This window comes from Bos indicus, chromosome 3 (assembly GCF_029378745.1).
Source record: "Bos indicus isolate NIAB-ARS_2022 breed Sahiwal x Tharparkar chromosome 3, NIAB-ARS_B.indTharparkar_mat_pri_1.0, whole genome shotgun sequence".
Lineage (NCBI taxonomy): Eukaryota > Metazoa > Chordata > Mammalia > Artiodactyla > Bovidae > Bos > Bos indicus.
In genome coordinates this window covers 66,220,941-66,365,119 of record NC_091762.1, presented here as the reverse complement: position 1 = coordinate 66,365,119, position 144,179 = coordinate 66,220,941, and the positions used below count along the sequence as shown (strand labels likewise).

At 37.8% G+C, this 144,179-nt stretch overlaps 2 protein-coding genes and 1 non-coding gene across 7 annotated transcripts; 2 read left to right on the top strand and 1 right to left on the bottom strand.

Annotated features, from left to right (window-relative positions):
• Positions 1-11,392: 11,392 nt before the first annotated feature.
• Positions 11,393-11,510, bottom strand: LOC139182397 (small nucleolar RNA SNORA26). Its single transcript, XR_011566061.1, has one exon. It is a non-coding gene; the product is annotated as a small nucleolar RNA SNORA26 (small nucleolar RNA).
• A 13,530-nt stretch (positions 11,511-25,040) lies between these two features.
• Positions 25,041-43,219, top strand: IFI44L (interferon induced protein 44 like). 2 transcript variants are annotated; one of them, XM_019957227.2, is made up of 9 exons: positions 25,041-25,161; positions 31,996-32,489; positions 32,992-33,040; positions 33,760-33,955; positions 36,272-36,424; positions 37,506-37,677; positions 41,426-41,526; positions 41,806-41,980; positions 42,134-43,219. In XM_019957227.2, exons 2-8 carry the CDS (start codon positions 32,006-32,008, stop codon positions 41,974-41,976), a joined length of 1,326 nt encoding a protein of 441 aa, XP_019812786.2. In that variant the 5' UTR covers positions 25,041-25,161; positions 31,996-32,005; the 3' UTR covers positions 41,977-41,980; positions 42,134-43,219. The 2 variants fall into 2 exon arrangements, with proteins under 2 accessions (XP_019812786.2, XP_070642358.1); XM_070786257.1 differs by lacking the exons at positions 25,041-25,161; positions 32,992-33,040 and having other exon boundaries at positions 32,352-32,489.
• Positions 43,220-52,365: 9,146 nt separating this feature from the next.
• IFI44 (interferon induced protein 44) lies at positions 52,366-72,348 on the top strand. Of its 4 annotated transcripts, XR_011565830.1 has the most exons (10): positions 52,366-52,521; positions 52,760-53,211; positions 55,666-55,702; positions 56,617-56,812; positions 56,975-57,121; positions 63,391-63,562; positions 64,805-64,905; positions 66,966-67,140; positions 67,900-68,083; positions 68,171-68,478. XR_011565830.1 is itself a non-coding variant. In XM_019957225.2 (9 exons), exons 2-9 carry the CDS (start codon positions 52,770-52,772, stop codon positions 72,062-72,064), a joined length of 1,341 nt encoding a protein of 446 aa, XP_019812784.2. In that variant the 5' UTR covers positions 52,366-52,521; positions 52,760-52,769; the 3' UTR covers positions 72,065-72,348. The 4 variants fall into 4 exon arrangements, 3 of the variants coding, with proteins under 3 accessions (XP_019812784.2, XP_070642357.1, XP_070642356.1); XM_019957225.2 differs by lacking the exons at positions 67,900-68,083; positions 68,171-68,478 and adding an exon at positions 71,994-72,348; XM_070786256.1 differs by lacking the exons at positions 67,900-68,083; positions 68,171-68,478 and adding an exon at positions 71,887-72,348.
• Positions 72,349-144,179: the final 71,831 nt, after the last annotated feature.

Below are 144,179 nucleotides of genomic sequence, written 5' to 3'. Positions count from 1 at the left end.
TTCACTTTCATGCAATGGAGGAGGAAATGGCAACCCACTCCAGTGTTCTTGCCTGGAGAATCCCAGGGACGGTGGGGCCTGGTGGGCTGCCGTCTATGGGGTCGCACAGAGTCAGACACGACTGAAGCGACTTAGCAGCAGCAGATGTATGCTGGAGGAACACCACATTTGCACAGCTACTGGGGCCACAGACTACTGATCACTAGCATCAACAAAATATTCAACACCATGAGCTCACAGTGAGTCCTAACCCATTCTCTCCAATGACTATCTCACAAATTTTCCTCTCTCACATAAATGTTTTCTCTCATTCTCTTATTTTTCCCAAACACTCATATTCAACTAGGCTAAAAATTATTTTAATCAAAGGAACATAACAAAGGGAAGATATTTTAAAACATGCAAGAATTAGAGTTAACACACACCGAATGCTTATTACATTCCAGGCATTGTTTTACTTGTGTTCACTTATTATTCCAAACAACTATCTGAGGAAGATGTCATTTTCCTCAATTTGCTGATTAATAAGTGTAAAAGTTAAGAAAGTTGTTCCAGATAACTTAAATGGTAGAATTTGGGTCCAATCTAGCCATTTTTTTTTTCCCTACAGAGGGCATGACACTAACCATCAATGTGTCTGTGTTAATTTAGTCTGCAAGTTTTATTGAGCACCTAACATGTGTCTAGACCTGCATTAGATAATGAGGATACAAAAGTGAAGGCATAGTATTGTTCATGTCGTCCAAAGTCTACAGAAGCAACAGTCATTCTAAAAGACTATGCTGACCACAGTCAGTGAGAATCTGTCTTAAGATCTTCTGAGTAAAGGTAATCTTCAGACTCTGTACACTCCATCTTAGCTGTATTACACGATGACAGTTGCTTGTAAATTCTGCTTACTGTTCTTTCAATCAGAGGGGGATTATGTCAATGTGATGTAATGACTCTTAATTTGTCTAAGAGGCGATCTTTTATTTACCTTGTCTCTTCTGGAACTCACCTCCAACCCTCCTTTTCTTTTCGTCACTCTATATAATTTATCCACTATTGTCCATGTTGACTGCATGCTTGTCTAGACCTGTTCTTTCTCATCCTGTGTTAATTAATCCTAATGCTAGCATAGAAAGGATAAAAGTATGAGTTTAAGACCAGACCTTACCATTTATAATCTTTGTAATTTGGGAGTTTCCTTAACTTCTCTGAGATCAGTGTTTCACATTTGTATCATAATTTCACACCTTGGAATGATGGGTACTTTTCTGTCTTTCTCTACCGTAATCTATGCTTCAGTAGGCTGACATCAATGGGCTGCATTCATGGGTTTCTCTACTACTGTAGCCTATCATGTGGCAATAGTAGAAGATTGGAGGGCATGCAAAGAGAGAAAGAACTATGAAATCCAGAGGTTAGTATGCCAGTCACAGAGCTTCATTAGGCAGCCAAACTCTGATTCTGTATTCTACCATGTAAGGGTGTGGTTTCCTTTTTCAGGTCACCACACAATCCAAAATGGCAGGAAGAGCTTCAGTTATCTTGTCTGAGTTGCAGAAGGAAGAATAGTGTAAGGGAAAATAATGAACTCTAACTAACTTTAGTAACACCTTTCAACCAGTTGTTCTCAAGTCCTACAAAACACTTCTGCTGATATTTAGGACTAGAATTTAGTTATAGGTCTCTCATCAGCTGGAAGGAATCTGGGGCAGTATACTCTTTTAGTAAGCACTGCCCATTGATTTTGAAGCAATTGACTAAGAAGTGAAGTGAAGTGAAAGTTGTTCAGTCGTGTCTGACTCTTTGCCACCCCATGGACTATACAGTCTATGGAATTCTCCAGTGTGTAGCCTTTCCCTTCTCCAAGAGATCTTCCCAACCCAGGGATCAAACCCAAGTCTCCCACATTGCAGGCGGATTCTTTACCAGATAGGCCACAAGGGAAGCCCTTTCATTCCCTTAATGAATCTAATAGCATATTACTCTATTTTATTTCCCTGGTGGCTCAGAGGGCAAAGCGTCTGCCTGCAGTGGGGGAGATCAGGGTATGATCCCTGGGTCAGGAAGATCCCCTGGAGAAGGAAATGGCAACCCACTCCAGTACTCTTGCCTGGAAAATCCCATGGACGGACAAGCCTGGTAGGCTTCAGTCCATGGGGTCGCAAAGAGTTGGACACGACTGAGCTACTTCACTTTCACTTTCTATTTTATTTAGACCCTTTAGGATACAGCTAATGACAGGTTTTAAATTCCATTGAACATTGAGCTTCAACAGCAGAAACATGAGAGAGAATGAAGTAATTACAGATCTGGAGAAGGAGACATATTTGAAATGTTTTAATACAATGCATGTAAGGCATTCGGCAGTGAGCACTCTTAAGTGAAAAAGTTGGCTTAAAACTCAGCATTCAAAAACCTGAGATCATGGCATCCAGTCCCATCACTTCATGGACTATAGACTGAGAAAAATTGGAAACAGTGACAGGTTATTTTTTGGGTCTCCAAAATCACTGTAGACAGTGACTGCAGCCATGGGATTAAAAGGTTCTTGCTCCTTGGAAGAAAAGCTGTGTCAAAACTAGACAGTGCATTAGAAAGCAAAGACATCACTTTGCTGACAAAGGTCCATCTAGTCAAAGGTTTGGTTTTTCCAGTAGTCATGTACAGATGTGAGAGTTGGACTATAAAGAAGGCTGAGTGATCCTTTCAAACTGCAATGCTGGAGAAGACTCTTGATAGTTCCTTGGACTGCATGGAGATCAAACCAGTCAGTCCTAAAGGAAATCAACCCTGAATATTCATTTTAAAGACTGATGCTAAAGCTAAAGCTCTAATACTTTCGTCACCTGATGCGAAGAGCTGACTCACTGGAAAAGATCCTGATGCTGGGAAAGTTTGAGGGCAAGAGGAGAAGAGGGGAGCAGAGGATGAGATGGTTAGATAGCATCACTGACTCAATGGATATGAATTTGAGCAAACTCAGGGAGATAATGAAGGACAGGGAAGTCTGGTGTCCTGAAGTCCATGGAATGGTGAAGAGCCAGATATGACTTAGTGACTGAACAATAACGACTCTTAAAGGTCTAATGTACTGGCATGTCTCTCACTAAAAGCTGAATAAGATATATACTATAATGAGAATATTCCTTTAGATGCTCTGTCCACTCTGTTCCCATTACTATTCCAAGTGCCTCTCAGTGGAATTGTAGCGTGTGTGTTAGTCACTCAGTCGTGTCTGACTCTTTGCAACCCCATGGACTGTAGCCCCTCAGGCTCCTCTGTCCATGGGATTCTCCAGGCAAGAATACTGGAGTGGGTTGCCATTTCCTTCTCCTGAATTGTAGAGAGAATTACAATTGATTGAGGAAACAATTCATGGATGTAAAAAGTAAAGGTAGTTATTTTTCATTTCTGTCTCTGATTCCAGTCATCAGTCATTAGCATAATACAATACTGACATTAAAATGACAATGGAGGTATTTTATAAATATGATTAATATCTAAAATCAGCTAAGTTAAAAGATATTACTCTTGATAAGGTGGTTGAACCACATCTAATTGAAGAGCAAAAGACTGAAGTTTCCTTGGGAAAGAAAGAATTCTACCTCAAGACTGTAATATAAAGATCTTGCCTGAGTTTCCAGTCTGATGACCTGCCCTTACAGATTTCAAACTCAAAACTGCAGAAGCAACTCTTGCCTGAGTTTCCAGTCTGCCAGCCTGCTGTATATATTTCAGAGTTGTCAGCCTCCACAATTGTTTGAGACAGTTTCCTAAAATAAATCTTATTTGTTGTGTTCTTCTGGAGAACCCTCACTGATATACTGTGTAACCTTGGGCAAGCTACTTAATTTCCCTTTTCCTCATTTTCCTCATCTATAAAATTGGTGTAGTAATGGTACCTACCCCCACTGGGTTTTCTACATTAAAAAGTATAAATTAAATAAACTTTTTAATGTAGAAAACCCAATGGGGGTAGGTACCTATGACCAACCTAGAAAGCATATTAAAAAGCAGAGACATTACTTTGCCAACAAAGGTCCATCTAGTCAAGGCTATGGTTTTTGCAGTGGTCATGTATGGATGTGAGAGTTGGACTATAAAGAAAGCTGAGTGCCAAAGAATTGATGCTTTTGAACTGTGGTGTTGGAGAAGACTCTTGAGAGTCCCTTGGACTGCAGGGAGATCCACCAGTCCATTCTAAAGGAGATCAGTCCTGGGTGTTCTTTGAAAGAAATGATGCTAAAGCTGAAACTCCAGTACTGTGGCCACTTCATGCGAAGAGTTGACTCATTGGAAAAGACTCGGATGCTGGGAGGGATTGGGGGCAGGAGGAGAAGGGGACGATGGGATGAGATGGCTGGATGGCATCATGGACTTGATGGACGTGAGTTTGAGTGAAATCCGGGAGTTGGTGATGGACAGGGAGGCCTGGTGTGCTGTGATTCATGGGGTCACAAAGAGTCAGACACGACTGAGAGACTGAACTGATCTGAACTGAGCTGAAAGTATATGTACGCACACACATAGCTCATTACAGTGTCTAGCACTGCCTAGTAGATAATTGTTATCTATTTTATATTCTAAGAAGCCTAATGTTAACCTCAGTTATTAAAGGAATATCACTCTTAATTATGTATATTACTTTGGCTCAGCAGGTAAAAAAATCCACCTGCAATGCAGGAAATGTGAGTTTGATTGCTGGGTTGGGAAGATCCCCTGGAGGAGGAAATGGCAACTCACTCCAGTATTCTTTTTTTTTTTTTTTTAAATATAAATTTATTTATTTTCATTGGAGGTTAATTACTTTACAATATTGTATTGGTTTTGCCATACATCAATATGAATCTGCCACAGGTATACACGTGTTCCCCATCCCGAACCCCCCTCCCTCCTCCCTCCCTGTACCATTGCTCCAAATCCAATAGAGAGAGGAGTCTGGCGGCTACAGTCCATGGAGTTGCAGAGTAGAACACAGCTGAGCGACTAAGCACATAGCACACATACTACTTCTGAGCAGATTATACTGAGGTATTCGGAATTTTCTCAACACAGATATAAGCCTTCTTTGTGTATTATATCTGTCTTGAGCAATATGCCCTAAATACCTTCAGTCTTGCCAAAATACACATTGACACTGCAAATAACTATAGATTTTCAGGTATTTTGATGTGTAACTAAGTACTCATTAACTGTGTTGGAAGACACAAATGATTTACTACCTTTTAAAAAGCATGAAATGAAAGATGTTTTGTGGTTTATCCACCTTACTTTCAACAATCTGATCTCATGTTTCCATTGGGACTAAATTTGTGAATTCATATCTTCATTCAGGATACCCAATTTCTTCTGTACTTTATGGCCACTCTTATAAATTTTCGATCTGTAAAGAGATTCTGATGCTTAGGCAACTTTTCACCTAATTCATCATTTAAAAAAAAAATATAGCAATGTCATATATTTTATTTGCATTAAAAAAAGCTCAGTAGAAATTTCAGTCTTTTTTCTTGTACATGAACTTATGTAATGTGCATATTTTTTTACCACAGCTGTAGTTGTCACTATGGTTTATTTCACAGTGGAGTCTTAAGTTGTATCTTTTTTGACACTGAGATACTTTATTCAGACATACATTCATTTGGTTTTATCTTGATTTTCCTACTTTTGACAGGAAAATGGTTTTGTGGATGCTACTGGGTTTCCCCAGCCACATCCTCTTCAAGCTTTGATTTTGGATGTGACTGTGATAGATACTTTCCTGCTTTGTGCCTCAAGCACCAGCAGTATTGGTCAATTTTTCTGCCTAGGGGTTTTCCCCAAAGCCAGCGGAGCTGATTCTGCCCCTGGTGGGGGTGGGATGAAGTGTCCCTGCTGCAGCTCTCAACGAATGTAGAATGGGGAAAGCAATGGATGAGTAGCCTCTCATTATTTGAAGGAATGATTCAGATGGTAAAGAAACTGCCTGCAATGTGGGATACCAGGGTTCAATCCCTGAGTCGGAAAGATCCCTTGGAGAAGGAAATGGCAACACATTTCAGTATTCTGCCTGGAGAGTCCCATGGACAGAGGAGACTGCTGGGCTATAGCCCATGGGGTTGCAAAGAGTCAGACATGACTGAGAGACTAACATTTTCACTTTCTTTTTTCTTTTTCTGAGGTGACATCTATACAGTTCTCAGAGGTCCTTGGGGGGATTGTGCCTCCATTGTTTACCGCACTAACCAGATCAGTAAAGTATATTCCCTTGTTTTTCTCTCTCTCCCTTTCTTAATCTTCCTGCTCCCTCATTCTGGCTTCCTTCATTCCTTCCCAAGTAAACTCTCCACCTTCAAAGTCCTTGTCACAGGCTATGCTTTCTGAGAAACTCAACCAAGACACATTTATAGGAAATGTTCTATTTTGCTAGCTCTTTATTGGAAAAACTATATCAACAACAGCTTAAGAACACATGTTTATTCATTCTTACTCAGCCTTAGTTTTGGAATAAAACAAGGAGTAGTGGAGATGAAAGTGAACTATAAAGAGCATTTCCCATGTAAAGGAAACAGTGCACCTAAACTCCAGCCAGCTGGTAACTTCTGGGAAGAGGCTAGATCTTTTAATTTTTCAAAAGGACCTGGAATAATTAAAGTTTTTGAAACAAAAAATTCAAAATAAAATATCTTGCTTTTAGTCTGGATTCAGTCTTTGGTTTACCAGTTAACAAAATAAAATTGCTGCTGCCAAGTCGCTTCAGTTGTGTCCGACTCTGTGCGACCCCATGGACTGCAGCCTACCAGGCTTCTCCATCCATGGGATTCTCCAGGTAAGAACACTGGAGTGGGTTGCTATTTCCTTCTCCAATACATGTAAGTGGAAAGTGAAAGCGAAGTCGCTCAGTCGTGTCTGACTCTTAGCAACCCCGTGGACTGCAGCCTACCAGGCTCCTCAGCCCATGGGATTTTCCGGGCAACAGTACTGGAGTGGGGTGCCATTGCCTTCTCCAAAATAAAATTACGTATCTGTAATAGCTTTCCTGTGTGGTAGCCAAACCAGTGGGTGTCATATTTCTAGGGATAAGCATAATAAAAATGTCCAGGATCTAAATGAAAAATACAAAATCTTATTAAGAGACACAAAAGAATCTTCAAAAATTGTAAGTATATAAAACTTCCCTAAATTAATCACTAAAAATAGCACAGTACCAGTGAAAATTACAATTGTTTTCAACCTGAAAATATTAATATAAAGGTCATTTAAAAATAAATAAATTAGCTTGATTGCTTCAAAAAACAGGAAGAGATACTTGCTAAAGCAGAAATCATTAAATTTATTACATTAGGGTAATTAAAACATTGTGAAACCACAATAAGACATCATTCCACACTCACTAAAGTGAATTACAAGCTGGAATCAAGACTGCAGGGAGAAATATCAGCAACCTCAGATATGCAGATGATACCATTCTAATGACAGGGAATGAAGAACTAAAGAGCCTCTTGATGAGGTTGAAAAAGGAGAGTGAAAAAGCTGGCTTAAAACTCAACATTAAAATAACTAAGATCATGGCATCTGGTCCTATCATTTCATGGCAAATAGATGGGGAAAAAGTGTAAACAGTGGCAGATTTTATTTTCTTGGGCTCCAAAGTCACTGTGAATGGTGACTAAGCCACGAAAGTGAAAGATGCGCTTGCTCCTTGGAAGAAAAGCTATAATCAACCTAGACAGTGCATTAAAAAAAAGAAGCATCACTTGGCTGACAAAGGTCCATCTAGTCAAAGTTATGATTTTTCCAGTAGTTATGTAGGGGTATGAGAGCTGGACCATAAAGAAGGCCGCATACTGAAGAACTGATGCTTTAGAACTGTGGTGCTGGAGAAGACTCGAGAGTTCCTTGGACAGCAAGGAGATCAAACCAGTCAACCCTAAGGGAAATCAACCCTGAGTATTCATTGGAAGGAGTGATGCTGAAGCCCCAATACTTTGGTCATGCGAAGAGTGACTAATTGTAAAAGACTCTGATGCTGGGAAGGATTGAAGGCAAAAGGAGAAGAGGGGGGCAGAGGATGAGATGGTTAGATAGCATCACTGACTCAATGGAAATGAATTTGAGCAAACTCCAGGAGATGGTGAAGGACAGGGAGACCTGGCATGCTGTAGTCCAGAGGGTGGAGAAGAGTCAGAAATGACTTAGCTATGAAACAACAACAATTCAAGACAAATCATTAAGCAAGATAATTTTATATGAATAAGCATGGTTCACAAGAACAATATCATGGTCATAAACCATTTCCTCACAGTATTTCATGTAAAGATGTGTTAGATATACATAAATAACTTGATAGAAACAATAATTTTAGAGCACCCAATTAACTAAACAAATTATACCCAAAAGCTAGATATTTCAATAATGCATTTAAAATAAATTATTATGCACAATCATTTAAATTACTATTGGGTGTAAAATAAAGTTCAAACTCAATTTCATACTATTTAGAGAAAGTGAAGATGTAATTTTCATATTAAAATATGAAATACATCTAAAAGTCCATTCAAGAGAAAATTCAAAACTTTAAATATTTTATTATTGAAGCAGATGAAATTTAAAACAACTGAATTAAACATTCACCCAATGCATTTGAAGATGAACAACAGCAACAAAAATATTGAAAGCACCATGAACTAAAGGAAAATGTGTAGGAAATTCAAAATTAATGTCATTCCCCAAACTCAGAGGATGAGCACAGCACCAAAAATGATAAAGAGTACAGAGCAAATAAGAGATTAATGACTCAGGAAATAGACAATGGCAACTGATAAAAATGTAAAAATCTGTTACTTGTCTAAGAGTTGAGAACCCAATAATCTAATATTCTTGAAAAGCCTAGCAAGCAAAATTGAAATAAAGAAGAAACTACTAAAACCAATGATAAGAAATTAGAGTAACACATTTTTAAAAGTTAAGAAGTGCGGCACACAGTTCCAGGCTTATGATATTAAAAAATCTGGATAAAGTTGATTGTTTCTATTCATCCTAGTTTCTCCTGTCTCAACATATAATGTACAAGTGAATAGTATTTTGCAGTGTTCGATACTGGTTTGTTAACCAGTTGTATGTTAACTGTGTTGTATAGCAGATCTCTACAACTTATTCATCTTGGAAAACCAAAAATATGCATATATCCAAATTCAAGAGTTGCCTACATGAAGTGTGTACAGTTTGTTTGTGCATAAATTATACCTCAGTAAAGCTACAAATGAACAGTATTCAACTAATTTCTTATAATGGCACAGGCTGAATTAACTTCAGAATATAGACTCTATTATTGTTTTACTTTTTTTGAAACATTGTTTGATTTGTTTTGTCTCTGGTCGCTTTGTTTAATAATATTTTTGCATACTACATCTCTATCTCTCCACCTGTCTATTAGATAATTTATCTTTTATCCATCTTTTTAAAAAAGTTTTATTGGAGGATAATTGCTTTGTGTATGCTAGTTTCTGCCATATATCAACATGAATCAGCCACAGGTATACATATGCACCCTCCCTCGTAAACCTCCCTCCCACCTCCCACCCCATCCCACCATTCTAGGTTGAGCTCCCTGTATCACACAGCAAATTCTCACATTTTTTTTTACATATGGTAATGTATATGTTTCCACGCTACTCTTTCAATTCATCCCACCCTTTCTTTAATTTTTTCTTTCGTAGAGTGTTATACATATAAGCCTTCCAGTATTTGCAAAACTCTTTCAAAGTTTCTGAAAGCAGGTTGCTAGCTCCTAAGGTTGAAGATAAATTGGAGTCTCATTGTAAACACCACAATATAATCTTATTCTGTGGGTACTAAAGCATCAGCATAAATTTGCGTGGTCTCACATCTTTCTCCAAATGCACTATGTTTTAGTGGTCTCAGCTGGATAATCTGGGTCAAAATAAAGAATCTTGGTGAGAAGCTCATGCTTCACTATAGCTCATCTTTCCCAAGGTCATAAATAATCAAAGACAAATTGTGCCTTCCTAGTATGTCCAATGAAGTTATCAGGCCAAAAGGCATGGCAGTGGAACAGGGAATTAGGAAATAATCAAGCAATTTGTGCATTAATAGAAACAACATCTGTTGGATCCTGATCTCTGTACTTTGTGTTCTTCAAAACAGGTGCTTAATTTTCCAGTGCTAATAACTGTGTAAATTGTAACACTATATCAAATACTAATCTTTCCTTCCCTCTTAACAAATATTTGTTAAACTCCTTTCAATATCTCCTAAATTTAAAAGCCATATATTAAAACTGTGTATTAATCATTAAGCTCATGGTAACTGAGTGGTCAATGTTCATTTCATAAGAATAGAAAACACAATGGGAATTTGAAGTCTATATTGGGTTTTATCAATTTAAGATAGTTTTATCAATTTAAGATAAAAAACCTGGTAGTTTTAAGCATAAAATAATTTGCCCTTAGGTTCTTTTTAAAAAATACTTTAAAAAAATATAATTGGTTTACAAAGTTGTGTTTGTTTCTGGTATATAGCAAAGTGATTCAGTTATAATGAATCACTGAGGTCAGCAGTAAAGAATCTGCCTGCCAATGCAGGTGACCTGGCTTCAGTCCCTGGATTGAGATCTTCTGGAGAAGGAAATGGCTACTCACTCCAGTATTGTTGCCTGGGAAATCCTATGGACACTGGAGGCTGGCAGGATGCAGTCTATGGGGTCACAAAGAATCAGACATTACTGAGTGACTAAACAGCAGCAACATATATATGTATAAAAAATAGTTTACATGTGCTAATCCCAAACTCCCAATCCATCCCTCCCCCACCTCTCCTCTCCTTTGTTAACCACAAGTCTGTTCTGTATGTCTGTGAGTCTGTTTCTGTTTCATAGGTAAGTTCATTTGTATCATATTTTAGATTCCATATATAAGTGAAATCATATGGCATTTGTCTTTCTGACTTGCTTCATTTAGTATTATAATCTCTAGGCCCATCCAAGGTGCTGCCAGTGATATTATTCCATTCTTTTTTTTTTACAGCTGAGTAGTATCAGGGTCCATGGAGGAGGACATGGCTACCCACTCCAGTATTCTTGCCAGAGAGTCCCCATGGACAGAGGAGCCTGGTGGGCTGCAGTCCATCGGGTCAAAAAGTGTTGGACGTGACTGAGTGACTAAGCACAACACAGCACAGTATCAGGGTATCCATGTTCCATGCCATGTAACCTATCAGCCATGTATGACTATATCAGGATTAACACTTTTAAGATGACCTGGAAAGGGCTAATGGTAATTAGTAGGTCCCACTAGATTCATTCATTTTTTTTTTTTTTTATTGTCAAACCGAAGGTCAAGTTTAATGACTTTGGTGTTAACTATACACATACTAGTAAGTGCTAAGACTTAAAATCTTCTGGTTCAGTTGTGACTCCAGACAGGATCCAGAGAGGAGTTCTAAAATCTCTTCTCTGGGTTTTATGGAGACTTTCTTTACTCTCCTGTGTTAGCCTCTTAAGGCACTGCATCATAGATTCATTCATTATCAAGAATTTGAATATGGAAATATGGAGAAAATTAGTTAATTGATAGCTAGAGGGGAAATAGACAACTGAGCTGTGCTGGTAGCAGAAAACTAGAGTGATGTGAGGACTGTCATAGTGGGGAGGATTAAAAGCTGACCAGATTTTCAGAGCTGTCCTGGTGGCTGAAAGATGGTTTGGTGCCTTGAGGACCAAGAGTGCTGTGGACTGGGAACTTGACTTTTTGTGAATTTCTTTGACGATTAATCATGTGCCTAGGATTCTTACTTTCTTCGTTTGCCTGTACACACTATCAATTAGATTCTTATTAATTAAAATAAATGTTCTGTTTATGAATGATGCACACATACAACCACACACACATGTACTTTATTTACTATTTTCAAACATTTTTGCTATATTCTAACCAAGATTTTAAGGAAATAGCCAGTAAAGTGAAATCAAGCACTCATGAAATCATGAGAGCAATATCTCTAAATTAAGATGACTAAGGAAGGGCTTCTCAGGTGGCTCAGTGGAAAAGAATCCACTTGCCAGTGCAGAAGCCTCAGGATATGCAGGTTAGATCCCTGGGTTGGGAAGATCCTCTGGAGAAGGAAATGGTAATCCACTCCAGTATTCTTGCCTAGAAAATCCCATGGACAGAGGAGCCTGGCAGGCTAATCCATGGGGTCACAAAAAATCAGACAGGACTGAGTGTGCATGTGAAAGTTAGTGAAGTCTCATCAATGTTAATTACTTCATATAGAATGGAAAAAATATAATAGTTATATTTTTTAAAATAATAGAATTGTGGAGTGTACATAAGTTAATTTCTAGATACCTTGAAATTTTAACTGAAGCCATGTCAAATAAAATCAAGCACATTTAATATTATATTAGAAAATATATAAAGAAGCTGGGGAGTATAGCTGCCTATAAAATGAAATTATAAAGACTTTAAGCTTTCATAAATTATCTGTTGTGTGGTAAAAAGAATAAACAATGCTTACCCAGTATTGACTATATGGCCTATACACAAAACTGAATTTTCCAGAAAAACTTTGTTAGACTATTCTTCATCAGTCACAGACACAGAATTGTATGGTGAGTCAGAAATAATCTTAGTTACTAGGACTTGAGAACTTTAAAAGCAAAAGATACTCAGATGCACTGTTATCACTGCATGTAACTTTTAAGTGCCAAAGATTTGAGAAAACACCAGGAAACAGATTTATGAATTATATCTCAGAACCACTGGCCAGTATATGGTCTGAAGTCACTGCAGTCCAAAGAGTCTGACAGTGTTGTTCCTCCTCTGTCCTCCAGTTTGTGAGTTAATCCCACCATATCCCAGCTTGCAAATTTCCCATCCAACTGGATTCAACTCTACTTTTCTTGGACTATCTTGATACATTTAAAAAAACACTTCTATTGAGTGAGGAAAAGGATTGTTGATTTAAATAGTTATAATTATGATCTTTAATATATATATATATATATGAATATATTCTCAAAATCTGGGTCTGCATTGCTTGGAAAACCTCTATGAAGACAAGGCCCCTCTGCTGGGCACATTTCTCTCCTCAGTGCTTAGCTCAGTAACCAGGCACATAAAAGATGGCCCATAAAGATTTGGTACATTAATAATACTTGAAAATAATTTTAAAGTTTCTCTGCCCAGTTCTCCAACCATGCCATTTTTAATCAGCTGTTCATTCTTTGTTTCTTGACCCTTAATGGCATGGTTTAGACTTACTGGAATCTGATGCATGATAGGAGGGATGATATGAATAATACAGCTGAGGAGATACTTTACAATCTGGCTTTCTAGAACACTGAAATGTACAACTTAATCAATATAATTCTCACAACACTCAAATGTCTTGGAAGTTTTTCAGGAGATTTAGTAGGTAGAGTTTTGATGATTGCTGAAGTAGCAGTATGAGAGAGGATTAATATTTGAAAAAAATTGTTGATTGAAACTAAATGGAACTAAAGATTCCAGTGCAAATCCTATTAGTTGCAAAGAATTGTTTTTAATACACTGATGTTTTGTATAATATACTATTTAGAACTGAATTAAAAATCAGACTTCAAGTAATAAGAAAAACTTTTATTTATATACATATATTTTCTATTATCGTTCTTTATCTTTTAATTTTTGAATAGTTGCAAGGGCCTGTTTGCTGATTTGGTGGAATCCAAAATGCTTTTATTTAATTTCAAGAACTAAGTGAATTAATGACTATTTTATAGAAAGAAAAGAGAGTTTTACTTACAATTCTTTTAACATTTGTTATTTTGTAGATAGTCTTCATGAATAGAAAATATATTTATTGTCTATGGAACTGTCATTATTAATATACTTTTATTATTTTGACTGAATATTGTTTCTATGTTTCACTGAACAAACTTTAAAGCCAAAGATTTTATTTATAACAACTTTAAGATAAAACTTAATCCCCAGAAGTCCTAAATGTTTGCAAAAGGAATCAATATATTTCTCTATAATCTATTTCTTTCCTCTTCTCTCTCTGCCTGTCTGTTTCTTTCTCCCTCTCTTCCTCTCTCTCCTAGTCTTCTCATTATGTTACATTCTGACTAAAATTAAAATGTGGATATTTAGAAGCAGTTTTCTTTACGTTAGAAAGTGAAGTCATCCAATGAGAATGACATGTAAGTGGTGTCCAATTTCACTTTAGATAAATCTTCTCCTTCTATTTTGCCAAACTGGTTTGGCTGCTAGGATTTGCGTTGACCCATCAGGTTAGTGGAGAAAACAAACTTCTAAGTCAGGCAAATGTTGGATATCTGCTTTATTAAAAATTGTCAAAGTTTTGATCTTTGACCTGGCTTAAAAAGTGTCTTTAAGTGATAACATTTGTTTTACATAACTTCTGTTTAAGTAATCTATTTTCTATAAATACTAGCACTGTTTCAGGTAATACAAAAATGGGCGAAAAACAGTTCTGATTCCTGACAACGGGAAATGTTTCCTGATTCCCAGTAACTTTCTACAATATGTAAGTGAAAGTGAAAGTCACTCAATCACGTCTGACTTTGCAACCCCATAGACTGACTATATAGTCCATGGAATTCTCCAGGCCAGAATACTGGAATGGGTAGGTGTTCCCTTCTCCAGGTGATCTTCCCAACCCAGGGATCAAACCCAGATCTCCCTCATTATGGGCAGATTCTTTACCAGTTGAGCCACCAGGAAAGCCCACAGTATGTAAGGCAGAAGTTAAACTACATTCTCTGTTTTCAGTAACAGCTCCTTAGGGGCATGGTTGATTGCGGAGCAGAGGAATGAATCATTGAACATTATTTAAATTCAGCCTGGGAAATGGATTTCTAAAAATCAGCTCACAGATTGAGAGAAGAGAGAAGAGAGAATAAAGGGGTGAACAAACCACGAAGTGAGGCATTCCTAAGAAGCTCCTTAACACTCGTATGTCTAACAGGCAACTGAAAAAAAAAACCAAAAACAAACAAAAAAAACACATATCTGTTTAACATCTAAGTTGGTACACTCAAAGTGGAACTTTCGGATCCATGGGCCAAATCTGATTTTTCCTGCTTCCCTTTGGCTCAGAAAATGACACCTTCATATGGTCAATTGCTTAAGCCAAAAATTTAGAAATTGTTCATTTCTCTCTTTCTGCCAGTCCCATATAGAATCCATCAGCAAGGTCTCCTGGCTTTACCTCCAAAATATTCTTCCTCCCTCTTCATTTACTGCCATCTTGATCATCACCATGCTAGGTCCATCCATTGTAACTCACTTGGATGCGTCACCTACTTTTGCTACCTTCCCTTGCCATCTGTCTTCTCAGCATACATAGTGATGCTTTCAGACTATCCTTGGATCATATCTTTCTTCCACTGAAAACCTTCACTGGCTCCGTATTACACTTGGAATGAAACAGAAACTCCCTGATGTGGTGGATTGATCCATACCATCTCTGATCCTTGCCAACATTACTGGCCTCATCTCACACTTCTGCTATTGTTCTCTGTACATTACTCTGATCTTCTTCCTCTCTTTCTCATCATGCTTGTTACTGCCTCAGATCTCTGATTGCTATTTTCTGTTTCTGCAACTCTTTTCTGGGTCATTTTTGTGGCTGCTGCTGCTGCTGCTAAGTTGCTTCAGTCGTGTCCGACTCTGTGTGACCCCATAGATGGCAGCCCACTAGGCTCCTCTGTCCCTGGGATTCTCCAGGCAAGAATACTGGAGTGGGTTGCCATTTCCTTTTCCAATGCATGAAAGTGAAAAGTGAAAGTGAAGTCACTCAGTCGTGTCCGACTCTTGGCGACCCCATGGACTGCAGGCTACCAGGCTCCTCTGTCCATGGGATTTTCAAGGCAAGAGTACTGGAGTGGGTTGCCATTGTGGCTGGTTCCTCACAATTCAGGTCTTAACGCAAATAGTACTTTGAAGAGGTCTTTCCTGTCTGAAGGAAAGCTTATGTAAAGTAACTCCCTGTAACTTACTACTGCCTAAGTTTGCTTTTGTCAGCTTACCAGAATTTTGGCTATTCTGACTTTAGCTTACTTATTCATTTGTTCAATTTGTTTTCCATTTTTCTCCCACTGAAAACAGAGCTCGAAGGCAGGAACTTGTCACATCTCAGCTTCTAGAAAGTGCTGAGCACCATACTGGCATTCCATATATACTCAGTGAATGAATGATTGAATTCATGAGTGGACAAAATTATAGAAGGAAGTCCTCCTGCAATGCAGGAGATGTAGGTTTGATCCCTGGTCTGGGAAGATATCCTGGGGGAGGAAATGGCAACCCACTCCAGTATTCTTGCATGGGAAATCCCATGGACAGTGGAGCCTGATGGGTACCCTCCATGGGGATTGCACATATATTGTTTAAATATTTATACAAAATATTTAAACAGGATAACATCCCCCCCCCCCCAAAAAAAAAATCTGTGTGTGTTTACCCAAATGTCAGTTTAAGAAGTTAGAGACAGAATGTAGCTGATAAAAATACCTCAGTTGCCTTAAAAGGAGCTTGTACTCTGTCCAAAACAGAGAAACTCAGACCTGAGAGACAGAGCAAGAATAAAGGCTAGAAAGGGCAAAGGATGGATTTAAACATTAGATTAAGATGCATTTTCTAGCAATCAGATTAAGAGTTTGCAGAAACATGTCCCACCACTTTTGAAGTAGTCGTGGAGAGGCTTCATGTTATATTCTATTCTGTAAAGAGAGTGCCTTGTTGAATCCTTCAAAGATAAATAGGTAAAATGCCTCAGAACACCAAGAGAATCTAGAAAATAGGCAGTGTCATAAGTAAAGGAGTATAGCAAGGGTACCCCCTTGTGGCAGGAGAATATGTATTCTAAATGAAGACCGTAACTAGAATTTGTTAAATCTTTCCTATCTTATACCCAGGTGGCGCTAGTGGTAAAGAACTGCTTGCCAATGCAGGAGACCTTGGAGATCCAGCTTGGATCCCTGCATGGTCGGGAAGATCCCCTGGAGAAGGAAACGGCAACCAGCTCCAGGATTCTTGCCTGGAAAATCCCAGCAACAGAGGAACCTGGTGGACTACAGTTCATGGGGTCGTAGAGAGTTGGACATGACTGAAGCAACTTAGCACAGTCATACCCAATATATTTGAATTATGAGTTAATTGTACCACATTCATTAATTTCATGTCATTATGTTTGCTTTTATTTCCTTTTCTCTCTTTTAAGCAAGTTAAAGAAATATAACACTTATAGAAAAGTATACAAATTACATGTTGATAAATGGATCATAAATTGAACATACCTGTGTAACCAGCACCCAGATCAAGATTATACTAACACCTACAACATTCCCCTTATTTCTGCTTCTAGTCACTACTCCTGCCAGGGGACCACTATTCTGATTTTTAACACCATATGGTAGGTTTTGACTATACTTGAACATTGATAGATCATTCTTTCCCCACCTAGCTTCTTTCACTTAACATTATGTTTGTGGGATCCATCCAGGTATATTGTGTGAAGGTATCATTCTTTTGTTCTCATTGCTATACAGTATTTCATTTTGTGAATATACCATAGCATATTTATTTGTTCTACAGCCAATGGGCATTTGATAAGTTTTCAGCCTGGGATTATTACAAATGGTGCTGCTGTGAACATTCTTGTGCATTTCCTGTGATGAATAATGCATAGGAGAGCGCACAGGTGGTAGAACTGATGAGTGGTAAGGTACTCTCTGTTCTGCTTTCACTGATAATATAGTCCACTAATTTGCAAAGTGGTTGAACCAGTTTATACTTGTATAACCAGAATTGCTATTGTGCCACATTTTAACCAAAAATTGGTTGGTCTTTTTCATTTTAGTCAATCTGGTAGGTGAATAGTGATATCTTATTGTGGTTTTAATGTTGATTTTCTTGATGATTGATGACATTGAATATTTTGTATATGTCTATTCACCATTTATGAAGCACTAATTTTTCTATTGGTTTTTCTCTCCTGATTTTTAGGTGTTCTTGAAATATCCTCTATATGAGTTCTCTGTCAAATATATGAATTGGAACTCTCCCATCAAAAATTTGTGGGATGTATTTTCATTTTTATTGGTGTGTCTTTTGATAAGAAATCCTTAGTTTTTAATATTTTTCACTTCAAAGTCTGGCAATGTTCTATATAATTTTTTTTCTAAAAGTATGATTGCTTTACCTTTCACATTTCAGATTTGTAATCCATTTAGAATTGATTTTTAAGTATCCAAACCCCTATTGCTAACATGTTTAGTAACTGGAATATCATGTTTTACAGATTTTTAAAAATAATTTTTAATTAAACATTTTTAAAATTGGAAAATAATTAATTTACAAAGTTTTTTTTGGTTTCTGCTGTGCAAAAAGGCAAATCAGCCATAAGTATGTGTATATATATATATATCCCCTCACTCTTTTTATATGTTTATTTTTAATTGGAGGATAATTACTTTATAATATTATGTTGGTTTTTGCATTTCTGCCATATATCAACATGAATCAGCCAAAGGTATAAGTATGTCCCCTTCCTCTTGAACCTCCCTCCCACCTCCCGCCTCATCCCACCTTGCTAGGATGTCACAGAGCATCAGATTTGAGCTCCCTGTGTCATATAGCAAATTCCCAATGGCTATCTAATATTACATGTGGTAATGCAGATGTTTCAGTGCTAATCTTTCAATTCACCCCACCTTCTCCTTCCCCCACTGTGTCCACAAGTCTGTTCTATGTCTGCATCTTCATTTCTGCCCTGAAAATCAGTTCATCAATAGTATTTTTCTAGATTCCATATATATGCATTAATATATGATATTTGTCTTTCTCTTTCTGACTTACTTCACTCTGTAGAGTAGGCTCTAGGTTCATCCACCTCATCAGCACTAACTCAAATGCATTCATTTTTATGACTGAGTAATATTCCATTGTATATATGTGCCCAAATTTCTGTATCCATTCATCTGCCGATGGACATCTAGGTTGCTTCCATGTCCTAGCTTGCAAATAATGCTGTGATGAACATTAGGGTGCATGTGTGTCTTTTTCAATTATGATTTCTTCAGGGTACATGCCCAGTAGTGGGGTTGTTGGGTCCCATGGTAGTTTAAAAGGAATTTACATACTGTTCTCCATACTGGCAGTATCAATTTGCATTCCCACCAACAGTCCAGGAGGGTTCCCTTTTCTCCACACCCTCTCCAGCAGTTATTGTTTGTAGAATTTTTTGATGTGGCCATTATGACTGGTGTGAGATGTTACCTCATTAGGGTTTTGATTTGAATTTCTCTAATAATGAGCAACGTTGAACATCTTTTCATGTGTTCATTAGCCATCTGTATGTCTTCTTTGGAGAAATGTCTGTTAGGTCTTCTGCCCACTTTTTGATTGGGCTGCTTTGCTGATACTGAGCTGAATGAGCTGCTTGTATATTTTGGAGATTAAGCCTTTGTCAGTTGTTTCATTTGCTATTAATTTTCTCCCATTCTTAGGGTTATCTTTTTACCTTCTTTATAGTTTCCTTCACTGTGCAAAAGCTTTTAAATTTAATTAGGTCCCATTTGATTATTTATTTTTAAATTTCTGTTATTCTAGGAGGTGGGTCATAGAGGATGTTGCTGTGATTTATATTAAAGTGTGTTCTACCCATGTTTTCCTCTAAGAGTTTTAGAGTTTATGATCTTGAATTTATGTCTTTAATCCATTTTGAGTTATTTTTGTGTATGGTGTTAGGGATTGTTCTAATGTCATTATTTTACAATAGCTGTCCAGTTTTCCTAGCACCACTTATTGAAGAGACTATCTTTTCTCCATTGTATATTCTTGCCTCCTTTATTAAAGATAAAGTGCCCATAGGTACATGGGTTTATCTCTGGGCTTTCTATCTTATTCCATTGGTCTATATTTCTGTTTTTGAGCCAGTACCATACTATCTTGATGACCATAGCTTTATAGTATAGTCTGAAGTCAGGCAAGTTGATTCTTTGAGCTCATTCTTCTTTTTCAAGATTGCTTTGGCTACTCAGGGTCTTTTGTGTTTCCATACAAATTGTGAAATTTTTTGTTCTAGTTGTGTGAAAAATTGCATTGAATCTGTGAATTGCTTTGGGTAATATAGTCATTTTCATAACATTGAGTCTTCCAGTCCAGGAACATGGTATATCTCTCCATCTGTTTGTGTCATGTTTGATTTCTTTCATCAGTCAGGGCTTCCCCAATGGCTCAGCAGGTAAAGAATCTGCCTGCAATGCAGGAAACACAGGAGATGCAGGTTTGATCCCTGGGTTGGTAAGATGGCCTGGAGGAGGAAATGGCAACCCACTCCAGTATTCTTGCCTGTGAAATCCCATGGACAGTGGAGCCTGGCAGGCTAAGTCCATGGGGTCACAAAGAGTCAGACATGACTGAGCACTAGCATGGATGGATCAGTGTCTTATAGTTTTCTGCATACAGGTCTTTTGTCTCTTCAGGTAGGTTTATTCCTAGATAATTTGTTCTTCTTGTTTCAGTGGTGAATGGGATTATTTCCTCAATTTCTCTTTCTGTTTTTTCATTACTAGTGTGCAAGAATGCAAAGAGTTTCTGTGTATTAATTAGATATCCTGAAACTTTGCTGTATTCAATGGTTAGCTCTAGTAATGTATCTTCTGCTGGCGTCTTTAGGGTTTTCTATGTGTAGTATCATGTCATCTGCAAACAGTGAGAGTTTTAGTTTTTTAACACTCCTTCTGGAGCCTCACTCTCCACATCCCACCCCTCCATGTCCTCACAGATAGTAGCATTATTTACATGGCCAGGACATGGAAGCAACCTAGATATTCATCCACAGATAAATGCATAAAGAAGTTGTGGTACATATATACAATGGAACATTACAGTTGTTTTCATCTTTAGTGTTAGAGTATTAGTCAAAGTACTATTTTTTGCAGTTACTTAGGTTAGTTCTCCACCCGCCCCCCCCCCCACCCGCCCTTCTTCAAAGTGGTTCCATCGAGTCAGCAGTGGGGGTGGAGTTCCCGGTCCACTTTAGCCAGCATTTCTGGCAACCTGGCAGTGGGTCTCTGTCCACACTGTCTTGCAGTGCCCCTCCACCAGGCCTGAGCTCCATGCAGTTCAACAAGGAGCCCTTCTGCAGGCTCTCTGGCAGAGGTCAAGAACTGGCTCCTGTAGGAACACGACCCTCAGGAGGAGGTGGAGCTCAGAAGCTGGATTGAGGGACTCATCGGCCTGTCCATCGGCCTGACTTCCACAAGGCTCTGAAGAATGGGATCATCTTGTGCAGAAACACAGACTCACAGACATAGAAAACAATCTTATTGTTGCCAAAGGGGAAAGGTGGGGGAGGGATAAATGAGAAGTTTGGGATTAACAGTTACAAACTACTGTATACAAAATAGATAAACAAAGATCTGTATAGCATAGGGAACTATGCTCAGTATCTTATAATAACCTATAATGGACAAAAACCTGAAAAAGAATATATTATATATATTTGTATAATTGAATCACTTGATTCTGTACACTTGATACTAACATAACATTGTAAATTAACTGTATTGCAATTAAAAACACTAATTGTAGTATATACTTTTAAAAAAGAAAAATAAAGTATGAGAATGAATCAAATCATCCAGGATGTGAGAGTGTTGACAGAGAAGTGCATGCAGGTTTGTTATGGTTCCTTTTTTATAAGCAAGAGTAGTCAGCTCTCATTGACTTAAGAGAACAGCAATGTGTTACATGGATATCAACAGGGAAACTGGAAGTAAACTTGTCCAAGAGTCAAGGGAGAAGGGGCCTAGTCAAGCTCCTGTTACTGGAATAGTTTGCTTAGGTCACATGCCCTAACTGCTTTAGGATATACATTGTCCTGCTTCTGGATTCAAAGTCCTTGGTCCAATTCTAAAAATGGAGAGTTCCCCCTAATACCAGAGCATAAATTCCTGACACTCTGGTACAGCCAAATAAATATTAAAAAAAAATTAAAAAAAAAAGGAAAAGGCAAAAAAGTGGTCAGTTTTATCTCAGTTTTGCTCTTTGAGATAGTCAGAAATCTATGCTGGCCCCCTCTGACCTATATCATTGTGTTACTGACTCCTTTTGAGTGCAAGAGAGGTCTGAAAATGATGGACTGTCACTTCCATGATTAATTTCTTGGCTTTAAAACAGAGATTATCTTCACTGGGTGGGCTCCATACAATCAAGTAAACCCTTAAAAGAAAGGGGCTCTCTCTGAAGAAGATTTGACACAAGGGAGATTCTGCTGCTGGCCTGGAGGATTCTGTTGCCACCATGTCAAGTAAGCCTCTGATGAGTGAGAAGACCATTGGCAAGAAACTTGGAACAACCTTTTGGAGCTTAGAGTGGCCTCACACTGGCAAAGAATAGGGGGCCTAAGTGTTACACTTTCTCAGAACTGAATTCTGCCATTACCTGAAAGAGCTTTCCCCGAGAAAGAGGAGACCAATGCTGGCCAACACCTTAGTGAGAGACCCTGAGGAGAGAATCCAGTTGAGCCATGCTGGTCTCCTGATCCATGGAAACTGTATGATAATAAATGTGAGTTGTTTCAAAGCCTCTAAGTTTATGGTATTTGTTACAAAGCAAGAAACAACAGAAGAAGTTTTGTTTCTAAGACATTCAGTTTTGATTGTGCCACCCCTTGCTCTCAGAGTGTGAATGTTGTCTTTCTGATAAAAATTCAAGTTAAATAAGACTTTTTAGAACCCTGTGCTTCCCTGGTGGCTCAGATAGTAAAGAGTTTGCTTACAATACAGGAGACCTGGGTTCAGTCCCTGGGTTGGGAAGATTCCCCTGGAGAAGGGAATGGCTACCCACTCCAGTATTCTTGCCTGGAGAATTCAGCGGACAGAGGAGCCTGATTGGCTACAGTCCATGGAGTTGCAAAGAGTTAGACCCTACTGAGTGACTAACACTTTAAAACCCTGATCATCTCTCTAGCCTTGTTGCCTGCCAATCTGATGTCACTCCATTCCAGTCAGACTAAAATAATTGGAGGTCTCATAACACTGCACTCTCTCTTGCTTCACTTCTTCCTTGTAATTCCTGTCTCAATCTAAACTTTGATCTTTTAGCAAGTGTTTTACTAGTGCCCTAAGACTAGTAGGGCTTTCGTGGTGGCTCAGAGGGTACAGCGTCTGTCTGCAATGCGGGCGACCCGGGTTCAATCCCTGGGTCGGGATGATCCCCTGGAAAAAGAAATGGCTACCCACTCCAGTATTCTTGCCTGGAGAGTCCCATGGATGGAGGAGCCTGGTAGGCTACAGTCCACAGGGTCGCAAAGAATTGGACACGACTGAGTGACTTCACTTCACTTGAGACTAGTAGGGTGAGGCCACCATTATCCTGGTCCCCAGACAATCTAATTCTTATTCCTCCAGTTAGGTAGGTAGAATAGAGAAAAGGAGTCCAAAATGGCGGTGGCTAAAAGACAAGGAGGGGAAAAGCCCACAAAAATAAAACAAAGGAAGGATCAAGGATCAGAGTGAGGACCTCAGGTAAAACAAACAGCACTCCTGGCTGGCCCAATTTACATAAGACAGGCCCAGGGAGAGAAAAACATATAAAAAGAGGAGCCAAATCTAGCTCTCTCTCTCTCTCCCGCTTGATGGGTCACTCTTCTCTTCGCATCTTTGGATCGACATGCCCTCATGCCTCGAAGATGGATTTTTCTGCTATCTTCCAAATACAATAGAGCTATAACACTGAGCTGTAAGACTGATTTGTCTAAGAGCTATAACATGGTCTATTTGAGACCTGAGAGCTATAACACGGTCTGTCCAAGACCTGAGAGCTATGACACAGCAAGGGGGCTTTAATGTCCGTCATTCCAAATCTTTGTTGTGATGAGACAAAGAACCGAGGTGCATACACTTGCGTGACGTCTACAGTGCCGTGACTCGGATTTAACCTGGCTGAAACAACCTGCAGAGGCCAAGCACAGCAGGAGCCCAACTCAGCGAAGCTCCCGCGGTAGAAGCAGAACGCAAAGAAAACCCAGAGCAGGGGAAGGCCCATTGTGCTGGAAACCGGGACAGTGAAAAACAAACTCAGCAGAAAGCTCACACAGCTCAGTCTCAGATTCCAGAAGACCTCCAGTTAAGGTAGGAGGTCCTCACTCCTATGGCTGGAGGGACATGCCTAATGAAATCTTAATTCCTTTACAATCTCTCATTTCTTGTTTCCTTGAACCTCCCGCGAACAGGCGGGCAGCAGTGGGCACAACTGAGGGACTCTGGAGAGGCTACTCCTCAGCATGTCCCAAAGGCGCTATCTGCTGAGCCCCAGTAGCTGTGACACGTCGAGGGGGCTTTAATGTCCGTCACTCCAAATCTTTGTTGTGACAAGACAAAAACTGAGGAATATACACTCGCGTGACACCTCCTGTAGCCCTTGGCACACTGACAAAACTGTCGGTTTACCTGCCTGCCTCCCTGAGTACAAGGCATGGTCTCTGAGGGCGGAGGTTTTATCTTACTCAGCATTTTGCTTTCCAGGGTCTAAGTTCATGTTGAATGAATGAACTTGTAAATGGGAAAAGAGAATGCGCACTGCCTTACATATGCATTCAGGAAAAGCCCAATCATAATCTGTTCGTTTCCGTGCAGAGAGTATGGGTTTTGAATACCAGCTGACTGCACCACTCTATCAGTTCAATCACTTTGGGCGAAGTCTCTGAAATTTCATTTTCATACTTTTAGAAATATGGATGCTAGTAAAGTTTACTGTATAAGATTGAAGAAACTAGGGAAATGTATGTAGCCCCATAGATCAGTGCCAAATAGATAGTTAAATGAACAAAAAATTTTAAACTATTAGTTTTATTGTAATTTCTTATTAATAATTGCATTTCATGCATGCCTAGATGTGGGCTACTGAGGGGACCAAACATCTTTGCACCTTTTTCTTGTGCTGAGCAGATCTCTCTGTCTCTTTTTTCTTTAGGGAAAAAGAAACTTAACAGCAGTTGGCTTGCTGTTTCCTGCTCATTTGCTGCTTTGAGTTTCACTTTCCTTTTTCAGGAACAGGAAGCCACTGATCTCAACAGAACCTTTAGTCTCCAAACTCTGGCTAGTCCATAAGTGTGACAGAGCAGTTAACACTCCATTAAGCCTTGTCCCATTCTGAAAAGCTGGTAAGTGACTTGCTGCCATCCAACGTTTCCTAACTGTGGGCAAAGAAATTTGTTTGTTTTTCTTTCTTTGAAGAAGACTTTCAAGTGAAATTGCTACTAAGATCATGCTTTTTGCTTTTGTTGGTTTTGTTTTTTAATGAATATTTCAAATACAGGGAATACAGAGAATACATAAACTTTACTGTAATCTTATGCAGTTCTGGTTTTTTAAATGATTTGCTTAATTAATAAGAATAGTTTTTTCTTGAAAACTTCAAGGCATTACAGATCTCACTGAAATTATTGATGAATCTCTCTTACATTTTCTTCACTTCCCTTACTTCCTAGAGAGAAACTGTACCCAGACTTTGTCATAAATTATTGTCATGCTTGTTTTTATGCTCTTTTACTGTATATATGTGTGTATTTAAATGACCTCCAGTATTGCTTTGTAAATTAACAGTTTATTTATGGTATCATACTAAGATTCTCATTCTCCACTTGTTTCTTTCCAGTCAATATGAATTCTTTGAGATTTATCTGCGTTAAGACAAATATGTCTAATTCAGGTAGTTCAATGCTCTTTAGTATTTCCTTTTATGAGTATGCAAAAACTTGTACATCCAATCTTCTAACATTACCATAAACAATGATGCTATGCACATTGTTTCCAAAATGATGCACGGCCATCAGGACAATGTAAATATTCTTGAATTGCTATATCCTGGTCATCTGTTTCACTGAACTTTTGTTTGATGTGAAGTGATATCCCATTGTTGTTTAATTTACAGTTTCTTGTCACTAGAATTCTTGAACATTTTTTCATATAGTCCATTAAATGGACTTATAGTCCATTTAAGTTACTTCCACTTGTGAATTTCTTGTTCACATACTTTGACTACTTTTCTATTAGGTTGTTTGTGGTTTCTTTATTGTTCATAGGTGGGATAGTATTTGTAAGATATATGATGTTTTAAGGTTGCATTTGTTGTACCTTTTATTGTAAGATATTTTAAGTTTTAGTGTAGTTAAATTTATTTTTCTTTCCTTTATAGTTTGTACTATTGGTATCTTATTTTAGAAATCCTTCCCAAAGCAAAGGTTGTAATGACAATATCTCATACTTCCTTCTAAAATTTTTTCACATTTAGTGCTTCATATCAACTGGAATTTACTTTTGAAAATGTTATGAGATTATGAGGATGATATGACTTAATTAAAAATTGTTTTCCTATAGAGCTATTACCTCCCCTTCAAGCTGAGTAAACAGTTGTGTTAAGTTTGTATTTGGTTTAGGTTGTTCTTAGTTTCTCTTTCTGCTTTATCTCATGTTTATTTCTTTGAAATTGTACCCAGCAGTAAAGTCTCCACATGTAAACTTGGCATTCAGCTTTGTTTTCCAGGGCACCCCAGCTATGAAAGTGGGTCAGTCTCAGGGCTCTTGACTATCTTAATGCCATGGTCACATTTTCCTAATTATCGTAATTTTATATAATTCTTAACTTGTTCATCTTTAAAACTCTCTTGGCTATCCTTTGTTCCTTGAGATATCATGGGAACTTTCAGATTATCTTCTTACATTCAATCGAAAGAATGTTCTTGGGCTTTTGATCACCCTTGCGCTGAACTGAAAGATACATTTTGGAGGAACTGACAATTTTTAAGAAGGCTTTTGTCATCTAAGAAAATTGGATAGGTATTCATTTATTTGGGTCATTTTTCATGTCCTTTATAACATTCTTCTTGTAATTATCTCTACAGAAGTTGTTTGTAGCTTTAAAAATTTTTTCTTCCAGGTACATTATTTTATTTGCTGCTTTTGTGAATAAATTTTAAAAATCCACTTCTTTTTTTTCTTTAGGCTTGTTAATATTTTGCTGAAGATTTTAAAAAATATTTATTTATTTTTAATTGCTTGATGATTGGCTTACAGTATTACACCTGTATTTAGGAGTGAGACTAGCTTGCAGTGTTCCTGCTTGCAATGCCATTGTAATGTGTTGGTCTATATTCTCTTGAAGTGTTTTTTTAAGATTCTAATGTTTAGCACTCAAAGTTTGGTTTGGTTATTGGACCCACTTATCTTTGCAATTTATTTGTGGGAAGTTTTAATGGTGAGTTTTGTTTTTTAGAATAGCTATGGGACTATTCTTTTTTTTTTTTCCCCTATTTATTTTCATGCAGTTTTGGTAAGTTTTTCTCAGAATTGGCCCATTTCAAATTTACCTGTTTTCAAATTTATTTTTTTAAAAATTGTTCGGCTTAAAAAATGTTTTTACTGTTTGTAGCATATGTCCTGATATTCTTGTCTATGTTCTTGATTTTGGTACATTGCTCCTCCCCCCAACCATTTTTTGTTTATCAATATCAGCAATGTTTTACCGACTTTATTATTTATACTTTTTGAAAACTAACATTGGTTCTGTTAATCTTCTCTTTGTATATTTATTTTTGCTTTATTAAGTTTGGCTTTTACTTTTACTATTTACTTCCTTTTGTGTGTGTGTATAATTGGCAACTTTCCCCTGACTTGTGAAGCTGAATTTTATATTATTGATTTTCAGCCTTTCTTCTTTTCTAATACATATATTTAATTATAAACACTTTTTACAGCATGTTTTAGCTTCATTTCACAAGTTTTGACAATAATTATCATTTATTCAGTTTTCTAGATCTTATTCAGTTTTCTTATTGATCAGTGGACTTCCTAGTACTGAGAGAAGTCACTCAGTCGTGTCTGACTCTTTGTGACCCATGGACTGTGTAGCCTGCCAGGCTCCTCAATCCATGGGATTTTCCAGGCAAGAATACTGGAGAGGGTTGCTATTTCCTTCTCCAGGGGATCTTCCCTACCCAGGGATTGAACCCGGGTCTCCTGCACTGTGAGCAGACTCTTTAACATCTGAGCCACCAGAGATTTCTTTATTTTCTAATGTATTAGGGAATCTATTTTATGTTTGAAATGTTTTGAGACTTACTTGCTTTTTGAGCTTTGTATGACTACTTTGATATCTGCCATATTCTTTCTTTCTCTCATTCTTGGACTTTAGTTGCATAGATATCCTCTCATTTTACTATACTGTCTATTCTCTTTGGTCCTTTGTTCTTTTTCCTTCTCTTCGTCTCAATTTTTCATTTGATATAGCTTCTTCCAACTAATTCTTTCTTTCAAGTGTGTTTAACCTTCAATTTATTTTTCAGAAATAAATTGAATTTATTTCAGATATTTATTTTTAAAGTCTAGAATTCCCTTCAATTCCCACCCCATTCCATTTTCTGTCAGCCGTTTAATCTTATCTTTTACTTATTTGAATACACCAAGCTTGTATGCTAAGTTGCTTCAGGCATGTCTGACTGATATCGACCCTATGGACTATAACCTGCCAGGCTCCTCTGTCCATGGGATTCTCCAGCAAGAAGACTGGGGTGCACCACCACAGCCTCCTCCAAGGGATCTTCCTGGCCCTGGGATGGAACCCACCTCTCCTGCAGCTCTTGCCTTGCAGTCGGATTCTTTACGGATGAGCCACCAGGGAAGCCCACACAAAGCTCAGTTGTTTAAAAATCACTGTGGGCTTCCCTGCTGGCTCAGAGGTTAAAGTGTCTGCCTGCAATGCGGGAGACCTGGGTTTGATCCCTGGGTTGGGAAGATCCCCTGGAGAAGCAAATGGAAACCCACTCCAGTATTCTTACCTGGAGAACCCCTGGACAGAGGAGCCTGGTGGGCTACAGTCCACAGGGTCGCAAAGAGTCGAGCATGACTGAGCGACCTTATTTTCACTTTCAACTCAATTATCAGTGTGGATTTCTTTCTATTTTCTGTTTTTTTCTCTTGGTTTTCTATCATGTTGTTTTGTCTGCTCTCTGGTGTTTATGATGAATGTGAGACATTGAATATCAAGAAAATGTAGACCTAAAGTTAAGAAAATTTTCTCTTCACTCAGACAAAATTTATTTTGTATCTGTCCTATATAGCTAGAGACACTGGCAATTCTCATTTGTCTTAATCCTATTATAGATTAGATTGAGAAGACGAGAGATGGAATTAAGTCTGTTTCAGTCCACTGGTGGTTCTTCCCTGTTCAGTTCAATTCAGTCACTCAGCTGTGTCCAACTCTTTGTGATCCCAGGGACTGCAGCATGCCAGGCTGCAGTCCATGTCCATCACCAACTCCTGGAGCTTGCTCAAACTCATGTACATCGAGTTGGTGATGCTGTCCAACCATCTCATCCTCTGTCATTCTTTTGTCCTCCTGCGTTCAATCTTTCCCTGCATCAGGATCTTTTCCAATGAGTCAGCTCTTCGCATCAGGTGACCAAAGTACTGGAGCTTCAGCTTCAGCATCAGTCCTTCCAATGGATATTCAGAACTGATTTATTTTAGGATTGACTGGTTTGAACTCCTTGCAGTCCAAGGGACTCTCAAGACTCTCAACACCACAGTTCAAAAGCATCAATTCTTCGATGCTCAGCTTTCTTTATAGCCCAACTCTCACATCCATACAAGACTACTGGAAAAACCATAACTTTGACTAGACAGACATTTGTTGCAAAGTAATATCTCTGCCTTTTAATATGCTGTCTAGGTTGGTCATAGCTTTTCTTTCAAGGAGCAAGCGTCTTTTAATTTCATGACTGCAGTCACCATCTGCAGTGATTTTGGAGCTCAAAAAAAATAAAGTCTCTCATTATTTCCATTGTTTCCTCATCTATTTGCCATGAAGTGATGGGACCAGATGCCATGATCTTTGTTTTCTGAATGGAGAATTTTAAGCCAACTTTTTCACTCTCCTCTTTCACTTTCATCAAGAGGCTCTTTAGTTCTTCTTTGCTTTCTTAGATAAGGCAGGTAAGATGGTCTGGTATTCCCATCTCTTTTAGAATTTTCCACAGTTTGTTGTGATCCAAAGGCTTTGGCATAGTCAATAAACCAGCAGCAGATGTTTTCTGGAACTTTCTTGCTTTTTTGATGATCCAGCAGATGTTGGCAATTTGATCTCTGGTTCCTCTGCCTTTTCTAAATCCAGCTTGAACATCTGGAAGTTCATGATTCATGTACTGTTTAAGCCTGGTTTGGAGCAGCTTCTGAATTTGACAGATGCAACAATGCCAAGCTTACCTCTCTGCAGTCACTTCTTTTCCAAATCTTAGCCAATAATATAATTCTTTACTGCTTTGTTTTGTCTCCAATGCTTTCAAATATATTTATATCACAGTTACCCTTGTTTTTAATTTTTCTTATTGAAAGTAATGGCATGATGGCTAGTGTTCTAGCCTTCATGGACTTTCCTATCTATTAAATCCTCTCATGTTTCAATTTCTTTCTTTGTGCACTGTTTTTTGAATTAATTTCTCATTTCTATAATCAGATTCATGGATTGGTAAAATATGCCCTCATTCCAGGTATCTATTTTTGTAAAAAAGTGTCTATTTGAACACTGTCATGAGCTTTGTTTATGACTGTTTTTGCCTTATGTTGGCAAAGTTGAGTAACTGTGGTAAAAACAATATGACCCCCAAATCCTAAAATTTTTACTACGTGTTACTAAGAAAAAGTGTGATGATCTCTGCTCTAATTCATTAATTTTTCTCTACTTTTTAAATCCAGTCTCTAGTTTGTTTTTCCTATTGACTTAAAAAAATTAATGATATTTAAATGTCCAAATTATCTACTTTTCATATCTACCCATTACTGTTATATATATTAAAATATATAATATATATGTATATGTATACACATTCAGTTCAGTTCAGTCACTCAGTCGTGTCCAACTCTTTGTGACCCCATGAATTGCAGCACGCCAGGCCTCCCCGTCCATCACAAACTCCCGGAGTTCACCCAAACTCTTGTCCATCGAGTCGGTGATGCCATCCAGCCATCTCATCCTCTGTCGTCCCCTTCTCCTCCTGCCCCTAATCCCTCCCAGCATCAGAGTCTTTTCCAATGAGTCAACTCTTCGCATGAGGTGGCCAAAGTATTGGAGTTTCAGCTTTAGCATCATTTCTTCCAAAGAACACCCAGGACTGAGAATGGACTGGTTGGATCTCCTTGCAGTCCAGGGGACTCTCAGGAGTCTTCTCCAACACCACAGTTCAAAAGCATCAATTCTTTGGCGCTCAGCCTTCTTCACAGTCCAACTCTCACATCCATACATGACCACAGGAAAAACCATAGCCTCGACTAGACAGACCTTTGTTGGCAAAGTAATGTCTCTGCTTTTGAATATGCTATTTAGGTTGGTCATAACTTTCCTTCCAAGGAGTAAGCGTATTTTAATTTCATGGCTGCAATCACCATCTGCAGTGATTTTGGAGCCCCCTAAAATAAAGTCTGACACTGTTTCTCCATCTATTTCCCATGAAGTGATGGGACCGGATGCCATGATCTTCGTTTTCTGAATGTTGAGATTTAAGCCAACTTTTTCACTCTCCTGATTCACTTTCATCAAGAGGCTTTTTAGTTTCCACTTCACTTTCTGCCATAAGGGTGGTGTCATCTGCATATCTGAAGTTACTGATATTTCTCCCGGCAAACTTGATTCCAGCTTGTGTTTCTTCCAGCCCAGTGTTTCTCATGATGTACTCTGCATATAAGTTAAATAAGCAGGGTGACAATATACAACCTTGACGTACTCCTTTTCCTATTTGGAACCAGTCTGTTGATTCATGTCCATTTCTAACTGTTGCTTCCTGACCTGCATATACCTATGTGTATGTATATAGTTCTTTACACTCCAAGTCCAAATAACATGTTTTAATTGGGTCAGTGACTAAAGAATTCACCGAAACTAGTATAGCAGAAATCACAATACTGTACTGCTCTCTGAAACTATTAAAATTTTTTTTTCCTACTAGATACAGAACAATGGCAGTGACAACCACATTGACATGGAATGAGGAAAGAAGTTTTCAAAAGCTGCTTGGAAATGTTTCTCTGAGACTTCTTTATAAGTCTAGTGTCCATGGAAGAAGCACTGTAGAAATGCAGAATAGGTGCCGTTGTCAAGGACCCATTGTAACAGTGATTTATCATTCCAACAGTATTTTTGGTGTCTTTACACTTGGGCATAGTTCTGACATGTCTGAAAGTTTTACAGAGCCAAATGCTTCCTTCTTTTTTTCACTTCAAAAGAATGAAACAATGGAAATGAAAACTGTAGTTTTAAATTCAACAGTGACATTTTATCGTAATAACCTGACATTTTGTTTCTCTAGTTATTACAATCAAAAATTATCTCTAAATTTTGAAGAAAGTCGCATTTATATACCTAGAATTTTTGAGGAAGAATTAATTGTAAAATCTCACGCAAAGTCCACATTTTTAGAATGTGAAGTTTTTCGAGTTGAAGGTATGTTAATTTGTACATTACTAAGTTCTGATTCCAGTCTTTGTGTTTGGTAACTCATAATTAATCTACAAGAACAAGAAAAAAGAAGACAGACAAGTGAATTTCATATCACACATTTTTTAATAACCTCCAAAATGAAACATGGAAGGCATATAGGTTATGGGGTTATCACCCAGAAAATATAGGCAGCTTTGGCCAAAGTAAGTTGAGAAGTATGAATGAAGGGATGGAGACGGAGAGAGAAGTTTCATTATTTTGACATGTGACACTTTTTGAGTTAGCCCTGGGACTCCTAGGCATAATTATATGAGTTTGCAGAGTGACTTATACAAAGAAGATACTTTTAGCTCCCCTTAATCTCATTATACTGCCAACCCTAATTCCTAACCAAACAGCTCATCTGGGTTATGCAAAAAGACTCAATGCCCTATTTAGAAGTTAGACTTGGTCACATTTAATCAGACAAGCTTAAAAATTGTTATGCCGTGTTTATTTCCTTTAGGAATTAAGGATGAGGCAGGCTACATAAACAGGATAACAAGAGCCACACAGTAAGTTAGTTTCTTGAACTATCTCTTACTCATTTCATTTAGATCAACTGTATGAATGGCACTGACAGTGAGATTAAAAATCATGTTACTTGGAGTGATAAAAATCAGTTACAGTGTTCCTGACATAATGTGTTGAAAACAATTTAGAACAGCAACAAAAGCAAAACCACTACCAGCTGAAACTTTTTAAGATCCACGTGATGGCAGTTTGACTTCATGTTTCACTTTGGTTCTGTTAGATTCAAAGTTTTCCAGAGTTGAGAAGACTATTTTAGATAATTCCTCTGAATCCTTATTTTGAGAATCAAGTTTTCAGAAAAACCTCAGAAAATTTTAAAAACAAAGTCCCCTCTTCCCACTTATAGATAAACACTTGCATTGCATATATTTTATTTCTGTTTCCCCTTAATGTAACATTGTCACTGAAAATTCATTTTCAGTGTTGTTATTTCTTATTATACTTATGGGGTCTAAGGCTAATAGTTTAGAAATTATTTGGTTGCTGGTTAGTTTAACTTAGTCAGATATAGATAAGTACATTTTCTTCAAGCACAAAATGTATAACCTTAGACCCTTTCAAGTTATATGAAAGAAGATGCTAATATCAAAATAATAAATAAGTGTTAAAACATGCTTTTTAGCAGGAAGACAAGCTCAGCAGAATTATATTGTTCCTTATGAAAGTTTGGCTGTTGTATTTAACAACTGCACTTTTCCAGGCACAGAAATAGTCTCCTAGCAGATGTCAGAGCCTACAGTCCCTATGCAGACTTGGTTTCAGCAATCCGTATTCTCTTGCTGGGTCCAGTTGGGTCTGGAAAGTCCAGTTTTTTCAATTCAGTGAAGTCCATTTTCCAAGGCCATTTGACTCGCCAAGCCATAGTGGGATCTGATGTCACCAGCATTACTGAACAGGTAAGTTATTTCAGGATTTCCTGAGGATTTTGTTTTATAGGTTACAATTATGAGGTCTGTTAATTTCTTTGGCACTTTCTTCAATAGTTTAACCTCCTAATCTATGAACAATTAAATGCTAAATCAAATGTAAAACAGGAATAAAAATTGAATTAGAATTTTCCCCCATGAGTTATATTAGACAGAGAAGCTTTCCATTTTAATGGACGTAAGCAGTTTTAAGAAGAATGCTTTTTGGTATTTGCAAAAAATAATAAATGTTTAAAAACTTTGTAGAAATCTTTGTCCGAAAAAAAAAAAAAGAAATCTTTGTCCGTTTTATTTGATATATATATATTTACTCATGTCCCACATGATTTTGCCTGGATTGAAATTATTTTCTCTTTTTTTGTAATAAAATAATGAAAATTATGTATTGTAACACTTTTGCATTATATGAGATCATTTAATAGAAAATGATCATGAGAAGCAAAACCTTCATGGGGTAAATCAGTCTACCAACGCTCCTATAAAGACTATCTTATTTGTAAATAAATATATTTAAGGAAATAAGTACTAATGCCATTTTTAAAACTGTTATGCTAAAGATCTTTGATTTACAGTGCAATATTTATCTAGAAGCTTCCATTCTATGCTTGTCAATATTATGTAATCAACAAAAAGAATAAAGGGAATTAATAGAAAATATTAATGTATTGAATATTATCTAACTCTAATTAGAGTTAATTTCTTTCATGTTGAGGTACCAATAAACCCCATTCACTTAGATCAAAATCTCCAGTGGAATTGCTTTAGGCATTTTTATGAAGCAATGGGTGCTTTGACTCCTTCACAAATGACAATAGGTTACAGAGGAATTCTCCACCTCCTGGTTTGGACTGAAAGAACTGAGTATCATTTGGTGTCTCTGAGAAGACCTTTTCTTTGTGATTCTTCCCAAATCTTCTATAGTTGAGTCTATGTTGAAAGTGTATTTGACCAATAAATGAAATTTTTTCAGAGTTATCCTGAAAAATAGTCTTGGGATCAGATGGAGTGTGTCTAGAAAAGAAGCTTTGCTAAAGTGAAAAGTGAAAGTGAAAGTTCCTCAGTTGTTTCTGACTCTTTGTGACCCCATGGACTGTCCATGGAATTCTCCAGGCCAGAATACTGGAGTAGGTAGTCTTTTCCTTCTCCAGTGGATCTTCCCAACAGGGATTGAACCCAGGTCTCCTGCACTGCAGGCAGATTCTGCATGCAAAGTGCTCCTAATGCATGTCAAAATATGGTGGTTGTAAGCTGAACTTTTCTCATGGAATATCATATTTGATTGACAAGACAACTGAAAGACTTGCTTATTTATACTTGGATATTTGGTAGACATTTTGGGGAAAAATGCACGAAATGAGGGTATCACTTCAAGGATAACAACCTACAGTGTTTGTTGTCAAAGATAACATTTGAGCTTTTAAGAAAAAGAGCATGAGGAAGTTTGTATCCACTACTTTGAGCTTGAAAACTTAAGAACTTAAAGACTTATCTAATGAGATTAATGATGGTATTAACAAATATGATATTGTAATATTGTACAATGAAATGTACCAATATTTGGAAGATCCAGATAAGCCAGTGAACCAATACTTTCAAATGACCAATGCATCAAGTTACAAAATCATGGATGGATAAAAAATATATTCAAAGTGTAAAATAGATCAATGAACTTAATGTCATAGTTTGAAAGTATCACAGATTTCACATTGCAGGGAACCTTTGAGAAATTATCACTTGTTCAGCTTTGATGTATTATTAATGAGCAATGTCCAGAATTCTCTGAAAGCTGTTAAATTAAATACTCCCTCCTTGCCTACTACCTGTATGTGTGAGGTCAGATTTTTCATATACTTCAACCCAAACAATATATCACAAGAGATTGAATGCAGAGGCAACTATGAGAATCTTGCTGTTTTTTATTGATTCAGACATTAAAAAGAATTGCAAAAAGTATATCAATCCCACTCTTTTCTATAATTTTTTGAAAATAGTTTTTCCCTAAAATTGTTAGATTAATATATAACAGGTTCATATTATATTTTTAAATAATTTAAGAAATACTAAAAATGTTTGTTTTAATTTCTAGTATGTTGCACATAAATAGATAAGACCTACATGAATAAAATATCTTTGGGAGCCTCAATAATTTTTAAGAAACTTAGTTGATCTTGAGACCAAAATGTTTGAGGACCACAGTATAAATATTAATGGGTTTTTCTTATTATTATTACATCTTGAAGGCTAGTTGAAGAGTGAACTTTTATATTGCTGTGTTTTGTTTTACAGTATAGGATATATTCTATTAAAGATGGAAAATATGGCCAATCTCTGCCATTTATGTTGTGTGACTCCATGGGGCTGGATGAGAAAGAGGGAGTAGGCTTATGTGTGGATGACATACCCCACATCTTAAAAGGCTGTGTGCCAGACAGATATGAGGTAAGAATCCTTCAAAGTCTAGAACATTTCAAATCATTTTCAGCAATGCTTTTCATTGATATTTTATCACATGCATTTCTAATTTTTATAAAGTGGTTTCAACACCAACCAATACTACTGTATTTTAAATTAAGAAATATTTATGTAAAGAAAGCAGATAACTTCTATTATTTTCTACAGCATTAAGAAATATAACCAAAAGGCAAGATTTTACTCATATAGGTTCCAGGAAAAGGTCAGGAGGAACTGTGTTTATATTACTCTTTGCAATGATTCTAAATACTAGGAAAGGAGTAATATAATCTCTTGCACTTTTATAATCACTTAGACAAAATATTGAAACAACTACTCTTAGTTGATATGTGATGTTACATTGAAGGTGAGCAGGCTTCACTACTTAAATACAGCCTAAATACCTGATTTCAAAGGTTGGCTCTGCTACCAATTAGGTGTGTACCCATAAGTAAGTTACATGCTTGTCTCTGTGAGTTTTTTTTTTTTTTTTTAATGTGGAAAATGTAGATAATGATAATGCTGATCTCATAGGTGGCTAAAAAGATTAAATGAGAAGATAAATTCTAAGTTCTCAGAAAGTTAAACATTATTGTCACCTTTCTTTTAGGTATTGGGTGCAATAAAATTAGCCTCAATTTCTAAGCAGTGATTTCCTTTTCCTCAATTGTGCTTTGAGATTTGAAGAGACTGAGACTTGAAATTAGCTTTTAAAGTTTAAAAATAAAATAAAATTTAAAAAATAGCACTGTTTGTACTTTTCTGAAATATTTCCATTATGGATAATTAAGTTGTAATTATATATATATATATATATTTTGCCAAAGCAATGAAGTGGGTTGTATTATTTTTTTTTAATATAATGATGCCATGCTAACAGTGGAGAGGAAGTATGAAAGAATGCTGTGAACTAATCTGGGGCAGGAGTGTCTGGGAGAAGGGAAGTTTTTGTGTTGGAAGTTAGTGGCGATCATGCTTGAAACATGAATTGTATCTGAAAGAATTCAGCAGAATTCTTGTAAATGAATGAAAGCATTCTCTTAAATGTTACCTTATATTTCTATAACAGTTTAGTCCCCAAAAACCAATTACACCCAAGCATCCTACTTTCATCACCTCTCCGTCACTGAAAGACAGGATCCACTGTGTGGCTTATGTCTTTGATATCAACTCTATGGACAATCTCTCCTCTAAAATGGTGGCAAAGCTCAAACAAATTCAAAAAGAAGTAATAAACTGCGGTGAGTTTCAAAACATTTTTACTTTGAAATAAAGATACATCCACAGAAAATTGCAAAAAGAATACAGCAAGGTCCCATGTCCCCTTCTTCCAATTTCCAGAGTCCCAGTTTGGTTGGTGGCAGTAGCAGATAGAGATCATTCAAAGGCTTTACTGAAATCCTTAAAGACTAGAATGGCTATGATTTTTTCATCATGTGTGATTTTCCTATGGCTAGATAGAGGAATTACCTCCCCATATTAGGTGACTAGACCAGAAAGATTAAAACCAGGAGATACAACACTCATAAGGCATGTTATAGCTCTGTTATTTTGTTACATGGGTAGATTCCAGTAACTACTGCTACATACAGAACTATTCCATCGCCATGAAAGTCTTTGTCATGGTACCCCCCAACCCTCACCAGTTAATTTTTGGCAGCAATTAATCTCTCCTTTATCTCCATAAGTTTTGAGAATGTTATACAAATGGAATCCCAACAGTATGTCTGATTTGAGGCTGGGCTTTCTTCACTCAGTCTAATATCCTTTGAATTACATAAAAGTTGTTATGTATATTAGTTGTTCATTTCTGTTTATTGTTGAGTACTAATTCATGGTATAGATATTCCATAGTTGTTTTAACCATTCTTTATTAAAGGACTTTTTGATTACTTCTGTTTTTGGGCTATTGCACATAAAGCTCCTTTGAATATTAGTGTGCAGGTTTTTGTGTGGATGTAAGTTTTCTTTCTTCTGGGATCATTCCCCAAAAGTGTGATTGCTGGGTCCTATGCTAACTCTGTGTTTAATTTTTTAAAGAAAACGCCAAACCACTTTTTAGAATTACTGCACATTTTCTATTTTTACAATATATGAGAGATCCAGATTCTCTGGATTCTTGCTAGTATTTACGATTATTGCTTTTTTTTTTTTTTTTATTTAACTTTTCTAGTAGGTATATAATGATAGTTTACATTGCCCTAATGGTGGCTCAGCTGGTAAAGAGTCTGCCTGCAGTGCAGGAGACCTGGGTTTAATCCCTGGGTCAGGAAGATCCCCTGGAGAAGGACATAGCAAGCCATTCCAGTATTCTTGACTGGAAAATCCCATGGATGGAGGAGCCTGGCAGGGTACAGACCATGGGGTTGCAAAGAGCTGGACACGACTGAGGGACTTCACTTTAATGATTAATTACACTGACCATCTTTTAATGTACTTATTTGCTTGTATATGTCTTCTTCAGTAAAAGATCTCTTCATGTCTTTGACCTGTTTTCTATTTGGACACTTTGTTTTTTTTACTGTTGAATTTTAAAAGACCCGTAAATTCTAGATATGATTCATTTGTCAGATATGACATATGGTTTGCAAATAGTTTCTTCCAGTACTCAGTTGTCTTTTCAATATCTTAGCAGAGCCTTTCACAAACAAAATATTAAAAATGTTGGTGAACTCCTATTTGTCAATTTTTTCTTTTAAGGATCATGTTTTTCATTTTGTGTCTAAAATCCTTCGCCAAGCTTTAAGTCTTGGATTTTTTTCTGTTTTCTTCTAAAAGTTTTATATAGTCTTAACATTTTACATTTAAATATGTAATTAATTTTTAGTCACTTTTTGTATAGGATATGAAGTGTAGGTCAAGGTTTATTTTATTTTTGCCTATGGATATTCAGTTGCTCCAGGACCATTTGTTGAAAAAACTGTCATTTCTCAATTGTATTGCTTTTGTACCATTATCAAAAATCCATGTCCTCACTTCTGTGCATCTATTTCTGGGTCTCTATTCTGTTCCCTTGATCTATATGTTCATTCCTCTACCAACATCACACAGTCTTTATCACTGTGGTTATATAATAATAAAAGCTATAGGTCTTAAAGTGGGTAAAATAATCCCTTCCACTTTATTCTTATTTGTCAAAATTATTTTATCTATTCTAGTTCCTTTACATTTCTGTAGGAATTTTAGAGTTACTTTGTATATTTCTACAAAAAAAGTCTTAATGGGATGTTGATTGTTTATTAGTTCTAGGAAGACTTTTTTCATCATTAAATTCTTAGGATTTCATTTCATCTCAAATGGGGACAATTTTATTCCTTCTTTCTTAACTTGTATGTGTTTTATTTATTTTTGTTTATCTTACCATCCTGGCTCGTACTTTTAGTTGAATAGTGATGAGAACAAATACCCTTGTTTTGTTTCTGAACTTAGGAGAAGAGATTCAATGTTTCATCACGTTAATGTCAACTAATGCCATTATAGTTTTTAATAGCTGTTCTTTATTAAGTTGAAGAAGTTCTTCTTTATTTCAACTTCTCTGAGAGTTTGTTTTTTTTTAAAGCATGAATGGCTATTGAATTTTGCCAAATGGTTTTTCTCTATAGATTGATATGATCATGGGAATTGTTTCCCTGTGTAGTCTGTTTATGTCATGGATCATATTGACTGAATTTGAATCTTGAGCCAACTTTGTCTCCATAACACAAAGCCCATGTGTTCATGGTGCATAATTCCTTTTATATATTGCTGAATCCTATTTGATAATATTTTATTAAGTAATTTGGCATCTACATTTATGAGGGATATTGGGCTGTAGTTTTTTTGTTTTGTTTTTTAATTTCTGTAGTGTTTGCCAAGGAGAAGGCAATGGCACCCCACTCCAGTACTCTTGCCTGGAAAATCCCATGGACGGAGGAGCCTGGTGGGCTGCAGTCCATGGGGTCACTAGAGTCGGACACGACTGAATCACTTCACTTTCACTTTTCACTTTCATTCATTGGAGAAGGAAATGGCAGTCCACTCCAGTTCTTGCCTGGAGAATCCCAGGGACGGGAAAGCCTGGTGGGCTGCCGTCTATGGGGTCGCACAGATTCGGACAGGACTGAAGCGACTTAGCAGCAGCAGCAGCAGTATTTTTCAGGGTTTGGTCTCAGGTAATATTGGTGTTATAAAATGAGCTAGGAAGTACTCTTTCCTCTTTCATTTTCTGGAAGGGATTGTATAGAATTTTTTTTTTTTAAATGTGTGGTAGAATTCTCCAATAAAACCATCTGGCCCTGGAGATTTCTTTTTCAGGGATTTTTAAAACCATGAGTTCAATTTAAAAATAGTTTTAGGGCTATTAAAATGATCTATTTCATATTAGATGAGCTATAGTGTAGTTTGTAGTATAGTTTCAGTCTATTTCATCTAAGTTGTCAAACTATGCATGTAGACTTGTTCATAGTATCTTCTCATTCTTTTTATGTCTTTGGGGTCTAAAGAGATATCCCTCTGTCCTTCTTGGGGAAATAGCTGTTAGTAAAGTAGAACTTTGGTTCAGTTACAACCAGTTATTTACTTTGATGTCTATGGTTTTAGGGAAAAGGCAGGGTCCTTAGTAGAACTGTGAAATCAGTGTACTTCACGTTCACAAATGCTCTCAGACAACTCTCCTTGCTTTCTCTCTTCCTTGGGGTTCTTTTTCAGTCTTTAAGATCCAGCAACCACTTCCCCCCCACTGACCAATTTAAAACACACTGTTTGAATGGGATAGTAGCTGATTGCAACTTAGTATGATTTTAATTCCATTTAGAAATAGTCTCTCATGTTGGAAGAAATAATGTCTCCCATTATAAGAACTTCAGGTCCCATATTGAGATTTCTTGGGAATATTCCATTCTCCTGATCTTAAATTTACCTTACAGAGTACTATTTTCACACATATTTAATTATCTTGTTAATACACTACTGTTTATGATGTAAATTAACTGATTTATCTACTTGATATAGGTGTAGCACAAGTAGCATTACTTACTAAAGTGAAAAATTGCAATGAAGTTCTTCAAGACAACTTCTTAAAGATGAATAAGGCTATGATTTCTCAAAGCCAGGTAAAGAATACTTGTTGCAACTAGATAGAATTGTAATAGTTTTATATTTTTGCATGTGTGTGAATGCTCACACTACATATTCACAGGTAAATGAAGAAATGAATCAATTGGCTGGTTGATTGAAGTTAATACCCTACTTTAAAATAATAATCTGAATTATAATTATATTCAGAAAATAATATTAAGCCATTGTGTTTACTGTTTCTTTCTTAAATTATATTTAAATTCAGTAAAATTTTAGATATAAGACTTACGTTTACTAAATTCTTTTTTCCACAGATACAGAATGTCAGCAAGATACTAGGCATTCCTCTTTCTAGAATATTGGTGGTTGACAATTATGCTTCAGAGAGGGAGATGGACCCTGTAAAGGACATTCTGATCCTCTCTGCACTGAAGCAGATGTTCCGGGCTACGGATGACTTCTTAGAGGATTTGCCTCTTGAGTAAACAGGTGATCTGGCCCCATCCTGCTCCTCTCACAAAGTTTTTGGAAAAACACTAGCTATTTCTCAGTTGGATGGTTGGTACCCATCTGCCTGCAGTAGTCCTGACAGCCATGTAACAATATTGCTTTGTTCTCACCCTTTTTATGTTTTGTTTCCAGATACAACTGCAGGAATGTTCCAGCTCTGCATCAGTTGACTTGATTCAGACACTTGGCCCAAGCTGGAGTTGCCAACAGCCTCTTTGAGATTCTGCCTCTACTCGAGTTTTGCTTTCTCTCCCTGACAATATTTAGCTGATGTTTCCTTCTAAGATCAGCCATACCTCAAGTACAAAGGTCAACCTTGAGCAGTAGTGGGCCAACATATGTCCTATTGCAAACCATCTTTCGTATTTATGCAATATTTACAAATTAATTTCTATGACATCTTTGAATATATCCTCAGAAAAGTTAACTATTTCCTTACTTACTTGTCTTAATTGTTTCAATACTTAATTTAAAACTCAGTGTCAGTACTAACCACACTGAGCATAAAATGGTTAGAGATATCTGCTTCTCTAAATAGTGAGCTTTTCAAGAAGCAGGGTTTGGATTTTGCTTATCTTTGTATTCACAGAAATTCGCACACTGCCTGGAAGGGAGCAAGCATACCTGCTCTTAAGCATATCTCCCGATCTCCCCAGTGTGATAATGTATATTTAAAATTTTCTCCTTATGGAAAGGAAGACTGTGAGAGAATGAAATGCTGGAGATAAATAAAGGAAGGAGAATGTATCACTTAGCTCTGGATGAAAATATGAATTTAAGTTAATTAAAAGAAACAAGTGTTCCCAAGAGATTAACATTTCATTTCTGTGAGAAAAAACAAACATTTTTCCTCTAACGAACCCGTGCCTGTTTTCATTGATTGAATTCCAAACCACCCTAGCCATATTTCCAAAGTAGAGTGATCAAATAAGGTTACTGCTGCTGCTGCTGCCGCTAAGTCACTTCAGTTGTGTCCAACTCTGTGTGACCCCATAGACGGCAGCCCACCAGGCTCCCCCGTCCCTGGGATTCTCCAGGCAAGAACACTGAAGTGGGTTGCCATTTCCTTCTCCAATGCATGAAAGTGAAAAGTGAAAGGGAAGTCTACTACTGCAAGTCAATTATAAGGTTCTTTTATACAAGTACTCCCAAATGATTCTAAAGTTCACTGGATAGCTGAAGAAATTAGAACTATTAATAAAGAAAGATGAAGAATCAGGTTTTCTCTCTTTTTACTTAACTCCTTTCAATTTTCTGTCTTTGTCAAATGAATATGCTTTGGATCAATAGTTCTTTGTATTAATACAATCCAACTTAGAATTATTATCTTTTGGGGGAAGTCCTGGGTATTACAAGGGCAAGAATTCCTTCAGGGTAATTATGGGAAAAAGAATATTTCCTAAATCAAAGCTACAGGTGAAGCCATGTTCTAATGAATGTCCAGAAGCCATAGTTCAATGGAAGAGATGGATAGGTTCTTTAGAAAATATTTGGGAATAGAATGGTCATAAGTACTGAGGAGTAGAGCCCAAGTAGATGTTGGGAACAAAATTAGAGTGGCAGACAGGATAGTTATGATGTGGATATAAGGCACAACAGGTCTGGAAAGTAAGGTATGTTTGCCTCCATGTATTCTAGGGAGAAAAAAAAGCCATAGCTATTGTTGGTTGGAAAAGACCGAAGGTGACTCAAGACCCACCATTGATTTCAGTAACTGTAGGGCCATACTTCATCCTTCTCCAGAGTGGAGTCAGCAAAAATCTGGGCAGAGGAAAGTTTCTCTATATGTAAAATTAGATTCAAAATGGAACTTTATTTGAAAGGATAGCATGGAATACTGTTATGAGGGAGAAGGAGATGCTGAAAAAGATGGGAAGTAATGGAATTATGAACAGACTTAAGCAATGAGGGACTGTCTAGGTGAGCCAACATTGTTTGAGAATGTAAATACTGAGGTTTTTTCTTTTTTTCTATAAAGGGCAGTGTTAGATAATTGATGTCACAATTCTGAATCCTCTGATTTTACACTACTTTGGGAGCATTTAAACCCCCAATGGAGCTAAATATTTATTTGGAGTTTAGGCTGGAAAGGATTGGTGATGGCAGGAAGCCTCAAAAGGGGTAAACTTCTCTTTAACCTGAGAGAGGACTTTCCCTGACATTGTAGATTCTGCTGATCTTTCTCTACCATCCTGAGAGATAGTAGGACTCACCATTTTGCTGCATTTTAGAAGCCATTCAGCATTTTTTAAACTTTACATAATTTGCAATTCATTTAGTTGTATAGTCCAGCCAAAATTGCTAAAATACTTCTTAGCAAAATAGTGCTAAGGGGCACAGTAGATAAAACAAGGGGAAATATAAGGTAGAATATTGTCTTAAAGTGAGGGGGATGTTGGTGAGACAGTTTAAGTATCAATGCTAGAAGCTTTGTGTGGTAGGTGGGGTAGGTGGATGCCACATGTTTCTTAATCTACATGTCCATCAATGGATGGATAAAGAAATGAAATATTATTCAACCATAAAAGAAGAAAATTCTGCCATTTTAGACAAAATAGATGGGCCAGAGTATTGTGTTAAAAGAAATTAGTCATACAGGGGAGACAAATACTGCATAACATTTCTTAAATGTTAATGAAATGGTGGTGGCCAAAGGCTGAGCGGGAGGGAAATGAGATGTTCGTTAAAGGATACAAATTTTCAGTTGTTGCTTAGACAGTAGTTATTAAATATTTTCACCACACATACAAAGAAGGTAATGATTTGAGATGAGATGATGGATATGTTAATTAACCATATTGTGGTAATCATCTCATAATATATGTTTATTAAATCATGTTGAACATCTTAAATTTACATAATATTTTCTATCAGTTATATCTTAATGAAATTTGAAAAAAAGTAAAAACAAAAGTAATTATTTCTGACAGAAATTTGTAGCATTGTGCAAATTCATCCAGCATCCACCTTAATAAGAGGGGTAGGTACAGTGGGTGATGTGCAAGCCTGTGTCTTCTTTAGAAAACTAATCTTAAAAGATTATCATGTTGCTTCTTCATAAAAAAGGGAGGCTAATAACTAATTGGCAAAACTGATCGGGGGACTCAAGTAGGCCTCAGATGATTCAGATACCGGCTGATGATTAATCATCTTGTAGGGACATAACTCCATCCGATGCTAAAGTGGCCACCTGATAGCAAGGCTGATCAAAGTCTTTGTGTTAGTTGCTCAGTTGAGTCTGACTCTTTGAGACTCATGAACTATAGCCCACCAGGCCCCTTTGTCCAAGGTGTTCTCCAGGAAAGAATACTGGAGTGGGTAGCCATTCCCTTCTCCAGTGGATCTTCCTGACCAGGGATCAAACCTGTGACTCCTGCATTGTAGCAGATTCTTTACCTTCTGAGCCACAGGGGAAGCTTGATCAAAGTCTTAAGGCATTCCTAAAGCTGTGAGGAAACACAAGCTGGAATCAAGATTGCCGGGAGAAATATCAATAACCTCAGATATGCAGATGACACCACCCTTATGGCAGAAAGTGAAGAGGAACTCAAAAGCCTCTTGATGAAAGTGAAAGTGGAGAGTGAAAAAGTTGGCTTAAAGCTCAACATTCAGAAAACGAAGATCATGGCATCCGGTCCCATCACTTCATGGGAAATAGATGGGGAAACAGTGGAAACAGTGGCAGACTTTATTTTTTGGGGCTCGAAAATCACTGCAGATGGTGACTGCAGCCATGAAATTAAAAGACACTTACTCCTTGGAAGGAAAGTTATGACCAACCTAAATAGCATATTCAAAACTAGAGACATTACTTTGCCAACAAAGGTTCATCTAGTCAAGGCTATGGTTTTTCCTGTGGTCATGTATGGATGTGAGAGTTGGACTGTGAAGAAGGCTGAGTGCCGAAGAATTGATGCTTTTGAACTGTGGTGTTTGAGAAGACTCTTGAGAGTCCCCTGGACTGCAAGGAGATCCAACCAGTCCATTCTGAAGGAGATCAGCCCTGGGATTTCTTTGGAAGGAATGATGCTAAAGCTGAAACTCCAGCACTTTGACCACCTCATGTGAAGAGTTGACTCATTGGAAAAGACTCTGATGCTGGGAGGGATTGGGGGCATGAGGAGAAGGGGATGACAGAGGATGAGATGGCTGGATGGCATCACTGACTCGATGGACGTGAGTCTGAGTGAACTCCGGGAGTTGGTGATGGACAGGGAGGCCTGGCGTGCTGCGATTCATGGGGTCGCAAAGAGTCGGACACGACTGAGCAACTGAATTGAACTGAACTGAAAGTTGTGAGAATTTGGATGTCCCCAAATCCCAACCTTAATGTGATGAATGTCTGGGCTAATTTATGGAGGAGAGTAGATTAAATACATCTGATTTTTGCCCTCAATCTAAGCAAGATGGAATCAAGCCTACAAAACCACTGCAAAAATTTTCTCTGATGCTGGAGAAAATGCAGGACACTGGGGTTGGTCAGACAATACTTAGGATAATAGTCAATATCTAGCTGCACACCCCTCACATGGATAGATTCAAGCTATTCCAGGCCCCAGGAAGAAATGTTGGTGTAAGCAAAACTGCAAGTACAGATGGCAGGAACTCACAAGAGGCAGGGAAAAGACCAACAAGCTGAGCTCAACAGAGGTGGGAAAATCATTACAATTTTTTTAAACAATTTATTTCTTTGGAGTATTTCATGAGAATGACAGTCTGATATTGATAAAAAAAAATGCAAAGAAAACCACACATAGTTAAGTTTTTGAGAACATTTGTGTTCTATTTTTGTGTTATGTTGTAGAAGCAATTCAAATGTGAATGGATCACTATAATTTCAATAAGCTTACTATTAATATGATAAAAATACAGGTGTGTTATTCTGAGTGTATCAGACCTTGTTCTGCCTGATAGGCAATCAGTGGTTCTATTCTCAGTGTAGATTTATAGAGGGAGAATTGTCAAGTCCCCATGACTGACGAGTCCAGGGAGAAAAAGTAGCTCATCTGCATGGTCGGACTTCAGATATTTCAAATGGGTTGCACATGCAGCTAGAACAAACTCTTAAAATAACTATATATATATATATATATATATATAGTTATTTGACTTCCCTGTGTGTATTTCACCCCTTATTTCCCAGAGTCATGCCCATTGTCCTCTTAAGAATTAAGATTATTTAGGACAGGGGTTAAAAACAAACAAACAAACCTGAAACAGTGATCTGAGTTTTTTAAACTTCCATATAGACTCTTGGGAGTCCAGGCCATGAAAGGATCTGAACACAGAATTTATGGAATTGCTATGTACTAAAAAGGTAATAGAGGGACTCAGTTCTGTCGAAACTACAAGGTAGTCACCGATCCTGGGAAGAAACACTGGCTATAACACTGGTAGAAAAATCAAGAGAAATAAAATTGAAGAGACCCAGAGGAAGGGTGTCATTAGCAAAGGGGGAAGTTCTCGGTACCATGTGAAAGTTAAGACACTGACTAGAAGCCAGGGCAATGTGTCCAAAGTCTTCATTCCCATTTGAAGAAGTCCCACATTTTACATGGTAAAGAAGAAACTGTATCTGACAATCTTGTCAATGTGGCCTGTGAGCCTTTCATTAATAATGGCTTGATTACAATAATGTAACCTACAGATAATCTAATCATCTGTAGATTATCCAACAGAAGGACACATTTCTGTTCTAGAATGTGAGGCTGAGGCTCAGGCTATCTGAGGCTGTCTGAACAGTTGGAGCATAGCTTTTTACAAGGACTTGAGACACTCAAAATACTCCAAACATATAGGGTTGATCCTTGTTGCTAAAAGGACCAGTGGGAGTATGCAAGGGGTAGGGATAGGGGGCACACCAACATAGGCTTTTGGGTGAGATCTATCCCAACTCTGAGCTCATATTTAATATGTATTAATATGTTTTTTTAAAGTCTCAAGGAAAGGAAAGCTGAGAATATCAACTTTTTGAAGGTGTTGATTCCTTTAAATGACATAATTTATGAGCAAGGGCTGTCTAAGTTATTGGGTTATTGTATGTGTGTATAAAGAAGGCAGAACACCAAAGAATTCATGCCTTGAAACTGTGGTGCTGGAGAAGACTTCTGAGAGTCCCTTGGACAGTAAGGAGATCAAACCAGTCAATCCTAAAAGAGATCAACCCTGAATATTCACTAGAAGAACTGATGCTGAAGCTGAAGCTCCAGTATTTTGATCATCTGATGTGAATAGACGATCCATTGGAAAAAGCTCTGATGCTGGGAAAGATTGAGGGCAGAAGGAGAAGTGGGCATAAGAGGTTGAAATGGTTGGACAGCATCACTGATTCAATGAACATGAACTTGGCAAACTCTGGGAGATGGTGAGGGATGTAGAGGCCTGGTGAGCTGCAATTCATGGGGTTGCAAAGAGTCGGACATGACTGGCAACTGAACATCAGCAATGTGTGTGCATGGGGTGGGTTGGAGGGCAGTTTGAAACTACATCTTGATAAATGTCAGTTCTACAGCATCTTGTATATGGCAAAACCAATACAATATTGTAAAGTTAAGTTAAATAAAAAAAAGAAAAAGAATATGAGGTTAGTGCTGACTACCAAATGATTTCTCCTGCCATCTCCATGTCTTATTTTCTTTATTTTTACAGAGCTAAGCTTTATTTATTTTGGTTTCATTGATCATACAAGGAATGTGTCAAGTATTACCCTGAGATTCCCATCTTTCTAATTGAGCTGACAGCTATCTTCCAGGTGATATTAGACCCCCTTGCTCCAGTCTGAGTTCTTAAGGCAGTCTTCAAAATGGAAGAAGAGAGGATCTTCTGCTTTTATGAGTCTTTCAGGGAACAGAGGAACCTGAACATAGGAGAAGTTCAGACCATGGTTACACTGCACTTAACCCTCACTAATCTCCGAAAGCCTTTTGTTTTATCAAATAATCTCCTCTTGAGGCTGCACCTCCCATCACAGCTTTTCAGAAACCTTCCCATGTTTCTTTGCTGGAGTAAGCTTTAAAGTCTTTCTTACCACCAACAGCATATAAAGCAGTGGTCCCTGATGCACTAAGAGCTCAGGACTTTCAGGACTGGCCAGTTTGACAAGAGGTCCTCTCTACTGAGCATGGAAAGAGAGAAATAGAACTGCTTATCACTGAGCAATTCACTGAGGCCAGGGCGGGAGGCCTCCCTCTCTGTTGCTAGCACAGACCACAGCCTCACTCAGCTCTGTGGAGACAGCTTTTCTGAAGATTCACTTCTTTATTTGCAGCAGAGCTACCTTCTCTAACAATTTCCAACCTTTCCCTAACAAGAGATAGTCGCCACTACCCTAATGCCCTCTGCCACAGTGAGACGAGACTATCCCTCAAATTCCCAGATCCTGAGAGACAGAGTGAGTCTTTTCAGCTGTCTAAATGCAGGAGGCTCTGAAGGAAAGTGTTCCACTATTTGATGCAGCCAATCACTTTCTCATTCTTCATGTGGCTCCTGGGATAACTTACTCTTCTAGCTTTTCTCTTTTCTGGTCACACATTCTTAGTCTTCTTGGATAGACCCTTTTAATAAATATGATCTTTAGATGGATTTCCCTGGTGGCTCAGATGGTAAAGCATCTGCCTACAATGCGGGAGACCCAGGTTTGATCCCTGGGTCGGGAAGATCCCCTGGAGAAGGAAATGGCAATCCACTCCAGTACTCTTGCCTGGAGAATCCCATGGATGGAAGAACCTGGCGGGCTACAGTCCATGGGGTTGCAAAGAGTTGGACACGACTGAGTGACTTCACTTTAGATGTTGGGGACAGGGGCAGGTCTTGGTCTATAGGACTGCTCTCATTAATTTAAAGTCACTTCTAGCTTTCTAGATAGATAAATATAGACATTGCTGCCATTGTTTTGTCACTATGTCATGTCCGAGTCTTTGAGACCCGTGGACAGTGGCCCACCATGTCCTCTGTCCATGGGATTTCCCAGGCAAGAATACTGGAGTAGGTTGCCATTTCCTTCTCCAGATATATAGACGTAGATTTATGCTGATGATTCTCAAATTCAGTGTTCAACTTGGTCCTCTTTCCTAGTCTCTGATTTCATAAACCCAACTAGCTGTATTATGCACTTACAGATTTCAGTATAAGGCAGAATATATGATATCCGCTCAAGAAATCTTCCAGTATACACATCTCGACAAGTGGTTCCATCATTTATCCAGTCTCAAGACAAAAATCCGTGAGGGCCATTCTCCTTTGTCCAAAGGGTAAATTCTCCTTTGTCCTCCGTTCCTGCTCCCTTCCCATCACAACTAGTCCTACAATAAGTTCTCACAGCTTTTTTGTCATCCTTAAATGTATGCTGATTCTTACCACTTTTCATTGCTTCTCTCACTATCGCACTAGGCTACATGATCTTTAGTTCTCACCTGATAACTGCAATAGCCTTCTTGCTGCCCTATATTTTTTCTCTTTTTAGAGTGATCACCGACATTAATCTCTTCCATACCTACTTTACTGCTGCTATATTGACCTCCTTACTGCCATCCAAGGTTTTGCTTTCCCTCCTCTGCCTACAATGCCCTTCCTCTGGATGTATACAGGGCACTCTCCCTACCTTCATTCAGGTCTCTTCTCCAACACCATCTCCTCAGACACTCCCTTATCATATGATCTAAAGTGGCAGACACCCCCTCATCATTCTTCTCTCTCTTATTCCCATTTATTTTCCTCACAACTTTTTTCTCTAGATAACATTTGTGTTGGTTACCTGCCTTCTACAGACTATAGTTTTATGAGGGCAGGAACTTTTCTCGTCTACTATATCCTTAGCCTCCAAAACAGTGGAGGCACATAGTAGATATCTGATGAATATTGAAGAAAGAATGAATGAAAGAATCTCAGTTCACAACACAAATAGGAAGCTTAGCTTGCACAGCTAGAGACTCTGGAGTTAACAGGTAATTAATGGCTTTTGTAAAAGAGTATCTTTCTGACTTTTATTTTCATGTTAATGAATTATTTAAGTATATCTGTGTATGTCAGTGCCTTTAAACTGTGGCCAGGCAGTTTAACTGTATTACAGACATTTTTACTATACAGGGGAAAACAGGATAATATATTGTTTGGAACTTGTAGACTTTTTTAGCAGCTATAATAAGATATAATTGAGATACATAAAATTGTGTCAGAACCAATCAGATTATATACTTCCAACAGACGCAATTTTTAGTATGTACCTGTGAAACCCCTATCACTCTGCTTTCACTTAGATTATGGTTCAAATCTTGGATCTAAAATTTAGCAGCAGAGTGAATTTTGGCAAGGTATTGAACTCCAATCGTTTATTTATCTGAAAACTGGAGGCAAGATTAGTATTTTTCCTACAAGATTATTGAAATGAATAAATGAGATAACATGGATAGTGCCTTGTAAATAATAAGCATATGATAGCTTATGGTACTTTTTTGGCTAAGTAAGAATCCCATCCCCCACCCATGGGATTCTCCAGGCAGGAATACTGGAGTGGGTTGCCATTTCCTTCTCCAGGGGATCTTCCCGACCCAGGGATCGAACCTGGGTCTCCCGCATTGCGGGCAGACGCTTTAACCTCTGAGCCACCAGGGAAGCCCAAGTAAGTAACACCTAAAAGCTATCTAAAATATTTTTATTTTATAGTGCTTTTTAAAATAGAATAAAAAACTTAAATTCCTCTTTGGGCCAGGCAAACAATTAAATATTTTCAGAACCAGGATTGGTGGATTTATGAGGACAATTGGAAATGGAATGATATAAAAACATTCAAATTTAAAATCTACCCCCACTCCCCATTCCCACCAAGAAAAAAAAAAAAAAACGCAAGAAGGAAAAGGAATTGTGTTGGCCCTACAAAACAAATCTGCAGGTTGTGTTCAGCCTATAGGACACAAGTTTGTGATCCCTAGCACTGTGAAATCAGAGAAGGGGTTTTAGTGTGAAATTTACTTTATTCAGTAAATATTTTACAAATGACTGGTTCCATTGAAGAGACAGTATTGGAGAGGAGGCAAACAGAAAAGTAGCGGGACCAGTTAGGAAACTGTTTAAACACTCTATATTTGTTGGTTTAGAATATATTGATAGCAGAGATGAAGAGAAATGAACATATTTGAGATGCATGCTGGAGGTAGAATAGACATTGCTTTTTTGTGTGTCCATATACAGAAACTGAATTGTCCTTAAAAATTTTTTTAAGTCATTAAAAAAAGTAGTGAGCTATTAGGCTTCTTTCCTTCAGACTTCAATTCCTTGATTCTTCTAATATAATTTTTATATGACTTTACTATCTAAAATTAACTGGATCTCTTTATGCTTGCTTACTAGAGGAAGTGAGCACACAGCCAACTGGGCTGGACCTCACTAAGTTTCAGTTTCCTGTTCTCTGCTTCTCCAAAGCCTCAAGGTTGCTGGGAAAGTTTTTGCTCTCACTTTGTGCCTGCCTAGCTGTCAGACAGAGCAGCTACCCTCAGCTTCAGCCCTTGAAGAAATCCTCCAAACAGGTAAATGGCCTTCCACTTTTTCTAGCCTCTTGCAAACGGTAGTCTTTTTTTTTTTTTTAATTAAAAAAGAAATCATTTAGAATAAAAAACTAGCTAATGACTTTTCTTGCTATTTATTCACCCTCTGTTTACATATTTCATTTGTAATGCAAAGTAAATTAAGAAGCATTAATGCAAATGTTTTTGGCAGTGCAAAAATTTCAATATTTAATGGAAAATGTATTTGATTTTCCACCAGATTGAGAAGTATGGAAGTGGCAACTCGTTTGACATGGATGCAAGAAAAAAAGCTGCAAAATTACTTTGGAGAAAAGCAGTTTAGCCTTCTCTATAAGGCCAGTGTCCATGGATTTTCTACTGATAGGTTGCTTAAGATATGCTCTAATCAAGGACCTACTCTAACAGTGATTTACAGTGAAGATCAGATTGTTGGGGCATATATGCAAAAGGACTATGGGGAAGGAAACTATTTAATCGCTGTTTTTGTCTTTCAAGAGACTACAATTACAGAATGCAAAGTAGGACCATTTAAACTACCTATGTTGTTTGATAAAAACGTTTATGGAAATCTTGAAGTCAGTATACATCTAAAGGAAAAAACAATGTATTTTAATAAAAATGCAATGGAAAAACTTGGACTATCTCAAATTTATATTTCCTTCCAAGACTGTGAAGTTTTTCGATGTGAAGGTAAGTTTAACCAGATAACCCTTCACATATGGAGGATTCTAGTTGACCCATTCCTGTAAGGACCAATAATTTTTTATATTTGTTCTTATCTTCAGGAAGCCCAGGCTGAAAACTGGCCCAAATTGTTTTCTACAACACAAACATGGTCAGAAATTGCATATGCAGAGTTCTCTGGAGTGTGGGGAAGGGGTAGGGAGGAGGAGATAATGTGGAAGGAAGTGAGAGAGAGAGCGAACAGAAAGCAAACTTGAAGACTGTGAGACTGTTAGAAAGAAACCAGAGCTTGAACTTCTCTTGGTTGGTAGTCAATGCTTTCTGCTGCAATTTCGTATTATATCCATCATATCAAAAGAACAAAGTTAGTTTGCCCATTGTTTTACTAAAGACATAAATTGTTTCTTGTATTTGCTGTTACAACCAATGCTCCTGTATTATCTGTATGCATATAAGTACACAAAAAAACTTCTTTATGGTAATGTCCTGATAGTGGAGTTGCTGTTTAAGAATTATGTGCATTTGGATAGATACCTTTGCATTTGGATAGATACCTTCCAAAAGCTTCAGTTGTCTGTGCTACCCACAAAAGCGTTGTAGAAATGCCTGTTTATGTGTCAGATACTGCCCCGGACTCTAGAATAATACTATGCTGCCTTTTAGCCTTTAGCTAGTTATATGTCAATATATCAATTTGTAATATAGAAATGGCTTCCAGGTGGATCAGTGATAAAGTATCTGCCTGTTAATACAGGGGATGAAGGAGACTTGGGTTGGATCCCTAGGTCAGGAAGATCCTCTGGAAAAGGAAATGGCAACCCACTCCAGTATTCCCATGGATAGAGAAGCCTGGCGGGCTACAGTCCATGGGGGTCACAAAGAATTTAACTTGACTGAAGTAACTTAGCACATAATTCTTAGCCAGGAACATACTGTTAAAGATATTCAAGAGAAAAATACCATCCTTGTAGCAAATATCACTAGTTTATTTCCCAGGAGACAAGACTACCAGCATATTTATAAGAAAATTAGACCTAGTTACTTTTTTTCTTTCCCTGGTAAAGAGAGTGAATGTATCCTAGGTCAGTTGTTTTAACTTCTACCTCCCTAATGATCCATCCATAGTATTATATATAGTAGTAATTTTCTCCTTTTTATTTTCCTATAATATTCATTGTAATGATTCCATCACACCATAAAAAAGATCAAGTCACTTTTGGTGACCATTTGGGTTTTCCAGTTTGGGGCTAGTACAAATAATATTGCTATAAATATTCTTGTATGTCTTTTGGTTCATGTATATATATAATTTTTTTTTGAATATAAGTATGAAATTGCTGGGTCATCAGGTATGTGTATATTCAGTTTCAGTAGATACTGATAAAGTTTTCCAACATTGTCATACCCATTTTCATTACCACAAGCAGTGTATGAGACTTTCTGTCTCTCTAAAACTTTCCCCAAATCTTTTATTACTGATTTTGCAATTTGTAGCCATTCTGGTCGGAGAAGGCAATGGCACCCCACTCCAGTACTCTTGCCTGGAAAATCCCATGGACGGAGGAGCCTAGAAGGCTGCAGTCCATGGGATCGCTGAGGGTCAGACACGACTGAGCGACTTCACTTTCACTTTTCACTTTCATGCATTGGAGAGGGAAATAGCAACCCACTCAGTCGGACACGACTGAAGCGACTTAGCAGCAGCAGCAGCAACAGCAGCAGCATAAATGTTCCACACAGTATTATTCTTTTGTTATTTAGAGTTACCAGCATCATTACACCTAATCCTTTCAGTTTTAAATCCACCAAAAAAGAGTAACCCTTTCCTAGAAACAAAAGAATGCTGAGCCTGAGTCTCACTGGTTCAGTGAAGACCTAAGTCTGCCCTTGAATCCTTTACTGTGCTCTCATTGTTTATGCACAAGTACTACATTCCTTTTTGCACCAAGAAGAAAATCAATTGGATTGGAATTTCTAAGCGGCCCAACAGTTAACAGTAGGTTTTAGAGAAAATCCAGTGCCTGTGGTTTTTTTATTTGTGTGTCTTTGTACATTATCCCCTTCAGATCTATTGGATTTATGGAGGAGAAGATATTTTAGAGTATTTCAAATCTTTCCCTAGCCTGTCTATGCCTCTAGGCCTTGCTTCTGATCAGAGAGGCCCCAGCTCGTATCTCTTGTGTTGGAGTGGGTCACACACTATTGCTAAATAATTTGGTGAGAAAAGATATTGCAGTGCCCACCAGCTCTGAACTCCAGAGTCCAGAGTCCAGCTCTGGACTCTTCAAATGAAATACATTAAGGAGATTTCCTGTAGTTTTCTACTTGCTTTTCACCATACTGTACTGTTCCCGCAGAAAGGCAATTTTTGTATTTTTTTCTAGTGACTTCATTGACATTCATTCAGTTTCAATTATTCAACAACCTGTAATATTCATTATTCTTTGATTATTTCTCTAGATTTATTGGACGAAAGGAAGATGAGTGGACTTACTGAGTAAGTCAATGTTTTAACTTTCTATTATTCTGTTCATTATCTGAGACTTATTCTACTATCCTTTCCTCCTGTAAGTCTCTTTAGTAATGTCCAACTCTTTGTGACCCTATGGACTGTAGCCCACCAGCCTCCTCTGTCCGTGGGATTCTCCAGGCAAGAATACTGGAGTGAATTGACCATGCCCTCCTCCAGAGGATCTTCCTGATTCAGGGGTTGAACCTGTGTCTCTTATATCTCTTGCATTGGCAGGTGGGTTCTTTACCACTAGCACCACCTGGAAAACCCTATTCTACTATACAGTCTGTCAATAAAATTGGTAGTGTAAATTATAGCATATAATTTGTGCGTCATGAAGAACAAACTGTATCTATAATCATAAAATATTTCATAATTTCAATGTTAAAGCAAAAAGATCACTGAGTGGATGAAAGGCATTTCTAATGTTTTTATATACTTAAAGGGAAATTATTATTTGCCTGAATGTCTATATTTTTGCTAGAATTCTTAGAGCTACAGTTTTAACTATTTCAGGGCAGAGGTGGTTGGCAGGGTGGGAATACTTATGATGAACTTCAAGAACATGTTAGAAACCATCTACTTCTATAAACTTCAAAAGTCACATATTGTGTTGTGGTTTTTGAAGTCTATTATTGATAATTTATCTTCTTGTTTAGCATAATTGATGTTTATTCCAAGATTTATATATACTTAAGTCCAAAAGTCTTTATGTTTGATTGGTTTTAGTTAAAACTGTTATTTTTACTTGTAGGATTTGAGATAAGATAGTTTCATGTCTTCTTATACAAGTTGCTAGTTAGAAATAAATAATAACGTATAAGAAGAAAAGAGACTGAATTCTAGGAAAATTTATGGTAGAGTCTTAGTCAACTGTTAAACTTGTCTTATCTAAACAGGCTCAAGGAGAGCTTATTGTGTGCTATCAGAAATTACATACCATATGGAGGCCTGGTTCACAAAGTTCGCATTCTGCTTCTGGGTCCAGTTGGAGCTGGGAAATCTAGCTTTTTCAACTCAGTGAGGTCTATTTTCCGAGGCCATGTAACGAACCAGGCTTTGGTGGGTTCTGATCCAACTGGGACATCTGAAAAGGTGAGTCCATGCTAGATCACTCAGCCTTTGCTTTTTTGTTCAAGTTAACTAGATTTGAAATGTCTTTTGCTGATCAATTTCATTACACATAGCATTCATTTCAATTTACAGTGTTTTTTTTTTTTTTAATGAGCTCTTAAAGCTGCTTTTTTCCCTTTGCAGTACAGAACATATTTCATTAAGGATGGGAAGGATAACAACACTCTGCCGTTTATTCTGTGTGACACAATGGGGCTGAGTGAGAAAGAAGGCCTGGACATGGATGACATACCCTATATCTTAGAAGGCCATTTTCCTGACGAATACCAGGTATGATTTAGCTAATTATTGAGAATGTATAATTGATACTTAAAATGTTTATTTTTGCCCACAGTTGACAATATCAGACTCTAGTGCATTGGGATTTACTGTATTAAACTATACTTGTTCATGATCCTTTTCTGCTTTTTGATATTTTATTTTATAAAGAATTAAAACATCCAAGGGGCTTCCCAGATGGCGCTAATGGTAAAGAACTAGTCTGCTAATGCAGGAAACTCAAGAGACCTGGGTTCTATCCCTGGGTCGGGAAGATTCATTGGAGAAGGGCATGGCAACCCACTCCAGTATTCTTGCCTGGAGAATCCCACGGACAGAGGATACAGTCCATATGGTCACGAAGAGTCAGACACAACTGAAGTGACTTAGCACACAAAGCATCCAAAGGATTCTTCTGTCATAGCTGTTATAACAATGAATGCTATTTATGTTCACTTGCTTTTGGTTATGTGAAACAGAAACCTAACTACATCAATATACTCACATGGCTGATTTTTCTTATGTAGCAGGAAGTCTGAAGGTAGGCAGTTTTGGGACAGTGTGGCAGGTTATTAATTTCAAGAGTCCTTCTGACTTTTGTTTCTGAGATCCCTCAGCATAAGGCATAATGTTTGCCCTCCCAACCCCACATTCATATGTTGAAGTCTTAATCCATATTGTGCTGAGGTTTGAGGGTAGAGAATTTTGGAGGTGATTAGATCATGACAGTGAAGCCCTCATAAATGCAATTAGTATCCTTGTAAGAAAGGACACAAGAGATGACCTCTCTAGAAGCCATATGAGGACACAGCAAGAATGTGGCTCTCACCACACACCAAATCTACTAGCATTTTGATCTTGGATTTCCTAGCTTCCAGAACTATGGGAAATAAAAGTTTTTCTCTCTAACCTGTGACAGCAGGCCAGGATGACTAAGACATGTGGTTTTAATCTTTGTGTTCTCAAGATGATCATGCTAAGCACTGTCAATATTCCAGGCAAGAAAAAGGAAAAGATTAAAGAGAAGAACTACTTCAGTCAGCCTTTAAAAAAAAAAGTTCCCATTCCTTTTTATAAACATTTAGATAATTAAGTTAATTATCAATTCATCTTGTTCCAAATGAATAGTCAAATGTGCCAACATCTTTCATTGAATGTCTTTGCATATTTTTCATTCTAAATATATATATTAATTTTTATTCCATAGTTTGTCCTATTAATATATATTTAAATTCCATTGTGATATCATTTTTGTTATATTGTCTAATTGTTTTAATTTCCATGGCAATAAATTGTGTCTTGATAACTCACTGGATACATCATTCATTATTCATTTCTCACAGGTTTTTGACTATTTCATACATACAATTTTTCAGATGAACTTGTTTGTACTTTATTTGGTTGTTTCCGTGTTTGATTTGTTGGTGCTTTGATTGGGATGAAGTGAAAATTTTATATTGCATGTTGATATACATCTATGCACATCCAGTATTTTTATTCAGAAACAGAAAATACTTTATTTTTAAATTTATGCAAGATTCTTTCATTCTTTAGTGTCAAGTTATCTTATAGAGGTAGCTAAGTTTATTTTAAAATATCCTTTAAAAGAAATATTTGTTATAGAGAACGTTAAACCTATGTAAAAGTGGATAAAACTATTTAACAAATTTTCATTTACATAGCTTCAACAATTTTTTACTTATATCCAATCTTGATTCATCTATGTCTATCCACATTCTTCTCTCCTGTATTATTTGGAAGAAAATATGAGACGTCATAACATTTCATCCATAAATGAATATGCCTTTAAATATATGTTGCTGTTGTTGTTGTTCATTTGATAAGTTGTGTCTGATGCTCTGGGACCTCATGGACTGCAACACGCCAGGCTTCCTTGTCCTTCACTATCCCCTGGAGTTTGCTCAAACTCATGTCTATCGAGTCAGTGATGCCATCCAACCATCTCATCCTCTGTTATCCCCATCTCCTCCTGCCCTCAATCTTTCCTAGCATCAGAATCTTTTCCAGTGAATCAGTTCTTTGCATCAGGTAGCCAAAGTATTGAAGCTTCAGCTTCAACATTGGTCCTTCCATATAAATATTCAGGGTTTATTTCCTTTCGCATTGACTGGTTTGCTCTCCTTGCAGTCCAAGGCACTCTTGGAAGTCTTCTCCAGCACCACAAATTGAAAGCATCAATTCTTCAGCACTCCCCCTTCTTTATCGTCCAACTCTTACATGCATACATGACTACTGGAAAAACCATGGCTTTGACTATATGAGTGTCAAAAAAAGTAATGTTTTTCCTTTTTAATATGCTGTCTAGGTTTGTCATAGTTTTCCTTATAAGGAGCAAGTGTCTTTTAATTTCATGGCTGCAGTCACTGTCCACAGTGATCTGGAGCCAAAGGAAAAAAAACCATGTAACTGCTTCTATTTTCGCCCCCCTTCTGTTTGTTATGAAGTGATGGGACCGAATGCCATGATCTTAGTTTTTGACTGTTGAGTTTTAAGCCAGCTTTTTCACTCTCTTCTTTCATCCTCAAGAGGCTCTTTAGTTCCTCTTTACTTTCTGCCGTTAGAGCGTTGTCATCTGCATATCTGAGGTTGTTGATATTTCTCCTGGCAATCTTGATTCCATCTTTGTGATTCATCTAGTGTGGCATTTGCATAATGTACTCAGCATAGACGTTAAATAAGCAGGGTGATAATATACACCCTTTATGTTCTTGTTTCCCAATTTTGAACCAGCCCGTTGTTCAATGTCTGACATGCATACAGGTTAGTCAGGAGACAGGTAAGGTGGTCTGGTATTCCCATCTCTTTAAGAATTTTCCACAGTTTGTTGTGATCCACACAGTCAAAGTCTTTAGCATAATCAGTGACACAGAAGTAGATATTTTTCTGGAATTCCCTTTCTTTCTCTATGATTTAACGAATGTTGGCAATTTGATCCCTGGTTCCTCTGCCTTTTCTAATCTAGCTTGTGTATCTGGTTCACCTACTGCTGAAGCCTAGCTTGAAGGATTTTGAGCATTACCTTGCTAGCATGTGAAATAAGTGCAACTGTACAGGAATCTGAACGTTCTTTGGCATTGCCTTTCTTTGGAATTGGAACGAAAACTGACCTTTTCCAGTCCTGTGGCCACTGCTGAGTTTTCCAAATTTGCTGACATATTGAATGTTGCACTTTAACAGCATCATCTTTTAGAATTTGAAATAACAGCTGGAATTCCATCACCTCCACTAGCTTTGTCCATAGTAATGTTCCCTAAGGCCTACTTGACTGCACATTCCAAGATGTCTGACTCTAGGTGAGTGACCACACTATCGTGATTATCTGGGTCATTAAGACCTTTTTGGTATAGTTCTTCTGTGAACTCTTCCCACATCTTCTTAATCTCTTCTGCTTCTGTTAGGTACTACCATTTCTGTCCTTTATCACATCCATCCTTGCATGAATTGTTCCCTTGATCACTCCAATGTTCTCGAAGAGATCTCTAGTCTTCCTGGTGGCTCAGATGGTAAAGAATCTGCCTGCAATGCAGGAGACCCAGGTTTGATCTCTGGGTGAGAAAGACCTCCTGGAGGAGGGAATGGCTACTCTTCCCAGTATTCTTGCCTAGAGAATTCCATGCACAGAGGAGCCTAGCAGGCTACAGTCCATGGGGTTCCCAAGAGTTGGACATGACTGAGAGACTAATACTTTCACTTTTATTTGAATATATATATATATTTTTTAAATTTATTATTAAAATATATATTTAATTTATATTTAACATGTCAAATGTTTTATATATGTATGTATATATACATATATATATACACTCATGGCACATATGTGTCTTTTGTTAAATATAGCCATTATAGGCTTATCACATCTAAAAGTTATACTTGTTCTTAATTTGCAAACTATTACCCATTTCTCTTTATCATGCATCTTTTTTTGACAATTTGTTAGAAACATTATTCAAATAAATCTCTCCAGCCTCTTTTAGTCTGTATGTTCTGCCTCAATATCTTCTGGTATTCTTCTTCGAAATTAATTTTTTAAGAAATCTAGTTGTTTGTTCTCTAGACTAACCTATAGTCTGAACTTTGCTGTTTGTTTCAATTGATGTGGGTTTCCAAAACCATGGGAAAAATTCCAAAACCATGCCTGGGGCATGTTTAAATTCAGCTTGTACTTCATAGGTGGTGTTGTGTTCTTTCATGAAGAGGCATACAACTTTGGGTTTTCTCATTTTTATAATATAAGGTAGTCATTGGTGTTCAATGTCTAGATCCTTTACTGCAGTGTTCTGTCACTACTTCATTTCACATATGAAAAAGAAGCTTCCCCTCTTCTATTACTAGATTATTTAGTGGTAGAGCTTGTATAGGAAAGGTAGAAATGTATGCTCCATTTTTTCTCTTTTTCACAAACTTTTGAAACAATAAGTTAATTCTTTGTATCTGCCAACAATTACCATTTATTATTTTATTATCCATATGAACTCATGAATTGAATATACTTGATATGCCTCTATTTACTATGTTTTTCTCCATTTTGATGCCAAATTTTTGACAAGTGGAGACCTCTACATTTTGGATACTGAGTGGTTTTTTTTTTTGATAGAAACCTTAAAAATCTTCTATATTTCTTATTTATGATATACTAGATATTCAAGCCACATTGTATATATTTCCAGTTCTAGATTTTAAAACAATGATTTCTCTAAGGAGTCTTTGCTTGGGTCATTAGAACTGTTGATTGCTTCTTAGTTGGCCACTGGTTCTTGCCCTTTTCTGTAGACAGGGCTAAGATACACACACATACATATATAATATATGTGCTTATGATAAAATATAGTATGAATTTATGAAGAAACTTTCCATTCAAACTCAGGGCTAGAGAATTTTTACTTAATCTCTTCTATCTTACATAATCCTAAAGGAAATTAACTCTGAATATTCATAGGGAGGGCTGATACTGAAGCTGAAGTGCTAAAACTTTGACCATCTAATGTGAAGGGCCTATTCATTGGAAAAGACTCTGATACTGGGAAAGATTGAGGGCAGGAGGAGAAGGGGGGTTGACAGAGGATGAGATGGTTGGATGGCATCACTGACTCAATGGACATGAGTTTGAGCAAACTCAGGTAGATAGTGAAGGACAAGAAAGCCTGGTGTGCTGCAGTCCGTGGGGTTGCAAAGAGTCGTATATGACTTAGCCACTGAACAACAATCTTACATTTGTATCTCATTTTTCCCAAGCAGAGAATCCCTATTCTCAAGTGCATCAGAGGTGGCAGAATATCATGTCACCACTCATTTGCTTTATTGCACATAATATTCACTGTGGTCTCAGAGCAAAATTCCTATTACTACTATGAACAATCTAATCATGATCATATTTAATACCAACATAATATAAGCACTATCAAAGCTGGAAACAATTTATTCTTTTAGCAAATTTTTATATTCAATTTAGGAAATATGTAGCAGAAATATACAAATGACTATGCTTTCAAGTCAAATTATTTATCTCTGTGTGGTTATGATCCCACTGGATATAAAAGCTTATTTGTTTAAAGTTAAGGATAGCTTTTAAAATTTAGTTTTATATTTATGTTTGTCATCTATACAAGGTCAAATCTAGAAAAGGTGTACTCAAAGAATCCATCTTTTCTCTGAATACATTCGTCGTCTTTTCTTATAAGTACTCATATAAAAATTTATAGTTTATTTGTGGTTTCTCCTTTCTTAGAGAGGTGATAGAATACTATATGTCACTGATGAATCAGATTTTTGCCACTACAAATAGTCCGGAAGTTAATAGCCTTGTATATAGAGTACTTTGTATTTTGCCAATATATATATGGGACAGATTCCCAGCATAGGAATTGCTAGTTCAAGAGTAAACACATCCTATTTTGAATCACTTCCCTGCTTGTATTCTGCTGATACCAGATTTCTTTCTGAATGCTTTCACTTCCACCTTTATCCACATTGCTTCTACTATCTCGAATGCTTTCTACCATCTTCTTATTCCCTTTATCAGACTAACTCTCCCCCAACATTTTAGCTTTCCGAGTATATGACCCTTCCTCATAGAAGCTTTACCTGATCATGTGAAAGGACAGCTATCTAATTGCATAACAACTGTCTTCTCTACCAGATTGTTAGCCCTTTAACATGCCTGTTTTTTTCAGTTTCAGTCACTTGAACTGTGCTTGGTGCAGAGTGTGTGCTTATAAATACTCATTGAATTAATATGTTGCTTTATGTTTACTTGACAGTTTAATTCCTTGAAACTAAGGCCAAAAGGCATTGGTAACCATACAGGCTGCCCATTGCTGAAGGACAGAATTCATTGTGTGGCATTTGTGTTCAGTGCCAACTCTGTTGGACAGCTCTCCCATGAGATGGTGGAAAAGATCAAAAGAATTCGAAGGGAGCTGATTAAGTCTGGTGAGTCTCTTTCCACTTTACTTCTAAGGGAAATGATTATATTGTTGGGTGGTTTGGGGACAGAATGAAGAACTTAAGAAATTGCATATGTGAACTTGTGTGTGCTAAGTCGCTTCAGTTGTGTCTGACTCCTTGAGAGTCTATGGACTGTAGCCCACTAGGTTCCTCTTTTCATGGGATTCTCCAGGCAAGAATACTGGAGTGGGTTGTCATTCCCTCCCCTAGGGGATCTTCTCAACCCAGGGGTTGAACCCACGTCTCTTATGTCTCCTTCATTGGCAGGCAGGTTCTTTACTACTAGCACCACCTGGGAAGCCCTCATAGGTGAATATTCCCCTGGCTAATCAGTGTGATTCAATCAAATTAATCCCTCACAAGCTGAATGACTTTGTGCCTCAATTTTCTGATCTATAAAATTGTAGTATAATCATAGAGCCTACCTCAGAGATTTATTACAAAGATTAAACAAATCAATATAGATGAAGACATTACTATAATCCTCACTGCCTGCTACCTTGGCATTCTAGCATGTGTTTATTTACCAAGAATCCTAAATTCCCCCTTGTTTCTTAAAGGATTAGAAAGTGGAAAAGAACATTTCAGTAAGAGAAAGATGTAGGAAAGTAAGATGTTGAATAGGGAGAGGTAGCATCAAAGCTTTGGAGAAGGTAAATAGGATTAGGGAATTAGGGTGCCTTAATAGTTTTTCTAGGCTCTGTTATTCATTCTGTTTGCACATGAGACAATTTGTCACAACTTTGATTAAGTTAGAAGCAGGAATGATTGATTTACTTGTTCACTGAAATTTAAAAGCTTTCAAGGGTGGTGTGCAGGGAGGTGATTGCTAAAATCCCATCTTCTTCTTGAGGCATCTTTCCCCCCATCTTGTGTGTTAGAGTTCTTTTGGTTTTCTCTAATCTCCATAAAAACACAAATGTTTGGATAGGATGTAGAATCAATCAATAATGCTATAGCACACATTTTAGTTACCTCTTCCAAGAGGTGGTTTCTTTTGAAGTCTTGTCTTTTCCCATAGGAGGCAATGAAGGATATTTCCTCTGTTAGACGAATTCCAAGTATGAATGAGTAGTTAAGGGGGCCTTTTTTTGTGGGGGATTCAGAACCTTCTCAAGTCTCTGAAATTGCTCCATAGATAGCATATTGCATAATTGATAGCTGATTAAATGAAAAATATTGGTGTTGTCTTTAATAATGAAAATAATATGGATCTTTTTGGCATAGATGTGGTCCATGTGGTGTTGCTCACGCATGTGGATACCTTGGATCTGATTACAAAAGGTGACCTCATAGACGTATACAAATGTGTGCCTGTGAAACTTCAGGTAATGGGTGATGCAATTTGCAAACACATTTTCTGGGGTATTATGTCACTCTAATCACATATTACTGTGTATAAAAATAAAAACAAACACCTACTGAGTTTTAGAAGAATTAAAACAATTGCTTGAGATAACTCAGGCTCATTTTCCAATTTTTAAAAATTAAATATATATTTATCTTTACACTGACACAGATATTTCCATTCACTACAATTTAATTCAGTTAGGTTCTATTCAACTTATATAAATTACCTTGATGATCAAGCAAATATGATAGTCTCCAATCAAATACACAGATAATAAAAATAATTTCCCTGCACTAAAAAGCATATAATTTTGTAGGAAGAGGTAAAGAGACTGGGGGAGGTGGTAGGATAAGAAGAAATTGACAAAAGGATATGATGTGATTGAGTGTGATAAACAGAAATGATTAAAAATAAAATGTTTTGAAAGTTTAGAGAAGGGAAAATAGTGCATTAAAAGGGAGGGGGATGATTTCATTACTGGGGTGGGACTGAGGAGGAGCATTTCAAGAAGTGAAGGGACCAAAAGGGAAAAACTGAGGCCCTGGATAAGTCAATGCATCAATAAGGGAAAAGGTAGCGTGTATGGGAAGCATGGTACTGTTTAGTTTAGGGGAGGGCTGAATCCTTGGAGTGCTAGAGAGAGGAAGTTACATTTGCATGAGATGATTCTATTAATTAGGTGCATTATATGGAATTACAGCAATGTTTTTGAAAGAGCAATGGTATGACCAAAGTTAAGCCAATAAACATCTGCCACCCATGTGCAGAATAGATTGGAGTCGAGGGAACCTGGAGGTGGGAACCATAGTTGGGAGGAAATAAAGATGGTTAATATTTGTTGAGCACTGCTGCTGCTTGGAGGCTTCAGTCATGTCTGACTCTGCGACCCCATGGACTGTAGACTGCTAGGCTCTTCTGTCCATAGGGATTCTCCAGGCAAGAATACTGGAGTTGGTTGTCATGCCCTTCAGGGGATCTTCCTGACCCAGGGATCGAATCCAGGTCTCCTGCATTATAGACAGATTCTTTACCCTGAGCCAACAGGGAAGCCCATTGAGCACTAAATATGTGATGTATTTTCTTATTCAATACTTTATAATAACTTTATGAGATGGGCACTGTCATGACCACATTTGATAGATAAGGAAACAGAAGCACACAGAGTAAAGCAATTGCTAGTTTACTGATGGTGCTAGGAGGTGAGAATCCTATTTTGAACCTAGGAAGTGTGGTTCCACAAATAAACTAGGCTAAGCCTGAATTAAGCGTAACATTAAATTAGTCTAGTAAAACCGACTTATCCCGAGAATAACCTTTAAAAGGAAACTGAAAGGGAACTTCCCTGGTGCTACAGTGGATTAGAATCCACCTGCCAATGCAGGGAACACGTGTTTGATCCCTGGTCCAGGAAGATTCCACACGTCCTGGAGCAACCAAGGCCATGTGCCACAACTCCTAAGCCTGAGTGCTGTGACTACTGGAGCCTGCGCCCTCTAGAGCCCACACACTGCAACTGCTGAGCCCACGTGCTGCAACTACTGAAGCTCGCGTGCTTAGTGCCTTGCTCTCCAACAAGATAAGCCATTGCAATGAAAAGGCTGCACATTTCAACTAGAGGGTAACCTCCACTTGCTACAACTAGAGAAAGTCTGTGCAAAGCAGCAAAGACCTAGCACAGCCAAAAATAAATAAAAATTGAAAAGAAATTTAAAAAGGAAATGATAGAGTTTAATATAAGGTGTTAAAATGCTTGAATTTCAGTGTAGTTTGTATGAAACTATTAGGTACCTTTCACTTCTAATTCATATTTAATCTATTATGTGTATTCTAAATGAAAATTAGCAATGATATTAGAACTTGACTTGTGAAGTTCTTGAAGAAACCCCTTTATGGGGCCAGATCTCTGTCTCTACATTCTCCAACAGCAAAAGCATTGCCAAGTTCTTACTTTATGTTAGTACTTTCATAATTTATATTGACATAAAATTGTATTTTGCACTGTTTTAAGATTTCTGGGCTTTACATTCTCTATTGCAGCTAGAGGCAGTTCACAGAAAACTTGGATTCTCTCTTTCTGACATCTTTGTGGTTAGTAATTATACCTCAGAGTGGGAACTGGAGCCTGTCATAGATGTCCTGATCCTCTCTGCACTGAAAGAGATGCTGCGGGCTGCAGATGACTTCTTAGAGAATTTTCCTCTTGAGAAAACAGGTAGATGTGTTTGATGGTGTAAAAGCGTAAGGTGTCCACTATGTGGCTACTTCCAGTTTGGGTGTATACTGGACCTACCCTACTTCTTCCCCTTCTTGTCTTGTTTTAAAATGAAAATTTGAAATGATTCACCTCTGTCTTAACAGACCAAGCAGTATCCTTTTTCTCTTTTGTCAAAGTGGGCGTTGCTGCTTGGGACTCAAAAAGGGATTGACTCAGCATTGTTTCTGATCAGATGTGATCTTTGATTATTAGTCCTTCATTGGAGCTTTATACTTATGCCTGTTTTTTGACTTGACTTTTCAATGGCTTTCCCTCATCAGAGCCTGTCTTAATGCAGTCTAATCAGTTCTGGGTAGAGGTGGCTGCTTTTCCTGTTTATGACTTCAGATTTTAGTATTATGTGTATTTCCTGTTATCAACCTGTGTATAGTACATGCTGCACTGTTCCAATCAAAGATAAGGCAGGAGTGTTAGCCTAAACTCAAATCTTATTTCAGTTTGTGAGAAATCAGAGTATCATATTATCTCTGGCTCTCTCCCTTGCAAACTCCTGGGAAACTCTCACATTACTATGTTTGCGGTTCTGACTTTGCCATCCTGGTTTTCCCATTCCTTCTCTTCCTTATGGGGTATGCACTCCCAAAGTCAGGGTTGGCTTAGACCTGCTGTAGCCCAGTGTTTCTTCTTCCTACTGGTTGCTTTTTCCTGCTGCTGCTAAGTCACTTCAGTCCTGTATGACTCTGTGCAACCCTATAGACGGCAGCCCACCAGGCTCCTCCGTCCCTGGGATTCTCCAGGCAAGAATACTGGATTGGGTTGCCATTTCCTTCTCCAATGCAAGAAACTGAAAAGTGAAAGTGAAGTCGCTCAGTCGCGCCCGACTCTTAGCGACCCCATGGACTGCAGCCTACCAGGCTCCTCCACCCATGGGATTTTCCAGGCAAGAGTACTGGAGTGGGGTGCCATTGCCTTCTCCGTGGTTTCCCCTGGATAACCCATTAAGAGTATGTTGTTTTCTTTTACTCAGAGATCAGAAGAAAGAAATAATCAAATGTGAATAAAGAAAATAAGTGAGCGTGTTGCATATTAAAGCTTTTAATTTCATCATAGAAGAGTGAAAAGTGTGAAATGAGAAAACATGGGAAAAAAGGAAGCAGTTGAACCTGAGGGGGATATTTTATTTAAATCTAGAATGAAATTACACATACAAAATCATAATACCTATAAAGAGGAGCAGCACAATTTAAATCATTAATTGTATAAAAGACTAATAATTTCTTTAAAAATTATGTTCTGTATCTGTGAAAAATTAAAGTTTCTTCTTGTAAAACTGAAGTCTAACTTGAGTGTGTGCATACGTGTGTGTATGTGGTATGTGTGTGTGATTTTGGAAAAGATTATTCTAATATGACTTGTCAACATCTTCTGACCTTCAGCTGTATTGTCTTAATTTTTGCCTTCTTATGTTATTTCTAAAGTGCTTGATTCTCTTTGGGTCCCTGTTAATGTTGTATTCTTTAACCTAAAGCCATTTTTGTTTGAATATCTGAACACTTCTTCAAAGATGTAGCAAATTAATATTACATAGAGATTTCAGTTCATGTAGCAATGAAAATTAAAGAGCTATAACTATATACAGTAGTATCGATAAATATTAAAAGTATACTATTGACCAAAAGGAGAAAGATATGAATGAATCTATACATGATGAATAGATTTATATAAATCTCGCGGAAGTGCTAAGTAAAACAAAGGGAATGATAATCTTAAAAATGATGGTCATAAAAATGAAGATGGTGATTTTATTTCAAGTGGAGAGGGGCTCTATGTAATATACTGTAATTTATTATCTGTTCTATTAATACTATTCATAGGCCTGGGGATTATCTCCAATTTGGGACTGTTATGAATAATGCTACTTTAAAGATTCTTATACACATCTTTTGAGGCACATATAAAAATTGTCCCTAAGATGTGTAACTCAGAAATTTCTAGCTCATTGGGTCTGTCTACATATCTTCAACTTTATTGGAAACAATCCAAGTGTCTATTGACAGGTGAATAAGTAAAAATATGTGGTATATCCATGCAATGGAATACTACTCAGCAATAAAAAGAAGGAAATATTTTTACAGGCAAGTGTAGGAGACAGGAAGAATAAAAGAAAAGCAGGCCCCGGCAAGGGCCGCAAAATAAATTTGTAATTATTGATAAACTGGATGCTATAAGGCATGAGACTCTTGGAACAAGTCCGGAGGGAACAGTTCATCATCTTGAAAACAAGATATGATCCTGCGACCCCAGACTGTTTCTCAACTGGCGTCTCAGAGTCCCATGTTTTACGTATCTGATGGAAAATCTATAGATAAAATATCAGTCTTAGTTACTGATTTGTTATTGGTTACTGTTTCTTAATTACTCAAGGGTTAATGATCATTTTCTTCTTTGGCCCTGAAGGCCACAAGAGTTATAGCTTAACTCCCCGCATATTCTTTCCTTCATGGCTGAAGGCATACTAAAGCTGGCTTGGACTCAGTTTCAGCACCTTCACCTTGGAGCAGTGTTGATCCCCCGATCCTCGCTTTTCTCTGAATTCTTGTGTCTTGTTTCTCATTCTCTCCTCATGTCGCGCTTTCGGAAACCCTGCTTGTCGAGCTGGTCTCGACAGGCAAAAACATACACAAATCAGGTAGACTATTTTATTTCTTTACCTCCCAAGGTGGAGGGGTGCCGAGGTCCAGCCCCGGCTGATCCAGGGAGTTCGAAGGGGAGACGGCATCGACGATTAATTTAAATATTCATCAAAGATATAAACAGTAATAGAATGAGGATAGCTCAGTAGGAAAATTCAGCGGAGAAAAGAGGCTGAGTAGCTTGGTTTACACGGAAAATCAATATAACCTGTGACATCAGATTAGCTCTGACCACGGAGGCTGCAGGCGCCCTCTCGAATAGCAGAAGGTGCCCCACCTTAGGCACCTTCTTGAGTGGGTCTTAGAAGCCCAGGCAAATAAATGGTCATAGAGGACCTCTGCGCTCCAGATGGAGACTCAGGCAGAAATTGAGAAAAAGAATGACATGGGGAGACCAAGCTTCGGTGAGCAAGGCCCGTAGCTTTATTTTCAACAGGGGCTTTTATACCCTAAGTTGCTCATAGAGGATAATAGGGGATGTGAAATCATGCAAAGTCAGCAGTCTTTGATACTTATCGAAACCAGGGTTTCTTTCCTGCAAATTTATCGTATACAAATGGTTTAGGTGATTTACATCATCTTCTGGCCAGAAGGCCTATTAACATTTTATGACTGTTGACAAAGGTTTGTCAACCATAAGACTTATTTTCTCTAAGAGTAATTATTTTAAGGTTTGGTGCCATCCTCCGAAGGTGTTAGATAAAGTTGCATTCCTATAGGGCAGAGGTGCAGTGGTTTTACAACAAAGGAAAGAATTTATTACCTTAAGGGTCTAAAGTTGCTAACACCAAGGCCACTACTTATTTTTTCTACATACCAACTATATTAATTAATACACATTTAAGGATACAATACAGGGGATGTGGAAACTTGGCAGCAAGCATTGGCTCATCAATGAAATCTTTTACTAGTTTTATTCTGACAGTTTCTAACTCTCTGAGAGGCTCTAAGCTATTTAAATATCTTAAGCTTCCCGTGCCTCTCATGGCTGGGAGACTGTAAACAATTGTATGCATAGCTGTAGGAGTCCGGGTAAACTTGTCAGGCGAGTTAGAGAGCTATCTGAGGGGTTTGGATTTAAACAGTCCTAATACCCAGGAACTTTATTAACTGGAGCTGTAAGTTAACTCTTTATCAGAGAGAGTGAGATGGTGGTGGGGGACAGCCCCCAGTAAATCAGAGGTGAGAGCACAAGGCAGTAAAGTAGGCAGACTCTGGTTTTTGGGGGTAGATGCTCGAGAATATCCAGGGGGACTCCTGAGGCTCGATCCCGCCTTTGCGAATGCCGAGCCTCCTTCTCATGACCTTTGCCACGGGCGGAGCTCCTCACGCTGGCTCCAGCAAAGGGGGTTTGTGAAGAGTAAGTAGCCACCTGGTGCTTCTGCAGTAGCTAAAAGTGTCCTTTGTTTCGATCAGAATGGTGGTGAAATGGACATTTGCTTTAATAACATTTTTAAGTTGAATATTTGTATTTTATGTACTTTCCTGCCTGTATTGTATATTCCATACTAACAGAAAAAAATTAATATCATAGAAAACTGTTGGAATTATGCAGAACTGGGTCTAAATCCCTATTATGCTACATAATTTGCAATCTTTTAAAAAATCTTTAATTTCCCATCTTACATAGATATGTCATAAACTCTAAATTAGATAATATATGTAACTAAATCAGTAGATAATATATATAATTAGATAATATATACATATAAATAATTAGATAATATATGTAACTATATTAATATGTATGATGTATAATATGTATAATATATATATGTAATTAATAACATATGTGAATAGGTGATATTCATAATTACATTAATCATTAGTGTAGGCACTTAGAAACATAAACCCAGATACTGAAGGATATTGCTAGTCTTATATTACAACAAACCAATAATCAACTATCAATCTCTCTATTGTAAATTTAATTTTATTGTAGTTGAAAATAAACATAAGATTTGGACTTGGTAACTCATAAAAAATGAAAGAGACAAAATTGAATTCAGTTTTTTTTTTCTTTCTTTTTGTTTGTTTGTTTGATATGCAGTTTAAAGAAGGTACACCTTTAGCTTTAGGAGCATACGACGTCTCGGATTCAAAATCTGAAACAGTCAACGGAAACAAACTAAATGTTGGGTCATTTCTGCCCCCTAGTGGTCAATGCTCTAAATGGAGAAGATGCTGCTGCTGCTGCTAAGTCGCTTCAGTCCTGTGTGACCCCATAGACGGCAGCCCACCACGTGGTGAAGGTCAAATTTGGAAGCTCAAATAAAAACTAAGGCTTGTTGAAATGGAAGATGATTTTCGCCTGGTGTTGAATATATGACAGCATTTGGAAATGCTGAGTTCTGTGCTAGAATATTTTTATTCCTGGCGTTATATCAGACATTATTCATGTATGTTTGCAAACTAAGGTATTATTAACATATCCTATTTTAGCATGTTTAAATAGAAATTTGAATGTTAATGCTAAAGGCCTATGGTGATCAATAAACACATAAAATGGGAACTTTTGTCTTTTGCTTTAAAACAATGTTATTCCCAATGACATTACTTTTGGATAATGAGGTTCGAACCCACTTACACATGAGTTAATTTGTGCAGGCAAATTACATTCATGTAGAACAGAAGAAACATTATGCTTCAAGAGTCATGTTCCTTCAATGTGAATTTATATTTGATTTAGTATTATTCTATAGGAAAAAAGAGTCTGCAAATTAGTTACTATAGCACATTGCTCCAAAAACATGACGATGTGCCCTGGTTCCCGTGAAGTGTTGCTAGTCAACTACCAATGCTTCTTTCAGAGATTTATGATGAATTCCTTTGCCTACACAGCATTATGTCCAAACTTCTTAGGATATTTTTCCTAATCTGGACATTCTTGATCTCAAACACTAAAACAAGTGCTCCACTGAGTGACTTCCTCTTCCTAACTGTTTTATGCATTGTCCCATCTCCATGTGATTGTTTATACTTTGGGGAAGTTATTTAATTTCTATGTCCCTTGTTTTCTCATCTGGCAAATGGGAATAATTATAGTACCTACCTCAGAGAATTGTTTTGAGGATTAAATAAAAGTATACTTAAAATACTTTTTGAAGTGTCAGAAACACAGTAGACAGTAAATGTTGTTGCTGTTGTTGTTTAGTTGCTAAGTCATGTCCAACTCTTTTGTGACCCCAGGAACTGTAGCCTGCTAGGTTCCTCCATCCATGGGATTTCCCAGGCAAGAATACTGGAGCGGGGGTGCCATTTCCTTCTCCAGAGGATCTTCCAGATGCAAGGATTGAGCCCATGTCTCCTGCATTGGCAGGCAGATTCTTCACCACTGAGCCACTAGGGAAGCCGAGGCAGTAAACAAATGCCTATTGCTATTCATGTTTCCCTTCTGTAGTATTTCATCTTGTATACCTCTCTACCACCTGCCAATCAGGAATTGATTTCTCTGTCATTTGCATTCTGCTGACTCTTTGTAGACACTGTTCAGGCATTATCACACTATATGTTATTTAGCTACACGGTCATGTATGGGCACACTGCTTTTTGTGGTCAGTTCACTTAGTATAGTTTCTGTGAATAATAGATGGTCAGTAATGTTTGAAGGAATTAAATGAAGTGATTAGAAAACATGTGAAGACTTATGTGGATGTGAACCTGATTCCTGAAAAAGTAGCTGAGAATAACATCAAAAAATCTACAGCTGATTCTTGAGCAACACATGTTTAAACTGTGGGTCCACTGATAGTAGATCTTTTTCAGTAAATATACTGGACAAAATTTTGGAGATTTGCACTGCTTTGAAAAAATTACCAATAAACCATGTAGCTTAGAAATGTAAAAAAAGTGAAGAAAAAGTAGGTATGTCATAAATGCATAAAATATATGAATATTCTAGCCTATTTTATCATTTATGGTCATAAAATACATACAAATCTATAATGAAAACTTAAAATTTATCAAAACTTATGCATTAAAACACGTTAAAAACCATACTTGGCACCATTCATAGCCGAGAGAAAAGTAAAAAACAATGTAAAAAAGTGTAACAATGCAGTGTTAAATCATAACTGTAAAATTAGCTGCAGTACACACTGTACTACTGTACAGGCAACTCCTGCTGCTGTTTAGGTGAGCTTAGGTGTTGTGAGGGTCTGTGTAAAATGCCACGTGATGCTCATCATCTCCGTATGTGCAGTTCCTCTCTCTAGTAAACTGTGCATCACAGTAGAAAGTGATCTTTTCAGTTCTTGTGTGGTTTTCATCACGTTTAGTTCTATATCATAAACCTTGGATAACACCATGGGACCCATATGAAGTGCCACTAGTGAGGTTGGAAGTGCTCCCAAGAAGCAGAGAAAAGTCATGACGGTATTACAAGAGGAAGTTTAATTGCTGGATATGTACCCTAGATGGAGGTCTGCAGCTTCTGTTGCCTGCCATTTCAAGATAAACAAATCCAGCATAAGGACCATTGTAAAAACAAACAAACAAAACAACAACAAAAACAAACCCCAAAAAGGAAATCCATGAAGGCATAACTGCATCTACACTAGCAAGCAGGAAAACTTTGCACTTTTTGCAAAATATCTTTTTATCCTGTATTGAAAATGCAGTTTTTATGCGGGTGCAGGCATATCTATAGACTAATATGTTTCAAAAAAAAGTGAAGTTATTATATGACAACGGAAAGCCAAAGGAAGGTAAAGGATCTAAAGCTGTAGAATTTAACAGTGAAGGATGGTTTGATAATTTTAGAAAGATGTTGGCTTTAAAAATATCAAGATAACAGGAGAGGCAACTTCCACTGACCAAGAGGCAGCAGACAATTTCCTGTAAAGAGTATCTCCAGGAGTTATTAACATTTATTAATACAGAAGGGAAATGTGCACCAGGATTTAAGGCAGGAATGGATAGCCTAGCTCTCCCATTTTGTGCAAATGCAGTTGGGTTTATGATCAGAACTGCCTGTATCTATAAAGCTGCTAACATCTGAGCCTTGACAGAAAAGTATATATACCAGCTGTTAGTCTTCTGGTTGTACAGCAAGAAGTCCCAGACAATGAGAAGTATTTTTCTGGACTGGTTCCATTGATGCTTTGTCCCTGAAGTCAGGAAATACCCCCCCATAAGGCACTACCTTTTAAAGGTCTTTTGATATTGGACAATGTCCCTGGCCACCCAGAACCTCATGAGTTCAGCACTACAGGTGCTGAAGTGGTCTACTTGCTCCTAAACACAGTGTCTCAGATTCAGATTCCAGATTAGGGCTCCTAGGGACTTTAAAGCTCATTACACATGGTACTCTATGGAAAGGATTGTCAATCCTGTGGAAGAGAACCTCGATGGAAACAACATTATAAGAGTCTGGAAGGATTACACCACTAAAGATGCCATCGTTATTGTAAAAAAACCTGTAAAAACCATAAAGCCTGAAACAATAAGTTCCTGTGGAGAAATTGTTTCCAGATGTTGTGCATGACATCTCAGGATTTATGACAGAGCTCATCAAGGAAATTATGAAAGAGACTGTGGATGTGGCAAAAAAAGATAGGGTGGTGTCTGTGAAGGGTTTCAGAATATGGATCTTGGAGAAATTCAAGAGCTAATAGACACCACACCAGAGGAATTACCAGAAGATGATTGAGTGCTTCTGAACCAGTGCCAGACAACGGAGAAGATGTACAAGAAGCAGTGCCAGAAAAAAAAAAAAACAAAAAAAACAAAAAACTAACGTTAGACAAAAGTCAGAAGGGTTCTGACTTTTCAAGACTGCTTTTGCATTCTTTTATAACATGGATGATCCCTTCTATGATTTGGGCACTGAAGTGAATGGTAGGAGGATTCAGTCTGTATAGAAACATTTTGAGAGAAATGAAAAGCGAAGTCAGACAGAAGTTATGATATATTTCCATAGTTACACTAAGTGTGCCTGACCCTCCTGCTGCCCTTTCCACCTCCTCTCCCTCTTTGGTCTCTGCCACTCCTGAGACAGCAAGACCAACCCTTCTCTGCAGCCTACTCAACATGGAAATGGCAAGGATGAAGACCTTTATGATGATTTATTTCCACTTAATGAACAGTAAATAGTCATCATGCTGTACAGTTAATAAACTTATCTGTTGTGTATGTTCATGTAAAAATCAAATAACTGTAGGACAAAAACCATAGGAGATATTTTTGTGTCATCATCATCGTCACCTAAGTGTTCATATTCTGTTAATTCCTCAAAATAATTTTTGTATCAGAGGGCATATTTTGGGGTGACATATCCTGATTTCCTTCTGTTGAAAGAGGAAGCTGCTACCTCTGTACATAGGCAGAGAGGACAATGTGGTGAGATGGTGTTACCAGAACCAAGAAGCCAAAGCTTTCTGGAGGAAACTGTAACCACAGTGGGAGCTTCCTGGTGAGAAGTGAAGCTGCAGAGGGTGGACTGTCCCATGGAAGCTGGAGCCATAAGAAGGACTTAGTTGCTGCTGGAGGTCACACCCAAGGGCGAGAAAGGAGCTGACAGAGCCCCCATCTCTGCACTACAAACTGCCTTCTAGTCTCCAGCTGGCAACTCCCACTGGCCAAACTCAGCCATAAATCAGATCATGTGGAAGCCTGGATGAAACTGCAGGAATGGGCTTGTCTGTGATGTGGAGTGGAATGGGATGCAAGCCTGAGGAACAGATCTGGAGGCAGAAGTGCAGCTGACCCTTCTCTAACTTTTCTTTCCCACAAATTACATTCCTATCTCTTAATTTCTGGTTATTCCTAAACACAGGATGCATATTCATGCCTTTACTACTATTCCTGCAGCACAGAACAAAATCTCTATGCTTTTTATCCTATTAAAATTTAACCAATTGTTCAAAGTCCAACTGGTATACCACACCATTTAAAAACATTTCTCATACTGTCAGTTAAATATTATATTCCATTGGTTCTTTATCTTTGCTTATGCTTCTGTTGCAGCAGTAATTTTTGCCTTACAGTAGGGCTTCCCTGGTGGCTCAGATGGTAAAGAATCTGCCTACAATTCAGGAGACCTGGGTTCAGACTTTGGATCAGGAAGATCCTCTGGAGAAGGGAATGGCAACCTACTCCAGTATTCTTGCCTGGAGAATTCCAGGGACAGAGAAGCCTGGTGGGATACTGTCCATGGGGTCACAAAGAGTCAGACAGGACTGAACAACTAACACACAAAGTGTTTCATGTGTAGGTCCTTTTCTCTCAGTATTGCAAACACATTTGGCTATTGCTATTTCTTTGGAAGGAATGATGCTAAAGCTGAAACTCCAGTACTTTGGCCACCTCATGCGAAAAGTTGACTCATTGGAAAAGACTATGAGTGAACTCCGGGTGTTGGTGACGGACAGGGAGGCCTGGCGTGCTGCAATTCATGGGGTCGAAAAGAGTCAGACACGACTGAGTGACTGAACTGAACTGATGAAAAGTTCCCATGGGCTCAACACTTACTTTAGTGCTCAAATTAGTGTGAAAACATTGCCTAATATGGTCTTACCTCTACTTACAGCTCAAGGACCCTGGTATATAGTCTATCTCTTGACACCAGGCAGGACTTCTGTTAACTCAGAAATGGGAGGAAAAGGACTTTCTTCCTGAGGCATGGAGAATTTGAAACTACAATGGATGTCAAGATTTTGTCCTCCCTCTCTCTGGAGAATTCACCATCCTAGGACGGAGGAGCCTGGTAGGCTGCAGTCCATGGACTGAGCGACTTCACTGTCACTTTTCACTTTCATGCATTGGAGAAGGAAATGGCAACCCACTCCAGTGTTCTTGCCTGGAGAATCCCAGGGACAGAGGAGCCTAGTGGGGTGCCATCTATGGGGTTGCACGGAGTTGGACACGACTGAAGCGACTTAGCAGCAGCAGCAGCATGAGTCTAATTTGCTTAGGGGGAAAAGTGCATTGAGTTTCATTTGAAAGATCATTTTCTCCTAAAGACAGAAAGGTTTCTACTTCTTTTTCAAGACAAGCCTGCAGAGGGTGAGATCCTTTTCCTTTACCAGTGGTTATGATTTATTAACACAAATGTTAGGCTTGGTCAGTATCTGCTGTATCTGTATGTCAAACCACATATTTTGCAGTGCATCAAATAACAACTTCCTCAGCACTGTGGGAGGAGATAAATTCACCTGTTTAACACGATTCTTTATTGAACATCTATGTACTGTAAACTGTGCAAGTGTCTTGAGAAGGGTCATTCTGCACAAAGTTTAGTCACAACGATAGCTGGATGGCAAGGCAATTCTTTGCAGGGATGTGGACTGGGGCTGTTGAGGGCTCTTGATTTAAAACAGCACAATTTAACTGCATCATAGCAATGTCAAGAACATGCATTTCAATGTATCATTCTCAGTCATTCCAAGATCTCAATATCTAGAAGCTTGCAAATATTTTGTAGTCTCTGCAAACTTGAGATATTCCTGAAGTCTCAAGCTATGAGTTATTTAGACTTACTCCTTTACTGTTCTAGTTTTGCTCCTTCTCCATGCATATTTTGTTTTTAAAACATTTAGCAGTCATCTGGGCTACATTTTCTTTGCATTCCATATGCATGGAAAACATGCTTATCCTGAAAATCATGTAAATCATGTTATAAGAATGGGCTCCTAGTTGTATTCAAGAAAATTGATTCCTTCCAACCTTCATGATTATTATTCATGAGAATCCCCATTGTGTAGCGTATTTTCCCCAATTCTAGAGTTTGGGAAGTGTAGTATTAAAACGGGACTCTGGAAGCATACAGTCAACATTTTGCTTTGTTGTTAAGTAGCTTTAAGATTTGAGTTTAATTTCTTTACTTCTGTAAGACTTAGGTTTTTCATTTGTAAAGTTAAGAGCTTGGACTTCGCAAGATTAATTCTAAGCCCTTTTCCAGGTCTGAAATTCTATTATATTATAATGATAAAAATCCTGATGTAAATATTTGCATATATGGGACAGGCAGTTAAAACTCTATAAAGTATATCCCTCTGACACATGAAGTTCTAAGCAATTAAACTTGATTTTGAAAGTATCTTCGCTGTATGAGTGGTGGGAGAAATCTTTAAATAAAGACATTGGGCCCTGTAAGTTACAAACTCTTTTTCTGTGACTTTTCTCTCACCTTTTCATAGTTTCCTATTCAAAACAAGTTTTATCACCATTTGCAGCCAAGTAGAATCAAAGTAGGATATAAAAATCGATCCATGTTTATACCATTTTCATACATCATTTAAGATTACCACATGATGCACCAAATATCTGTAATTGGTTCCAGTTTCTCATTTATGGGCTCCAATGACAACACTGTATGTCCAGAGAAGTGAGAATATCATTTCATTACTTCAACCAGATCGAGTCCGTGACTAAGAAGAGATAAGTTCATAATTGGCAATGAGAGCTGGGAGGGGGGTGGAGAGGAGAATGACAGTCCATGGGGAGAGTGAGAAAAAGGCGGAGCAGTGGGAGAGAGAACGGGAGAGACAGAATCTGACTGCACTGAGAAGGAACGATCTCCCAGGTCTCTGGAAGCTCCCACCTGGGTCGCTGAGCAGTATGCTGGCTGGGTCACTCTCCCAGGTCTCTGGAAGCTCCCACCTGGGTCGCTGAGCAGTATGCTGGCTGGGCCACTCTGTTCAGCTGCTCATTTCATGTTTTCTCTTTGTTTTCTTTTTCTCTTTGTTGCTGTTAGTCACAAAATGAATTGGTTGCAGTAGAGCCAGGATCAGTCATAAAACCACAATACATTTTATTTTCCCTGCACAACATTTATTATTGCTGTTTTCCCTTGATGTCAGTTATTGCAGAAATTTAGAATAATATACAGGATTAAGAGGCTTTCCAGGTGGCTCACTGGGTAAAGAATCTGCCTCCAATGCAGGAGCCATGGAGGATGGGTTTAATCCCTGGATTGGGAAGATCTCCTGGAGAAGGGCATGGCAACCCACTCCAGTATTCCTGCCTGGAAAATTCCATGGACAGAAGAGCCTGGCAAGCTACATCCATGGGGTTGCAAAGAGTTGGACACAACTGAAGCAACTGAGCATGCATGCATGCACAGGGTTATGAAGCAAAGAGTCACAGGGGCTAATTGTAATCCATTGACTCTTTGAATCATCACTTATTAATTTATACTATACTTCGTTCAGTTCAGTCGCTCAGTCATGTCCAACTCTTTGCTACCCCAAAAACCACAGCATGCCAGGCCTCCCTCTCCGTCACCAACTCCCAGAGTCCACCCAAACCCATGTCCATTGTGGCAGTGATGCCACCCAACCATCTCATCTTCTGTCGTCCCCTTCTCCTCCTGCCCTCAATCTTTCCCAGCATCAGGATCTTTTCAAATGAGTGAGCTCTCCCCATCAGGTGGCCAAAATATTGGAGTTTCAGCTTCAACATCAGTCCCTTCAATGAACACTCAGGACTAATCTCCTTTAGGATGGACTGGTTGGATCTCCTTGCAGGCCACGGTGGTCTCAAGAGTGTTCTCCAACACCACAGTTCAAAAGCATCAATTTTTCTGTGTTCAGCTTTCTTTATAGTCCAACTCTCACATCCATACATGACTACTGGAAAAACCATATTCTTGATCAGACAGACCTTTGTTGGCAAAGTAATTTCTCTGCTTTTTAATATGCTGTCTAGATTGGTCATAACTTTCCATCTAAGGAGCAAGTGTCTTTTAATTTCATGGCTGCAATCACCATCTGCAGTGATTTTGGCGCCCCCAAAGATAAAGTTTGACACTGTTGCTACTGTTTCCCCATCTATTTCCCGTGAAGTGATAGGACTGGATGCCATGATCTTAGTTTTCTGAATATTGAGCTCTAAGCCAACTTTTCAGTCTCCTCTTTCACTTTCATCAAGAGGCTCTTTAGTTCTTCTTCACTTTCTGCCATAAGGGTGGTGTCATCTGCGTATCAGGGGTTATTGATATTTCTCCCGGCAGTCTTGATTCCAGCTTGTGCTTCCTCCAGCCCAGTGTTTCTCATTATGTCCTCTGCATAGAAGTTAAATAAGCAGGGTGACAATATACAGCCTTGACGTACTCCTTTTCCTATTTGGAACCAGTCTGTTGTTCCATGTCCAATTCTAACTGTTGCTTCCTGACCTGCATACAGATTTCTCAAGAGGCAGGTCAGGTGGTCTGGTATTCCCATCTCTTGAAGAATTTTACACAGTTTATTGTGATCCACACAGTCAAAGGCTTTGGCATAGTCAACAAAGCAGAAATAGATGTTTTCCCGGAACTCTCTTGCTTTTTCGATGGTCCAGTGGATGTTGGCAATTTCATCTCTGGTTCCTCTGCGTTTTCTAAAACCAGCTTGAACATCTGGAAGTTAACGGTTCACATATTGCTGAAGCCTGGCTTGGAGAATTTTGAGTGCAGTTGTATAGTTTGAGTATTCTTTGGCGTTGCCTTTCTTTGGGATTGGAATGAAAACTGACCTTTTCCAGTCCTGTGGCCACTGCTGAGTTTTCCACATTTGCTGGCATATTGAGTGTAGCGCTTTCACAGCATCATCTTTCAGGATTTGAAATAGCTCAACTGGAATTCCATCACCTCCACTAGCTTTGTTCGTAGTGATGCTTCCTAAGGCCCACCTGACTTCACATTCCAGGATGCCCAGCTCTAGGTGAGTGTGAGTGATCACACCTTCATGATTATCTGGGTTGTGAAGATCTTTTTTGTACAGTTCTTCTGTGTATTCTTGCCACCTCTTCTTAATATCTTCTGCTTCTATTAGGTCTATACCATTTCTGTCCTTTATTGAGCCCATGTTTGCATGAAATGTTCCCTTGGTACCTCTAATTTTCTTGAAGAGATTGCTAGTGTTTCCCATTCTATTGTGTTCCTCTATTTCTTTGCATTGATCACTGAAGAAGCCTTTCTTATCTCTCCTTGCTCTTCTTTGGAACTCTGCATTCAAATGGGTATATCTTTTCTTTTCTCCTTTGCTTTTTGCTTCTCTTCTTTTCACAGCTATTTGTAAGGCCTCCTCAGACAGCCATTTTGCTTTTTTGCATTTCTTTTTTTGGGGGATGCTCTTGATCCCTGTCTCCTGTACAATGTCATGAACCTCCGTCCATAGTTCATCAGGCTATCAGATCTAGTCCCTTAAATCTATTTCTCACTTCCACTGTATAGTCATAAAGGATTTGATTTAGGTCATACCTGAATGGTCCAGTGGTTTTCCCCACTTTAATCAATTTAAATCTGAATTTGGCAAAAAGGAGTTCATGATCTGAGCCACAGTGCGCTCCCGGTCTTGTTTTTGCTGACTGTATAGAGCTTCTCCATTTTTGGCTGCAAAGAATATAATCAGTCTGATTTTGGTGTTGACCATCTGGTGATGTCCATGTGTAGAGTCTTCTCCTGTGTTGTTGGAAGAGGGTGTTTGCTATGACCTGTGCGTTCTCTTGGCAGAACTCTGTTAGCCTTTGCCCTGCTTCATTTTGTACTCCAAGGCCAAATTTGCCTGTTACTCCAGGTGTTTCTTGACACTTCAGGGTAATCAAATCCCCTGACCAAAATCAAAGATAAGGAAAGTCATCAGTGCACAGTAAAACTAAGTTTGAAGCATCTGAATAAAAACATTGTTCACTTCATTGTCTCAGGTGCCTGCCAAGAAGTACATGAATATGCAAACAGTGGAGAATCAGGTAGGATCTTGACACTATATGTCATCAACAAAAGCTGCCTGAGGGTTCTTCCTGAAAATGAATCATTAAGAGGGTTTGTGTGCATGTGTGCTCACTCAGCTGTGTCTGACTCTTTTCGACCCCAAAGACTATAGCCCACCAGGCTTTTCTGTCCATTGGGATTTTCTCAGTAAGAATACTGGGGTAGGTTGCCTTTTCTTTCTCCAGGGGATCTTCCCAACCCAGGGATTGAACCCATATCTCTTGTGTCTCCTGCATTGGAAGGTGGATTCTTTACCATTCAGCTACCTGGGAATCCCTAAGAGTGTTTCCACCTTGGCTCAAATGGGTGACCCACTATTCTAATGTGGTGTTTCCTTGCAGGAGCTATGAAAATTCATCATAAAGGGCACTCACACTTAAATGTTCAATTGATTTTCCAATCAAAGTTCCAAAATTATTTAATGGGAAAAGATAGCCTTTTAAAAACCTATGCCAGAACAAATGGATAAATAAACGAGTGGGGAAAAGAAACTCTAACCCTGACCTCACCCCATATGCAAACATTAACTCAAAATGAGTTATAAAATTAATTGTTAGAGCTAAAGTTATTAAATTTCTAGAAGAAAGCTTTAAGAAAAGATCTTTATGACATTGAGCAAGGCAGAGTTATTAATAGACTCTAAAAGCCACATAAAAGGAAAAAAATCAAAATTGATTAGATCAAAATTAAAAACATTTTCTCTTTGAAGCGCCTTGTTAAGAAAAGCACTGAGAGGGAAAAAAATGAAACTATATCAACAAAGTGCTGATATCAGGAAAGTAAACAAAGACTTTATCCAGAACATATAAAGCACTCTTATTCAAAGAGAAGAAAAAAAATTTTAATAGGCAAAAGGTGTGGCATATTTCACAAAAATGGCCAATAATCACAGAGGATGATCAACATCAGTAGTCATCAAGAAGATCCAAATGAAAATGTTAGTGAGATATCCCTATACACTCATCTGAATGGCTCAAGTCAAGAAGATGGACAATACTTCTCACAAAAGATGTGAAGCAACTGAAACTATCATACCTTGATATGGAAATTCAAAATAGCCCATTAACTTGGAAGATAATATGGTGTAAGTAAGTAAGTGTAAGTTGCTTAGTCATGTCTAACTCTTTGTGACCCCATGAACTGAAGTCTGTCAGGCTTCTCTGTCCATGGAATTCTCCAGGCAAGAATACTGGAGTGGGTTGCCATTTCCTCTTCCTGGGGATCTTCCTAACCCAGGGGTCAAACCCAGTCTCCTACGTTGCAGGCAGATTCTTCACCTTCTGAGCCAACAGGGAAGCCCCTTCTTATGAAATTAAACATGTTTTATGATCTGATACAGCAATCCCATTCTAGATACTTATCTAATGAAAAGGAAAACATATGTCCATACAAAGACTTGTACATTCATGCTTATTGCAACATTGTTTATAATAGCAAAACCCCTCAACTGATGAATGGACAAATTGTGTTATATGTAGTATATCCATATATGATAGTTTATCTTATGACCTGACCTTATCATGGAATGTTCAGATGTCTCTCTGTGTGTGGTTGTGTGTGTTCTCAGTCATGTCCAATTCCTTGCGACCCCCTCTGTCCATGGAATTTTCCAGGCAAGAGTTCTGCAGTGGGTTGCCATGTCCATCTCCAGGGGATCTTACCAATCCAGTGATTGAGCCCACGTCCTCTTGCATGTCCTGCAATGTCAGGCAGATTCTTAACGACTGTGCCACCTGGGAAATTAGGCATTATTTATGGTTAAGTCTTTGGCTATTTCCAGAAGAGACTGGCATTTGAATTGATAAACTGAATGAGGTGCATTGCCCTCCCCAATATGGGTTGGCATCTTTCAATCTGTTGAGGGCTTCAACAGGATATAAAGGTGGAGGAAGGGGTGATTTGCCCTGTCTGCCTAACTAAAGCCTTAATTAAGCTATTAAACATTTAAATTTTGAAAAGTAAACCTATCCACAAAGAAAACCCCATTCCTAGATGAATTCGTCAAAGTATCTTACATACTTTTACACACAGAGTGGAAACACTTCCAAACTTATTTTATGAGGTCATCATCAAATTAATTTCCAAATATGTCAAAGATAAAACAGTAAAACAAAAGCCAATATTTTGTCAATATCACAGTATATATATTTATATGTGCTTTAATTTTGCAATATATTGTAGTTTTCATTGTAAAAATTTGGGCGCCTCCTTTTTTTGCTAAATTTACTCCTGTTTCATATCTTGATGTTCTAGTACATGATGATAGTTTCTAATTTTACTTTAATATTTTTAATTGTGATATGACAGCAATAAAATTGATCTTTATGTTATTGACTATGTCCTGTGATCTTGCTAAATTTATTTTTAGTTCTAGTAGCTTTTGTATAAATTCAATGGGATTTTCTGTGTACATGGTTGATAATGTCCTTGACAAGTAAAGGCAATTTTTAGTCTTTCTTTCCAATATTTATGCTTTGCCTTTATCGATCAAGCCCCTCTCTGTTTGTCTATCTATCTATCTAACATCTATCTCTTTGCCTGATTAAATTGGCTAGTTAAAACCTCCATCACAAGGTTGAACAGAAGTGAGATAGACATCCTTCCCTAAGTTTTGATCTTAGCTAGGAAGATTTGAGCCTTTCAAAATTGATATTAGCTGCAAGATTTTCAAATATGCCTTTTATCATGTTAAAGTAATTCCCTTTTATTCCTATTTTTCGAAATTTTTGTCATAGATGGGAGTTAAAGTTTTTCTTGTTTTCTCCCTGCATCTATTGCGATGATCACATGGATTTTTTCCTTTATTTTACTTATATGGTGACTGATTTATTTTTGATTGTCCAACTGATCATTCATTATTAGTATAAGCCATTCTTGGCCATTATACATTTTTCTGTTTGTATATTTATATATTTGTGTATGTGTTTATGGGATTTTGGTGTGTAATTCTTTTTTTTCTGGAGATGTCTTTGTCTGATTTTGGCTCCATTACATTAATTGGAAAATGTTCTCTCTTCAGTTTTCTGGAACGGTTTTTGTAGGATTGGTATTATTGTTCCTTAAATGTTTGATAAAATTTATCATTGAATCCTTCTGGGCCTCTCTTTGTGATAAGGATTTTGATTATAAATTCTAATTCTGTAATTGCTATAGGCCTATTTATGTTTTCTATTTCATTTTGGATATCTTTTCATAAGTCATACCTTTCAAGCATATTGTCCATAGGCCAGCTTTATTGGCATTAAGCTGTTCATAATATTTCCTTATTATTCTTTTTTTTTGTTTTGTTTTGTTTTTAGTTTTATTATTATTATTATTTTTACTTTACAATATTGTATTGATTTTGCCATACATCAACACGCATCTGACATGGGTCAAAATCTACAGTGATGCATCTCTTTTTTTATTTTTCTTTTCTTTTTGGTCATTATAGCTAGATTTTGATTATTTTATCAATTAATCATTACAAACAACAAGCTTTGGTTCTACTGATTTTCTTCTTTGCTTTTCTATTTCTATTTAATTGATTTTTTCTCTTACCTTTTGTTAGTTATTTACTTTTACTTTGAGTTTACTTTATGCTGTCTTTTCTTGGGACTTACCCCTAGGGTCTTGTCGATTTTATTAGTCATTTTTAAAAATCAGATTTTGATTTTGTTGATCTCATCCATTATATTTTTGTGTCCTATTTAACTGATTTCTGCTTTTACCATTATTATTTCTTTCCTTTTACCTCACCATATATGAGCCTACTCCTTTCTTGAAATAGTGATAGGTCTATGTTATCTATGAAAGCGTTACTTTTCTTGAAATCTGTTTCAAGTTAACAGACTTTTAATGAGGATAATTAAAGAGTTTCTAGAATTTCCATGAATCAAGACATTCATTGACTATGACTTGCTTACAGCCAGATCTGCCTTTAAGAAATCAACTAATCACATGTTGACGTTTTTCTACTTCCACGTTTTTGGGAAATAAACATTCTATGGTTACTGAAAAGCAGGAGGAAATAATGAAGAGAGAAAGGTGGAGGTAATTCAGTTCTGAGTACTTTGAGGCTCAGTATTTGCATCAATACATGATAGAAAGGGGCAGCCGATGGTACTCAACTGCAACTCTGATTCTCAGTGGCAATTCTGACAGTGTAGTTGTCATAGATTTATAGTCTCCCAATGGCATTTTATTTTCTAAAGATGTCCTTGGTACAAAATTCTGTTCTTATGTAGGTTATAGTTTGGCCTCTTCTGTGGCACACAATTAATTATATCTGCTACTGTAAAGTGCACTCTTTGAACATTCAGTGAAAATATACTTTATACTAGGAAGATATCTCCTGGGATTTCCAAGCTTAAGTCACTTTTTTGTTGGAACGAAGCAGACAGCTTTATCATTTGGCAATCCTAGTAGAGAGACTTAAGACTATTATTTCCTTTAAAAAGAGAGAAAATAATAGTTCTACCTCTGATTTTAAGAGAGTATTTTGCATCAGAACAAACTTCCTGTCTTGGAACAAAAAGTAATGAAAGTCAGATACAATAAGAGAAGAATAAATAGGTAAAAACAGCTACTGGAGAGAAACCAAGTCAGCCAAAAATAAGATAAAATACAGCAAGGTGAGCTCTTCTTTCTCTGTACCTTTTACACCTTGAGGGCCTTGATGATTAACAGTTTTGAAAATCAAAGGCCAAATAAAAGCAGAGGCTTAAAGCTTGTTTTGGTCTCACTGGGCTAGTGATGTAAAATAGAGGAGTTAAGAAATACCAAGGAACTCATCACTTCATGGGAAAAGTCCTGAAGAAAACAGAACCATGGAGAAGTAAAACCATCTATATGCTTGGCTTTTGCCCTCATATTATTATACAGTGAAGAACAACACTACTTTGAAGAATCTTAGCTTGTTTTCTGTGTATACACCTGGAGCTTTTCAATTCTTTGTTTGGACCTAACCTCCACAGACCACCAGAGTTGAGATTAGTAAGGGAAATACATAATATAAGCCCTTCCTTTTTCATATTTGTAGTTTAAGATGAACCAACACATCAAGGGAACAGCAGTAAAGGACCTTCAAGATTCTTGAGACCAGTTTCTGATGATGAAGGGACTAAAGGTATGAAGAATAAAGAACAATAGATTTTGAGAGTTAGAGGCTGGCTGCATTGGTCCTCATGTTTTCCCTGAAAACCCTTTCACTGGTGTCTCAGGTTGGAGACACTACCTAGGACTTCTTAGCACCTCACCTCACTTTCACCAATTGTGACCTTCAGGCAGGAGTCAGCAACCTTTTCCCACAGAGGCCAGTTAGTAAATATTTGCAGCTTAATGGGTGATGTCCTCTCTGCAGCAATTACTGAACTCTGATGGTGTATTGTTAAAGCAGCCAAAGACAGAAGGTAAGTACGTGGAGATGGCTGTGTTCAAGTAACATTTTATTCACGGACACTGATAATTAAATTTCACATATTTTTCATGCATCAGGAAATATTATTCTTCTTTTGATATTTTCTTCCACCAATGTACAAAACTGGCCCATGGCTGCTGCTTGCTGATCTCTGTCTTAGAGCTTCAGGGTTTCCCTGGTGGCTCAGATGGTAAAGAATATGTCTGCAATATGGGAAACCTGGGTTTGATCCCAGGTTTGGGAAGATACCCTTGAGAAGGGCATGGCAACCCACTCCAGTATTCTTGCCTGGAGAATTCCATGGACAGAGGAGCCTGGTGGGATACAATCAATGGGATCACACAGAGTCGGACACGACTGAGTCACTAACACGTTAATGTTAACATGTTAACATCTTAGGGCTTCAAGTCCTTCCTGATATTCTGAATCCTCAGGAGACTCAGTACTGTTTTCCCATAACAACAGCATTATGGGTCATATGAGATTTTGAGGAAATATTCTGAGGACGATCTGTTCCTGGAATCAGTTTCAGCCAGTTAATAGCCACACCATCAAGGAAGAGATGATGGCTAGTCAATTTCGTGGTTATTCTCAGTGTATGCTCCAGAAATAATTCACTTGATTTTTCTCCTTCTTTAATTGGCAGACTCTAAACATGAATGAGGAATGATTTAATATGATATACTATTCCATTAAGAAGAGAAGGTGGAATGAGAAAGGATTTTTTGGTTGAAATTTTACAATTGTTGTAGCCCATGGAGTTGCAAAGAGTCGGATACAACTTAGTGACTGAACAACAACAATAAATAACTTCTATTCATGAACAAGTCTAAGACTTGGCTAGATTCTTCCACATGTTCAGGAGGACCATCAGTATTGAACTAAGTGACTGGCTGGTTGGCTGAAACAGCATTACAGAAACTGACATTTATCCTTGCTCTATGAGTTGAACCAGAGAATGGTCTGAAATAAGAAATTAAAAGAGAAAGATGGGGAAATGACAATAAAATAATAAGGCATTTGATAATACACTTTCAACTGTAAGTAAGATTGTTATAGTTCAGAAATTTATATTAAATTAAAAAAAAACAGAAATTCATTCGCAAGATTGTAATGTTCATGCAAATCTTTTAAATTCAGACAGGAAAGTATTATACATACATTTTAGGTGTCTATAAGGACACCTAAGGACATCTAAGTTCCAAGACATGTTTCCAGCTTTGGAAAAGGAAAATCAAAGCTGATGTTTATAGCAAATTTGGGAAATGGATTTTCTTGCCCCTATCAGAAACTACACTCTGTTTCTTCCCTGAAAGAGTACTTCTAACAAAAGAATTAATTCTGCAGAGTTTCTTTAACAAAGAAAAGGCTTAAGATGAAACATACCAGTATGAGGTCAAGAGGTTGCTTCAGAGAAGATATCTTTAGCAAGAAATGGAGTATTTAAGTGAAAAGACTCACTCCTGGCTCCCCCCAAAATATAAAGTTGTCCAAGTTAAGCAAGAATTTTGCAAAGGCTATTAATTGAAAGGACCAGTAGATGGCATCAATATGTCAGGATAGACTCAAGGCTCAAGGAAAGAAAAAGGGCAATTTGGCAGCTCCTTACTTCCACGATCTAAGCTTGTACTGTTTGCCTCTCTGATCCTATCTGACACTCTGAGTTACTGCTTCAATTTTATTCCACACTCAGGAAGGGTCCATGAGCACATCCCGGGGGACTTTGGACCTCAGCAAAATGATGTGATCAGAAGAGAGTCATATTTACCATGATAACTTCCCTGCTTCTGTCCCTATGCTCATTTTCCTTTCTTCCTCCCTCCCTTCCTTCATCTTCCCCTTCCTTCTTTCCTCCTTCCCTCATCCCTTCCTCTGAACCTCAGGTACAAATATCTGAGTGAAGAGCATTATGCTTACCATCATCACAGAATGAAAATCTGTCTCTTTCTCTCATTTTCCTTCTTTCCCTGGACTTCCAGATAGATCTCCCCATAGATATTCAAGGAACGTAGTTGGTACCGACCCTTGACTGTATATGCACACATATAGACTATGTGATGTTTGATGCATGTACATATATTTTTAATTTTTATGAATAGTAATATATCATTGATCTTTGTTTCTTGTTGTTTTCACTCAACACTCCATTTCTAAGAAACGTTCAAGTTGCTATTACTCCTGACTGCTAGCTATTATTATTCCATAGTACATACCTACTATGTTTTACTTGGCTATTCTTTTAGTGATGGACATAACTAGGTCTTGGTTGTTTGGGGGTAATCTTCTATTTTTCTCTTTTCTCTTAGGGCATGGTCAGACTTTAGAAAAAACACGCTTTGTAAAATGGCTTCCAAAAATGTGATAAACAGTGAATGAAACTGAGGAAACAGTTGTTGGGAAAAACATTCTCAGTTCTTTGCTCTGTTTCTTTAAGCCTTATAGAAGGGCTTTCTGATTCTCATTATTACTAATTTTTACATTTTTTACCAAGGACAAGTTTAAAAACCAAGGAGATATTTATGTTCATTCTACTTTTAAGTTTGTTTTCTCTTGTTCAAACAATGTGTTTTAAAAAGAGAACGAAAATGAGAATTTTAGGAAATTAAAATAACTGGTTCATGCTTTATAACCAACATCATGGCTACTTCTAATCTTACTCTGCTCTGCATATATAAAATGTTTTAATGGAAAATGCACATGCATTCTGCAGCATGAAGTATTAGTAAACTTCCCTTGCCAGATAGATGGGCAATACTACATGTCTTTGATGCTACAAATTGAATTGTGTTCCTCCAAATTAGTGTTGAAGTCCTAACTCTCCATGTGACTGTGTTGGAGATAGGACATTTAAGGAGGCGATTTAAGTTAAATGATGGGATAAAGGTAGAATCCCAATTCTCTAGAACTGGTACTCTTTCATAAGAGGAGGAGGAGACACCAGAGTGTGCTCTCTACCACGTGAGGACCTGGCAGGAAGTCAGCCTTCTGCAAGCCAGGAGGAGGGCCCCACCAGCATGTGAACTAGTGGTACCCTGATTTCAGACTTCCAGCCTCCAGAACTGTGAGAAAATGTTTCTGTTGTTTAAGCCACTCAGTCTATGATGTTTTATTATGGCAGCCTGGGCTGACTAATGCAAAGGTGCAGATAATAAATATTTTAGGCTTGTGTGCCAGGACCAACATTACAAGGCTTATTCTGGAATGCCTTTCTAAGAGGCTGACAGTTGGCTGAGAAATCAATCACAAGCAGTATCCAATTATGCAAAACTCAAGGTGTTCCTGACAGTGTAAACAGTAAGTGCAAAGTCCTCAAGGTGGTGGAAGTGGCATCCTGCTTGTGGGGGAACAAGAGAATAGGGACAACAATAGGCCCAGTGTCTGGCTTACAGTCTGGCATAAGAGTGTGAGATGTATGAAATAAGGCAGGCTAATGAGGAGGGTGACGTCCTGGAGAGAATTTGGAAAGGAACTTGGATTATAGTCTAAGGGTCGTGGGACAGTTTTGGTGTGTGTGTGTTTAACTTTGTATTTCTTTTTGGAACACTTTAAAGGCTGAAAGTAACTTCATCTGATTTCTGCTGAAAAAATCACTTTGGCTACCTAATGGAGTGGAAGCTGGGAGTCTAGTTAGTAGGTAATTGCAGACCTGGAATATCGATGCTGGAAAGCATGGGTAAATATCTGGCATTATTTAGATACTGAATCATCTAGATTTATTGACAGAGTCATAACAGAGGGCAAGAGAAAGACAGGATGACACATTGTTTTTATTTTTGGTTTCAATAGCAACAAAAGGGGCAGCGCTATTCACTCAGATGGGAAAAATAGAGAAGGGATAGTCTTTTCCAATGGGTGGGGGAGGTAACAGTTTATTTTGGAAATGTTGCATGTAAGATGCTTATTATTTTATTTTTTTTTAAGATGCTTATTAGAAATGCATGGAATTATTGAATAGGTAGTTGTATATACAAGTCCACATCTCAGTGTAGAATCTATATGGAGATAAAAGAAGAGTTTGAGTGGAAGCCCCTAGGGCAGGAGTGAGCAAGACAAAAGAGAAGAAAAGGGCCCAGGGTTGAGGCTGGGGCATTTATAGGCTGAGCAGGGGAGGAGGTGCCATCAAAAGACACCAAAAAAAAAAAGCTTTCAGGGAGGCAGGAAGAAAACTTACCATAGGATAGGAGTCATTTTGGAAAAGAGGGTCAGAGAGGATTTCCAATTGCTTTGTGCTGACAAGAAGTTGTGAAGAATGAAGATGGATGCCGACCACTGGATTTGGCAATGGAGGTGGTCAGTAGACCCGACAAGAGCCATTTGTCTAAGAGAACAGGATGGAAACCCCAGTGGAGGGTGTTGAAGAGAGAGTAGAGGTTTGGATTTGGAAGTTAGGAAGGAAATAGGATAAGTACTGGATTTGCCTTCTAAGATTTGAGACTGAAATTCATCCCTGCCATGGACTAACGGAACCATCTGGGAAAAATCACTTAATTTCTTTGAATTTCATTTTGCTTTTCTGTAAATAAAATGCTACACATTTGGGGATAAAATGCTACACACTACAGTAGTTATGGGGTTCAGTTAAACAATGCACGGAAAGTGCATTATGCATATAATAGACACAAGATTTTTTTTTCCTTTCACATTCTATTCCCTTGATCCACCCCTTCTGTAGGTTGTGAACGTTTCCATGTAAGGATCCACAGGTGGCCTTTGCAAGTGCCCAGAAACTCTGGGGTTGTGAACACAAAAACTACTCTAAAAAGAAAAAAGAGAGAGGGAGTTTGCTGCTCTAGTTTCCTCACTGTGCTTGCTGTGCAGTCTGTAACTTGGTCTCTGAAGGCCACCCACCTGCGAGAGTGAGAGGATACTGGCCACATATGCTGACAACTCTGCTTGAGATTTATCAAAAGGTTCTGGTCTAAGATCTGTCCACATCTCAGATGGACATTCCTACAGACTGTGAGCAATAGGAGAACATGTGTAAGCCAAGGGAGATGTACTTTTAAGCAGAAAACCAAGATTCGCCTTGTCAAGTGGGAATCTGAGAATTTCTAGGTGTCTTGGAGTGTGTTGCTCTTTTATGCACTTTGTCATTTAGTCACTAAGTTGTGTCCAACTCTTTTGCGACTCCAGGGTCTGTAGCCTGCCAGGCTCCTCTGTCCATGGGATTTCCCAGGCAAGCATACTGGTGTGGGTTGCCATTTCCTTCTCTGGGGGATCTTCTTGACCCAGGGATCGAATCTGTGTTTCCTGCATTGGCAGGCAGATTCTTTACCACTGGACCGCCAGGGAAGCTGCACATGAACTTACCCACATAACAGAAAAATGGGTGGAAAGGAACCAGCGAATGGTCTTCCCCAAGTCTTCTGTAGTGCTGCCATTTCCCGCAGGAGATACTGTTTCCTAGAAGATCACACTGAAGCCACAATCAAAAGAAAGTGAGTTATTCCAGTTGAGGGTTATGCCAACATTTTACCTTCTTTGAAGAATGTCTCCTTTCTCTCTCTTTCTCCACCCTTGCACCTGTCACTAGAAAAAACATTGCTTTTAAGCTTCATAATTTAAAAAATGCTTTACTAATTAAAATATTTATTTGTGTAATAACAATAATAATAACTAATTACACCCAGCCTGATGAGTTGAATATCACATTTCAGCCAAGTAGAACTCAAAACAGCTGAGCCATTAAATCCTGATAAGTGATAATGGAAAAGACTGTTCAGCCTTAACTCTACTGATGCTACTAGCAGCTCTATAATTATAATTTCCTCTTTCATTAAGGACCATAATTTGCCATTGATTTTTATGTAAAATCCCATTGACTTCAACGGAAATTCCTTACACATAGCAAAGGGAAAATATGGCCTTTATTATTTCCTTGAATGTTTCTAAAACTCATTTTTTATGGTATGATTGGATGCCATATCAGGCAAGTTTTCATCCTATTCTTTATATTTTATTTTATGTTATAAAATATATATAAAGCCGCTACTAGTCACCTTAGAATCTTTGTTATTTTTTAAAAAAGTTAGTATAGGATCATATTCCCAAGAGAATTGTAACACAGCTTGCATCTGTTTAAAGATAGATTTAAGTTCAAGAAAACAATCTTCACAGAATCTACAGACTCCTATCTCCCAATTTCATGACCTGTTTCACCCTGTTTTATTGTTATTTTATTTGTGCATATGTCTGTGTGTATGTTGATAATGTCTGAAGCCTGTGAACTTTCTGGGTTATGTTTACATGGGACATGAGACATGTTAGAATGCAAATTCCCTTTTCCTTTTCAACCTGCTGCTGCTGCTAAGTCGCTTTGGTCGTGTCTGACTCTGTGTGACCCCATAGACAGCAGCCCACCAGGCTCCCCCGTCCCTGTGATTCCCCAGGCAAGAATACTGGAGTGGGTTGCCATTTCCTTCTCCAATGCATGAAAGTGGAAAGTGAAAATTGAAAGTGAAGTCGCTCAGTCATCCGAGTCTTTGTGACCCCATGGACTGCAGCCTACCAGGCTCCTCCACCCATGGGATTTTCCAGGGAAGAGTACTGGAGTGGGTTGCCATTGCCTTCTCCTTCCTTCTCAACCTACTCACTCACTATTCCAGCTAGCCATGTTTCCACAGCCCCACTCCTGGGTCCTCTTAAGACACACAGATTCTTACACCTAGGTGCCTTCTGTTACACGGGCACAATCACAAGTATGGTGCAAAAAACACAATAATGATCATCATGCTTTTCGTCCATTTTATTTGCCATCAAAGCAGTAGAGATGGAGAAAGGTAACATTATATTTGTATATATATATATTTTAAAGACGTTCTTGATGTGGACCATTTTTAAGGATTTGATTGACTTTATTGTAGTACTGCTTCTATATTATGTTTGTCTTTTTTTTGGCCATGAAGCATATGTGAATCTTAGCTTCCCAACCAGGAATTGAACACACACACCCTGTACTGGAATCCACACCCACTGCTTAACCACTGGATTGCCAGGGAAGTCTCGTAACATATTCTTGTCAGTATTCTTTATGTCTCCCCCCCTTTCCTCTCTCCTTTCCTTTCTTTTTCCCTTCTCAGTCCTCCCTCCCCCTCTCTTTATGTCTCTCTCTTCCTCCCTATTCCTTCTTTCCTTCTCCCCCTGATAAAGACTTGATGCTTACTATTGAGAGGACTGTACACTCGTACCTTTTAGTTAAAGCAAAGGCATGAGTAATCTTCACTGTGGGAGGCACCACCCCTCTCTATTGCTTACTGAGCATCATGTGAGATGATCCTGGGAATTAGAGTTGGATACCTTTAGGAGTGGTGCTGGCTCCAGGCCCATGCACAGTGCTGGGGGAAATGAAACATAGGTCTCCCTTGGTTATTTATGATTTTCTAAAATAAAACTGTCCATTCAGTTCTGGGAAATGTGGCTTTATGAACATGTGGCAGTGCAGGTGTGCGTAGAGCTCAATTCTGTCACTGTCTCAACAACGACTATGGACAAGTTACCCAACTATTTTGGGCAAAGTTACTATTATTACAAGAAAAGGGTTAAGAATCAAGTGACTCTAAGGTCTTATGTTATCAGTTATTGTTGTTTAACAAACTAATCCAAAATTTAGGTGCCAAACAATTTATTCCTGCCCATGGACTTCCCAGGTGGTGCTAGTGGTAAAGAATCCACCTGCCAGGGCAGAAGACATAAGAGACATGGATTTGATCCCTGGATCAGGAAGATCCCCTGGAGGAGGAAACCCACCCCAGTATTCTTGCTTGGAAACTTCTATGGACAGAGGAGCCTTGTGGGCTATAGTTCATGGGGTTGCACAGAGTTGAACATGACTGAGTGACTGAGCACATGGGTGGCCTGGGAAGGAACAGCTCTAGGGTGAGAGAAAAAGGGTGGCTCTAGTTTAAGCTGTGGATGAAGCTGGAACTGGCTCTTTTGGAGAGTTGAACCCAGAACTGCTCCATTTGTGTTTATTCTGGGCCCAGGCTGAAGGGGCAGTAGCTACTCTGGGGAGGCTCTTCTTGTGTTGATATCAGAAGCACAAGTGAGTAAAACCAGTTTCCCAAGGTCCTGTCCAGCCTCATTCTGTGTCACATTTGCTAACATCCTGTTGGTCAAAAGCCGTCCTGTGTGGCTTTTCCTGAAATGGGGCAGGGAAGAAAAATAACTACTTGATACCAATGAGATTAAAAGCAGAATTAATTTTCTCTAGATGTTTATGTTTCCATTTTATATATTGGTGCCTCCAGAAGGGAGGGCTTCAGTAGAATACATTTAGGGGAGACTTTTTAAAATTATGGAGATCGGGTGCTGAGACTAAATGAAAAACAAAGCTTTCAAAATACTAGTTAAACAAACATCATGGAAAAGTTCCCTGTAATCGTTTTATTGTTTTTTTGTTCCTTTTTAAAATTTCATCTACTGATTTGATAATATTTACAGACTAGGTAAAACATTAGTTGTGTTAGTCGCTCAGTTGTATCCAACTCCTTGGGACTCTGTGGTCTGTCCGTGGAGTTCTCCTGGCAAGAATACAGGAGTGAATTGCCATTCCCTTCTCCAGGAGATCTTCCTGACCCAGGGATTGAACCTGGATCTCCTGTATTGCAGACACATTCTTTACCATCTGAGCTAAAGTAGTGATAGTATGTCCAGAGCAGACACACATGCAGGAGATTTGAAGCAGATATTTGAGTGAAAGATTATTATTCCATTTTTAACATTGTCTTACCAGAAATAGCGTATCAGTTCAGTTCAGTTGCTCAGTCGTGTCCGACTCTTTGCGACCCCGTGAATCACAGCACGCCAGGCCTCCCTGTCCATCACCAACTCCCGGAGTTCACTGAGACTCACGTCCATCGAGTCAGTGATGCCATCCAGCCATCTCATCCTCTGTCATCCCCTTCTCCTCCTGCCCCCAATCCCTCCCACCATCAGAGTCTTTTCCAATGAGTCAACTCTTCGCATGAGGTGGCTAAACTACTGGAGTTTCAGCTTTAGCATCATTCCTTCCAAAGAAATCCCAGTGCTGATCTCCTTCAGAATGGACTGGTTGGATATCCTTGCAGTCCAAGGGACTCTCAAGAGTCTTCTCCAACACCACGGTTCAAAAGTATCGATTCTTCGGCAATCAGCTTTCTTCACAGTCCAGCTCTCATATCCATACATGACCACTGGAAAAACCATAGCCTTGACTAGACGGACCTTTTAGAATATGCTATCTAGGTTGGTCATAACTTTCCTTCCAAGGAGTAAGCTTCTTTTAATTTCATGGCTGCAGTCACCACCTGCAGTGATTTTGGAGCCCCCAAAAATAAAGTCTGACACTGTTTCCACTGTTTTCCCATCTATTTCATGGGACCGGATGCCATGATCTTCGTTTTCTGAATGTTGAGCTTTAAGCCAACTTTTTCACGCTCCACTTTCACTTTCATCAAGAGGCTCTTTAGTTCTTCTTCACTTTCTGCCATAAGGGTGGTGTCACCTGCATATCTGAGGTTATTGATATTTCTGCCAGTAATCTTGATTCCAGCTTGTGCTTCTTCCAGCCCAGCGTGTCTCATGATGTACTCTGCATAGAAATTAAATAAGCAGGGTGACAATATACAGCCTTGACATACTCCTTTTCCTATTTGGAGCCAGTCTGTTGTTCCATGTCGAGTTCTAACTGTTGCTTCCTGACCTCCATATAGGTTTCTCAAGAGGCAGGTCAGGTGGTCTGGTATTCCCATCTGTTTCAGAATTTTCCACAGTTTATTGTGATCCACACAATCAAAGGCTTTGGCATAGTCAATAAAGCAGAAATAGATGTTTTTCTGGAATTCTCTTGCTTTTTTGATGATCCAACACATAGCAAATATTAATTTTCACATAATATATTTCATACAGAATATAACTACTTTTTCTTTTTAAATTTAGTGGTAATTGAGGCATGCAGGATCTAGTTCCCTGACGAGGGATGAGAGCACAGAATCCTAGCCACAGGACTACCAGGGAATTCCCTACCTTTTCTTATAACTGATTTTAATTTCTATTTTAAGCTGCAGTCCATATGAAGTCAGAGAAGGTTTTTATTTTCCTCCTTATGCTTGCAGGGAAATTCAGTCCAACTCAGGGATTTATTTGAAGGTCATTTCAAGTTTAAGCTAAAAGGAAATTAAAGTTGTTTTTTTTTTTTCCCTCTTGTCTTCTCCTTGGTTATAATTTTCAGTCCTGGGGCAGTGATCCGCTGCTGCAGTGTCAGTGGACAGAAGTCCTGTCCTATTCTGATATCCAGCAAGTTGTTCAAACCACTTGCATGGGCCTTGAAAGTGAAAGCATAGTCGCTCCATCGTGTCCGACTCTTTGCAACCCCCTGGACTATAGCACTCCAGGCTCCTCTGTCTGTGGGATTCTCCAGGCAAGAATACTGGAGTTGGTTGCCATTCCCTTCTCCAGGAGATCTTCCCAGCCCAAGTACTGAACCCGGGTCTCCCCTGATAGTTCAGTTGGTAAAGAATCTGCCTGCAATGGGGGAGGCCCTTGGGGTAATAAAGTACCCTAAGGAAAGATGATCACAAGGCAAAAAGGAAGGCAGAGAAAAACTTGCCAATTAATATCTCATTGTAGCATCCCATCTCAGTGATCCTAGGAGATAAGAAAATATACTTTAACAACAATAATGGTTTACAATGATAAGACTTCTCAGTGTTTTCAAGTATTTGCACATCATCTCATTTAATTCTCACAGTGACCTTCTGGAGTTGAGCTCATTTGCAGCTGTGGAAGTGTGAATATATTTCACCACTTAATGAGCTATGTCTCCTGGGTTTGTTACTTTAGCAGGGTTAGGAAATACAGGTATCTATGTAGTTGAAGCCCTTAGGGAAAATGCTGCACCTTTTCAAACATCATTCTTTTTTATTTTTAAATTTGAAATTGCTAAATAGCAATGGATATTTATTGAAGTTTTCCCAGGTGTACAGAAAGATGCTTCTATTCATAGATATTTAGCCTCTTAGGAAACCACAGTTATTTAAATTCACAAGAATATTACCCTTTCTTCTCTACCTTATGCTTGCCCACATATTAGCTTACAAAGGGGGATGTGCCAGCTGAGTCTAGTCCTAGATTTGGAAAGGCTGGTCAATTGACATGTTGGCCCCACAACTCCCATTTTGCTTTTGTTGATGTGGGGAGGATCAGGTGGCCTCTAGGAAAGAAACTGAAAAATCCAGAGATAGAAGTAGGAGAGACAGGAAAATAGAAAAGGATGAAGCAAGAGTTGGATACGACTGAAGCGACTTAGCAGCAGCAGCAGTGTATCTATCACCTGGTCCTGCCTCTTTGACTAATTCTGAGCTTTAGAGAAATAGAGCTGTAATGAAAAAACTAAAGAGAGCTTTCCTTGGGAGGGTTTTGTGAGATTTTACTTGAAGTCCTAAGTGGTAAAATATGCAGCATGGGGTAGTCTCTCAATTTCTGCCTGGAGCAACCTAACTTCATCTTAGGCAACACTCAAAGCTATACTTGTGAGTGAAACTTAATAATTTTAAAGGAAGTCCATTCTGGGTTCAGCCTCCTGCATAAGCAGGGAGACTAAAATGGCTGCAAGCAAAAACTGAAAGAAAGGTATTGCTTCACTTTGTAAATCATTAAAGGGCACAAGTCCATCAGAGTTTCATAGAAAGGAAAGCCAGTCATTCTTTTGCTGCAAAGACTGGTATTTATTAGATCCTAGTTTAAATCCTAGGAGCTTAGGCAAGTAATTAAATTTTCTGTGGCTCAGCTCAATCATCTCTAGAAAGGGGGTAGTAAAACAACTACTTCATTGTATTTTTAGGATTAAATGAGTAAATTTAGGACATGGACATCTCAAAGAGTCAGACACGACTGAACAACAACACTTCATACAGTAGGACCTGGACAGTTTGTGGTTTTAGGGAAAATATGTCCCCATATTTCTATGGTTAGGAGGAACTGGAAAAATTTGCTTCCTTTTCCCCTTCCTTCCTTCTTCCTTCCTCCCTCCCCACTTCCTTCTTTCTCTCCTGACCTTATTCTTTTATTTCTTTGCAATTACCATCTTTCATCATTTTTCTGTTCAATTAAGATTGCTTTTATTGGCCCAGTATACCCCCTTACTGATATTTCTCAATTTCACTTCTATGCTAAAAGCTAAACTTTTTATTCTGGAATAATTTTAGATTTATAGAAAAGTTACTAAGATAGTAAAGAGAATTTTCCTTTTATCTTTTACTTTGTTGTTGTTGTTGCTCAGTCACTCAGTTGTGTCCGACTCTTGGTGACCCCACAGACTGCATCCCTGTCCTTTACCATCTCCCAGAACTTGCTCAAACTCATGTTCATCGAATTGGTGATACCATTCAACCATCTCATCCTTTATCATTCCCTTCTCCTCCTGCTTCAATCTTTCCCAGCATCAGGGTCTTTTCCAATGAATCAGCTCTTCACATCAGGTGACCAAAGTATTGGAGCTTCAGCTTCAGCATTGGTCCTTGTAATGAATATTCAGGGTTGATTTCCTTTAGGATTGACTGGTTGGATCTCCTTGCTGTCCAAGGGACTCTCAAGAGTCTTCTCCAGCACCACAGTTTGAAAGCATCAGTTCTTCAGCACTCAGCCTTTTTTAAGGTACAACTCTCACATCAGTACGTGAGTACCGGAAAAACCATACAGACTTTTGACTATACAGACCTTTGTCGGCAAAGTGATGTTTCTGCTTTTTAATGTACTGTCTAGGTTTGTCATAACTTTTCTTCCAAGGGGAAAGCGTCTTTTAATTTTGTGGCTGTAGTCACCATCTACAGTGATTTTGGAGCCCCCCAAAATAAAATTTGTCACCGTTTCCATTGTTTCCCCATTTATTTGCCACGAAGTGATAGGACTGGATGCCCTGACCTTCGTTTCTTGAATGTTGAGTTTTATTTTTTTTAATTTTTATTTATTTTGAGATAAAGTAGGTCCTTTTTACTGCTTTTCAGAAATATTTTACAAGAGACTGGAATTTCTTAAAAATTTTTTTATATGTGGATTATTTTTAAAGTCTTTAATTGAATTTGTTACAATATTGCTTCTGTTTTATCTTTTTTTGTTGCTTTTATTTTATCGCAAGGCATGTGGGATCTTAGTTCCCTGACCAAAGATTGAACCCATTCCTCCTACATTGGAAGGTGGATTCTTAACCACTGGACCCACCAGGGAGGTCCCTGGAATTTCTTTATTTTATTTATTTATTTTTAAAATTTTAACTGGAGGCTAATTACTTTACAATATTGTGGTTTCTGTCATACATTCACATGAATCAGCCATGGGTGTTCATGTGATCCCCATCTTGACCCTCACTCCCACCTCCCTCCCCATCCCATCCCTTAGCGTCGTCCCAGTACACCAGCCCTGAACACCCTGTCTCATGCATTGAACCTGGATTGGTGATCTATTTCACATATGATAATATACATGTTTCAATGTTATTCTCTCAAATCATCCCACCCTCGCCTTCTCCCACAGAGTCCAAAAGTTTGTTCCTTACATCTGTGCCTCTTTTGATGTCTCGCATATCGGGTGATCATTACCATCTTTCTAAATTCCATATATATGCATTGATATACTGTATTGGTGTTTTTCTTTCTAACTTACTTTGCTCTGTATAATAGGCTCCAGTTTCATCCACCTCATTAGAACTGATTCAAATGCATTCTTTTTAATAGCCGAGTAATATTCCATTGTGTATATATACCACAGCTTTCTTATCCATCCATCTACTGATGGACATCTAGGTTGCTTCCATGTCCTGGCTATTATAAACAGTGCTGCGATGAACATTGGGGTACACATGTCTCTTTCAGTTCTGGTTTCCTTGGTGTGTATGCCCAGCTGTGGGGTTGCTGGGTCATGTGGCAGTTCTATTTCCAGGTTTTTAAGGAATCTCCACACTGTTCTCCATAGTGGCTATACTAGTTTTCATTCTCACCAACAGTGTAAGAGGGTTCCCTTTTCTCTGCACCCTCTCCAGCATTTATTGTTTGTAGACATTTTGATAGCAGCCATTCTGACTGGCATGAGATGGTACCTCATTGTGGTTTTGATTTGCATTTCTCTGATAATGAGTGATGTTGAGGAATGTTGAGTTTTAAGCCTTTACTTAGTTTCCCCTAGAGTTAACATACTATCTAATTATGGAACATTGGTCAAAACTAAGAAATTAACATTCAGTTCAGTTCAGTTCAGTCGCTCAGTAATGCCCAACTCTTTGTGACCCCATGGACTGCAGCATGCCAAGCTTTCCTGTCCATCACCAACTCCTGGAGCTTGCTCAAACTCATGTCCATCCAGCTGGTGATGCCATCCAACCATCTCATCCTCTGTTGTCTCCTTCTCCTCCTGCTTTCAATCTTTCCTAGCATCAGAGTCTTTTTCAATGAGTCACTTCTTTGCATCAGGTGGGCCAATCACTATTATCTAAACTAAAGGCTCTATTTGGATCCTATCAGTTTTTCCATAAGAGTAATTTTTCTATTACATGATCCAATGAGAGATATAACATTTGCATTAAGTTACTTCTATTTTTAAGAGAAGAAGTATCTTCATAAAATATAAATACCCAGAAAAAAATTAAACCAAATTCTACCAATTCGTTTATGTTTATTATTTAAATTAGGTAAAAAATGAAAAGAAATTAAAATATTTTGGCTTTTAAATCCCATTACTATAACTGTATTTTCTCTATATATAATGTCCTAGCTCTCTTTTATAATTCTAAAATGTTGGAGAAAATTAATAGTATCATCCCAGAAAATACAATGTTTAGTTGGGATCTTTTAAGGTAACTTTCAGGAGAGATATATATTACATATGTTATTTATTAGATACAGTCATTTATGCATTTAAGCTTTAAGTTTTAATTTATATATCTATGAATAATAAAATAATATAAGTAATATATTTTTAATAAAATTATTTTATTAGGTCATAATTTGGTATTAATTTAATTTAATCACCACTTAAATATTGGATGACCTTGGTAATGTTACTTAGCTTCTTTTTGCTTAAATTTGCTCATACAAAAATAAAGAGATTGATTCAGATGGTCTCAAAGGTCCAATTAACTCCAGAAATTCCCTATGTTTTATTTCAATATATATATATATATATATATATATATTTTTTTTTTTTTTTTAATTAGCAACTCTATGAGACAGGTAAGGCACGGGGCCCATTGGGGTTAAATGATTCATCCATCCCACCCAGTGAGTAAAGTACCAGCTCTGAGGCAAAATAAGGTCTTAGAACTGAAAGACCAGTATGTATGTATCCCATGGAGCCCTCTTTTGTGAAATACTTTAGGAATCGAAACCACACATATGCATGGCTCATTAGTTATGGAGGAGCACGTTAATTTAAAAACTCTGGATTACTCACTCTGTAGCAGAATTTTGCTTCATTTTTCCCAAGACTCAGAACTAGTAATATCATAATTGTTTTATTGTTGCAAGGTTATATCCATGGTTTTCTTTTTATTTTGAGAAAACAATCTTTCATTTAGCTCAACTTTTGGCAGTTTGTGATCTAGAGAAAGACACTCTATGACTCATATTTTTGGAAGGAAAGTTGCAAAGTACAGAAAATTAAATGCCTTTGACACCATTACCCAAGAGACCAGCACTTTATCACTGATGAGACAAGTCTCTGAATTTGATCTTGCACACACTGAAAAAAATATTTACTTTTACTTTATTTATTTGGCTGCACTGGGTCTTAGTTGTGGCTTGTGGAGTCTAGTTCCCTGACCAGGGATCAAAACTGGTCCCCTTGCATTGGGACTTTGCAGTCTTAGCCCCTGGACCACCAGGGAAGTTCCTTGTGTATATTTTTAATCCATCCCTAACAGCCCTCTGCTTTTTGCCTGATCTCAGCACTCTAGTTGCAAAGAATTACATAGTTAACTTCTTTTACTTTCCCTGAAGGTCTTGTATGCAGTAGTGGGGCATGCTTATTACTGAGAAAACTAGGAATAGCTGTGTTTTCAAACACTCATCTGGGTTCTCATTTTTTACAAAAGCAAATGAAGATCTAGATTCTGAGGCTTGCGGGGGATGCACTTGGGTTTCATTATGGGCAGCATCCTGATGCACCCACACCATCTGTCTTTCTTATGAAGATGTGCGTCCATCACTGAGCAGTGGCACTGATGAGCCTTCCAAACAACCAGGATCACACTTTTTAATAAGGATCGGAAAATGAGACCTACGATTTTTCGCTTGTCAGAGAGAAAAATGAATGTGAGAGGTATACAAAGTCCTGCCTCATGTAAAGTGGTACTTGCCTTTCCAAATGACACGCTTGCTAGTGAAGCATACAAAGATGCCTTAACAGGTACTAGAGAGAACCATAGGGTCTGCTGGTGTGCAGCATATAATCATATAAGATCTGAAGTTGGGGGGCAGTGAAGTAGGGGTAGGGGGAAGTAAAAGCTGTTGTATATTATCTTGTCTTTCTAAAAACTCCTCCCTTATTCTCATAATAATCATCCAAAAATTTGACTGCAGGAATGCTACCAACATTTCAGGCATTCTGTAGAATCTGCCTAACTATATACTAAAATGAACCATGGCTGACTTAATCTGATATTTGTTTATCAGTAGAATGTGGCTTTAAATATACAGGGGTATGATGACATCCAGCAATTAAAGGGTCATTTGTTCACATGAAAAATAGGAGATCAGAGGGGAGCATATTGCCAGCACCCAGCTTAATGCTCATTTTGAACACAGAATCTTGATCTTAGCTGAAGAAATGCTTTGGGCAAACTCTGTTGGAGAGATGTGATTTGGATGCCTAACAACTCATACAGTGGATATGGGCTGTTCAAACTGACAAAGGGAGAAGAATATTAAAAGAACAAACATAGAGTCAAATTCCTTTAGAGATCAGGATCTAACATTATGTCCATTTACTGATAATCAAAATGTGGCCTTTGTAGCACAAAATGTCCCTGGATGCTTCAGGGTAACTACAACCAGTCTCAATTACTAACCTGGATTATACTTCAAGATTAGTTCCTGGGTTAGGAATAAAAAACTGCAGTTTTTTTTCTCTTCTATGCCAGGAAACATGAAAGAAAAAAAATGCATGTAGCATTTTCAGCAGGCTAAATATGAAATACTCTATTCAATGAAATATTAAAGGTAACCATTTCTTGTTTCTTTTCATCTGAGCATGATTTAAAAAGGGAAGGATGTGATTATATTTTTGTATTGGATGGAGCAGAATTTCTGGATAATCTTATACTCAGCTTGATTGCTTTATTGATAAGAAAGGGGGACATGTGGATGTATATTTTATGAGTAATGCATTTATTAAGCATAGACTGTACATAATGCATTAGGCTTTATGTGAATTGCATTGGATTTATCTTTCTTTTAAAGCATATTTTAAAAATATTTTACTGCATCTATTATAACCCCTATATAGTTAGGGTATCCCTCCATGGTAATAGTGGTTTAACATCTTAGAGTAACTTGTAAGATGATAGTCAAGGGAAAAAGTCACTCGGGCATGTGCAATTAATAATCAACATCTCTTGTCTCCCCATTTCCTCCTTTTCCTTGAACAATGCTTTTTTTCCCTTATAATATTCCAGTCAATTTCACTAGCAAATCTGTGAAGAAAATAAGATGATTATAAATTAATAGTAGGAGAAATAAACAGATCTAAACTTAGTTTCTAGAGGTAGACTCAAATGTCTTAGTCTAACAAAAGTAGCCTAAAGCTTGAGAGTGTCTCATGTTCTCTGACAAAGGGAAGCACACTTCTGATTGCTCTTTGTTGAGAACAAACAACCTCTGCAAGCAACCGGAGTTGGCTTCCACAGCCAGCCTTAAAAAGGAGACCATTATACAAATTATGTACCAGCGACCTGTTTTCCCTTAATCATTGCCTGCATATTAGCTAATATATTAGCTGTAAATTTGTTTTAAGTTCATTTCATTCTTAAGGATAAACCCTTCAGTGATTTTTTAGACTTTTATAAACTTCTAATTAAAATTTCCCATGTATTCTCAAATCTGGCACAGCATTAGTCAGTTTTAGCATTAACCTGACCACACGGCTTTATCATCTGCAGCATGAATAAGCCATATCCTTTAATGCTGAAATAATCTAAATGGAATAATATGATTCATCCTCCCACTAAAAATTCTCAGCTGTTTGGAGGTTTATCATGGTATAGAGATGAGTGTTAGAGCCTCTATTTGGATTAAGTTTGCATAACTAGCATGTGCAAAGCTTCCTTAATTTATTCCTGGCTTTGTTATTTATGAGAAATATATTGCATATAAAGAACGTTTAAAACCATATAAAACAATACAAATTACACTGTAAGTTTGAAGGGACTCTCAGCATCATTTATTTGCTGAATCAAACAATAGTAAGGTCATCTTAGAATTATACTTTCCTGACTAATCTGACCCACAGATTTCAAAACATCATAAAATGTTATATTGTCCCAACATGGTGTCTGTTATTCGCAATTTAATACAAAGAAAGAGAAATCAATAACACTAGATCTGATTTCAATATTCTAAATTATCTCATTCACTCAATCTTTTCCCCTATTGTTGTTTAGCATAAATTCTGACTGAGGTCAGCAGGGGAATACATGTCACCATTGAAAACGAAATTTGTCAGTTATTTTCATCACCATTTCCGTAAAAATGATTTTTGTTCTAGATTCCTCTAGTAATGCCCACTGTTATAGGACATCAGATTGTTAATACACCTGCCTGTTGTTGGCACATTTCCTGTGCTTTAAATTCCATGGAGGAGGGCCAACATTGCCTCTATTACTTACTACCAGCTACTGGCTGACATAGTGACTGGCACATGTCAAGTACTTAATCCATATTTATGGAAATGTATGAAAATGTATGAATGAATGAATGAATGATTTAACTGTTCTCTGCCATATTTGCTTTATTCACAGTTTTTGTGTAGTGTGGACATCTCTGTTTCATTCCTCTGTGTAACATACCTGAAGCTTGGTGATTTAAAACATCTTTTATTTTGCTTAAGTAGCAGGAATCAGCAGTATGAACTGGGTTGGGTAAGGACATCTAATTTCCTTTCCACTTAGCATGGCTGAGGCAGTCCAGTGTTTGGGAGCCAGAATTCGCTGAAGACTTCTGACTCATGCGTCTGAAGGCTGGGCTAGGAAAACTCAAATTGCCCAGAGCTACAACAGCTGGGTCTTCTTGAGCATTTCTCCTTCTCTCATTGTGGTTTCTGCTGAATTAAATCTTTATTATAGCTAGTCTCTTATAGAGTGATTTGAGACTTCAAAGGTATGAGTCTCCAGAAAGAAATAGAGGCCAAAATGTCTTTTGCAGCTTAGCGTAGGAAATCACATAGCATCATTTCTGCTATACTCTGTTGATGGAGGCAGTTACAGGAGTCCACTCAGATTAAAAGGGAATACACACAGACCTCACCTCCCCATGAAGGAGCATAAATATTGTATTTTAAGATGAGTACATGGAATGAGCTATGTAAGGGTGCAGTCGTTTTTTGAAAAGTACTATCTGTCACAATTGCTGATCTTGTTTTATTATTTTACTTGGAAAGTTAGTTAAGATTTTTGATCAGAAACTTATGAACCCTTTTTTTTTTTTACTAAAAATGAAAGAAAGCTTAACTGAATCAATAAAAGCTTAACTGAATAATAATATTATTTTCACAAGGCCATTTAGAATACTGGCCAATGTGCATTTCTCATTTTGTTTCTAGGAAGATGAAAGATTATTTACATTTTATTGACTTAAAATTTTCTTTTGATTATTGTCCAATTCCAGTTTTTAAAAGTGGAGAAAATGAAATAAAAACATCCAGAACCTACTTTCTTATTATCTGAAGACTGTGAAGTACAGTATCATCTGAAGAATGTGAAAATTTGATGGCAATCTTCAGAATAATTTTATTCTATATTATTAGTCCTGTTCCAACCCAGTTCTTAAAACTATGTCATAATATTGTGATCATCTGCATTATTATTACACCCTGGGGCTTTACATAGATCAAATCATTCTCCACAGTTCATAGTATCTCTGATCAGAAACAAAAATCATTAATTATATTATATTCATATAATTATATAAATAATTATATGTAATTATATTATATACAATTAGAGACCAGAATAGCATTTGTTAGATCATATTTTAAATAAATTCACTCCTTAACAAATTAAGGCAACTTATATTAACTTAGTCTACTGACAATGGTTTCAGTAAAACTAGAGGAGAAAATTTAAAGGCTGCCTATCTATTTTCTATTGGTTTTTACACTTCTAGAGAATTCATTTTTAATTGCTCTTAATTTCCAAATATGAAGTATAGTGAGTTCTCCAATCTGAATTTTAAGCAAAATAATTTAATGGAAAGGAAAGGGTACTCAAATGAGGACAGACAGTTAGGTTGAAGTCCCCACAAAACCACAAACTCTGTACCCAGGCAAATCACTTAGCATCCTGTAGACCTGCTCTTCAAACTGAGAAATGAAATAGGTGGCTAGGTGAAAAAGACAAAACAGTATCAATAAGCAGTTAGGGAAGAAAGCTCACAAATTTGAATCCCTAAGAGACTTTCAAACCTGGCCAGGGTGATAGAACCTTAAGGAAATAAAATAAATGAAGAAAATTATACTTATCAGTATTTCTCAGGAAGGAATTGAATGTAGATGAAAGAAATACAGCACTTTGATAAACCTCTTTGGTGGGGCATGAAACCTCCCAAGAGCTGGAAACAGTTGTATTCTAAGGTGATAGGGCTTTGGTTTTGTGGGGTGAAGATTATGAGGAGGGTTCAATGTGTTCAATTTGGGGGCATTAATAGAAAAAATGTTAAGCTTTGTCTCAAGGAAATTTCACTCTCTTTTTTCCCAGTGCTGCCAACTTTCCTCTTCCTCCATCCTTCCCTCCCTCCCTTTCCTTTCCCTTTCTACTCACATTTATTGGCCACTTAATTTGTGCCAGGTACTGTTTTAAGAACTTTCCATGTATTAATAGTAATCCTTTCATAAGTAACTGTTGGACACTTACTTAATGAACTTTATTATTCTCCAGAGCCCACTGGAGCAGTTACATCTGCTTCCTCATTTAGTCAGACTTTCACTTTCATCCTGTTCTGGGTCTTGGGTTTACTAGGATCCTGTATTGATGAACAAGACTTCTCTTAGAGCTCAGCATGATCACTTCAGGTTTTCCTTGATAACTCATCTCTTAGTCATCAGTTTAAACTCCTAGAAACCAAAACACCAACAAAAAAAGAAAAAAAAAATTGGAGGAACAATAACAGAAACCATCACCATTACCACTACAAGGAGGAGGTTGTTTCTTTGCAAACTAAGGTTTATGTTGCTGCTGCTACGTCGCTTCAGTCGTGTCCGACTCTGTGCGACCCCATGGACTGCAGCCTACCAGGCTCCCCCATCCCTGGGATTCTCCAGGCAAGAACACTGGAGTGGGTTGCCATTTCCTCTCCAGTGCATGAAAGTGAAAAGTGAAAGTGAACTCGCTCAGTCGTGTCCGACTCTTAGCAACCCCATGGACTGCAGCCTACCAGGCTCCTCTATCCATGGGATTTTCCAGGCAACAGTACTGGAGTGAGGTGCCATTGCCTTCTCCCAAGGTTTATATAGGGTGAGACAAAATAAATATGGCATTATGGGCAGAACCATAACAAAAGATGAAACTTGTGAAATTTCAAGATCAAAGACAAAACTGGAATGAAAAACTAGCTGTTGTGTGGTGCTGAGAGGCAAGGAAAGGAATGGTAGAGATTAGGAATCTGAGATAATTGGAATGGATGATTACTAAAGTCTATGAATATTTGTTAAAGAATATATAATAAGAATTTCAAAATGACAGAGACTCTGGACAAATTCTCACACATATCATGAAAGTAGAGAGGTTAAAACAAAAATGATTGTTCTTCATGTTTTTCCAGTAAAAATATGTCTCTCATTGAAATGGGCACCTCATCTTATTTTTCTCTACATCTCCAATTGTATTCTCGGCGTGCAATTGAGGTCAAGAAATATTTGTGAAAGAGTTAATGATGAAATTCATTTGTGCAAATATTAAGGATCAATAAGGATAACATTAAAAATCAGGAAGAATTAAAATTTGAATCATTATGTATTAGGCTATCATTCAATACCTCAGTAGTTCATATTTTAAAAGCAAAATCTAAATAAGTTTTTCTGATTACTTTTACATATTAATATTCCTTTTATTTATTTATTTAACACCTATCTGTGCTAGCATTTGTCATTAGCTCTGCCTTAAACAATGATTCTCAACTGTTGGCTCACATTTGAATAACTTTATCTGAATTTCCAGGAGTTGATACAGGCATCTGTATTTTTTAAAAAGGGTCTTGGATCATTCACATGATCTCCCCTTGTTAAGAACCCCTGGAATACAATATTGTTTCCCACCTCACACACATGGCTGACCCCTACTTGTTTTTCTGTTTTCCTCTGAGATTTAGCAGATGGTTAATAATCAATGTAATAAAAATTTAAAAATTTTCCCTTTTCTGATATTTATGAACAAACACAGATGGACAATACCAGCCAGAATATATCTGAGAAGCTTAGGCTGCATTAAAATTTTAAATGGCTGTTATCTTGTATTATGATTCAGATTTATAGGGACAGACATTGTCCTTTTATTGTGCATTAAGTCTAGCATACCAGCATGGAGATAATTTGTTCCAAGGAAAGAAAAATTCTAAGAGTTTATAGCATTAACTATGGCATTCTATAGAATGGCTATGTGAAAACTCACTTGGAAATAAACTATTGCATTAGAAGTGAAATTTTATTTTGAAGAGAAAATTATTTATAAATAAATAAATCTATAATATTCCAAGAGATTCTCACTACCTTACAAGCTATAGTTCCTGTATAGTTAAATTAACTATAGGGTTTCCCTGATAGCTCAATTGGTAAAGAATTCACCTTCAATGCAGGAGACCCTGGTTCAGTTCCTGAGTTCAGAAGATCCCCTGCAGAAAGGATAGGCTACCCACTCCAGTGCTCTTGGGCTTCCCTTGTGGCTTAGCTGGTAAAGAATCTGCCTGCAATGAGGGAGGCCTGGGTTCAATCCCTAGGTTGGGAAAGGAAAGGGGAAGGGAGAAGGCTGGAGAAGGGAAAGGCTACCCACTCCAGTACTCTGGTCTAGAGAATTCCATGGACTCCATGGACTGTATAGTCCATGGGATCGCAAAGAGTTGGACATGACTGAATGACTTTCAGTTTAATTAACTATCTTCAAATTCCTTTATGGTAGAAAATATAATTAAAATATATCAACTGCCATATTCAGAATTGCCTATCAATATCAGTATGATATTCAAAGTTAATGGTGATTTAATGATGTATATGATTTATTTTTTAGTATATTTTTATTTTTCAGAATGAGAGGAAGTACTAATTTTAGTTCAAAGACTAATATTTCTGACTAATTAAACAGTTCCAATTATACTTTTAACATCTAGAAAAATTGTATAAATGCCTTTAAGCTAGGGGGCTTAATTTTACAGCCAGGATTTTGAATAAAATCAATATGCTTGATAAAAGTATTATACAATTGTCTGAAAATTGTCCAGTTTAAAGGCTTAATGGTATAGAGCTGAAATTAATGCTTATGATCATTAACTCTGAAAAATAGTGAATAAAGGGTTTTAATTCATTAATGGAAAACTGACTCTCTAGCTTTTGACTGGTGCAATGTGGTTGATTTGCATTTCTACTCCTCCATATGCTTATGTTCATATTATGAATTTTGCAGCTCTGTTAATAAATGAAAAATTATGGTCACAGGTTTTATTTTAGCCATTATTAAACTAATTTAATACTTATGATGGATAAAATAAATACTTTGACCTTCTGTTTTAAATCTAGTTGTTGTTCATGCTAAGGCTCTTCAATAGTGCCTGACTCTGTGCGACTGCATGGACTGCCAGGCTCCCCTTTCCATGGGATTCTCCAGGTAAGAGTACTGGCATGGTTGCCATTCCCTTCTCCAAGTTGATGTTCACCTACTGTTTATTTTATTCATTTTCTTTCAGCAAATATATAATTTCCTAAAATTGTCAAGTTCTAATGATAACAGATATAAGTAAGTTTTGTACTCATCCTTTAGGATAGTAAAGGACTAGTAGATTGATGAGAGCATTTGAAAATCTCTTAAGATTTTATAATTGCAGAAGAATGTACCAACAGGGATATTTAGCAACCCTATCTTAGAAGGATAAAGATCTGACAGGGAGATTATATTTAAGGTGGGTCCTCTAGAACGTGTTGGTATTGACCGGATTGGTTGGGAGAGAAAAACAGATACTGCTTTGCATGACCTAAGGAGCCACGAGGTGAAGGCCATCTGAGCAAGGATAAATGGTATTCATGGCCAGAGGTACAGCATAGACAAAGGTACATGTATGTGGATGCCTGCAGATCAGACCACCATCTGAATAGTATGAGAGAACAATGTTACCATACTGAATCGATACATTTTGAGTCAAATCAAAGTACTCTCCCTATATATTCTTTTAGAATGAGGCTAAGTGGAAACAGTGTCAAACTTTATTTTGGGGGGCTCCAAAATCACTGCAGATGGTGATTGCAGCCATGAAATTAAAAGACACTTACTCCTTGGAAGGAAAGTTATGACCAACCTAGATAGCATATTCAAAAGCAGAGACATTACTTTGCCAACAAAGGTATGTCTAGTTAAGGCTATGGTTTTTCCAGTGGTCATGTGTTGATGTGAGAGTTGGACTGTTAAGAAGGCTGAGTGTCGAAGAATTGATGCTTTTGAACTGTGGTGTTGGAGAAGACTCTTGAGAGTCCCTTGGACTGCAAGGAGATCCAGCCAGTCCATCCTAAAGGAGACCAGTCCTGGGTGTTCATTGGAAGGACTGATGCTAAAGCTGAAACTCCAATACTTTGGCCACCTCATGTGAAGAGTTGACTCATTGGAAAAGACCCTGATGCTGGGAGGGATTGGGGGCAGGAGGAGAAGGGGACAACAGAGGATGAGATGGCTGGATGGCATCACCAACTCGATGCACATGAGTTTGGGTGAACTCTAGGAGTTGGTGATGGACAGGGAGGCCTGGCATGCTGCAATTCATGGGGTTGCAAAGAGTCAGACATGACTGAGCGACTGAACTGAACTGAACTGAACTAAATGAAATGCCAGTTCAACTGAGAGTTTAAACATTTGGATTGTGAAGGAGGGAAAAGTTTTTCTTGATTCTCTTGTATCTCTGGTTTGGTCTAAAAATTAAACTACCAAAGACAGATTAATCAGAGGAAAGCATATAAATGTTATTAAAATTTCATATGTGCATGGGAGCATTTCCAAGAAAATAAAGACCCAAAGTACTGACCAGAACAGGAAGTTTTTATACCATTTAGACAAGGAAAAAGGAACTCATGGACAATTGACAAGCTAGAGAAGCTTGGGACAGAGATAAAGGGAAACAGTGAAGAAGTAACTAGGAAGGTTAAAGGTTAGTTGAACAAGTTTTATTGTACAGATTTATTGGCCCCAAGTTTCCTGTCTCTGATGACAAGGATGTCTTCTTTCCTCCTGGTGCTTTTCACATGAGAGTATTATGATCAGTTTCCAGACAGATGTGGGAGGTGGGAAGGTCAGAGTAATCTTCCTGCTTCTGCTGTTTCCCCAGACTCTTTTAGCATAAGACAGTTAAACTGCAAGGTGGTGTATTTTGGGGTAGTACACTGACCCCATCAATATACTAAAGGCTAGCTGTGTTCCTGTCCAATGACTTTTGTCTACATGCAAGGGATCATTATGGTAAAATATAGCATCTTTTGGAGCTTCATAATGTGGAACATTATACATACAAAATACAGTGTTATTAATGGGGGTTAAGAAATACATTCTGGGGGTTTCCTGATGGCTCAGTGGTAAAGAATCTGCTTGCCAATGCAGGAGACATGGGTTCAAGTCCTGATCCAGGAAGACCCCACATGCCACAGAGCAATTAAGCCCATGTGCCACAACTATTGAGCCTGTGCTCTACAGCCTAGGAGCCATAACTACTGAAGCCTGGGTGCCCTCGAGCCCGTGCTCAGCAACAAGAGAAGTCATCACAGTGAGAAGGCTGCGCACTGCAACTAGAGAGTAACCCCCACTCGCTGCAACTAGAGAAAAGCCTGAGTAGCCGTGAAGGCTCAGCACAGCCAAAAATAAATACATAAAATAAACAAAATTAAAAAAAAAGAAGCATTCTGATATCTTGTCACTTTACTGTCTAATTTAACAAATCATTGTGCTATAAACAAAGTGATGGAGTTTTTTTTTTTTTTAAGATTGATATTTTCTGAGGATATTTAATCTCAATTTTTTATTAAGAATTAAGTCCAATATCTGTAGGGCAAATTTAAATCCATCACAACAAAGCAAACAATAAAAAAAATCATTCTTTGTAAATTCATTGCTTTTCCAGGTGGACTGATGGGGATAATAATTGGGTGATGCTGGGAGTAAAGGGCAATCTAGAGTCCTCTTCCCTCATCTGTGGCCTCACAGACTCCTCACTTCAGTATTATCTAGCTCACTGTTTTCCTTTGGAAATTGTATAGCAATTCATGCTTCCCTGGTGGCTCAAACAGTAAAGAATCTGCCTGCAATGCACAGGACCTGGGTTTGATTGCTGGGTTGGGAAGAGACCTTGGAGAAGGGAATGGCAACCCATTCTAGTATTCTTGTCTGGAGAATTCCATGGATAAAGGAGCCTGGTAGGCTACAGTACATGGAGTTGCAAAGAGTCGGACATGACTGAGTAATATTTTCACTGTTTTCTAGCTCCTGCGATTAAATTTAACTACTCAAACCTCTACACAGTAGTTAGTGAAATACGTTATTCCACCAGTTGCCTGGACCCACACTCCCCAGAGGTAGTAACTGTCACTTTTTATTACATAGTCATACCTTTGGAGGCATACCCCAATGTGATATTTTTTATATATTTATTTTAAAAAGTCAATGACAAATACAATTTGGTGAATAACATTTTGTCTCCCTATTACTGCATATACCTCAAGGACCTATTTGTGTCCCCCTTATCCATCTTTACATAGATTTATAATTTCCCCTAGTTAGGAATTATTACTATGAGTAAGTAAGCACTTATTTCTATTCCCAATTAATTAACTTTCCAGTTTAAGTCAGATTTTTCTGCATGGCAAACAAATGTCCCATTGAATACCCCCTTAAAGAAGATGTCTGTGTAATCATATACATAAAGTCTATTAACTTTTACGTGATATGTGTGTGCATGTGTGTATGTCTGTGTATGCATGTGTTTGTGTGATGATAGGATTTATTTAAATGATGGAGTAGAAGTGAAAGTGAGAGGCATTCAATGTGGTGTGATATACAGCAGCAGTCCCAAACATCCGGTTCTAAGGCCTGATGATCTGAGGTGGAACTGGTGTAATAATAATAGAAATAAAGTGCACAATAAATGCAATGCTTGAATCATCCCAAAACCGTCCCCTGCCATGGCCCATGGAAAAATTGCCTTCCACAAAACTGGTCCCTGGTGCCAAAAAGGTTGAGGACCCCTGTGATACAGTATTAAATAGAGTTTAGAGATGCACCCAATGGGAAAAGAAGCCAGGTGCAAACCAAAATATGGAAGCCTCTCCCATGTTCACATATCTTCTTCTTGTCTCTGGAATATTCAATTATATTCAATGAATATTATAAAATATTCAATTAATATTCAATTATAAATATTCAGTTTTATAATTGGCATTTATCTCTATATTTCTAGTACTTTAACTTGTTTGAATATTTATTTACTGATTGAAGAAAATTTACTGGTTGAGCTGGAAAAGTCAAATGGTTACAAAGTGCCAGTCTCTCAGAAGTGGAAATGGGATGAGGAAAGGCTAAGTAACGGGTATCTTGAGTAGAGGTGAGCTGAGGAGACTGTAGGGATGAAGGCAGAACCAGCGGTGTCATCTGTGGGCAAGACGGATTTCTCCTTACTCATCAGTATGCAGCTGGGGTGACTCCTTCCATAATAATTGATTAGAAGAGGTCATGCATTTGAGACAAAACCTGAAGGAAAGGGATTATTACACTAAATCAGATTTCACTAAAAGGAGATAAAAGTACTGTTTCTGAATAGACATACTTTACATATTTTTTTCTTGGCAAGAAGTTTTTGTTTGACCTACTACTATTAAATGTCCCACATTTTTTTTTTTTTTTTGGAAAACTGAGCACCAAAGAATTGATGCTTTCGAATTGTGGTGCTGGAGAAGACTCTTGAGAGTCCCTTGGATGGTAAGGAGCTCAAGCCAGCCAATTCTAAAGGAAATCAACCCTGAATATTTATTGGAAGGACTGACGCTGAAGCTGAAGCTCCAATACTTGGCTACCTCAATGTGAAGAGCTGACACATTTGAAAAGACCCTGATGCTAGGAAAGATTGAAGGCAAAAGGAGAAGAGGAAGAGATGCTTAGACATCACTGGTTCAATGCACATGCATTTGAGCAAACTCTGGGAGATAGTAGAGGACATAGGAACCTGGTGTGCTACAGTCCATGGGGTCACAAAGAGCTGGACACATGGCTGAACAACCACAACAACTTTTTGTAGATACAATAGACACTGCTGAATCTGATGGAAATTTTATTTCATGAAAACTGTTAAGTCCTGTTAAGTGGATACAGCAGTCAAAGGTTAGATCGATTCCTGTGCTCATACCAAGAAATAAATGCACAGAGTATACTTACTTAAGAAACTGATTAAAAGAAAACATTACCTGGGAATAATGATGGTGTCCTGTTCTTACTTCTGAGGGTCCTTGTTTTGGTGATTTTTCTTCCCCAACACAGAATAAGAATACACTGACAAACAAGTGTGTGATTTGCCTGTGGATATCTTGTTGAGAAGAATATTTATTATTCAAATTCACATTTATTCATGTCCTGTCTCCCCAAAGACTTGGGGACTAGTTAACAAATATGCATCATAAAATCAGGGCAAAGAGAATTAAGAATAAAAACCTAGGAGGAAGAAGTTATACATAAGAAGAGATTGATGGGACTGCAACAAAATTTGTGTAATCTGTTAGGACTGAAATCACTCTCTTGTTCTAACCTCAGATTTAGTGGCAAACTTCCTGGAAGGCAAAGCAAGAAGGAAGATATAGCCAGTATTATAAGACTTATGATAAGAAAGGAAGAAGCACACTATCTACTCAAGGGAAGCAAATCTTTTCCTAGAACAGAATTCCAAAAGAAATTTTTCATGTTGAACTTTGTTTAGAGGGCATTTTGTGACATGGTATATACTGCCTTTAATAGCATTCCTCTGAAGTGATGGATTCCATATGGCTGTTCCTGTAATTATTTTTAATAAGAGCTGGAGACATTGCTAAAATGAAATTCAGTGAAGGCAATTCTATGAGTGGCTATAATAACATGATCTGAGTGAACAATCTTCTTTTAGCTCCAGATGATCAAAAGATGGTTCCTATATCTAGGTCTTTGAACCTAGATCTTTGGGAAAAAATCCCTTCTTGCTTGTCATTAGGTTAATTTGAGTTTTCTATCTTAAAGTTAAATTCTTACAAAGTTTGTAATTTATGGTATACTGTGAATGTTGACATTTAAAAATAAATCTTCATTATCTTTTTACATGAATTCACTGGAAACTATTCAACTCAGTAATGAGAAATGTATCACTGAAATATATAAACAGTATAAGCTCCTTTTGACAAAGATTTTACATTGTTTTACACTGATTATCCCTGAACTTTTAATTCTATTCCACTTTTCTCACAGTTGTTCAGTTGATAAGTTGTGTCTGACTCTTTGCGACCCCGTGGACTGCAGCAGGCTGTTTCCTTGTCCTTCACCATCTTCTGGAGCTTGCTGAAACTCATGTCCATTGAGTCAGTGATGCCATCCAACCATCTCATCCTCTCTCGCCCCCTTCTTCTCTTGCCTTCAATCTTTCCCAGCATCAGGTTCTTTTCTAATGAGTCAGCTCTTCACATCAGGTAGCCAAAGGATTGGAGCTTCAACTTCAGCATCAGTCCTTCCAGTGAATATTCAGGATTGATTTCCTTTAGTATTGACTGGTTTGATCTCCTTGCAGTCCAAGGGACTCTGAAGCATCTTCTCCAGCATCACAATTTGAAAGCATCAATTCTTTGGTGCTCAGCTTTCTTTATTATCCAACTCACATCTGTATATAACTAATGGAAAAACCATAAATTTAACTATATGGACCTTTGTCAGCAAAGTGATGTCTCTGCTTTTTAATATGCTGTCCAGGTTTGTCATAGCTAACTTAATTCTAGTGAAAAAAATTTTCCTGAAAGTTTCTAATGATGACTCAGATATATTTCTCTGCAACAAAAAATGTACGTAAGTTATTTTATTTTTTAAAATTCCTTGACCATAAGTTTCAAATGTTGAAACTTTCTACTGAATAGAGATTATAAAACAATGACTATTAATAATGGAGAAAAAATTACAGATATGGGTTGAAATTGTGTGAATAACTATTAAGCATAAAAGTTAAATATCTCTCTTAACTGGATAGGTGGGGTTTTCCTCCAATTATTATAAAACAGTGAAGGATATCCTGTTCTTTTATAAAATGAGAAGACAACTGTAAAAGAGAGTCAAGAAAGGAAAACTTGGACCCAAAGCATTCTATTAGAAAATCAATTTTAGGAGGAAGCATTACATGCAGAAATTAAAGATGTAGAAATTGATTCCCATTAACTTTTCTATAGATTTTTTCTTTTTTGAAAATGATTGCATATCCTTGTTTGGAAATGTCTGGACTCCTAACTTTTTAGTCATGGTGCACTTAAATGGGGCACAACTCCCTGTAGCTCATGTGATCTTGCCCTGTTCTAGGGGTTCATGATGTTTTAAATAGGTGTACATGTTTAGGCATAGTAAGGATTTATTTGGATTTCTTGTTAAAATCCTGAAATAATAATGCTCAGTAAAATTTAATAATATATTTAATTTAGGTTCAGTTCAGTTCAGTTCAGTCACTCAGTTCTGCCCGACTCTTTGCGACCCCACGAACCGCAGTACACCAGGCCTCCCCGTCCATCACCAACTCGCGGAGTCCACACAAACCCATGTCCATCGAGTCGGTGATGCCATCTAGCCATCTCATCCTCTGTTGTCCCCTTCTCCTTCTGCCTCAATCTTTCCCAACACCAGGGTCTTTTCAAATGAGTCAGCTCTTCACATCACGTGGTCAAAGTACCGGAGTTTCAGCTTCAACATCAGTCCTTCCAATGAGCACCCAGGACTGATCTCCTTTAGGATGGACTGGTTGGATCTCCTTGCAGTCCAAGGGACTCTCGAGTCTTCTCCAACACCACAGTTCAAAAGCATCAATTCTTTGGTGCTCAGCTTTCTTTATAGTCCAACTTTCACATCCATACATGACCTCTGGAATAACAATAGCCTTGACTAGACGGACCTTTGTTGGCAAAGTCATGTCTCTGCTTTTGAATATGCTATCTAGGTTGGTCATAACTTTCCTTCCAAGAAGTAAGCGTCTTTTAATTTCATGGCGGCAATCACCATCTGCAGTGATTTTGGAGCCCCCAAAAATAAAATCAGCCACTGTTTCCACTGTTTCCCCATCTATTTCCCATGAAGTGATGGAACTAGATGCCATGATTTTAGTTTTCTGAATGTTGAGCTTTAAGCCAACTTTTTCACTCTCCTCTTTCACTTTCATCAAGAGGCTCTTTAGTTCTTCTTCACTTTCTGCCATAAGGGTAATGTCATCTGCATATCTGAGGTTATTGATATCTCTCCCGGCAATCTTGATTCCAGCTTGTGCTTCCTCCAGCCCAGCATTTCTCATGATGTGCTCTGCATATAAGTTAAATAAGCAGGGTGACAATATACAGTCTTGACGTACTCCTTTTCCTATTTGGAACCAGTCTGTTGTTCCATGTCCAGTTCTAACTGTTGCTTCCTGACCTGCATACAGGTTTCTCAAGAGGCAGGTCAGGTGGTCTGGTATGCCCATCCCTTTCAGAATTTTCCACAGAATTATCCACACAGTCAAAGGCTTTGGCATAGTCAACAAAGCAGAAATAGATGTTTTCCCAGAACTCTCTTGCTTTTTCGATGGTCCAGTGGATGTTGGCAATTTGATCTCTGGTTCCTCTGACTTTTCTAAAACCAGCTTGAACATCTGGAAGTTCTTGGTTCACATATTTCTGAAGCCTGGCTTGGAGACTTTTGAACATTACTTTACTAGCGTGTGAGATGAGGGCAGTTGTGCGGTAGTTTGAGCATTCTTTGGCATTGCCTTTCTTTGGGATTGGAATGAAAACTGACCTTTTCCAGTCTTGTGGCCACTGCTGAGTTTTCCAAATTTGCTGGCATATTGAGTGAAGCACTTTCACAGCATCATGAACACTGAATTTAGAAACTGTGTAGTTACTACTAAATTCCTTTAACAATATGAAAATAATAAAGTCTTTGGAATTTTATGTCTTTCACTATGAAGAGCTTAAGAAAGGTCTTACATTTCTGGATCAATCTGTGGTTACAGAGGAGGCCATCAGAGCCAAACAAGAGCTATTTACCTCAGGACAAACTTTGAAAATTAGTAATCTATGTCATGGATGGTCTGCATGGTTGCCAAACAATCTTTTATAAATGTTACCTTTTAAAACTGAGTTCATTCTCCCACTAGAAAATGGGGAGAGGTTATCCAGTCTCCCATCTCCTCCTGGTAGAGAGAAGTCACATCCAGAATGGGCGTAAACTCTGTACATGACCAGGTTTGCATGTTGGTGCCTGAGAAATCCCTCAGATGGAGAAGAAGAGAGAGAACTGGGTCTGAGGTGGGAAACCATCAGTGGGCCAGAAACTGTTCCCCGTGGCTGCAGGCAACTCTTGTAGGTCCAGGGAGATACAGCCTGGAGTATCACCAGCATCTGCTACAGTGAACTTCTATGAATATATCAGTCAGTTCCCTGATCATGGGGGCCCCATTAAGATAGTCATGAACTCAGAGGTTCTCAGGTCACAGAAGTGTGGCCTGATCTGCTAATATATTGCCTAGAAATTCAGTCCAAGTTCTCATTTTCTTCTCTGTAAAATAAGATCATTACAAATCTGCCATGTGAGATTGTGGTGATCATAAATGCATGCATGCATGCTCAGTCACTCAGTCGTGCCTGACTCTTTGCAACACATGGACTGTAGCCCGCCTAGCTGCTCTGTATATGGAATTTTCCAGGCAAGAATCCTGGAGCGGGTTGCCATTTCTTCCTCCAGGGAATCTTCCTGACCCAGGGATTGAACCTATGTCTGCTTCATCTCCTGCACTAGCAGGCAGATTTTTTTTTTTTTAAACCTCTGAGCCACCCTTTTCAACTGTGAATCATTATTATCTAGCGCAAGTGGTGACTGTTTTCCAGGGACTCTGGATAATTTGTCTCATAGGATATTCTTGAGAGTTGTCTGCACGATTCACTTGCCAGTATAAAATACCATCTATTCACCATAAAAACAAAGCAAAACAAACAAAAAAAAACCAAACCAAATCAAAACAAAACCAAAAGACAGACAAAAAAGTGAATCCATGAGTTCACAATAATTTGACCCTTAGATTTGGTTTCTAATTTTTTTTTTCTTTAATCCCTCACTAGCACACTTTGAAGGCAATCACAGACCCTACCAAAGCAAAGCAATGACTCAAGAAACTCATTCCTGAGTGCAAGTCAGAAAGATCCAGAAGCTCACCAACAAAGCTGATTTTTCTGCTCTCAAAGACCATAGAAAACTTGGGTTAGTTCAGACTCGGCAACCAGGCTTTTGGGATTCTAATCTCAGCTCTACCACTTATTAACTGTGTGTTACCTTGGGCAAATTACTGAACCTCCCTATGACTCAGTTTCCTTATCTGTAAAATGAGATTTAAATGAGTTAATATTTATGAAAAGAAAGATGCATAAAACAGTCCTCAGTGTATACTAGCTGGTGTATAAGAGCTTGCTTATTTGAAAAAAAAAACATATATGCACATAACACACACAGCATTTTATACTGCTTTCATATTAATTAACTACTGTATTTAACTCTTTCATTATTTTACAATGGATACACTTCAAGAAAACATAGCTCATTACTTCTAGATCAAAGAACTATTAACTGACATATTTGCAACTCAAATCCAAATTTTCTAGGTCCACATTTAGAGGTTTTGTTTTGTGTTTGTCAAATCTATAGCTGAATTGACTTTACTCCTGGAATTGTCTTGTGACTTATAAATGGATTTTCGGATATTTAACGTTTTAACTTACAGAAAACTTTCATATGATTAAAGCATACCTGAGACTGGATTTTAGTCAGGCTTTCCAAATCCTAGAGGCTGGTTAGAGACTACTTTTGCCTAGGTTTTCCTGGTCCCTGGTCACTTCTAGAATAGTTAAATAACTGTCATACAGACAAGGGACGATCACTTCAAATAGTAATAGATAACACTTATGCTTAATGTGAAAGGCCTCTTCCACACATAATACTCTGTCCAAGAAGCAGACTTTCCTAGATTTTTGGATAAAAATTGTAGTTAATAGAGGATGGTCTGAAGACAGCAGAAGACACCAAAAGATCTTTCTGCTTTCAGCTCCTCTAATAAAATTTTCATTACATTCTCCCTGATTGCTAATTATTTTCTCCTTTTGTTTGAAACAAACTTGAATAATAATTTCTTACGGTTTTATTTTGTTAAGATAAAAATACTGCTGATCTGTAAAGAGAGAAACCTGTCCTTTAGAATTTTTAAGAGCCATTTCTCCTAATTTTCACTAAGTTAATCTGGAAATTGTATGTCTGAGTTTGAGGGGGAAAAAATCTAGAAAAAATTTCCCCCTTCTTGTTGGTTGGAACTGAAAAATCTCCCAGCTCTGTATGAACTTCTGGTTTGCTCATCTTAGAGGCCCCTGACAGTTTCTGCCCAGCCTCATGATGTTCCAACACAATGTACAGCTAATGCCTAACTTAGAATTCAGCAACAAACTCAAAGAGATTTCCAGTGCACTTTCTCTTCCTCACTACCTCCTTGCCAGGACTCTGCCCATAAAGTCAAGCTACCCCAACGTCACTGAATTGTGATGCTTTGACTCCTCAGTTCTGTGAGCCTGTTCTGCTCTGCGTGGGTTCCCCTTCCTGTACCACATCTCTGGGTAAGCAGGTGACAATAAGGCTCCTCTTGTTTGTTTTCCTTCTCTTAGGAATCAAAGACCTGTGTTGCCTGTTGTCTAATGTTTGAAAACAATTCATTTCATATATGTTTCTGGTGGGAGAGCAGATTTGGTACTTCTTATTCCATCTTGGTCTATTGAATCAAATAACAAAACTTAGGTTGGTGCTCTTTTTTTTTTTTTTTTTAATGTGTTTTTAGCAATCTATTTGCATTATATGTTAAAAGTATATCCATCTGGAACAGAAGAGAAGTAAAAAGAGCTGCTTTGAACCAAAATTATTTAAATTTTAATGTGTATACAAATCACCTGGGCATCTTGTTAAAATTCAGATTTCGATTCAGCATGTATGGGGGCTGAGGGTCTAACAGTCTTCCAGGTGATACCAATGTCACCAGTCCAAGGGCCACATTTTATAAAGTGATGTTTTGTGCCGTAGGAGATTCACCTTTTGGACTCAGACACATTCTGAGCATTGATAACGAGCACATTTGATTCACTAAAGGAACAAAACCCATGAAGAAACACAAAGGCTGTCCAGGTAAGGAAAGAGACTTTCATCTCTTTTCTGCCCCCTTCTCTCCACCCCAAACCTGACAGTTGGTATTGAAAGGGGCTAGAAAGAGATGGCTCAGTTCATGTCTTGCCTTTTCCTGCTGCAGTCAGAGTCAGGGTTCCAGGTCAAGGCTCTGAAACTGAATCAGGGTTCCAGTTCTTGCTCTTCTAGCAGCATGTAAAACACTAATAGATTTGAATTAAACTTCTACATTATCAAAGGTGATAGAATTGGCCCAAGATAACATCAAAGCCCAGGTAGATTATACAGAACATAACTGAAAACAGTGATTAGAGAAAAGAGTTATTTCATATTTATACTTCTCCATATTAAGACTGCTTGACAAAGTGGTTATGTATATACATTTGCCTTGAGAACATTTTTCAAACACATTTTAAAGTCTGGATGAAAGTGAAACGAAGTTATGCATACAATTATTTTAAATGTTACCATATAACTGTGTTTATATCATGGAAGATTTAAAATAGTCTCTTTATTCAGAACAAAATACACACCCACACATACCCACACATCCCAATCTTCATAATAGAGCCAAGTCACTATTTTTATAAGTGGCATCTCCTGTCATCCATTCAAGGTTGGTCACTTTATTTCTAATGTGTTTACTTTCTGGAATGCAGACTTGTTCAACTTGAAAGTTATTGGGCGATGCATTGAAATCTAGGTAATAGAAAACATTCAATGTAAGGCTGATTAACTCTACAGAGAAAAGATATTTTGTGAAACTGCATAGGCAATAGTATTGGATGATTTTTTAGAGGCATAAATTGAATTACAATTATTGCCAAAGGCAAGCAGCACCATTAGAAAGCACATCAAAACAGTAACCAAACCAGACACATTGCCAGCATTTTTAATGGATGTATCAATTGTCCGTGGAGATGCTGTTGAGAAATAACTTGACGAGACACTTATTCTGCTGTGCTTTGGAAAAAGGAATACTTACAATGTGCATTGCATTGGTTTAGAAAACAATGAATGTTTTTGGAGTGTAAGTGAGCAAACTCATGAAAAATTGTGCATATGTACCCACACACAATCATATGCACACATGCACAGACAGGAAACTAAAGCTGTGCTCATCTTCATGATATTCATATAGAATATTTGCCCATCAGCCTTCAGCCAAAAAGTATTTCTTCACAACTCCCCAAAGAAAATTTGAATTATTTTTCATAATTCTGACATCTGAAGCTATTTTTCAACATTTCTATAGGAAAAAGAGAAAACATAACTAAAGTTTCCTTAAATTGATCTGCTCTTGGGTTTGGCTTCAGTTCTACCTCCTCTGTGAAATTTTTCTGGTCATTTCAGCAAAAAACCTTTGATCTATTTCTCCATCATTTTAACTTATCAGCCTTCTACTTATCTCACTTGTTATTTAAACACTGCTAGCGTCAATAGCAATTTTTTCATGTGTTATTTTCCCCAATAGCTCTTCAAGGGCAAGGGATTTGTTGTTTGGGGTTATCTCATAGTATTTTCCATGATGCCAACACACAATATTAGCTATTCCCAGACATGTCCTCACAGCATGAGCAAATTTCTTAAACAGGGAATAAAAATGGGCATTTCTCTTTTTTATTCCTTTTAATAAACTCTTTATCATGGTTAAAAATAATAATAATGACTACCTTCTGTTGCGCTTTAAACATTACTTGCTAGATACTACTATATTATCCACATCTAATACTTCAGTTAATTCTTATGGTAACTTTTTGAGATAGATATTTTCTCTATTTTCTAGATAAGGAAACTGAGGCTCAGAGGTTAAAGACTTGTTAGTTACAGGCACTGGGTCAGAGTTTACGTCTGCTTCAAAGTTTTATTCCTGTTATAGTCAGCCTTCTGTTACCCAATATGTGCTAAGTTGCTTTAGTTATGTCCAATTTTTGCAAACCCATGAACTGTAGCCCACCAGGCTCCTCTGTCCAAGGGATTCTCCAGGCAAGAATATTGGAGTGGGTTGCCATGTCCTTCTCCAGGAGATCTCTCCGACCCAGGGATGGAACCTGTGTCTCTTAGGTCTCCTGCACTGGCAGCTGGAGTCCACTGGCACCACCTGGAAAGCTCTGAACCCACTATGCATATGTTAACTAATAAGTCAGAGATGTCCCTGGTGGCTCAGATGGTAAAGCGTCTGTCTGCAATGCGGGAGACCCAGGCTTGATCCCTGGGCCGGGAAGATCCCCTGAAGAAGGAAATGGCGACCCACTCCGATACTCTTGCCTGGAAAATTCCATGGACAGAGGAGCCTGGTGGGCTACAGTCCACAAACAGTCGAACATGACTGAGCGACTTCACTTTCACTTTCAATAAGTCAGAAGATCAGATTCTAGGTTCAGCTCTGCCTCTAAATAGGTCACTGATGTTATAGTAGCCACTACACACTCATCTCTGTAAGTTGCAGTTTTCCTGGCGATAAAATAAACCCCAAACCATAAAACCTACATGTGCGTGTGTGAAAGTAGCTCAGTTGTGTCCGACTCTTTGTGACCCCATGGACTATACAGACCATGGAATTCTCCAGGCCAGGATACTGGAGTGGGTAGGCTTTCCCTTCTTCAGGGGATCTTCCCAACCTACATATGTGTTTCCAAAGAACTAACATTTATTGAGTATCTATTATAGACCACAAACTAATCAATTGCTTATGTACACTCATCTCATTGAATTCTTCCAATGCCCTTAAGTACATATGTTATTATATCTCTTTTGTAATTGATGAAAGTGAAATGTGAAGATGTTAAATGAATTACCTAAAGATATTTTATCTGAAAGTGTCAGAGTCTGCACTTGAACCTGACCTTAAAATCATTGTCCTTCAACTTCACCATGCCCACAACAGGAAGAGAATCTGCTGTTGAATTAATTTGATGTAGAAAATTTTCTATTTGGGGAAGAAAGATAAACATTATTCATGCCCTATATTCCTCTATTAGTGATCAGATTAGTTTCAATTTAAAAATATTCTCCTTGCCAGAAATGTATAGTTTAAGGCAGAAGTTAATCATGCCAAAGTATTAATCATTCAGTTGGTTCAACTCTGCAACCCCAGTAGCCTGCCAGGTTCATCTGTCCATGGGATTTCCGAGGCAAGGATATTGGAGAGGGTTGCCATTTGCTTCTCTGGTGTGTCTTCATGACCCAGCAATTGAACCCAGTTTCCTGCATTGCAGGCAGATTCTTTATCATTTGAACCACCAGGGAAGCCCCAGTCATGCCAAATTGGTCATTAAAAAAAAAAAAAAAAGCAAAACGTAAAGTTGTAAAAATATCTGTCTCTAGATACAATTGTAATTTTTATCACCTTTGAGAATCAACATAGTGTAGACAATATTTCAAATATTTATTTCAGGCAAATAATATAAGAATGTCATTGAAGCAATTAAACTTGTTTATTTATTTACTTTTATTTTATTTTATTTTTAAACTTTACAAATTGTATTAGTTTTGCCAAATATCAAAATGAATCCGCCACAGGTATACTTCCAGTTTACAACTAATATTTGTAGATATCTCTAGTGTGGTAACATGTTTAATATATCGTCCTAAAGACATGTAGCAAATCAGTTGCTTGCCTTCTAAATCTAACAGTCTAATTTTTTTTTAACTGCTGGATATTTTTTTTTTTCAGCAACAAATTACTTAGGGATGTATTTGGGGATTGCTAGTGCTTGTCAATTTTATTCACCCTAATCTGGCATATGACCTGCTATCTCCCTTGCACCCCCATTTCATCATTGAGTATTACGTCTGAATTCAGAGGAGTGAGCTGCATTTATGCTGCTGTTAAAGTAGTGTAGAGTCAGAAAAGCAATTTCCTGTTTAGGGGGAAAGAATGAACAAAACCATAACTATTTCTCTCAGGATGTGTCCCAGTGCAATTTTCACCTTGAATTAAACCTTTAAGTCAAAATCTGCAAATAGTGCCAAAAACTTTTTGGCTTACTATTATAGGGCAGTTAAGACTATTATTTTCTTTTCTTCAAATAAGTACACAAATCTGATAATGATCAGAAAGTTGTTATTGTTTGCATTTACATGAATATACTTTATTTAGTATTAGGTGGTTCCGCCTGAGAATCCTCTTAAAATATACATATAAAAAGGAGTTTTCTCTGTCACAGGCAGGTCATCCTAGTTGTGAATCCAACTTCATTGGGAAGGTCTTTTGTGTAACTGAAAAATAGGGAATGTGCTTATTTCCGTTTCTCTTCAGGTCCTGACAGCAAATTTCTCCTCAAGGTGATATTCAACATATGAAGTTGAAAAGCTACAGCAAAACTGGCCTTTATGTGTGCAATCTAAATAACTTCTTTGCCATGAAAAATTTTTCTAATGACTATATAGCCCAAGAATTCATTTTGATCTTTGTGGCAGCATAATTGAGATAATCTGAATCTTCTGCAGTTCTTAAGGACTTCTGAGGACCCTTAGTGAGCCAGACCCTGAGTTCCTCTGACAAGTATATTGAGAAAATGTCTATGATACCTGGAAGTGAGGAAGTTCCTGTCACACTAGTTAAATCTGGAAAAATACCAAGAATGCAAGTTTTTATAGCAGTGCCTGCTTGTGTAAAGTCTAACCATGGGTAATATTTTGGCCTAATTTATCTCTTGTGAAATCGATTCACAGTGAATCTTATGAAAACTGAGCACAGCTCTGTCTATTCTGCTGTTCTGGGTGGATGTATTAGACTACTGGAAAACATCAGCACTAACTGGTCTGCTATGGCTCTATATCAGTTTACCTGTACATTAAAGTAGGACTTGAGGATATGAAATTGTGGATATCTCTTAGCAGGTTAAATTCATAATCTAGCATCTGTTAACTGCTTTTCGCAGAACTTGATACGTTTCTGCTGCCTATCATTAAAATGACCAATTTCTTATTTATTCTTGAAAACATGGGATTCAACCCCTACCTAGGGTTAAGTGTAAATAACAATGTTCCAACTAAAGTTACCTGAGGGAAGAAGGCATATCTTGAATTAATATAGCTGATCCTTTAAAGAGGGCTCTTGGCAATTGCATTGATTTCATTTTGCTGAGTGACTTTTAGACATTAAAAAGTAATTGAATGTTTTACTCCCTTTACATACTCTGAGACATCTAAAACAGACAAGGATATTTAGGAGTCATTTTATGTAAAGTAACACATATTCCATGGTCACAGTTGAATACTTTTGTACATTTTCAGTATGCTGTCTTTGCAGAATACACATCAACAATCAATGCATTTTTTTTTCTTTCTGGGTTTTTTTCTCTCTTTAGTTTACAGAAATACTAGAACTAGTAAGTAAAGTCTATGTATTGTATTATGAGACAATATATTTTTAACTGTGGTCAACATATTTCCTGTTGTATTAGGTTAATAGCTCCTTTCCATTGTTTACGCCAGAAAATTCATTTTCCCAAGGTTGTTCCTATTGCATTAAGTTATTAAAAATAAAAAGGCAATAACCTCAGATGTAGAAAAGGTACCACAGCTAATATATTGCTGCCACTGTCGTTAATACTTTTCCTGCGACTCCCACCATACACGCTTGCTGGGATCCGTTTTCTTCCCCTTAACCCTGTAAAGTCATGGTGAACAGAGTTATATTTGCAAAGTGTCCAAAACTGAAATCTTCTGTTATATGCAAATACACATATTTCTTTGATTCAAATAGCCAATTTAGCATCTCAACAATAGAACAATGTCATATTGAATGCACAAAGTTCTTTATTCAAATGAGGATGGTGAGAACTGGTCTAGCAGAATCTCCCTACTTGTGACTACCACTATAACCAACACATATTTGCTGATAGCTGCTGGTGTCACTGAGTTGCAGCTCAATGCTTTGGCCTGGAACCTGTGATTTGGAACAAGAAACGTCTCTATTTAGAATTAAAAAATTCTAAGAAATCTTATGACATTTTATCTTCAATTTTTGGTTTCATCCTACCTGAAAGCAGTAATTTAAAATTACTCCCATGGTGTTAGCTATCATGGATCCTTAGATATAGTAGGTTAGTGTAAGGACTTGAGAATGTGGGGGTAGAATCAAATTTGATATACAAGATACACTTAGTTGCTTACATGCTATACTAATCTCTAAGTCTGTAGCATCACTGGTAGTCTTGCATTTAGAGGCATCTTCCAGTTTCTATACCCAAGAGAGCAGCCTGAGGAACCATTGCTGCTCCAACAGTTTTTCTGGAGACTTGGATTTTAGCAGAAAGGAGTCTCTTTCTTCTGGTATTAAAATCAGTCATGGTTATGCTTTACAAATGTTGATCCAGACTTTCATAGCCCCATAGAGACAAAGCTATCTCAGTTTTCACTCACGTCGCAGACACAATTTTCCAAGAAAAACACAGAGTGCCAGAGCGCAGGAGGAGGCTACTGTGGCAGTTTCTGCCTTGGCCATGTGAAGGTGCTAAGATCTTAGCAAAGAAGCCTATGTATCATTTACTCATTCATTGAACAAATACTAGTGAATATCTTTAATATGTTATACATTGCTGTGTATTAACAGGTACTGCAGATAGAGTCAGGAAAGACAGAGTGCTTGCATTCTTGTGAGGGACACAAATAATAAATAATGGAACTTCATATCCTACCTGACAGGCGGAGTAAAGAGAGTGATAACTGATTTGGAGGCATGATTCAAAGGCAAATCCTCTGAAGAGATGCCATTTGGACAACTGTGAACAAAATGAAGGAACCAGTCATGCAAAGATCTATGATAAGAATGTTCCAGGCAAAGGGAACAGAAGTGTGGCGATATGAGGAAGGAGCTAGCTTTATGTGTTTGAGGACCAGTAAAAGGCAAATATGGCTGGGGTGCACTAGCTGATGCAGGAGGAGAGAGAAATTCTGGTTCCATTAACTGAGATAAGTAAAAGTACAAGTGAGGCCTTCTGTTTCTCCTTCAGTTCAGTTGCTCAGTCGTGTCCGACTCTGCGACCCCATGAATTGTAGCATGCCAGGCCTCCCTGTCCATCACCAACTCCCGGAGTTCACCCAGACTCACGTCCATCGAGTCAGTGATGCCATCCAGCCATCTCATCCTCTGTCGTCCCCTTCTCCTCCTGCCCCCAATCCAACCCAGCATCAGGGTCTTTCCAATGAGTCAACTCTTTGCATGAGGTGGCCAAAGTATTGGAGTTTCAGCTTTAGCATCATTCCTTCCAAAGAAATCCCAGGACTAATCTTTAGAATGGACTGGTTGGATGTCCTTGCAGTCCAAGGGACTCTCAAGAGTCTTCTCCAACACCACAGTTCAAAAGCATCAATTCTTTAGCTCTCAGCTTTCTTCACAGTCCAAATCTCACATCCATACATGACCACTGGAAAAACCATAGCCTTGACTAGACAGACCTTTGTTGGCAAAGTAATGTCTCTGCTTTTGAATATGCTATCTAGGTTGGTCATAACTTTCCTTCCAAGGAGTAAGTGTCTTTTAATTTCATGGCTGCAGTCACCATCTGCAGTGATTTTGGAGCCCCCAAAGATAAAGTCAGACACTGTTTCCACTGTTTCCCCATCTATTTCCCATGAAGTAATGGGACCAGATGCCATGATCTTCGTTTTCTGAATGTTGAGCTTTAAGCCAACTTCTTCACTCTCCTCTTTCACTTTCATCAAGATGCTTTTTAGTTCCTCTTCACTTTCTGCCATAAGGGTGGTGTCATCTGCATATATGAGGTTATTGATATTTCGCCTGGCAATCTTGGTTCCAGCTTGTGCTTCTTACAGCCCAGAATTTCTCATGATATACTCTGCATGTACGTTAAATAAGCAGGCTGACAGTATACAGCCTTGATGTACTCCTATTCCTATTTGGAACCAGTCTGTTGTTCCATGTCCAGTTCTAACTGTTGCTTCCTGACCTGCATATAGGTTTCTCAAGAGGCAGATTGGGTGGTCTGGTATTCCCATTTCTTTCAGAATTTTCCACAGTTTATTGTGATCCACACAGTCAAAGGCTTGGCATAGTCAGTAAACCAGAAATAGATGTTTTTCTGGAACTCTCTTGCTTTTTCAATGATCCAGCAGATGTTGGCAATCTAATCTCTGGTTCCTCTGCTTTTTCTAAAACCAGCTTGAACATCTGGAAGTTCACGGTTCACATATTCTCCTTCAGTTCAGTTCAGTCGCTCAGTCGTGTCGGACTCTTTGCGACCCCATGAATCACAGCACGCCAGGCCTCCCTGTCCATCACCAACTCCCGGAATTCACTCAGACTCACATCCATCGAGTCAGTGATGCCATCCAGCCATCTCATCCTCTGTCGTCCCCTTCTCCTACTGCCCCCAAATCCTTCCAGCATCAGAGTCTTTTCTAATGAGTCAAATTTTTGCATGAGGTGGCCAAAGTACTGGAGTTTCAGCTTTAGCATCATTCCTTCCAAAGAAATCCCAGGGCTGATCTCCTTAAGAATGGACTGGTTGGATCTCCTTGCAGTCCAAGGGACTCTCAAGAGTCTTCACCAACACCACAGTTCAAAAGCATCAATTCTTCAGTGCTCAGCCTTCTTCACAGTCCAACTCTCACATCCATGCATGACCACAGGAAAAACCATAGCCTTGACTAGATGGACCTTTGTTGGCAAAGTAATGTCTCTGCTTTTGAATACGCTATCTAGGTTGGACATAACTTTCCTTCCAAGGAATAAGCATCTTTTAATTTCATGGCTGCAGTCACCATCTGCAGTGATTTTGGAGCCCCCAAAATAAAGTCTGACACTGTTTCCCCATCTATTTCCCATGAAGTGATGGGACCGGATGCCATGTTCTTCGTTTTCTGACTGTTAAACTTTAAGCCAACTTTCTCACTCTCCACTTTCACTTGCATCAAGAGGATTTTTAGTTTCTCTTCACCTTCTGTATTCTCCTTAGGGGACATCAAAAGTTCAGCTTCAACTATGCTAAATTGGAGGAGCTTATTTGACATTCAAATGGAGATTTCAAATAGACATTGGCCATTTAAGTCTGGAGTTCTGCAGGAATGTTGGGACTAGAAATATGAATTTAGGAGGCATCTAGCTTTTGATGGCATGCAACTCCAGGTGACCAATATAGTCATCAAGGGAGGCAGATAGAGGAGACAGAGAAGAGAAGAGGTCTAAGAACAATGCTGAGACATACTAACATCAGAGGGGTAAAAGGGAAGGAAACATTAAGGAGTTTTCACATTGTAAGGATTGATATCTCATAGTGCTGGTGAACACTTAAATCTCACAGTACATCAGAAAACTGTTTTACCTAACGTCTAAACTTGAATTATCAGGGACAGAGGGAAAGAATTCTCTGTAACTTCTAGTTAAAACTACTGTAGAAGGAAGAAAACTTTCCAAAGCAGATGAGGTGAAAGTCAAAAGGTCATGTGTAATCGGAAACAACCCTAGCTCCTCATCTCCCCAAAATTAAAGATTTAGACCAGACATATCATATGCCATGGTTAGAAATTTAAAAAAAATTGAAATATATTGAATACATAAGAATGTTTAAATTAATGAGAGCAGCATATTCTTTTTATTTATTAATTTTAATTTAGCCATTTTTAATGAATGTGTGTTTTTCTATAATACCAAAGTAAAAAAGATATTCTTTTAAGCCATTGTAATAGATAGAATTCTAAATCCTATTTAGAGCATCTCTTCTGATGTTCATAGCAGGCAAAAAGCAGTTGACCTCCTCCTTTTTCAGCATAATGTCTTAACCGGGCTTTTTCTTTTTTACCTTGGGTATACTAAACATTAGAAATGCTCCAAGCAAATTGTCTAAAGAAACATCTCCCTTTTAAAGTGTCCTTTGATAAGGTAGTTTTAAAAACAGGAAAGAGCTCATTTGAAAAATATAAAAGAAACCCTGTCATTACATCAGACAGAGTTATTTCCTTACCACTGAATTTGCCCTTCACTTATCAAAGAGTTGTTTACAAGGGTTGAGAAGGCTGACATATCTCTCTGTTCTTTAATTCTTTGTTTATGAACTGGAGTAATCAAACAAGAATGTGCTTAGCATGGGGAGGGGTAAACAACCATTGCTTTGTTATCATAGTTTAAAAAATTACAGAATTTCTCAGGAGATTTGTATCATTGTTTGATACAAAGCATTTTCCCTTTAATTAAGAAATATTCATTTTCAGAGATTTAGTAAACACATTTTAATTATTTCCCTGGTAGTGTCTGAAAGCAAATGAGCTAGAAAGGTAATGCAAAATTCTCCTACTCACCTTGAATTCATTTGAGATTTTTAAGTTCAAATATCTTTTAGCCCAAGGGCTTCCCTCATAGCTCAGTTAGTAAAGAATCCACCTGAGATGCAGGAGACCCCAGTTCAATTCATGGGTCAGGAAGATCTGCTGGAGAAGGGATAGGCTACCCACTCCAGTATTCTTGTGCTTGCCTTGTGGCTCAGCTGGTAAAGAATCCTCTTGCAATGTGGGAGACCTGGGTTCGAACATCCCGGGGTTGGGAAGATCCTGTGGAGAGGGGAAAGGCTACCCGCTCCAGTAGTCTGACCTGGAGAATTCCATGGACTATGCAGTCCATGGGGTCACAAAGAGTCGGACATGATTAAGCGACTTTCACTTTTACTTTCATCTTTTAGCCCACATTGTTTACACTAGCTGGTGAAGCCTTGTTTTTATTTTGTGCATTTGTGGCCACTATCTTCTTAGCAACTAAAGCTGATGCTACTTCATCCCGGGGTTGGGAAGATCCTGTGGAGAGGGGAAAGGCTACCCGCTCCAGTAGTCTGACCTGGAGAATTCCATGGACTATGCAGTCCATGGGGTCACAAAGAGTCGGACATGATTAAGCGACTTTCACTTTTACTTTCATCTTTTAGCCCACATTGTTTACACTAGCTGGTGAAGCCTTGTTTTTATTTTGTGCATTTGTGGCCACTATCTTCTTAGCAACTAAAGCTGATGCTACTTCATCTTCTATAGAGATGACAGATTTAAAACATAGCTGCCTTTAGAGACACAAGGGAGGAGGTCCAGTTAAAATGAGACTTATTTTCATTTTTGAGGATGGTCAATCTATTTGAGATTTTCTCAGGATCCCTGAAAACACCATCTATATTTTAGCATTTAACTCCATGAAACCCATAGAAATTAACAAACTACAAACTAACTGTAGGAGTCCCTCAAAATTTATGGTGATATATTTGAAATACTGTAGGAATTTCACAGATTGCAACACTTTTCATTCCCAGGAGAATTCCATTCGTGTATTTGCTCTGTAACATTTCCTTCTATATAAATGTTCAAAGACCAAAGTAAGCATTATTAATGTTAGAAAGGACAACACAGACAAAAAAAAAAAATGCCATACACAGATCTTATCTGATACCCTATCTGCTTCTACAGGGCTGAAGACTGAAAATTTGTGACCCCCCACACAAACTTTGAGATCCTAACCTCAACTGATGACAAGAGGCGGGGCCTTTGATAGTTGATTAAGTTGAGGACAGAGCTCTTTTGAAGGATCCCTTTCAGTTGGTAAAGAATTTGCCTGCAATGCAGGAGACCAGGGTTCCATCCTTGGGTTGGGAAGGTCCCATGGAGAAAGGAAAGACTACCCATTCCAGTATTCTGGCCTGGAGAATTGCACGTGTCGCAGAGTCTGACATGACTAACTTTCATTTTCTAAAAGAAACCCTAGAAAGTTCCCCCCACACCCTTGCTTCTTTAGGTAAGGACACAACAAAAATATGATCTCTGTAAGCCAGGAAGTGGGCTCTCACCAGACATCACGTTTCCAGTGTCTTGATCTTGAATTTCCCAGTCTCCAGAAATGTGAGAAATAGATTTCTGTTGTTTATAAGTCACCCAGTCTGTGGCATTCTAGTTTGGTAACCCAAACAGACTAAAAGACACAGTTAACAAATGAATGTCAGTGTGTGTGTGTGTGTGTGTGTGTGTGTTTAGTCATTAAGTTGTGTCAGATTCTTTACAACCTGATGAAATGTAGCCCACCAGGCTTCTCTGTCCATTGGATTTCCCAGGCAAGAGTACTGGATTGTCATTTTCTTCTTCAGGGGATCTTCCTGACCCAGGGATTGAACCTGCATGTCCCTATTGCAGATGGGTTCTTTACTCCTGAGCCACCAGGGAAACCCACAATATCTGTCTCAATTTTGTTTTTATAGTGGAGCATTTTGTTACTGAAGATGATGCTTACTGTAGTGAATCAGCTCAAAATCTCAATGGATCAATAAAATAGAGGTTTCTTCCTTTCTCACATAAAATCCAGATTAAGTGTTCTTGATTGTTGGACAGCTTTCCACATTTCCAAGCTCCTTCCATTTTGTGACTCTGTCCTCTTCCAGAGCCGTGGATTCCTCCTTGATAAGTAAGGAGAAGGTGAAGAAGGCTCATTTCTTTATCAGTTTGGCTGGCAAGTGTTTCATATTTCTTCTGCAGACACCATCAGCAAGGCTCAGCCCCAGGGTTCCAGTGACAAGCAAAGAGGCCTGAGAACTGCAGTTCATTGTTTGGCAGGTGTTCCCAGTAACAACTCTGGACAATGGAAGGAAACCTTTTATTGTCCTTCAGATTTATATCTTTCAAACATCCTTGACAAATGCTGAAGTGATGGTTTTTCATTTAAAACAAATTTGTTAGGTCTTTATCAAACTTGAAGAATTTTAAAAAATGTGTAAGAATCTGACAAGGAGAGCTTCCAGGTGAGAATTTATTTTTTAAGGGATTTTTTACTTTAGGAAGAGTCTTTACTTTTTGTCTTTCTTTATTTCTAGGAGAGTATTTAATTTTAAAATTAGTGAAGCATTGATTTCCAAATGGTTTACTCATACAAATGTTCAGCAGGAGGCCAATGTCGAATGAATCAAGATACAGTGTCTTGTAAATTGTGATTTCCATTGAATGGGGGTGGGGTAGGTGTTTTTTCCTCAGACATATATTCTCAGCTTTTGTTTGAAATATTGCCTTTAGGGATTTACTCCATTGATCTTGAAACTTTTCAAGAACCATACAAAAAAATACAATTAAAATGAAAGTGAAAGTTAGTCAGTTGACTCTTTGTGAGTCCATGGGCTATACAGTACATGGAATTCTCCAGGCCAGAATCCTGGAGTGGGTAGTCTTTCCCTTCTCCAGGGCATCTTCCCAACCCAGGGATAGAACCCAGATTTCCCACATTGCTGGTGGATTCTTTACCAGCTGAGCCATGAGGGAAGCCCAAAAATATTGGAGTGGGTAGCCTATCCCTTCTCCAGCGGATCTTCCCAACCCAGGAATCAAACTGGGGTCTCCTGCATTGCAGGCAGATTCTTTACCAACTGAGCTATGAGAGAAGCCAATTAAAATAGTCTTGAATTATAAATACTAGTATTTATACCTCTTGGCATTTTGGCTAAATCGAGTGCAGTATGATCTTCCCAGGTGGCACAGTGGTAGGGAATCAGCCTACCAATGTAGGTATGCAAGAGACCCAGGTTTGATCCTTGGGTTGGGAAGACCCCTGGTGTAGGAAATGGCAGCCCCCTCTAGGATTCTTGCCTGAAAAATTCCATGAACAGAGGAGCCTGGTGGACTACAGTCCATGGGGTCACAAAGAATCAGACATGACTGAGAACACACACATTATAAATACTAGTATCATTTAAAATTTAGCCTCGGAAAAGATTCTGGTGATCATGGGACTCAGTATAGAACCTTGAGGAAGGAGAGAATCCAAAGGATTGAGTTAGATGGGAGATGGAAGGATGATGCCAGTGAAGATTTTTATTTATTTTCTAGTTATGTCAAGTGCCAGCTCTGGGTGGGGATGCTGATTTGGGATACAGTGAATAAGCATCCATGAATAAAGAAAAGTCATTACTTAATTCACTCAAAATATATTTTCTAGGTGCCTATTTGCTAGGAATTCTGTGAGATGCTAGAGTAATGTAGAGGATGGTAGTTTCAGTTTTTGTGGAGTTTAGAGTCTATTGTAATTAAAATTGAATTAGTTATAGTGGCAAATTGAATCAATAATAATGATAAATAGTAATGCAATTTGGTCAATAATTTGATAGTTTCAGTTTCATTTGAAATAATTTGACTTCCAGTAATATATTTTAATTTAAATTTATGTGTAATATTTCTACATTACAAATTGCTATATTTACAGGTATCTAGCTATAGGCTCGGAGAAGGCAATGGCAACCCACTCCAGTACTCTTGCCTGGAAAATCCCATAGACAGAGGGGCTTGGTAGGCTGTAGTCCATGGGATTGCTAGGAGTCGGACACAACTGAGCGACTTCACTTTCACTTTTCACTTTCATGCATTGGAGGAGGAAATGGCAACCCACTCCAATATTCTTGCCTGGAGAATCCCAGGGAAGGGGGAGCCTGGTGGGCTGCCGTCTATGGGGTCGCACAGAGTTGGACACAACTGAAGCGACTTAGCAGCAGCAGGAGCAGCAGTTATAGGCTAAAAGACAGCATAGTGTTATTCTTACAGTCCAGAGTGGTATCTGGTATATAACAGAAATTCAATCAATGATATTGGATAAATGAATAAATAAAAACAATTCTGGGTAAAAAATTAGGACACTCCTAATTTTAGGAGTCTGTTTGTCTGCCAATGACTTCCAGTGTGACACCATAAATGACTCACTGTTTCAGTTTCCAAATCCATAAAATGAGATGAAAATATCCACCTTACCATCTATACAAGGCAGTTCCTTGTATAGAAACAAGATAGCAGATAGGTAAGACTCGGAAATATTGCAATAGTCAATAAACCCAAAATGGAGCATATTTTTATTTGACTAAGATATTTCCACATTCTCTTTTAGAATAATCTTTCTGATTGTCACTTTTTTTTTTTTTTTTTTTACTTTACAATATTATATTGGTTTTGCCATACATTGACATGAATCCGCCACAGGTATACATGTGTTCCCCATCTTGAACCCCCCTCCCACCTGACTGTCACATTTTTTAGTGAAATAAAAATAATTTTATTTTAGAAAATTGAATTGTATTATCAAGAAGCAAGTATATTTTCTGAAATCTTAGAACCTAGTGTCTCTTAGAAATGTAGCCTAATAAGAGTAACTTGGAGCCCTGCAAAAAATATCAAGGAAGTGGTACCCCTTTCTTGATTCTTTCCATTCCTGGAGATACGCTTCCCAAGATAAATCCTCAGCCCATCCTTTTTCAACCTGGATTGCATAAGAGAAAGAAGTGTTATTTGAAGGCAATCTAACAACAGACTAAGAGGGAGGAGGTGCACACGCACACATTTGAGATGAAGATGAAAGAGGCATGTTTTATTCAAAGTTCAACATCCATTTATTTTGAGGATAGAGATGTCTGTGTTGTGACTCATGCATGCTGAGAAAAAATGCCAAGTGTCTAGATAACTAATGTTAGTAAGGAAAGATTCACCAAGAGGGGGCAGAAGCTCATGAAATGCTAATCTTTGAATAGAAGAGTGGGAATCAATTTTATATTTTGATCTTTTTGGAACATTTCAAAGGACTTAATATTTTGGTACAAAAAGAGAAATTTATACATTCTGAGACTAATGATAAGCACTTCTCTCTACTACAATTCATCTTCGAGGCTTTTTTTTTCTTTCTTACTGCTTCAGCTTTCCCATTTTTCTTTTGTCTTTATGCCGTTCCTCATCTTCCCTCTAAACTTTCAGACTAAATATCATATTCATTTACCTTTTAGGCTTTCAGACTAAACATTCTATTCCTTTACCTTTAAAGGAATTTTGATTGTTAATGTGTTCCTTTTATGCTAAGTGTTGGAAAACCATAAAATTTAAGCTAGAATTACAATACTTCCTTCATAATCCCTCCTTTAACAAATAATATTTGGGAGCATTAAAATGCTATAAAGAGACAGTACATTTTCTCCAATCTGACTGTATGATGAATGGTATATCCTGAAAGTGAACAGAGAGTTATTTTATAAAATGTAAAGAACAAATACTAGGGCTTAGATACAAACTGCACACTAACAAGAGACACAAGGCAGTTTAGCTGGATGGCGGTGGGTCAAATTAATCCTTGCAAAATGACAAGGGCAAACACCGGGGATCTCTATTATGAAATGCCTTGGAGTAAAGGCTTAGCAAGAAGTCAGCCTTGCATAAGCATAAAAGCCAAACTCTTTTAGAAACTAAATTGCTGGAGATGATTTATTTTGATACAAAAGAGTTTATTTATTTTTTTTATTTTAGACTTTTTTCTTAAATAGAAATATTGATTTGCCAATAGGACATATATATATAGTTTTATATCCAGATAACAATGATTTCAAAAGGAAAGGTGAATGGGACACAAAAGGAGCAATCACAGACTACAGGCATAGAATAATTTCGATAACATTTGCATTTGAGTGTAAATATTGAGTTAAAACCATAGCCTCCTTCAACTTGTAATTCAAATGCAAAAAAACAACTTGACTTCATCAAGCAAGGTAAATTCATACTTTACTTGGAAATTTCTAAGGTATTTACAGGAAGTCAAGGAGAAGACATAAAGTGAAGAAAAAATGTATCTGACTAATAACTAAAAAAGACTATTGTTAAAGTGAAGAAAAAATGTATCTGATTAAAACTAAAAAAGCTATTGTTGATTCAAGGAATATTATTGAGTGGAATCTTTCAACATCTTAAATATGTCTTGATGTTAAAGGCAATGCTGTTGAATGGTTACAGGGGAAATGTTGGCTCTGTAAAAATAAATCTCCATATAGCACAGAAATAAGTGGGTTTAATGTTTGCATTAGCCAGTCTTGATAGAGACTATCCATATGTAAATTCATGTATTGTGTAATTTGCATGTTTTCAGTGTGGTAAATGTAGCTACAGAGAATCCATGCTTTAAAAAGAATAACCATGCCTCTTGCTCTTTTAAATTACTCTGCTGCATTTTTAAGAGTTTTAAAAATGGTTACTTGGTGTGCATAGAGCAGCAACTGCTGTTCATTCTGTCTTTGCCTCTACTTTAGCAAAGGATATTTTGAAAAGGAATACGTTAGGAATACATCAAAATATGTAATGCAATGGAAATAAGTTTCCCTTTTCTTTTTTGAAACTTTCATTCCAAAGATTTCATCTGCCTAGCAGAAGATAATGTGTCTCACAAAATCCTCATGGCCACCTATCACTGTGGCCATATTCTTAGCTCCATCTTAGCAATTGGCATGGGTCAGAAAATATGATATAAATTAAAAAAACAGGTTATCCTCTATTGGAATAACACAAGGGTTTTGTCTGAAAATAAACATAGTTGAACTATTTGTAAAAATGTGGTACAGCTGAGCTGATTAGGAAAAGCACCTCTTTTAGACTGCTTTTCCCTTTTTCAACTCTTTTATCTCTGTCATGATAATCGAGAAAGGCTATTTCAACTAGTAAAAATAGCAACATAAGACACCAAAGTAGAAAATTCAGATCTCAAATATGAACTGATGGGCTTCTTTCAGAAGTTTGAAAGAGCAAAATTTTGAGTGGACTATCTTCCAAATTGCAGAATTTGAGATTAATCAATGACCATAAAGCTGAACACCAAAGGACTGTTGAGAATTTTGAAACACAAGCTGAATATACAATCATTTGAAATCACTAACATCCAAATTCATTTTTGAAGCAAGGCAAAAAGTGCTTTGGGCATTTTGCATTTCTTTTTCTGCTAGTCTTTTATTTTAAATATTTAAATATTTAAAATATACCTAAATTATTTTTGACATATTCAAAGCACATGTATACGTTTAAAATACATGTAACATGTGCATGCTAAGTCACTTCAGTCACGTCTGACTCTTGTGACCCAAAGGATAGTAGCCTGCCAGGCTCCTCTGTCCATGGGATTCTTTAGGCAAGAATACTGGAGTGGGTTGCCATGTTCTCCTCCAGGGGATCTTCCCTACCCAGGGGTTGAACCTGTGTCTCTTATGTCTCCTGCATTGGCAGGCAGGTTTTTAAACTAGTGCCTCCTGAGAAGCCCATATGATAGCAAAAAATATAATAAACATTGGTGAAGCCATTATGCAACCTAAGAACTTAAATGTTAATGTGAGTTTCATCTATTTGTGTACACTTGATTATTCCATGCTTTCCACTGGACAAAACTACTTTGAAGCATTTTAGTAGTGCTAGTAGTTTCTACACTAGTATATAAAGCTATATATGTCATTATTTTGACATATGTATGTAAACCAGAGGCAATATATGATCCAAATGTTCTTGTGTTGAAATTTATAAAAATAGTTCTCTGTTTTATGTAGTCTTATATCTATTCAGCGTTATAAGGTGCGTCCATATTTTTGTAAATAGCTGTGTTCCATACATCTGCACTGCTTTGTAATATTGATTCAGTAAAAATAAAACATCATTTATTTATCTATTCCTTGGTCAAAGGACGTTTGTGTCGCTTCCAGCATTTTATTATTATTAGTGTTACAGTCATGAATACTTTGCATGTGTCTTCTTGTATACTTCTGTAATAATTTTTACAGAAAATTTTAGATTTTACTCTAATATCTGTTCATAAGAGTAGAATGATTGCTTCGTAGGGAGTGTAGATGTTTGTTTAACTTTACAAGATAATGTCAACATGTTTTCTGAAATAAATCCAAAATTGCAATCCACCAGATTGTCTGAGTTCCTGCTGATCTACATCCTTCCTGTCATATTTCTTAAATTTTTGGCACTCTAATGGGTATGGGCAATAATTACAAATAATTAGATTAATTAATTAATAATCCCTATCTCACTGTGGTAAAGTTGCATTTCATTCATTGCATAATTGGACAAATATTTGACCTATGTGCTAGGTATCAATTGCCTGTGCTGTGGATCTGGCAATAAACAAAACAGAAGAAAAACATCCCTGCCCTCACGAAGGTTAAGTTCTAACCAAGCAGAGACTGAACATGAACACAATAAAAAAGTGAATTATGTGGTACATAAGGAGTGACAGAGGATGAGATGGTTGGATGGCATCATTGACTCAATGTACATGAGTTTGAGAAAACTCCAGGAGATAATGAAGGACAGGGAAGCCTGATGTGCTGCAGTCCACGGGGTCGCAAAGAGTCAGACACTACTGAGCAACTGAACAAGAGGGTAACAATTACCATTGAGAAAAATAAAGTGAGATGGGGAATCTGGAGGTAGAAGGCCAGCTGCAATTTTAAGTAAGGTAACTAGGGTTGATGTTTTTGAAAGAGAATTTCAGCAAGGACTTGACATAGGTGAGGGTTTTAGTGATGCAGAAGGAACAGCCAGAGCAGGAAGGATCCTGGGATGTGTTGTAAGCATAGCCCGGAGGCCATGACATGAGGAGCAAGTTGAATGAAGGGAGAGTGATAGAGTGAATGAAGGACCCAGATCACCATGTATCTCATCAGTGATTTTAGGGATTTTAGCACGTATATGGGGAAATGCGAATCTACTGAAGATTTTGAGCACAGGACTTACATGTTCTGAGGTCATGGGTAGAAGTATGGAGACCAATAAGGAGAGGATGAGAAAAATGAGGAAAGAGGATGGGGTTTTGGACTATGTTGATATAAGTGGAGGTGGTAGAAATTGAGGAGAGTATACACTTTTAGAACACTGGATAATTTTATCCTTAAACATGGGCAATCTCTCTTTAGATTTTTTCCAGGCAAGAATTCTTGGAGTGGGTTGCCACTTTCCCCTTCAAGGGATCTTCCCAACCCAAAGATTGAATCCATGTCTCTCGAGTCTCCTGCACTGCAGTCAGATTGTTTAACATTGTGCCACCTGGGACTTTTTGGTGCATATCTTTTATCAGGTCAAGAAGTTCCTTCTCTGCTTAGTTTCCTGTTTGCTCTTTGTATGAAGATAGGTGGGTATTTTATAAAATTTCCAAATCTCTTAGGTGTCCTTGTGCTCTTTCCCCTTAATATAATAGATTTATTATTAAAGAGTTTAATAGGCTTTTTAATGTTAAAGCTTATTTGTATTCCTAAGATAAGTTCAACTTGGCCATGGTGTACATTTTTATGTTGGTTTGGATTCAGTTTGTATATCTAGTGTTTGAATTTTTGCTTCTATATTCATAAATGAGATAAAGGTATAATTTCCCTTGCTAAAACTATCCTTTTCTAGTTAATGATGCCAGTATATTCTAGTTTTTGGCTGTCAAATCCACTACAGAATTTGTCCATTTGTCCACATTAAACTGGTGAACAATATTTTAGGACATTACTCCAGTGGATTTTGTACATATTAACACAATTTAAAAATTTTATGTCTGGATCACTGGTTTTTTCAGGGTAACAAATACTCGATTAAGCTAATGAAATCAAGACTTGGTCAACATATACTATGTCCATTGTGCTTTTGTAATTCACAGACGGCTAT

Excerpts from the sequence above, each read along its gene's own strand:
- IFI44L (XM_019957227.2), top strand. The coding sequence starts at position 32,006 with ATGGCAGTGACAACCACATTGACATGGAATGAGGAAAGAAGTTTTCAA. Across the intron at positions 33,041-33,759 it reads AGGATAACAAGAGCCACACA|GCACAGAAATAGTCTCCTAG; the intron begins GTAAGTTAGTTT and ends GCACTTTTCCAG. Across the intron at positions 41,527-41,805 it reads CTATGATTTCTCAAAGCCAG|ATACAGAATGTCAGCAAGAT; the intron begins GTAAAGAATACT and ends TTTTTTCCACAG.
- IFI44 (XM_070786255.1), top strand. The coding sequence starts at position 52,770 with ATGGAAGTGGCAACTCGTTTGACATGGATGCAAGAAAAAAAGCTGCAA. Across the intron at positions 56,813-56,974 it reads CAACTGGGACATCTGAAAAG|TACAGAACATATTTCATTAA; the intron begins GTGAGTCCATGC and ends TTCCCTTTGCAG. Across the intron at positions 57,122-63,390 it reads ATTTTCCTGACGAATACCAG|TTTAATTCCTTGAAACTAAG; the intron begins GTATGATTTAGC and ends TTTACTTGACAG.